Source organism: Polyodon spathula, chromosome 12 (assembly GCF_017654505.1).
Source record: "Polyodon spathula isolate WHYD16114869_AA chromosome 12, ASM1765450v1, whole genome shotgun sequence".
Lineage (NCBI taxonomy): Eukaryota > Metazoa > Chordata > Actinopteri > Acipenseriformes > Polyodontidae > Polyodon > Polyodon spathula.
The window spans coordinates 4,198,754-4,303,550 of record NC_054545.1 but is presented as its reverse complement, the minus strand read 5'-3'; the positions used below and the strand labels follow the sequence as shown (position 1 = coordinate 4,303,550).

The 104,797-nt window shown below is 37.1% G+C and overlaps 4 protein-coding genes across 4 annotated transcripts; 2 read left to right on the top strand and 2 right to left on the bottom strand.

The window, feature by feature from the left end:
- Positions 1-4,084: 4,084 nt before the first annotated feature.
- LOC121324660 (homeobox protein SIX4-like) lies at positions 4,085-12,647 on the bottom strand. The gene is made up of 3 exons (XM_041266766.1): positions 11,772-12,647; positions 8,004-8,701; positions 4,085-6,710 (listed from the first exon to the last, which is right to left on the bottom strand). Exons 1-3 carry the CDS (start codon positions 12,494-12,496, stop codon positions 5,887-5,889), a joined length of 2,247 nt encoding a protein of 748 aa, XP_041122700.1. The 5' UTR covers positions 12,497-12,647; the 3' UTR covers positions 4,085-5,886.
- Positions 12,648-14,132: 1,485 nt separating this feature from the next.
- On the top strand, positions 14,133-59,390 carry mnat1 (MNAT1 component of CDK activating kinase). Its single transcript, XM_041265574.1, has 8 exons — positions 14,133-14,365; positions 18,001-18,153; positions 18,873-18,946; positions 19,493-19,596; positions 20,422-20,562; positions 23,999-24,127; positions 37,565-37,686; positions 58,563-59,390. The coding sequence occupies exons 1-8, from the start codon at positions 14,277-14,279 to the stop codon at positions 58,681-58,683; spliced, it is 933 nt and encodes a 310-aa protein (XP_041121508.1). The 5' UTR covers positions 14,133-14,276; the 3' UTR covers positions 58,684-59,390.
- A 154-nt stretch (positions 59,391-59,544) lies between these two features.
- LOC121324102 (tRNA (guanine(37)-N1)-methyltransferase-like) lies at positions 59,545-63,456 on the bottom strand. Its single transcript, XM_041265572.1, has 5 exons — positions 63,358-63,456; positions 61,738-62,363; positions 61,468-61,592; positions 60,223-60,877; positions 59,545-59,678 (listed from the first exon to the last, which is right to left on the bottom strand). Exons 1-5 carry the CDS (start codon positions 63,369-63,371, stop codon positions 59,620-59,622), a joined length of 1,479 nt encoding a protein of 492 aa, XP_041121506.1. The 5' UTR covers positions 63,372-63,456; the 3' UTR covers positions 59,545-59,619.
- A 106-nt stretch (positions 63,457-63,562) lies between these two features.
- slc38a6 (solute carrier family 38 member 6) lies at positions 63,563-84,870 on the top strand. Its single transcript, XM_041265573.1, has 16 exons — positions 63,563-63,858; positions 66,930-67,060; positions 68,433-68,506; positions 70,629-70,681; positions 71,067-71,106; positions 74,184-74,262; positions 77,117-77,202; positions 78,546-78,604; positions 78,803-78,868; positions 79,664-79,714; positions 79,952-80,031; positions 80,792-80,892; positions 81,187-81,311; positions 82,356-82,500; positions 82,745-82,839; positions 83,368-84,870. The coding sequence occupies exons 1-16, from the start codon at positions 63,769-63,771 to the stop codon at positions 83,449-83,451; spliced, it is 1,359 nt and encodes a 452-aa protein (XP_041121507.1). The 5' UTR covers positions 63,563-63,768; the 3' UTR covers positions 83,452-84,870.
- Positions 84,871-104,797: the final 19,927 nt, after the last annotated feature.

The following is a 104,797-nucleotide window of genomic DNA, read 5'->3' as shown; positions in this document are numbered from 1 at the left end:
TTGCCGGTCACACTTTGTAATCCACACTAAGTGTAATAGCTCATATGTTTCGTTTTGTACTAGGGGTCTAACCGTACACTGAGGCAAGTGCCATGCAGCAATGGGTTTTTTTGTTTTATAAAAGCAATGAACATGTGTTGAGTGGATTGTTTCATTTGAAAACAACAGTGATTCAATTAACATTCAACAGAAGAAACTTTAAAACTTTAAACGAATCGTGTAATGGCCGACAGCCTCTAATCATTAGAGTCTAATGGAACTTCCGTTTAACCGGGTAAATATATTTTGGTTAAAAGTATGAGACAGAGTTTTGTTCAGGTTTTTAAAAAAAAATCATAATACACATTATCAGAAACTAAAAAAAACAAACAAAAAAAAAAAACTTATTTCCCATCATGCCAAAGACTAAATTGTACAGTATAGCCAACTGGAAAATTCAGTTTTCACTGTTTTGAATGTTGTAGCCTACTTGTCGGCTTGAAACTTGTAGCCTGCAGTTAATCATATGTATATGTTTGTTTCACATTGAAGATATTATTTTTAATATCATATTTACATATATACATATTTTTACCTGTCAATGTGAAACACATATGTTGGAAACGGTAAATACATTACAGCAGGCCTATTCAGCAACAAAAGGTCCTGGCTGAGGGAACAGGAACTCCATACTTTCACTTAGACTAATCCCATGGTCTGCATGTGGGATCCACTTCCTCCTACAGCCTGAAAATACATATTTCTGAAGACATGTCATGATTTACTTAAATTAAACCATATTCTAATCATTCACAACAGCGCATGAAAAAATATATAGTATACAGAAATAGTGGTGGGTCTTTGAACCTCTCCAAAGCACATAACCTTTCACCCCTCATTAGTGATGCCAGGAGGGCTGTAGCAATGTATGGCTGAGGTCATATTACATATGGCACACAGTCTGTTGCAACACATTAAATGTCAGCTTTGAAATTTTAAAAAGGCTAAAGGTTAGTCCTTTTAATAAGCTCTGTTCTGGGGGTTCCCTCTTTACTGGCGGGCTGTTCCTGGTTTACTGTGCACTTTTTTAAATTGCATACAAAACGATATGTCTGGAGTTTCCGTGCAAAAGACTGACTTCAAATTGAATGGAATAAAAAGATATTTCATAACAAATGTGAGCCCTCACCTTGAATTAGACTCATTTTCTAAATGTCATCTACCTACTTTAAAAAAAGGTACATTTAAAAAGGCTTTTCCATTTTTCCCCCAAGTGCATACAGTTTTGCCCTAAAGGAAAATAGACACATTGTATATAGTTACACATTAAATAGCTACATTGTATATATTACATATTAAATAGTTACATTGTATATATTACATATTAACATTTAGGTTAGCCAAATTGTAGGAGTGTAGTAAAGATTCCTTAAGCTATTTATGACACTGAAACAATATCATTTCTTTATTTAAAAAATAAATGATGCATCACTTGTGCTTAAATAAAATCTTAATATTATCTATCCCATCATATTTTGACCCAGTATATAATGTTTCTGTGCTGAGAAAGCAATATGAAATCGCTATTTTTTTTGTTGTTGTTATGTGTAATTTAAAAATGCAATAAAAGCGTTTAATACTTTTTTTTTTTGGTGTATTTGGTGTGAGATTCACAGAAGGGCGAGAGCTACACATCAGTTGTTTTGACAAGCTTTACATTGAGGTAAGCTGAATAAATAGACTAAAGATGAAACCCAACTCAGGCACATCTGGGGTAGCGAATCCACTCAGTATGTTTTTGGCTCCCAGGCACCATGCTGGCCATCTGCTGTAAGAATCTACAGAGCGACCATAAAGAACCATAGAGCCAAAGACCTCTAGCAGCACTTAATCTGCACAGCATACTCTTTGTTATATATGGAAGTCTTATCTTGCTCACATACCCTCCGGTTTGGGTCATTATTGACTTACATGAAAGAGGACAAGTTGTTTTTGCAAAGGTGATGGACTCTGCTGACGTGTATGATCACATGATTCGAGATCCCATTTTAATTTAAGGGTATACTGATCCTGTCTTTGTTTGTTTAAAAATAAAATGTGAATATCTGCCTGCTGCCTCTTGGGACATCCTTGAAAAAAGAGGTTTTGACATGTTAAGAACCTATCCTAATGTTGACATTTTAAATAGCAGTAATGAAATATCTAAAGCATTTGTCTCTGTGCCTCTACAATACAGACACCTTAGTCACCTGAAAGCCCAAATTATCCTGCTCCATAAAACACACAGGGGTCTTGTCTAAGTTTGGCAGCTTTTTTTAGTGATGTCATCACCTATTCGATTTATGCAACAAAACATTTTCATAGCGTTTTCTGGAATATTGATGTACTGTAATCTGGTTATTCACTTTCCAATCTCAAAAGAGGAAAATGGATGTAATTTGGAAAAGCACGCAAGTCTCTGGGTTTATTTAATCTACTACACAAGATGCTACATTGCTTAAGTCGGAGTAGTATAATGCAGTTTGACCATGTACTTTGAAAATGTGCCGATAGCAAAACTGAAATGCAATATTTTCTGTTAAAAGAAAGAAGAGATCATATTGAAGGACTGCATTGTACACAGTGGCATGCTTTATGAATACAGAACAAAAGGGGAGGCAAGTGGAAAACGGTGAAACGATTCCTAAGACCTTCCTATAATTAAAAGCAACAAAGAGCCTTAGAAACACACATGATCTCAGTGCAACAGCCCAACTGCATTTCACATGGACTGTTTGTTCTACTTAACTGTGGCACCACTATGAAAACGTAATGTTTGGCTAAAGAGAAACTAGCTGCATTTCCCCTCACTAAGCATCAGCAGATAAGCTGTCAATAACATCAAAGTGAGCTGTTTATTTCTCTAAAGGAGTTCTGTTTGTTTCCTGGTGCCCGAGAAGTATGGTTTACTTCAATTTTTAATATTAAGAAGGTGTCATCTGATATTGCGAAAGTCGTTTAATCTGATGCCTATGGAGATTAGTTCACTTGCACAAAGGTAACAATAGGCCCATTACCTGCAGTTATTCACGCACCGAAGCCTCCGAAAGGTACAGTCACATGGTGAGGTGCAATGACATTCCAACAAAACAATAATCACCACGCTTTCCATGAAAAAAAAAAAAACATCTTAATACATCTTAATACATCTGCAAAGAACGTTTCTGGCAACTGCTTACATACGTCAAACGATTTTAATGCCTATACAGAAAAGTTCTAATATGTCATGCACAACATAATGCTATAGCCAAGACGGAAAGATAAAAGTGCCTACATACATTGTTTATATTTTAAGGAAACATTAAAATAATACAATTTCAAATAAATGAATTGCCCAAGATCCTAAATATGTTTAAGGAACACTAGTAGCATATATTTGACACATTATTGTTTAGAAATGGGCTTGTAACCAGGAGGTCCCCAGTTCAAATCCCAGCTCAGCCACGGATTCATTGTGTGACCCTGAGCAAGTCATTTAACCTCCTTGTGCTCTGTCTTTCGGGTGAGATGTTGTTGTAAGTGACTCTGCAGCTGATGCATAGTTCACACACCCTAGTCTCGTATCTTGTAAAGCGCTTTGTGGTAGTGGTCCACTATGAAATGCGCTACACAAATTATTATTGTAAGGGATGGATTTTTTAATTAGAATAAATTTTAATTTTGCCTGATGTTTTTTAATAACTCCAAATATAAACTGCTCTCTGTGCTGCACAAAAGCAACGCACAACTACAGAGAATCCCAGAAATCACAGTTACATCTATATACCGAAAATGTGCAAAATCACCAATTTATCAGATTTTACTCAAGATGGTGGGAGAATCGGATACAAGTTTGGATAAGATACATGAAAGCCAATCTTCACAATAGGATTCAAAATCTCATTTAATCTTAAGGATCTGCCTGCTGCATGTGGATCCACATTTTCAATGAGGCTTTAAATAAATGTAGGTCAGCTTTCGGGCACATGACTGATGCAGTGCTTTACGAAGGATGAACAGAAAACATGCAAAATGAAGTACAAGAAAAAACATCAAGCTATGTACAAATATAAAGTTTTATTGAGTATAGTGTCTAGAAAAATAAGTTCACATCATTTCAGAATACAAACAAAAAAAAAATGACATAACATTTCGGGCATATAATCCTACTACCGTACATAACAAACCCTTAGAAAGATATCTTTGGTATAACAATAGAGCACACGAATGCTGCCTTGTATGCTCAGTGTACCATCACCAAGTAGTGCAGTATAGACCTCCTGTTCTCTACCCATACCCCACACAGTATACAATGTATCACTTCTGTAAAAAGATATAAGGCACATAAATCAGAGCACTGGTGTACTGGACTCAATTCATATAACCATGCAAAGTAAGAAAGAACCCCCTTTCCAGTTAGAAAGCAGAACAAACATTTATATTCAAAACATTTTAGGGAAAAGAGTCTCACTTAACACAGATTCACATATTTATCTCAATGCCTTGCATTCTCAAAGCTCATGTAGTTACAGGTAAGCCTGCATATAAAATGTATTAAAAAAGAAAACCTATAGAAACCTTACTTTACTGTAATCTGATTTATTTTTTTACAGTTCAGGTCGGTGTATTGCATATAGAAAGGATGGCGCCCACAGGATAGCAAGCTACAAATCACTGCAAGGGGGATGGTAAACAGGCTGCTTTCGGGTCTGTCTTTTAAAAGGGGCTCCTTATGGTCAGCTATGTCAATAAAGCAGTGTTGGAAGATGTAAAAGAAAAGTGTAATCACAGCTGTAAGGTCTGCTTTATTACATTCCCCTGCAGTGATGCAGCAATCCAAGCGCAAGTGAAGAAGCTCATTTGGATGGGTATGATTACGCTTACTGCTAGTAGAAAAGGCACCTTTAATTCTAACAAATCATTCTCCTTGACAAAGTATGAAGAAAAATACAAACAAAGGACAGTAGGTCATCCGTAGGTGAACTGCAGGTCTCCTCCATGCTGAACTGGGAGCCATGACAACCGTACTGTGAATGTATTGCTCAGATGAAGATTGTATCTCTCTAGTTCTTTTTTTTATGTAATAATTACATACATGTTGTGTCTGTTTCTTTGCTTGGTCACCCCACACACTTGCTGTCTACAGGGCACTGACTCCTAACTTTGTGGTTTCAGAACTGTTTACTTCCTGATGGGCTTTAGACCCCACAACTTTCAGATACCTCTTCAGATAAGTAATTAACCTTTGGTTAAAGCATGTGTCGGTCTCCTTTGTGCTTACGGGCTACGAGTGTTGTTTATGTTACTCAGCCTCATTAAAACCAATCTATAAAAGTAGGAGAATTAAATTAACGAGCAGTACAGTAATCCATTGAATTATCAAATGATGCATGAAATGCAAATACACACATTGGACTAAACACAATACCACTGACTTTACAATCAATTTTCTGTGAAGAACAAAACGTATTCATCCAACTTTGGAATCTTTAAACCACTGGAGTCATTAATACCTTCCGAAAGGCTGCAATTTACTTGACAAAAGGTATTACAACAAGTATAGTTGCCGTTATCTTCCTGTATGATAAATTACAGTAAAAAAATAATACAAATAATAGTGGTTCATAAAGAGAGATACAGTCTATAACCTCTGACAAAAACAGCCTATTTTAACACCCCGGTTCTAAAACAGAGAGGTTTCCCTTTAGAAATACAGATTACAGTACATATCACATATATGTTACCTTCTCTGTAGAACCATGAAACTTTGTCCGTATTGCAAATTGATTTGTAGGTCGTCAACATTATAAGAATTCGGAATTGAATACACAGGGTTGTCTAAAAGCTTTGTAAAAATATAAGGCCTCATATTTACTCTCTTAGTAAAAGTTAGATATCACTGATGTCTTCATCCATTTGGACATTTTGCAGTTTTGCAAGCCGTTTCTCTTCTGTCTCCATCTCTGCACAGATGACTCTCACCATTTCACTCACTGCACACTTTGACTTGGAGTCGAGCGTCAGGAAATCCTCACTCGATTTGTTCTCTGAAATGGAAAGGAAGTTGCCCTTCAGTGTGGGGACTAGCTGCTGCACTGTGACGTGCGGGCTCCTCAAGTCTTGAGAAAGATGCTGCCCTGATCTGCAGGAGTCCTCCCCCCGGTCTGCGGCCAGCATCAGGTGGGACTCAGAGACGGTCAGCGTGCTTTGAGCTGACGTGGAGATCAGAGGGCTGCTCTGAAGAGTTGCATAGCTGGCGTTGCCCACTGACACTCCGCTGGGTGGGTTACTGGCTGCCACACAGACAGGCTGGCTGGACACTACTGCTGAGGGCCTCACTGAGCCGTGAGAGTTCAAAGGGTCTGAATTGCCGAGGACAGCTGGCGACACCAGAGAGTAATTCTGGTTCAAAGTTACATTGACCAGAGACGAGGTCACAGTCTGTGCAACGGCCCCGGAAAGGTTTTCTGAAGACACATTCACATTTAGCTGGCTGTTTTGATCGACTTGCATCAACTGAGAAAACACTAAACCCCCCTCTGCAGGCTCCTGCTTGATGGAGGTCACCCCCTGCAACGTGTTTGGGACCGTGTACAGCACAGTGCGAGGCTGGACAGGGGAGAGGACTAGTTTGCCCTGCTGCACTGTTGAGGATGGCCCATTGGAGAAGGATTCCCCTTGTCCAGTGGCAGCACTGCTTAATAAAATGTTACCTAAAAGGAAGATAATGGAATTTAAAATTACATTCTGCATCACATTTGTGCAATATTTTGCATTCTACCTGGCAAAAGCATTTAACTATACTGTGCACCTAGATCAAATCCCCAGAGTGCACATCTAGTTTATTGTTGAACTGTATGCAAGAGGGGCGACATCAATGAATGTATATTGTAAGGGTGGCACATTGCACTTGAACATTCTAGTGCATTGCTAACTGAGACTTGTCTCAGAAATTAGCATGGCTTCTTTTTCTAGTTGACAATATTTCATGAGCTGTCAGAGTAAACAGGGGGGCATTTCGAATAGGTTTTGATATCACATTTACAACATGCTTAAATATCTTTCACCTGGATAATCTAAACACTTCAGTGACTTCTGTGTTCTGCTGGTAGTGGCAGTAAAGGGATTTACGTGTTAGACCTGAACAAGCTCACCTTGAGATATTGCTGCAGTGCAGCAGACTCTGCAGGGCTCACATCAGAACACAACGCATTAAACTTCAAATACACTTAGCAGAGACAGTACTGTGATGCGAAAATTAGAAGCGTGAGCCTGGATTTCAAGCAGAAAATCAATAATTCCTTTTAAGTTGTTTATATGATATGCACTCTCCTTCTTCTCCTGCAGCGAGCCAAGAACATTAAAAAAATATTATAATGTAGTGCATAACTTTAACCTCTAATATTATACCCAGGCACCTACTGTAAACGCATAGCCATACTGTTTGTTTGTGTCACTGGAGTGAATTTTAAACTCGTAAGTCATGCTGTGCACTTTCCACATATCCCATCCAATGCCAGATCAGTGCAGCCACGCTGAGCGACTGCTTTAAGAACACAGAAGGTATCCAAGCAGCAGGTTACCTGCCCTTTTGTGAATGTATCACATTACAAGGACACAGGTCACCTTTCATACTTGTGGATGACTTGACAGGATGACCCTCGGTTTCCAGGGTGTATGTGACAAAGTGAATGGATTACATTTTGGCACACAGATAAGCTAAACGATCACAAAAGTCTTGTCATAATTAATGCGCAGTATAGTAATCCATCAAATATTGGACTACTTACATAAACAGTATTCCAGTTACATTTAGTTTTAAGCAGGATTACATTTATTTTACAGAAAAGTCGCATTTGTTTTTTTTTTTTTTTTTTGTGTCCTCAAACTAGTCCCCATGCAAGTAAATAAACCAACTGAGTGGAATTTCACTTGAACACCCCTCTGTCTGGGTCTCACTCTCTGAACGAAGCTAGTGTAGTTTTAGGTTAATGGAAACAACATACCATGGGAAGGCGCTGTTGAGACAGGAGGCATTTGTAAATGTGGAAGCCCAAGGTTCCCACTGACCATCTGCCCACTGGTTTCAGCAGAGGGGATTTGAACAAGGCTGTACTGGTTGACTTGAAGGGGTCCATTGCATGTTGTCAAAGTGACTACAGGTCCTCCCTCTTGAGAAGCGAGGGTCTGTAAGCTTCCAATTTTGATATCTCTGGCATTAATGGCTGCTGGGAAAGAGGCACTCGGCGTGTTGAGATTGTAAGGCATGGCAGAGTTAGTCACAGGTCCATTGAGGAGCTTAAAATCTTTCTCATCAGACGAGTGCAGCACGATCTCTCCATTGCTTACAATGTTGCTGGTGCTCCTCAGCGGGCTGAAGGCAATGGCCTGGGTTCCTCCCACGTTAAGTCCATTGAAGAGGATGTTACTTGGCGTCTGAATGTAGGAGCTCCCATTAAAGAACACCGAAGGAGTGTTAGCCGTCACAAGGTTCCTGTTGAACACTGCGCCAGGTGAACCTGAAGAGGTTTTTGGATCCCCTATCTGTTGAATGATAGTGCCTTCTGTAGTGCTGGTGAGGGAGATGCTGTTGCTGTGGTGGTGGTTATTGATCCCGTCCGGCGAGTTGGACAAGGGCCGAGGGGAGAGGTCATCATGCCCTTTGCTCGACTCATCTTCGGTGCTGTGATTGCCATCAGACTCGCTGCAGAAACAGAAAGGATCTGGAGTTACTGACTCTGCTGCTTTGTGGAGACTACGGCTATGGAAAAATGTTTAGAATCACCTAGAATTTTAGGAGCGAGACAATAAAAAACAAAAAAAAGAATCTACATGAACATAATTTAGATCTTTTGTTTAACATTATGTAAATCAAAAAAACTACAAAATGACGTAACGAAAGTCTACCAGAAGATATAATAGCAGTACAGTATTTCATGTTACATTTCAAAATGTCACATTTTTCAATTTGTCAGTTTTTCGTTAATTATATGGAAAATTACAAAGCGGTAGATAATTCTATATGTCAACATAACATTATTCAGCAGGTTTCCTTTGACTTAATGAAGCAAAATGAGTTAATTACGTAGATACAGCCATTGCTGTATATATCACTTCTGACAGATCTTATCGGAAACATTTCACCCTCCCAAAGCTGCTTTGTCTCATCAAATCATTATGACACCAGTCTGTAGATAAGGGTCCCCTCCTGCACGCTCCATACCACAACTATGAAGGTATGCATTTTTCCACTTAAAGTACAAGAAATGGAATTTGTCATCAGTTTGTGTGGGTCAACCTTAATTTAAGATTTAATCAAACATCTGTATCAGGCTAACAACTGAAATGAGTTTAATTTATGAAAAGTTTTAGAACCTTTTGGATTTGATTCCTTTGCATTATGTGTGTGTGTGTATACTATATATATATATATATATATATATATATATATATATATATATATATATATATATAGTCGATCCTCCGAGTCCAAAATATACAACTTTAAAACTTGCTTCTAGAAAATGAGACTGTTTTTCCATGTCAGTAAATTGATTTTTCACTACATTTTGCATATTACAGACTCACACTATAAACATGCATGTCCTTCCAAAAATCTGCAGATGTGAATGGGGCATTCCCGGATTGATTTGTGGAATTTACATTACATCCGCATGGGCAATGGCCCTAATCCGAGTGTAAATTAGATTAAAAAAACAAAGCAAACAAAAAAAAATAAACAAAAGAAAATCCTGGATTTTCATGATGCATGTTTTAAGTGCAGATAGACTGAAGGGGGCTTGAAAGGATTATAGACAATCTGGAACCATTTGGTGCAATAAAAGTACACTGTGATAAATGTCACTAGTAGTACTGTGTCAAAGTGACAAATGGTCAGTGACAATACCCTGCATGGGTCATGTTGTTTATTTAAAAAAAAAAAAAACACACACACACGTTCTGCGTAAAAAGTGTTCCACAGACACACCTACTACAACAAATAAAAAAAAAAAAAAAAAAACGAACTTAACTTTGGAAATACTATACTAGAATTTTAAGCTAAGACAATAAAAAACCCTACATGAACGTAATTTAGATATTTTATTTAACATCATGTAATCAAAGAAACTGCAAAATATATTGCAAAAGCATACCGAAAGCCATAACAGTAGCGCAGTATTTCACGTTAGATTTCGAAATGTCACATTGTTTCAAGTTGTCAGTTTTTTTGTTATGGAAAATTACAAAGCGGTACTTTATGAAGCAAATTAGTTCATTCTATAGGGTGATGCAAAACTGTAGGCCATAGCTGTACTTACATGTTAATTAACAGAAAAACACAGTTATTACATTATATTTTCTCTGAGGAGTCTTTATGTAAATGAATTCTGTCAGTCATAAAATTAATGTTTTATAACAAAATCAGTTCTTAACGAGAAAGGTATCAAATCTCAGAAAATTACACACACACATCACACTCTCTATATCTCTCTATATATATATATCTCTATATATATATATATATATATATATATATATATACACACACACACACACACACACATACCGAAACAGTTCATACAAAGGAGTCTATTGAAGCTTTATAAAGAAGACTTCATCTACAGCGTTTTTACAGGATACACTAGAAATACGAAGTCTTGATCTTTGTTCTCACTCAAATATCTAATTTATGTATGTATGTGTTTTTTGCACATTGACGCCAAACATAAAACAAAACAATTATCAAAGTTTTCTAATAAATTAATTTTGACTTCCCAAATTTATGAGACGTTCTAAATTACTACAAAAGGCGTCCTACAAGCCAAAATGCCTTTGAGCAATTTATAACATCAGCTCTGGAAAGAAAAAATGGACGCAGCCTGCAAGGAGAGGTCACCTCCGCCAGGTGCGTATGAGACGAGCTTTACTGAAGAGCGATAAAAGAATGCTTACTGTACGCTAAAAAAAAACAAAAAACAAACAATCTGTGTTATTTATTGGAACATCGCACTTTACAGGATCATGCGTTTTAATGAAGGTCGGCGAGGATCCATAAAAAGAACAAATAAAACATTAAAAATATATAAAAAGTGTGCCATGTTGTTGCCTAAATAAAACATGCTTGACCTATCGCAATGGCGATTACAAAACAAATATAAAAATAAGTGTGTTACTTTCAAATATGACTGAGAACTGTAAATAGCCTGTAGGTTTAGTGCAATAACTTACTGGAAAGTCATGCATGCTATCTAGATCATTAATTAATAAACAATGCATACTTACTGTGCGTTTTAACGAATTAATTATATACTATCACTAAGATTAAAGCAAAACAAAAATAAATAAATTAAAAAAAAATAACAGAATAAAGCAAACATGAAGAATGGGACATTATCAAAACGTTATCAAAACCGGGGAATCCATCCAGACTTGTAATGAAATTCGATCTGAATGCGGACAGAATCAAGTTTCAAAACACAGCAGCGAGTACATGCCATGCTTTTCCTTTTTGAATTAGTTTTGTAAATGATTAACTCTGTCAAAACAAAAAAAAATGGGGAAGCCGCACTACAAACAGTACGGTATAGGCTCATTCGCCGTCCATATTCTTACGAAATGTTTATTTTTATGCGCACCGTATCAGTACAGAATACACTTATCGTATGTGGATGTTGTGCTTTACTATGTATAAACAGAACAATATCGAGGTGGAACAAAGCGCCATATTGCAGCACCACACCAAAAGAGAGGGGAAAAAAAGAGTTTGCGCTCACCTTTTGGATTGCGTTTCAGACGGATTTCTGTCCCGCTGCCTCCTGTTTTTAAACCAGTTGCTGACCTGAGTTAATGAAAGCCCTGTGATTTTCGCCAGGTTTCTTTTCTCGGCCGGTGAAGGGTATCTGTTGTGCTTATAAAGCTCCTTCAGCGCGTTCCTGGACCGCTCTTTGAAGCAGTATACCGTCTCCTCCCCGTCCCAGATGGTCCGGGGAAGCGGGTATTTTCTCCTCAGCCTGTATTTGTCCACAGCTCCTAGTGGTCTCCCCCGAGCCTTCTCGGCTTCTGTATACCGTGCCTTGTACCAGAGGTCCTGCAGGGACGAGTGGTTGGAGGGGGTGAAACTCTGGTTCTCCAAAATGCTGTAAAGTTCCTGGTATCGTCCGTGGTGGAAAGCCACCAAGGCTTGGGCTTTCAGGATGCTTTCGTTGCCACGTAGTAGGTCACTTTGGGGCAATGACCACAAAAACCTGGCTAAGCGGTCCACGTTACCACCTTGCTGCAAAGCCTCACAGACGCAAGCCACTTGTTCTGGGGAAAAAGACAGGGCAGAAGCAGCACTCACCAAAAGTTCGTTCTGGAGCTGGTCTGCAGTTGAAATTGCATGCTCCATAGACAGGGCTACGGAATCCAGTTCTAGCAGTTTCGTGGTCTCCTGCGAGTCTCCCGTCCTCTCTTTCTTAATCTCATTTGCACATATGACTTCGCTTGAGGAAGAAGACATTTTTTGTATGCTTCCTGGTAGTCACTCCTCCTGGGTTCGGCAGGCTTTAGCCGATCAGGTTTCCGTTCGCCATACACAAACTATCAGATGTTGCTGTAAACGGATAGCTATCTCCCCTTCTCCTCTGATTCAACGTGACTTCTAGCTAGCAAACTAGCAGGAAGGGGGTTCTGGCTGTGGAATGCGATCCGATTCGCCGACACGACATTACATGGGAGGAGCTAGTAGAATCCAGCGCAGACAACTTCTACAGGAGCTGTCAATCAGAAGCGCGAACACTAAACTTACCTGTACAAGGTGATTTCAGATATAACGAGGAGATACATAATGTGTTACCAGCATAATGCCATATTAATTGGCGCTTACGTATTCCAACTAGAAATAATAAGCATATACATCTGTTTTTTATGCTGTCTATTAAAATGTTTACACTGAGAATGTTGATAAAGCTAACCGCAGCACCACAAAAATGAGACAACGCAAAGCATCGGGCTACATGTGCTGTACATTTACCAGCCCTTGAATGGAAATATGCAATAATTGAAAATGACAGCATTTATAATGTATAAAGGGGTTGGGCGTGGTCGTTCCATCAAGATAAAACACATAATTCCCCATACACTTTAAACATAGTTTGGGATTAAGACAGATGTAACCTATCAACTTAATATATGCTGTGTTTGAACGTGCATGACCAGTTTTTCAGGGCAGCCAGATTGTTTCAGGATAGTATTATGTAATGTGTTTTTTTTTTTTTTTCCTCATTTTGAAGTGTAGACGAGACACGCATGGACTAACAACTCACTTTTCTGTTATCTGCGGTTTTCATTTAAATCTGAAATACATCTATACTTTTATTAAATACATAAATAAAAAAAATAAAAACCATAGATATTGGAGTTTGGTGTTTACATTGCTACAATGTTGCAAGTCATGTTTTGTAGTTTTGTAACATACATTGCAACAGTTATTCGTATTACAGATACACTTTAGAGTTTTATAACACAAATCAATAAACACTGTTGCAGTTCCAAGAACCTGCCTGCTTTTTAATGTAAATAATAACTTATTGTTATATCAATTGTCAATTTAACACAAATGTAACACACACACACACACACACACACACACACACACACACACACACACACACACACACACACACACATTAAATGACAGATTCATATAGAATACACACAGTACTATGACTAAAAAATGATAAGAAGTACAGTAACAATAATTCATAATGGATTTTGAATCGGAAAATATGCACTGTATTTCATTCAAGAATTCTCAATGTAACACCTTCTGTTACAGCATTTCTTCTTTCGCGTACATTATACGTAGTCGCTTGCATTATTTATAATCACCCGGTAAGGATAGGCAATATAATGCGTAGATAACCAAAAACAACTGATTTTTAATTTCCACTGAGATTTTAAGATAACTGCCAGATCAGTATGCTGTACACATTTCTTGTTTCGTTGAGCTGTAAATGAATCTGCTCTGCAACATTCTATTTAATAAGAAGCATAGTAATTCGATCCATGCACAAAGCCACACACACACACACACACACACACACACACACACACACACACACACACACAAGAGGAAGCCCAGAAATCAAAACAAAAAGCCGGAACTTTACTTCGAACGCACACTGTTTCCACCTCGGAATGTATTTGATGTGAGGCTGCTAGTGTGGGGATGTCACCGAAACAGTAATTTGCAAGCAAAGTTATTCTTTTGAAAAAAAAAATCAGTTAAAGCAATAAAAATGGACGACCAGGGCTGTCCGCGATGCAAAACTACCAAATACAGGAACCCGTCTCTGAAACTAATGGTTAATGTCTGTGGACATACACTGTAAGTCGTTTGGTACTGTTTGTATACACACACTGGATTGATTACGCTTACAAAAAAAAAACAAAAAAAAAACACGCAGACGTACAAAAATACAAAGTGTGAATCTTTAACTTTTAGGGACTTAAACACCTTTTTTTTTTTTTTTTAAAACATCGTTTTTAAATGCAGTATTATGTGTTGTAAATTATGTAGATAATTGTTTATAAAATGCCTCTGTTTAGAGCTGATGGTTTAATTAAATATATTCAGTTTTTGTTATCTCAATTTTCAGTCAGAATTACATAGCATTAGGCAGTCTTGTACTGTAAGGTTTACTAAAAACATTTACGGAGGATTTTTTTTCTTTTTCTCCCAACTAGACATGCCGGTGTTATGGGTATTCATGTATACATCTCCTTATTTGCTTTGTTTAATCGCTTTACATCAGATCAAGCTATTGCTGATGTAGAGCATTTAGGTAGCTTGTCTATCTGTTTACTGTGTGTCTCAGAAAACATGTTCTTGAAGTTAGTTTTGAAGAATTTAAACCCTGTGAAATACATGGTTGTGGTGATCAGATCTTGACTTAATGCATTTTATTATTATTATTATTATTATTATTATTATTATTATTATTATTTTTAAATATCACTGAAATGTCAGTGCTGCTATATGAATAATATGTTAAAGGTAGTCGGTGGTAGTTGTTTTAAATATTCTCATTTTGGCGAGCATGTAAATCATAATGCATAAACCTGCAAATTGTAAAAGAGCATTTAAACCCAGCAAGAGGACTGCAAAAAGCACTGAGACCACTGTTTAGTCATTGATCTACCCTTAGTGGCAGTTTCCTTTGCCCTTTGTGGCATTTTGGCTTAACATGCCAAACAATGAGTATAACAGTTCATTTTGTTATGATTTTTGGTAATAAAAATACATACTTGTGCATTCAGCCCCCAACTCAGTACTGTAGCTATTTTAAGACAAGCTACTTCTTTTCTTAGGTAATTAAGATATGGCTTCAATATGTAGCGACAGTAGAACAGTTTGAAATGTAATCCCGATGCCATCTCTGGAAATCTAGACTGAATTTCCCTTGTCTGAAGCATTATTTATTATTTAGAGGATCAGGAAGTAAAGTCATTTTAAGCACAATGTATCCAGTGCTGTACCTGTCTAAGTGCAGCAACCAGCGGCAGAAATGTTGATCCTGCAGTACGAAAATAAAGAGCTCTTTTTTTTTAGCTGTTTCAGGAACAGAGCCAAAGTCACATGGGCTCATCATTCACCGGTAGTTGTTTATTGTGTTGGTGGTTGAGTGGTATTGCATGCAGGACAGTGCTGACAGTTAATGAGCTGCTTGAACCAATGCCCAGCTGGAAGGGAAAATGGAATGGCCATCCTCTAAAATTAAACCAAGCGCACATTTATTTTCATATTTGTTGCTACATACTTTTTTGTCACCTGTGCTTGCTCACGCAATGTCCTTTGGCATTTAAATGCAGTACAACCCATCATAAACAAGTAGTGTGTTGGATAGCACAAACCAGAGTAGATTTCCACAGTGTCTGTATGTTTTAGATATCTCTGAAATGCTATAGCAACACAGTGCAATTCTCACATGGTAGAAAGGTACCAGAGATGCTTCAGTCATGTGAAGAGAACATTTTTACACAAAGCCACTGCTTTTGTATGCCTGGTGAGCTCCCAGAATGCTATCTGCTAAAGGGTGAAGTGATCTCTTTCCCACACCTTCATTACACAGACGAGGCTTGAAACAATGGGGTTCTTGGCTTGTCAAGATGCAGGCCTAGTTGCTGATCTCAACTGCACACCTCTGAACTGGGCCTCAAGTCTGTTTGACTACAATCAGACTTCAAAGCAGGATGGATCCTGTTGGGAAATAGATTTTCCATTTCTGTAGATGAAAGCTGGGTACTTGCTTAATGACTAAGCAGTTTGCAAGCTTATATTTTCAGCCGTTTGTTTGAATTCCTTAGCTACGTGCATATGTGAGGTATACAGATTTTTCCTGCTTTGCAAGATTTTCACCGTGTCAGTGTTTTCCTGCTTAAACCAGTGATGTTTTGATAAAGCAAAAACGTACGATAGGACTGCAGCCCAGCCTTAAAGATTGGGAGATTAACTCTCTGGGATTTTCACTCCCGTAGCTCAGCACTGAAGAGGGTGTTGGGTACTCCTTGCCTAGGACTGATCTACAGTAGTACATTAGCAGAACAGCTACCAGAACTCTAAGATTAAAAGTGCTGCCCACTGTTTTAAACTTCCAGCAAGTCTACTGACCCACATCTTTTACTATCACCCCTTTGCATCTTCATTCCATTTCACCAGACCTTAACACTTGGTTAGGCGTATATTCTGAATGCAGCCATTGCATGGATTAATCTGGGGGCATGAGTTATCAAGAAAGATGTAACCCTAACTCCACCCACAGCCACAAACAGGCAGCATTAATGTATGGATTACTGGGAATCCAGGACCATTGCAATACAGAGTGAATGTTCTTCCTGAAAAGCTGTTGTGTCTTCCGGCTTGTGTTTCTGTAGTTTTGTTGCTTAGCAACAAGTGGAAGATCTAACTTACTGAACGTATATCTAGTTTTCCACCACCACACTTAAGCCCCTACCTTGGAGAAGAACAAATAGGCTACACGAGTCAGTCATGTTTTATTTGTTAGTAGGATTAATTGGAAATAAGTCTCATGTGAGTTGCAGTATTGGGCATCATGAAAACGTAATATTGGATCAAATGAACAATAGTTTGATTTGATGGCTCGGATTATAACTCAGGATCCTTGTTTTGAGAAGCTATTGGTGATTGATGGAGCATTGTTTCTCTCACAAGTGTGTCTTGTTGCCATGAAAACCAAATTAAGCTCAAAAGTCCCATCCACGCGAAGAGCCCTAAAGGTATAGGAATCCCCTGTTTCTATTGTTAGTTTCAAATGATTTGCAGTTGTGTGTTCCACATGCTGGAAGGCATGTGATTATTGCCCATTGTGTAAAGTACTATCAGCGTCAATCAACCTCTGTCAAAGAAAAAGAGTGCTATAGTACATAGTCAAAACTGGTCAGAAGTTTAAATCTCAGGATTTAGATCCACCGGTCTTTAGTTCCCCTTTAGATTTTCACAATAAATATTGTTATATAAGTCACCTAACTTTTTATCAAAAACAAAATATTCTCATGGATATAAAAAACATATCCGCACAATCTGTTGCATAAATAATGATGTGCTTACTTCTGTGCATACCTGGTGCCAGTTACAACAATCTGTTGTGTTACCAGTAGTTAATACATGGAGATGGTAAGTCAAAGAGTAAAGAAGACCATTTCCCAGCTAGTTTCCAATGATTCTGCATACAGTGGTCTCCTGGACAGCATAAATTATGCAGTTGACAGTAATACAATTTTTTGCTACTAAAATGACATAAAGCACAGCAATACAAAAAAACATTTAAGTTGATGGAAATCTCTCATCTCTGCAGTTGTGAAACTATCCAAGACAGCTGGTAGGGCCACAGGGTTAGTAAGGAGACTGGATTGAGCAGCTGTTTACCATTGTTCACTGTAGCCCATGGGCATGGCTCTGATGTTGCTGGCTGTTGCTCATACCCTTGTGTTTGTGTATTTCAGATGCGAAAGCTGTGTGGAAATGCTGTTTGTCCGTGGCTCTGGAAACTGCCAGGAGTGTGACACCCCGCTCAGGAAAAACAACTTCCGGGTTCAACTTTTCGAAGACCCTGCAGTAGACAAGGAAGTGGAAATCCGTAAGAAAGTCTTAAAGATGTGAGCAGCGTGCTTTGCCTATCGAGAAATCTGTGCAGATGCTTCATACTCCTCTATTAGGGCCATGATAGGCATTCTTAATCTGAACTCTCTTTGTTCTTGGTAATATAAATGTTTGTTTTGTATGCAGAGTCAGTCCACACACCCCTCCCAACCCCCCGCCCCTTTGCAGTTATGCTCAGAAAACATCAACAGCGAAAGTGTTTTATTTGAAAGTCATTTTACTGGCTTCTTAGTAAGTTCACAGCCAATGTTATTTCTTACTGGTGCAAAAAGACCCTTGCAGCAAATCTTTGTAGTCCTGACCAAGGTTTAAATAATATATGCATTTGCAGATGATAAACCAATACAGATGTTTGTCCTTTATTTTTTCTAGTTTTAGAGTTTAGTTCACATTCAGAATTTAAACCAGGGTCGCTCTCATATCAGGGAGGTACAAAACAGATTATCATGTAAAAAAAAAGAAAATAGATTCAAGTACAAAGCGCTACACTTTCACAAGTGAGCATTCTTGTGGGTTTCATTCAACAGCAAGCTGTTTCTGCAAGCACTCCTATTCTATATCAACCCTGAATTTATAAATCATGAAAATGTGCAAGATACAGAGCAGAGTTTCCTGCTTATCATGTCTAGATATATTGATTGAATGAAAGTGATGTGGCAGAACATATACAATTTTACAATGCTAATCTTATTTTAACTTTGTCCTCCAATTCAAGATACAACAAGAATGATTCCAATTTCCCCAGTCTCAGAGAATACAATGACTATCTTGAATTGATTGAAGAAATTGGTAGGTTAATTATGTATTTATTTGTTTATTTATTTACTTATCTGTCATATGTCTAGTATTGCAGTTTATTTATTACATGAATTTATTACATTAATATTCATAGAAAGAAAAGCCTGATCGCCAATCACCTTTTACATTTTACTGTTGCTTACTTGTCAGCTCATCTTGATAATGAATCAGATATGGTATCATTTAAAAATAAGAAAAAAAAGGTTGGTGGACTATCTTGTTGTAGTGTAAAGGTATTATTAACACAGGTTTAATAAACAAGTTCCTTGGTTTCTAGAGGTAAAAGGAAACCCAAGTTAGGTGCATGTGATGTGTTTACAGATGCATCTGCAGCCTCAGTACAAAGCGTTGTTTTCCCTGTGATAGTGAGTAAGATACAGGCCAGATCCCATCAAAGCAGAACTGCAGTTTGCCAGCACTGCTTGTCATGAGTCTGTTGATTTTGTGTTGTAATTTCTCATCAAGCCAGATTCTCTGATTTAATGCCTTGCTAAGATATATCCGTGTCATCATTTGCATTGGTTTGTGTCTCTGCAGTTTACAACCTTACAAATAATGTGGACCTAGAGAACACAAAGCAGATGATGGAGCAGTACCAGAGAGAGAACAAAGAAATCATTCAGAAGAACAAAATCAAATTGGTCAGTAGCTGTTTTTCATAAAAAAATAATAATATATGTTATCTTGTTCAAGCATCTATCACTATGTATGGAAAATCAGTCCTCACTTTTTCCTCATTGATACTAAACTCTAGTAGAAACAGTTGCTGGAAGTTGGGGACTGGGTCTTCTGCACATATCTACAGTCTCTCTATTCATTTCAGTGGAAGGTGGGATTATCATTATAAATCATACATGCTTTTTTTGTGGATGGGACCGTGAGTGCGTTTAAGTAGAAGCAGCACGACAATCTACATTTATGATTCATATATTAAAATAACCAACTTCAATTTAAATAGACTGATAGTATTAGAAGGATGTATTGAACCACAGCCATTTTGTTAAATATATAATATGAAATTCTCAAACCCTAATATTTGTGAGGTACATGATTTTGTTCTTTGCTTGTTCTTTAATTACACATTTTATTCCAGAACCACTCTATAGCGTTTGGAATATTACTTTTACCATGGTAAGTGATATGGAACCAAGAAGAACAAAGTGGAGACATCCTTTCTCTTGAAAAATCTCCATGTACCGAATTAAAAATAATTAAAAAAAAAAAAAAAAAAAAAAAAATGCGAGCAAAGAACGTAAAGATCTTCAGCCCAGCAAAAATCTTTTTAATTTGAAAGCATTATCACCCTGTTTAACATCAAATGGGTGAGACGTAAAACCGAGGCCCTGTTGGAAATGAGACTGCAGCAGCAGCAGTTGTTGATACGTAGTTCACCCTCTAGTCACTAAGTCCCTTTGGGTAAAAGCGTCTGCTAAATGACTCATTCGTTTCGGGGTTCTTTCTGTCAGACTCGGGAGCAGGAGGAGCTGGAGGAGCTGCTGGCTATGGAGAGGCAGGAGAATGAGCAGAGAAGACTGCTGCAGCTCAAGGAGGAGAAGCGGCAGGTCCAGGCCAAGAAGAAGAACAAGCAGGCGCTGCTGGATGAGCTGGTGAGTGTCTTCCAAGATACCAAGAGCAATTCCATTTTTCATTCAGAAAGATTTCCTTCTAAACCTTCTACCTTTAATCCGGAGAGTAATGTTCAGCGACAGACAGTCATAACAGCATTGTTTGTTTTTGTTTTTTTTTTTTTTTTAAATAGTAGGTTTGCATAATTATTTGGTTCTGATTTAACTTGCTGACGTCTCATATCCATCAACATTTCTCATGTTTTGTTTTTTTGCCATGTTAGCTGTCATAGTAAACCCCTGTAGTGTTTGTTTTTCTGCAGGTATGCTCTATAGGGTAAACTCTAAGGGCAGGTAAGACTTAGATGCCCACAATACATATGTCCAAATTTTGAAAAACCGTCTCTGTAAATCCTATTTTGGGGGAGCTCAGTTGATACAGCAGCATATGCTCTTGAGAAGAGTGAAGGAGTGAATCAGTTATTCCATGAAACTTCCTCCTTTAAACCCACTTGACCCTTTACTGCAGTATTGCTTTGAAGTAACAGACTGTTTATACCAATTCCCAATGGGAGACATGGTAGAGACTTGGATATGAGCACTCATGAACGGTGAGGTGTGTTTTTATGAGATAAAGCATCTTATTTAAATGTAGTTAAAACAGACATCTTTTGTTTTAAGTAGTCTTTGGAACAGGGAGTTTTCCTTCATCTTTTTTGTCATCAGAATACAACTAGTTGCAAACTACAACAGATTTCCACAAAAATATCTTACCATACTCTGTTTTTTTTCTCCAAATCTGTGTTTTTGGCTATGTTATGTAAGAAGTTTGGGCTTTTGTATAACTAAAAAGTACAAAGCAATTTTCTTTTTAGTTGCAGGAAACATTCTATGGCTGAACCAGCTTATGCCTTCTCTGGTTTGTGTTTTAGAGTGGTGCCTTTAAGAGTTGCTCAGTTGCTGGTAAAGGGCATGATTGAGAGGTCACAACAGTCGTTTCATTGTTCTGAGCTGAAGGTGAACTAAGTCCAGATTCTCCCAGGTGAAATGTAATGGAGCACAACTGTTTGGCTGTTCCAAGTTTCGCAAAGACTACAGTCTGCCATTGATTTGTATCTGTTTTGCCAAGTGATATTTTTTTTTTTGTTTGTTTTAAAGGTGTTTATTTTTTTATTATGTATTCACATCATTTTTTGCCATGCATATCACAGTGAATGCATGTTTTTGTCTGATTTATTTAGCATTTTTGTAGGCAGTATAGCCTCAAATCTACAGGTGGGGTGTTCTCTGTTAAACATCTATCTCCCTGCATTCCCCAGCTAGGAAGTCCCAGAAAACAACGCTTCCATTAAGCAGAGTGATTGGCAGCTGACATACCTAGGATGCCTCTGTCCAACTGCCCAGTGTCTAACACAGCTGTGTGTGATTGCACCCTACCCTTGAATTTTCCTGTTTTTCATGTGGAAAAGTGCATCTGCCTCAAAGCTTGGGGTTGTTGCTCTGCTTAGACACTGAACTGGAGAAAACCCCCCACTGTTAAATAAATAAATAATGAACAGCAGAGTTATTATCTGTATCTCAAAAACAACACATTTCATTGTAAAGGTTTTAAAAAATAATAGTTGGTTCCAGTATCACTTAATTATGCACACTGGCAATTCAAAATCGAAAGCATTGTTTGTTATTGATAGTTTCATTGAGTGGTTTGCAGTTCTGCTGGAAAGAGGAAGTAGAGTAACTACTGATTTATTTTTTTATATTCTTAACAGCAGTTTTTTGTTATTTCTAAAAACCAATAACATTGTCTAAAGGGTTTATTGAAAGAAAAAAAAAAGGTTTATTTTTCTGTGGTTGTCATAGTAGTCTTCCAAAACATTTTACTTTATCATCTGCAACTTTATAATTTCCTTTTGCAATATTGTCCTGGTTACTTCACACACACACATACACTATAAGAATGCGGACGTCTGTGTTTTTTTTTTTAACTTAATTACATCATTTAATAGAATGCTATTGTGAAACTTGGTAAAAAACACAAACAGTAAAAATAAATAAATATATATGCCAGATATGGGTGTTAGCCATAGTACCAGGGTTGGGGCCAATTCCTTTTTTCAATTCCATTTCCAATTCCTTTTTTAAAATCAATTTCCAGTTCTAATTCCTGCAAAAGAAGGTATTTTGAACTTGCTGAATGTTTTTGGAGTAGAACATTACTACAATATCATATGGAACTTTTAATATATGTGTTAAATAGAGTAATCGATCAAAAGGGAATGTCAAGATAAAAGCCTGGTTTAATAATCTGGTTTTAATAATCAGCCTGCTCAGTGATGGGCTGTAAGACAGAAGTTTCCCGGCTCCGACACTACCCAGGGGTGACCTGGAGGTGCTCCTTCTACCAGTGCCCCAGCCAGCGTGCAGTTACAGGCAACTAGATGTAAAACCCAGGTCCTGTCTGGCGTGAGGGTGTTAAAGATCCCACAGTCCTTGTTCTGGAGCTGTAACAATGATCTCAATTCTTTGGTGAAATTCCACCAGGATCCCTTACTTCCTTATCCCAGACTGGAGACAGGGATCTTATTGTTTTTCATTAGGAGTGTGTTATTGCACTTTACAGACATCTTTAAATGAATGCACGCATTAGGGTAGCTGAGGAAAGGACTTCAGATACTAATGACCTACTTTTTTTTTTATTACATGCTAACGTTTATGAAAAAGTACTGTAACCATTTTAAATTTTTTTCTTTTTTTTTGCTTTTTAACTGTCATTTGAAGTGTTGCAGCATTATAAGCTTCTTTTGTACAGTATATCTGTCCTCTAGAGAGGTAATTATTCGACGCTCACTGAATAAATCTCTATCTGTTATTTAACTACAGTGCTGCACAACTATGTTCAGTTTAGCGTTAAGATAATAATGTTTACTATATTACAGTCACTTCAGATCTCTGTACAACTTGCAGCAGTAGGCGGTTATTACTCTGTTATCTTCTAGAATGAACTAATTTTGCTTCATGAAGTTGAATAAAAACTGAATCCTGTAGTTTCTTTGATTTCTTTGATTGCATGTTAAAAGTTCTAAATGGTGTTCATGTTTTGTTTGTTTGTAAATTTATGGACAAAATATCTTTAAGCAATGGTTTCACATGGAAGATTTCCCTCTTCTCTAATGTTATCTCTGAAACTATTCATGTTGTTCTGCTGACCTGTTTTTTGGTATCTAACAGCTTTTTGGCAATGATCCTCCACTGAAATTTAAATGCTTCCACCTAATACAAGTGGAATAGTAATGACACTTAAAAACACTTACTACCAGTATTAAATAAAATATCTTGCTTATCTCATTTCTCAATATCAGATCCCTGAAAAGGAGTATTAATCTTTTAAGTGCTCAGAGTGAGTTTTTGGACAAGACCTCTTTGAAGAGACGAGTCTCCTTGCCCTCCCTCCTGTTGAACACTGATCTCTGTGTTACAGGAAAGCTCCCAGCTGCCTGCCACCTTGCTGTTGGCTCAGCACAAGGATCGCGCCGCCCAGCTAGAGACAGAGCTGGAAAAACAGCGGCAGATCGTCAAGCCCACCACCTTCTCTACTGGAATCATGATGGTAAGAGGAAGGAGTCAGAGGGGGTTAATAGTTTGGGTCCAACACAAAATATTCTCTTGCATTTTCTTTACCATTTCTGTCTTTTTGATGATGTTTGCTTTGGTTATTTTGAGTGGTTCTGGGTTCTGTTGAGCCAATATTGAGTTGTTATTGTTTTATTTTCTATATCTGTATTTACCACAGAGCTTAGCAGAGTCTAGGAAATTCTAACTTCCTAGCACTGAATTGGACTCATTCCATTTAAATCATCTGGGAAACCTTGGTTGTCCCTCCTCCTACTCACCCTCTCTATCTATTCAGAGTAGATTGAGCCAGCAGAGTTGAAAGGTCACATTTTCCACTTACTATGATCGAAAACAGCTTAAAAGACGAAAGGTGGACAATTGAACACAATTATATTTAAAGCTACTTTTAATGCATCGTGGACTTTCATAGTAGACATCTCTAAAACAAGACCTCCATTCTACCTCAACCACTTTCAGACTTATGGTAGCCCAAATGGTACCCTCCCCCCCTACATTTTTCTTTTAACTTCCAGATCCTGGTGGTTGAATACATATTATACTAGTTCTGGATGACTGAAAAGTCTCATAAGAGTACATTCAATCATCCCCAGTGCCAAACTTCCTTATTTGTTTTGCTGAATGGCATAGACTAATTCTGGCTAATGTTTTGTCTAGATTTGTTATGTATACCATTTAACCAGGTCTAGTAGATACATGTTCCATATAGTGAAGCGAGGGAGCTTGTTCTGTGAGTCAGAGTTTCTCCACTGATTTATACATGACAAGTGTTGATCCCGGCAGCTTAAGCCAGTTTCAAATACCTTAGTTTAGCAATCAGAAAATACCACTGTACCTTATATACAGCAATATCTTCTGTTTCCAAATGATTAGTGGCTTTTAGAAAATATATCTTTTTGACAACTACAGCATGACAAGCCTTTGCTTAACAAACTTTCCCAAATGTCCCTGTAAATTCCTATTTAATCTGTGGGAGTTTTCCATACAATTCTGTGTAGATTTTGATAACCCAATGGGGGCATATGTTAGTCTGTTTCCTTTTCTTCTTGACATTTGCATGGTTCTTGAAATGTTAGTCCTCTGAATCGTACCACGTCATTTTCCAAGTACTCTGATTGTGTGGTAAAGAAAGAAGCTACTGTCTATTAAGCTGTGCTTTAGTTTGGAGACCAAGAAAGACGGGTAGCTATAAAATAATAGGAAACAATACAGATTTGTTGGAATTTATAAATGCAAATATTTAGTCGAGGATGAAGAGAACTTGTTTGGAGTGGGGGAAAAAATCTGTAATATTAGGAAGGTGTTACATTATTCATCTTGAAAGTTATTAGATTGCAAATTACCCAGTGGAGTTGTAAAACAAATGGCTATAACACTCGAATCAAGATACCGTTGTACAACCAAAACACAAGCAAGCTGTATATGCCATCTAGTCTGGTTCACAGCCTTTCTTATGTGATGTTCTGTTAATGGTTCAGGATTCTTTTTTAGCAGCAGTGTTTTAGTTTCTATGTTCTGTTTCATTACTTTTGGACTAGGCTAAAGAAAAAAAAGAAAAAAAGCCAGTGCAATAAAACTTCTTCATACCTAAAAATTCACTACATGAGTTAATTGCAGTAATTCTCAACAGACTATGATAGTCTACTACTGGAATTCACATTTGAGAGATTTGCTGTCAGTTTAGAGACTAGAGCTAGGCCAAATTTGTCCCACAACTTTACCTAGGACACCTCCGCTTCCACGCCAAGAGATGGGCTTGTCTAGACAGCGTGTCTTTTCATTATCTGACCCCCCCCCCCCCCCCCCCCCCCTCAGTCTCAGAAATTCTTTCCTGGTGAATTCATTGAAACAATTAAGATATACATGTGCCATATTTGTATGGTTTTATTGTACCGTCTTATCGTTAATTCTGTTTTTGTGATATTTTTTTGTAATACTGTTTGCTGTGCTGTAAGTCCAGGAACACACAGGCAGTTGGAAGTATGCATTTATGAAAAGTCAAATCAGTACAATATAAATATTTTGGCTTTTGATTATTATATAATTGGTTTACATTTTCAAATAGTTTGATATGTGAACCGTCAACAGCAATTAAAAAAGGGAATCAAGTCTTGTCACTTTTCTTTCTGCTTCTGCCAGTCCCTGTCTTTTTCTATAGAAATTTGATTAGGTGCTCAGGAACTCCACATGCTGCATCACTGACTCGGACTGACAGACGGAATGGTTTGGGTTTAATTTAGTTAAATGTTTTTCGGTTTGTTAGCCTTTATGAAAAAAAAAAAAAATTCAATAAAACAAACAAATGAGAACAGCTGTTCCCTGTTTTGTAGGTGTTTATAAAACAGTGATTTGGCTTTTTCTTCTAAATAGCTGGCAAATGGATAAAAGATCATTTTTCTGTATTGCCAAAGAAGTGGGCTTTTTGATTTAATTCATCACATTTAAGACTTCAAGGGGCTCTGTGACTTGGCAATAAAATATAAGCCCTGTTATCCCCTTAGTTAGGTTTCTGCTTTGACTTTGTTTCCCTGGTAGTGATTTCCATTGTAACATGCATTTTGGTGGGTTCAGTCGTATTTCTAATGGGCAGGTATTAAAGCAGAAATCGGAACCATGCTTTTTCCACTTGTTTTTCAGCGTCTGAAGGTTTGTTTGATCATGGATATTGATGTCACTATTTTGAGACAATGTAGGAAATAATCACAGGTAGGGTTGTACTGCATCTTCTTAAGTCAATGAACAACAGGCTTCCAGACAGCATTCTGTAATGGACTGCATGTATTTCAGCAAGATGCATTTTCAGTCAGGGTAACGCTTGTTATAAACCAAAATATTTATTAACAGTTAAATTAACAGTATGACATTTGACTTTAAAATGGTTCGATGTTCGGCCCTTTATATCTGAGGCACTTGGTGCTGTGAATAAACAAAGTTTTATAGCCTGAAACACAGTAATGGACAGCATAGCAGTTGTACTGCTGCATGTTGTAATTTGAACCCTAATTTTAGTTGTGCCTGTATATTGTGGCCAATGTTGTGCTCTTCGAGTTAAATTGTAGATGTTTTTTTTTTTAAATTGACTCCCAAGCTTAACATTAAACAATAAAGTGTAACTAAAGAGCACTTGTGAACAGACTGTCGGTTCACATTTGAAGACCTTCACTTTCTAAAATACTGTTTGCCAGGTAGAAATAAATATTTAACAATTGATGTCTTAACACTTTTTTGTCGAGCCAAAAATGCTTCAGCCAGCACATCAACATTGTGTTGCTTTTTCCATGAATTTCTGTTTATTTTTATGGTCCCCATGTTTGCAAAGTTCTGTATTCAATCTGCTTTTAACCTTGTGCGCCTGTATGTCAGGTTTCCAGTCCTGTGTCATGCAACAGTAGTTTTTTCTGGAAATATTGATCTAAGGCACCCTGTTAAATCCAAGGTGTTAATAACAGTCTGATGGAGTTTCAGGAGTGAATGGGATTGGTGTTTGCTCAGTTGCTCTAATTAACATCTTGAATGAATCTCCCAACTAGAAGAAGCTGTCTAGAGAATGCTGTCCTCTGCATTGATCTCTTACACCATGCCGCTCTGTCACTGGCACAGGGCCAGTTTGGCTTCCCCTGTCCATCTCCATCGTTGCCAGTTTGAGTGTTTGCCTCCCACACTTTACTGTAGCATTAGCTGCTCCTCATTATTTCCACGTGTGTGTGTCCTGGGCTTGTTCTGCTACCTTTTGGTGGGCAGCATTTTTTCTGTCAATGCTGTGTTAAATAAAAATGATTATGCCAGCTAAAAATCATATCTAATGAAAGAGAACGAGAACCATGTCCTTAAACACTCACTTCACTTGCCATAAGAATTGTTTTAAAGTTATTTTCCGGTTACACTAAAAAGAACAATAGCATACCTATTTCTGTGTCATTTTTAAATCCAAGCAGTCTAATCCTTGAAAATAATTTTTTTGCTTTTACTCAATACAAAGTAAGAGGTAGCACATGCTCCTTTCAGTTGCAAACCTTTTACAGATACCAAAATAACCCCTCCCTTTACCTCAGTGCAACCATTTTAGTACAATATCAATTCATAAAGGGTTAAGTTTGTTTGTATTGAAATAGCCCAGCTATAGTAATGCAACAAGTATTTTAAAACCTCAGCAGAGGACTTCTTGTCTAAATATGTATTTTTTAAAGTAGCGACACTGTGCTTGCTTTCTGGGCTGGTGGAATGTTGCGTCGGAACTTCAGGAGATGACTTGGTGGAAGCAGTGCTGGGAGCTCTTTGCCGTTACACTAAAGGAGTGGGCTTATTGATAAAGTTCTGAGGACCAATAGTCCTCATTTTAAATTACTCACTAGGGACAAGTGCCTAGTTTCAGAGAAACAGAGCAACTAAATAAATGCTAACGATAAGTTTAACAATATTGATGTTTTGAGATTCCTTAATGACAGTCTTCATAAGTAACAACTTATTAACTTCATATCAAATTTAGGAAACTGTTTTGTATGTCTTTGTTTGTACCTGATATACAGGGACCCATGGTTGAAAGCCAGTGCTGGGGACTGAAATGTAATATCTAAGGAATAAATGTTAACTTTTAGATAAAGCAGTCTTGATCTTTGCAGCAATACTGTCAACAAAGGTAATGGAAGCTTTTACTTTGCTGGTTTCATGTCGTGCTCTTAGAGGTGACTTGAGAAACAGGATCAGTAGAATTCCATTATTGTTCTGACTGTTTTGAAAGTTCCTGAATTGTTCATTCTGTTTGACTAAGGGTCTGCTTTGCAGTCATGCTCTGACCATACAGTATTTCACTCCCCTTTTGCTATTGTTACTGGGTAGGCATACTATGGCTGACATTTGCCCTTTGAAGAATCTGACCATTTGTGTCCAGTTTTTCATCACCACCATGAATAAAACATCCATTCGTAAATGCTGGACTTTGTTGTAGGGTTTGCTTAAGTCTATTCAACAAGCAGCTGATTTATCACATATGCTGCACAAGTTCTTAAGAAATTATTATTATTATTATTATTATTATTATTATTATTACAACTAAGGTTAACGTTCTGTAAAATAGAGGTCTGGAGGTAAGTGGTCTGGAAAAAAAGGTTTCTCAAACACAAAAACAATCTGGTGGATTAAATGTAGTACACAGTATTTTTTCCTGCTGTTTAACCCTGGACTACAGTCAGGGATAGCACTTGCCAGCAAGATGGTGCATCTCAAGTTGTGTTAGACAGTGATAAATTTGCATTGAAAGAGCTGTTTTGTGAACAGGCTTATTTTTTCACTTTCTTGTTTCTGTAATAGAAGCTTTTCTTTTTTGTTTTTTTTTTACTGTGGATTTAAGAAAACAGCATGAATACCCCCACTCCAAACAAATTTTTTGTAACGAGTGAAGTAAATTAGAAAAAAAGGGCGTATTCATTCTGCACACATACATGTCAGTTTCCTGGAATGTTTCCTAGATTTTTTATTTTGTTTTTATAACTTTTATAGCTTGTTCTTTTCTCTTTGCTATAAACTGTCTTTGGTTAATGTGAATTTTTTTCTTCTTCTTTTGAGCTGTCTCGAGGTGGAGGTTGTCTTATAAAGGTGAATTTATTACAGCATGAAAGCAGAAATCCTGCTGAAAAATGCCACCCACATGTGCTGTTTATAAAAAAAAAAAATCCATTGTTTACAGATATATATGTTCTGCCAACAGGGTTGCTTTGTAAAGTTATGAGAGAAGATGTGCTTGACTTGTAGGTTTTCAGGAGTCGTCAGAAAGGGCTGCTACTCAGCGATGTTACAGGTCAAAGGTGAGGGCATGAGGGGTATCTCAGTTTATTTTTTCTCCTTAATTCCAGGTGAATGCAATATGTATTTTTGTTTAAAAACAAATTGTACCGGGAAGATGTCTGTGGAATGAGAGCATCATGCTTCCTTGACTGCTCTGTCTAGGTTTACATGATTCTGCAAAGAAGATCTTGCAGTCTGGGTCAGAGCGGCCGTTCCAAGTGATGCATATTAAACAATCTTTCTTTTTCAGCACTTGATTGCTGTTGTACAGAGATTGGAATTTTGAATATTTAAATGTATTTAAATTGATAAAATGTATGCAAATCCAGATGCTAGGATCTCAATATTGAAATACACTTTTCCGTAATCAGAAAGCAGCAGTGTTCAGTTTTTTTTTTTTTTTTTTTTTTTTTTTTTTTTAAAGCAATGTTCCTAAACAGCTTTGAATCCTAATACTGTGCAGATGAATTTATTATTTTTTTTGGCAAGGGGAATGCTATTATAGAATTATTTGTATTTTGACATACATATATTTGAAGAATTCTTTTTAAGGCTGTCATAATAATTTGGGAAAATAAAATGATCCCCCTTTCCCCTTCATTTTACTTGCTGTGTATTGTAGATGCTTTTGTGTGTGTTGGTATCGTACTATGACAGGATATTTAAATGATTGCACATTTGAAATTCAGATTATTCTTCCAGCCCTTTGCTAAAGATATTGTGATCTATTTGGCTTTTTATTGTTATATATACAGTATGCTACTGTTGTTAGCTAATGCTGTGCGTGTTTTGCTATGATTACAGTAACATACTTACTAAACTAAAAGTGTAACTCACAACCTGATCTCCCTTGAAAACTGTTTCTACAGCAAGATTCTGAGTCCTAAACCCATTTCAGTGATTGACATTTCTGTATTAATATTTAATAAATAATTTACTGTGTATTAACTAACCATTAACAGCTTAACGTTAAAGGCCATAGACTGCAGTATTTCCCATTGCACCACTGTGTGGTTTATGTGGGCTGTAGAAGAAGAAGAAAAACCCAAGTCTGAGCAGTAGTGGTCCTTTCCTTTCCTATTGCTGTTATAAATCTGAGAAGTGTGTTCAGAAAAAGGGGGCTGTCTGCCGAACAGAACAGGTTCAACTCGTCTCTAAGGATTTATACTGCAGCAAAATGCACGACTGCCTCTCTGGAGGTCATGCTAGAGGTCAGCAGAACTACAGTATACACAGGGCTTGAAGTAACATGCGCCCATGGCAGCCATAGATTTGGGAACTAGTGATTGGATATGCAAAGATCGCAAATCATTATATTACAGTAAAGGCAGGCTGGATATGAAGTATGGTCAACAATAAGTGTAGTACAAAGATTTTTTTACTCTAGTGTTGCAAACATTTTAGGACAGGAAACGCCCTGCATTCTGCAGTAATACATTAAAAGTGTGTGTTTTAGATTTATTTCTTGCATCCTGTGCTGTTTTTGTAATGTAAATGTATGTACTATGTCTTGGGTAACTTATTTGAATATATTTTTTGTTGCTTAAAACAGTATCCTAGTAAATATGTCAGATGACTGCGTAGAATCTGTAGTTCTGGTTCATTGTCTTTGATTCACTGCTGACACAAGTATTTATATTTTTGCTGAATTTTCTGCTTTGCTGAAATGCAGTGTTCTGTGACCTTTGAGATAACACATATCTATGTTTTCAATCTTGGGAGGATTGAGATACAGGCTTTGTCTAGATTTACTGCAATGTGGAAAAACAATTCAACGGCTTTGTTTCTGACAGTTTTTACACAGTTCATTAAAAATTGCAGTGCTTATCAACTTTAACCCTTATAAGAGCCCAGCTCTTATAAATTAATTTGAATGAATTTTAGCAATGTGAAAAAACAAAAGACTTTTTAGCAGCTTGCAGTCTTTTTTTTTTTTTTTAATTGATGTTGATCGGAGGGGCATGTGAATACCTAACGTTTAATAGTTTTAAATACATTTTTGTTAGATTTAGTTGGCCAGAGAGTCACAATGCATTCATGTGGCTCACCACAGAAATGAGCATCTATTACATTGGCATTCGAACATTATAGTAGAGCTTTTTGGTATATGTTAAACAAAGCATGTTCCATTTCCTGGGTCCCCTGTAGTTTCTTAAAAAAACAAAAAAAAGGTGGTAATGTTAGCCTTCTGAGCATGGCTTAAGCGTTACAGCCCGGGCTATGAAACTGAGAGGAACTGAATTTTGAAATGTTTCGGTTCCAGTGGGACGAGTGACCAAGAAGTCTGCTGCCTCTTTAAATAAAAACTGATGAGTATGATGAAGTGGCAGAAAGCCATCTGTAGCAGTGCAGTTAGCTGAGTGAAGAGATTAATGGGGCTCTGGAAGGTGCAGCGGCAAATGCTCCTGATTGGCATCAGCATGTGTGAGACCACTTGTGCTGAAGCCACCTACACAGGCCTCACTGAGGAATATTTACACTGAACAGTGGAAAGAAAGCTGCTCTGCTTTCTGGGCTTTGCGAGCGGAGCAGCTGAATCTCTTTCCTGCACTTACAGAGGGGGAGGAAAAAGACGTAGTTTTGCAGATGGCTATGCTATAACATGGTGATTTTGTGTTTATTACTGTGAAAGTTTTATCTGAATTAAACATGTGCTATCAGTGAGTTCTCCCTGTTTGTTATTATAAAGCACTGGACACTGGGAAGGTTTCAAATGTAATAGGCTGGTTTCCCAGACCCTGATTTAGCACTAATCTTGGATTACTTTATGTTGCTTTCGGCAATATATGTGGCTAACATGTTTTACAAGTCATTTGAAAGCAAGTCATTTGAAAAAAAGTTTTTTCTTTTCTCAATGGCTTGTAATAATTGTAGTTTTGCCCCCGTTTTGGTTTGAGTTGTTGTACAGCCTGGCTTCTATTGGAGATGTGTGTTTGTAGAGGTTTGTTTGGTTGTCTAGTCCCACTCATTTTATCTGGATAGCCTGCGATTAGTACCCAGCACACATGGGTTACTTGTTCTGCACTTGAAAAGGAAAACAAGATGCAATGACAATGATCTATTTATTTATTTAATAAATTAATTATGTATGTAGATTAAGTGAAACAGTGAATCAAGTCATAACGCAGACTGGCTTTGAGCACTGTGGGTTGCATTTATGTCACGGGGTAGGGCTGTTTCTTGTTTTTGAGTATTCCATTAGCAGACAGTTTGTGGTGATGAGACAGAACAATCTCATGTTCATTGACATAATGTAACTGTTAGCTATTAAGGAAACAGACCCCCTGTTACAGTATGTGGAAATGCCAAGCTATGACTGAAACATGGCAGACATCTATAAATTAATCTGGACTGGTCTTTTTGACTTGCATGTATGCAAATACAATTTGCTATGTAAATACCGATACATGTGCAATGCATCTTGTTGCAAAGCTTATTTTTAGTAAAATGTGAAACTGACATTTTCTTTGTAGGAAATATCTGTTGTCGAATATTGAGATTGTGTATTTTTTTTATGGAAAAGCTTTTGCAGCTTGACTTTAAGTTATTAAAACAGAATTTATATTGAGACAAACATATATACCAAAGTAAAGGCTATTTAATTTTAATGAAAGAATACCGTCAAGCTAATGAGATACAACCTTGTTTTTTTTTTTTTTCCTGTTCAGAAATCATTATCTGCACAGGCTAATGTAAGTTAATACATTTCATATAATTGCAAGGCAAGCGTTTTTTTGAGTGGTCTAATTAATAAAAAAGCTAGAAAAGTAGGTCAACCAAAGACTTTTTGTAGTATAGCAGGTCAGTGGTTTTTATTCTTATTAGTGTGAAGACTGTATGTATGGATGAAATGATTTCTTAGTTATTTGGAATAGATATCATTGGCATTTGCAAAACTGTTCTTTCAAACAAAAAAAAAGCATGGTGATATTGGACCTACAATCATGCTAACCTAGTAAAACTTTGACTGACCTTATGAAAAATAATCTTACAGAATAAAGCACAGTTGGTGCTGATGTTTGTTCTGGAGCTTGCACTGCTGATTTGAACTGTTCTGATGAGCAAGGACTATCCAGTACAGGGCAGAAAAAACATTGCTATCACAGGGTCTAGTAAAAGTGCATTAAATAGGTAAGAGGTGTAAGGGTTGGGTGGCAAAAGCATCCCAATGAAAAATTGACAGTGAACAACAGCAAACCAACGGGTGTGCTGGTTTTCCAAACCCAGTGAAACTGTAGCAAATTGAATGGCACAACTTGTGCTTAAAAATAAGTACATAGAAAATGTAAAAAGAAAAGTGTTTTGTATCCATCACTGTGTGTTATAAGCCGTGAGATTCACTTCCACTTTCAGGAAACTTACAGATTTAGGCATCAGCTATTGTTACTGTAGATTGGAAGCTTTCTCTTTTTCTGCAACTCACCTCTCTTCCCTCAGAAACCATGCATGAGAACACCGAGCTATTCACAGGCTAGGGGCACAGGCCGGAGGCTTGACCAGTGACAGAGGAATATTGTTTTTTGTATCTGTACTAAATAAGGAAAAATATATGTTCAAGAAGAGTGGTGCTTGAGGCACATCACGCCATTGTGCACTCATAAATGATAAAGCCCCATTTTTATTCTTTTTTTGATTGTTTTAGGAGGAACAGTTTGTTACTACAATCTGCAATTGTGCATGATTCATTCCCCAGTCAAGTGCAGTAAAAAACGAAACTAAATTCCAAACATGCACGCAAGAAAATGCATAGAAACAATATGTGCACTGCAATCACTCATGCAAATAATTCAGTGCAATGTCTTGGCTGAATTACTTAAGAAGTTAAATACATCATATATTTAAGTATACAAATTAACCCCATTGCACTTCCTAGATACATTTTAATAAACAGTTTTTGAACTTCGTTCAAAGTAACTCTGGTACACAGGTAGTTTGAAAAAAAAAAAAAAGAAAGGAAAAGAAACACACGGCAGGTGGATTTTCCCACCCCTCGATGTGTTAGCTTATATTATGTGCGCACATAGGAAATTCCCCATTGTATGTGGTTTCATTTGCATAGATTTTATTAGTTTGCAGCTGTCTGTTTTGAGCAGATTTTTTTTATTTGCAAGTTGCTCGGAGCGCTCAAGGGAACCTGCTCTATTCCAGTCCCTGTTTGTTCATTTTGTTTATTTTAAAACCAGTTCTGCTTTCTTTGTTTAGTCTGGTGCTGTCACATGCAGGTTTATTTATTTAGATTTTTCTCACGTTGCTAAAAACTGAAAAGATTCTTGAAGATTGTGCTTCTTCATGATTATTTAAACCTTTTCTCCAAGAAAGATAATGGTGGAGATTTTCTCTATACCAATTTGGTCTTCTACTGTGTGTGTGTGTGTGTGTATATATATATATATATATATATATATATATATATATAAAATCAGGGTAGGGGTTAGGCTAGGCACACCAGCTATCCCTGTAGCTGGCCGGGCACCTGCAAGCTGGCCTGTACGCAATTCAGAACTGCGTGGTCCTCCGACACTGTAAGTTCTGGGTAAGGCTGCACGGCAGTGTTGCAGAGTGAAAAAAAGCGGACGGCTGACGGCAGTCATTTCAGAGGATGCGAGCGTTCGTCGTCTTCTCTCCCGAGTTCGGGGGTTGCAGCGGTGAGCCAGGTTGAATAATAATTGGACAGTCCAAAAATTGGGAGAAAATTAGAAAATTAAGAAAAATAATTGTTAAAAAAGAACAAAACAAAGACAGATATGTGAGAAACATAACTCAATAAAATAAACCTTTTAAAACCGCAGTTTGTGCCACAAAATTCTTCCATTCAAAGGTTTTGAAGGCAGATGATAAGTCTTGCCTGTTTTTTCAGATGTTTTTAATATATATATCTATATATCAGTACAGGATGTATGTTCAGTATATATTGAATGAGCTCATGATATGCTGCCCTTGTTTAAAATGCATGATAACAAAACCTTCCCTTTGCTCTATTCTTTTAAAAGCGAGATTTTAAAGTTGCTGACTCTTCTTTCACAGAACAGTGGTGCTAATTGAATTGCATTAATTAAAAGTGCAAGGCTTGCTGTTACTTGCTATGGCTCATTTAGTTACAAAATGAAGCACGCTTTATCAGTGAAGTAAATGGGTACAGTGCAGTGAAGTATTCCTGGAGCTGATAAAAATGATTGGAGGGAATTTCATGACTGCACGCACAACAGTGTTCCAAGAGCAGTATTATATATATATATATATATATATATATATATATATATATATATATATATATATATATATATATATATATATATATATATTTTTTTTTTTTTTTTTAAAGATGATAGTTGTGAATTTGCATGCTCTTTTGAATCTATTTAAATCGGTAATAAAAGCAAATGTGCAAATAATGTCTTGCGGTTCAGTTACTTCAAAGGTCGTTGTCCCAACTGAACCTATATTTCGAATAAAGCAATGCGGCCATGAAGATATTATTTTATAGTCCTTCACTGCACGCACCTTTCTCCCCTGTAACCTAGGAATGAACCCAGGCTAATCCACTGGCACAGTAGTTGTTTTCCTGAATAAGCTGCCTTTGTTTACCTACCTCTGTTTTGTTCTCTATCCACTTGCAGCACAGCTGGTACATAATTACTGCTGAAGACTGGTAATGGATCACACTAAAAGTATACTCGTATTTCTTTGCTGTAAATTAGGATTCTTGTGTCTTACTGTATGGTGTGCTTTTGCTGGGCAAATTGTGTGCTAAAAGTAGTGCATTTTATAAAACTTCTGATCAGCTTATTGGTGTATTATAACTCTGCAATATAGGGTTAAATGATGTCATGTGATTTTTCAAGTTTAGCAGTCACAATTGTGTGATTAAACTGTACATACAGCGTTCTGAAGTCAGAGCAATGCACATGCATAACAAAAAAATTGATACATGTAGTTAGCTGTTGTCTTAGTTTAGTTTGGAAGTTAATGGAATGGACAGACATTTAGTAGAGCTTTTTAACAGCAATTCCCTGGGGAGGTGTACAGTAAGAGGAGTACCACACAGTCACTAGCAGTAAATTGCATGTTATTATTTGCATATTCCTAGCAACAAGTATGCAGTGGAGGTGTATTTCAGATTTGATTTCACAGATCCTGATGAGCATTAATCTTAGATTATTTTTGCTTGCCATATCCTACCTTACATTTATCTATAGAATACTTATCCAATTGTGACGAGATTTGCTTTGGACATCATTGATTTTTCAGACTTGTTTTAGTAGCCTGCATTCATGCATGCATGCATGCTCTGGTCTTAATATGACTCATTCAAGGTTTGTGGGTGTCACATTCCATATTTGTTCAAGGCAGATTTCAGCTTAAATTGATTGCTGGTGTAACCGACAGTGTTGTGTGATACACTGTCATTACGGATTCTGTCATTACGGATTCTGTCCCATATCATTGAGGTGAGATGAGGTTAAAAGCTCTAAAAAAATATAATATTAATAAAAAAACAAACACAAATGCAGATCAGCCTGGCTCTATTGCATAGTGGTTGAGATGCTCACTGGCGGTGTGCAGGGCTGCCAGTTCATTCCCAGCCTCTGCCCTGTCATATTAGTGAGGACTTTGTTTGTCTTTTGCTCTACAGGGACAGAAGATCTCATTGCAGCCTGTGCCCAAGATTGAAGAGGTCCTATATGCGTATAAGCCTATACACGTGGCGACATACGGACCCCCAGTTCCAGACCTGGAGAATCTTGGAAGATTTGGGTGAGTATATTCCTGAAGATTGTTTGTTTGTTTTGTTTTTGTTTTGCTTTTTGCTGTTAATGCTCTATTTTAAGTAGATAAGGTTTGCAGGGAGTTAATGTGAGCAAATAGTTGCACAGTGCAAATAACGGTGCCCAATATCCTTATATGACTGATAGAAATGGGAAATATGTCTCCGACCAGATTTGCAGTGATTAATAAAAAAAAAAAAAAAAAATGTGCCAAAGAAAACACCTCAAAACAGATCAATATGATCTAATGTAAGGGTTATTATATGGGTTGAGGTAAATGTACTGTTTAAGTAAGTGTGCATATTAAGTATAGTTCTCTATTTCTTTTTGCTGATAGAGACTTGAGAAACTGTGGCAGAATGTGTCTACTACTTGTTTGTTTTCTGAAGATGTCATTTTTACCGTTCGTCTCGCTTGAGCGCTGTTATTGTTTCTGGTGGACATACAGCCAATGTGAGGAAAGCCTGTAAGCACGTCCAAAGGGACTTTGACATTCTTTGAACATCACAAAGAGAGCAAGGTCACCCACACCGCATTAGTTGCTTAGCAGTTCTTTCCAAAACCAATAAGTGTAGCTTCAGGTCTTAAAAGATTGAGTGTTACGGACAACTTCTCCCGCTCTGGCTGTGGAACTCCTGATACATCCTTGCCAAAGCTGGCACCTGTTGGTAACATTATGGAGCAGCTGTGACTTTACCCAGTGTACTGCAGTTTCCACTCCTGATTGGCAGCAAATGCTGGTATAAGTAGTCTTGATACATCCCTGTCAACACTGATTTCTTCTATGTAGAGCTTTTCATAGCATCATAAAGCGCTAGCATGAGTAAAACAGTAAGCAAGCAACAAACAATACGTAGTCCATGAAGTCAAGCTCAAACTACTGTATCAACACTAGAACAGTAAACAAAAAAATCCAGAATTGCGTGCTAAAACGTCGGTATTTTTAACCATGACTCCGGCCACAGTCGCTGCAGTCCTTTGTTGTTTTCATCGTATTGCCATTGATTTGAACAGGTGCTGACAGTAATAAATGAACACCCTCCATTTTCAGAGGGCAGTTTAACCAAAGAGCCTTGCACATCTCCCAAAAGTAGGGGCGCCTCGCTGAAAAATGGTAAAGCTCATTAAAACTGGATAATTAAGCATTTAAGTGCAACTGTTGCATTTCAAAGAATGATGCACATGAGGTCTGAGTTGAAATAGAACAATCTAAACTGGCAAGAGAATGGGTTTGGAGACTTTTTCATCACAGATTCACCTGACTGAAAATCTCTGCAGGATCCCAGTCATTTAACCTGTACAGAGCACAGCCAAGGAAAACAAGAAAACAATATACTCCAATGTAAAAAGATCATTCTCATGCAAAGCTAGTCTAAAAAGCTGATTTCCATAACTGCCTATTTCCATGCATTTAGTTTATGCTTAAATGTACTCGTGTAGTCCTGATGATAATATGTACGTTTATCAGATATTTTAACTGGGATATTTCATTTTGGCAGGATGGCAGGGTACAATGGCAACCTGTACATTTATATTTACTCATTGTGTCTTATTGTTCTCTTAATTGGCTGCACTTCAATGTGAATTATTCTACTGGCTGTATGTAACTGCTGTCAGTATACCATTTAGGTAAGATTTTGCATAGTGGTAAATCACCATGATCCTTTCAGGTTAAATAAATACAAAACACAGCAGTCACATTCAAAGTCTTTCTCTTTAGAAATGGATATACACTCCGCCCATTATAAAAGCTGTCGTCAAGGTCTGCCATTGCAACCTGCATTGTGGAGCCCTTGAAAGTACTAATTGCAGGACCTGAGTGTGTTGAGTTGCTGTTTGGCAACTTTGTCATCACTGTTCATATGATTGAATGCAGGTAGATTAGAATTGACAGTCAAACATGAATGACTAAAACAGGTTTTGGGTAGAAAAAAGCTTCATTTTAATGCCCAATAAAGCCAAGTTCAGCCTGAGTAATAAATTACCTGTCTTTGAGATGGAATTTATATCAAATCAGCAGGGGAATCTTTGTTTTCCCTTTCTATGTACCGGCTTCATCATTTAATTTTCACCATTGATTTGATGTATTTTGCGAAGCTGTTTCCTCTTTGAATGGGCTGCTTCTTTGTTAAAAATGAAATGGGACCATTACATTGAAGCTTAACAATATCCAGAATATGCAAGGCAGTTTTCTTTTAATTGCACCTTTGAGCAGCAAGACTTGTATTAAGTCTGATATTTCACCATGGAAACACATTAATTTTCTTCTCAGTGCTACTCTTACAGTTTAGAAATACTAAAAGAAACTTGAGGACAAACGTTTTGACAAAAGTGCATTGAAGGCGTTGAGAAAGACATCTAGTCAAAACGTTTGTCATTGATTTATTAGTTTCTTTTGTTACCGGAATTTCAAAATGTAGCACTATTGAGTGTCTGATAGTTGTGGATGATAGCATAGAAGTGCAGCTGTGCCATTGCCATTCCAGATCGACTGTATTCCTCTTAAGTGTCAATCAAAACAAGCTATGCAACACAGAATTACCAATAATGCAAAGCAGAGTCTTCTGATCAGTTGGGAAATTTTGATTGTCTGACGACTTGCTTTACAGAGTTTATGATTATTGGTTTGAATTGACTTTTATGTGTTGGTGTTGAAGACAAGATCTCCAATGAACAACTATGAAAGATGACAAAATAAGATAAATAAGTTAAAATATCTACCAGTGTTGTTCTGTAGTAATTGCTTTTCTTCATTGATAACCTCGGAGACGAGCTTAAAGCTGAAACAATATATCAATGAAGAAACCATCACATCGTGTAGAAGTCTCTGCAGAAGCCACTGGAAAGCTATGTGTTGTACAGTGTATTGTACAACTGAGAGTAACTGTAGCTTCCACAAGGGGTTACTTCCAGTGATTCGGTTTCAGGGCTGACAAAAGGTTTAAGCTTGTTTAAACAAAATACAAGAAGTAATTCTGTTAAGTAAAATAAATAACCTTGAACAATGTTAGAGACACTAAACATGAATCCTTTTCTTCACTGATTTGGCAGTAATGTGTGTGTGGGATTCTGCTATGCACCTGAACAGCCCTCTTTATATGACAGGTCTAAAGTAGGTACTTACAATAATGTAATCTTTTATAACTGTCTAACTGTCACTCTTGTTGACAAGGAATTCTTAGCAAAAACATTATATGTTTCTTTGTCCAAACTTGACTGGAAGCCCTGAAAGAGTATGCTTAAGTGACTGTTGATGTTTTACTAATTCTATTCTGTTGTAGCTCAGTTTGGAAACTTTTAAAAATCGGTTACAATTTAATTTAATATACATTGCTCCCCCTCATAACGCTGTAGTCGGGAGCCATAGTTAAGAGACTATGCTATTTGTGTTCTGCCTTATAACAAGAATACTAGTGTTAGTGTAATGGCATTATGGGGCAAATGACCGCACCACCTTATAACCTGTTCTACAGTATAATGGGCTGCCATATATGTATTTATATTTACAGAAGACTGAAGGACAGCAGGTGATTGACAGGGACAATTATAATTAAAGGGGGGTAACCCAGTGAGACTCGCTGAAGCAAGCAGTGGTAATGTCAAAAATTATGGAAAAAAATGTTACCATACCAATGAGTATTCATGTATTCATCACTGTGTTATCCGTCTGTCTGTTGCCACATTAACTTGATTATATTTTTACCAAACAGTAGTCTGTGATTTGGTAGAAAGTCTTACAACCAAGGTCCAGAGTCCTATATAAAAGCAGTCTGATTACAAGCAGTATATTTTAAAGTGTGTGTGTGTGTGTGTGTGTGTGTATATATATATATATATATATATATATATATATATATATATATATATATATATATATATATAATGTATGTATATGTATGTATGTATGTATGTATGTATGTATGTGTTTATTTTTTTAAAGTCAGTTTTGATACAGTTGTTTTTAGACAGGTGTTCACAACATCACAGTCCCAATGGTGCAAATGAACCTCTTTGTCTGCATTCCTTCATTGAGTTCAAGGACCGGTTGGTGGCTAAACTTATCCTGCCAGCCCCGGAGGGTTTCCCGTTTGACCAGGGTTGTGGCATGTTGGCAATTTAGCGTGAGGAAGCTTGCACTGCAGCTGCCCAAGTTGTACCAGCTCTGTGGACAAATAGAGGACTCCATTCTTCAGCACTGTCCGTCTGTCACTTTCAATAAAGAGAGTATGCATCACAGTCTCCAGAAAGAAAAAAATTAAATGCAGTGAGGGGGAAAACAAGGATAAAGAATGCCAGATAGCCACAATATAATCATACATACGGTATAGATGTGGCAGTCTGGCCCAAGGAACATTGCATAAGGTTTGCTGAGTGGGCACATCCTATTGAAGATAATGGAACTTTAGGACTGTGAATTAATTAGAATACTAAGTCATTTTCACCACAGAACTATTTCCTTGGAGTAAAAATAATAATAGAGAAATTGGCAGTGCATAGAATTTTACAGAAACCTCAAGTGCTGACAATGAAAGCAAAAAAAAGCACAGTTGTTTTTGTTGGCTCGGCGCTTAAATTAGTTCATCTAACTGACAGGAATTGCTCAGCACTAAATGCCAATCTGGATAATATTTAGAATTTACAAATTTTTTTCAGTCATGGAAAAAGTGAGTTTTTTGTTCAACCCAGTTGTCAAGCAGTCGTCTTTCATCACCAGTCGGACACAAGGCAGCTGAGCAGGGGTGTTTAGTCTAGTGTACGCACTCGGGAGAATACCAAGGGACAGCATAGGAAATGCATTTATAGGATTTTTTTCCAGAATAGGTGTTTTTACACCAAGGGGCTCTGAAAGTAATGATGAGACGGAATAGGTCACACTTTGAGAGGTGGCAACGTTTGGTTCTGCGACACCAAAGTTGCCTTGCGAATAAATATTAAATGGGGGAAAAAAAGAAAAAAATAATAATTTGAACTGTTTTCAGCCTCATGCCTGTCAAGCTACTGTAGAAATACCACAAGTTTGTTTTATTAGAACGTCACTTTCATGTAACGATTTGCTTTGTATAATCTACAATTCTATTTTTTATTCTGGGGAATGGATAGTTTTCTTTAGTTTACAACAAGATGGCACCAAGTTTATTAACATCCTATTGTTTAAATATTGTATTGAAATAGTGTATCCTGCTGTGTATATGTAAGGAATGGTACGGAGGGGAATATAGTAGAATCATGGTTAGATGACTAACCTTCTGTTCTGGTAAAAGGTAAAGAGAGTACACTCTGTGATGTTTTACTGTTTAATGTAGGTAAGAATTCTGGCTGACCTGTAAGAGCAACATTGCAGTAGATCAGGACAAACTTCCACAATGCAGAAAGTTGAGCAATTTAATATTTTATCTTTGATTATGCGGTGTACAGAAATGAGTAATTTCCTGAAACCCGCTTGATTTGAGGGTCCACAACCTGGCCTGCTGGAGGAGGCAGGAGACCCCCATAACAGAGAGTGCCAAGTGGGTAGCTACAAGGGTAGAGCTGGGCGAGGCGGAGGGACGCTATTGAATCAGACACAGTAGAGTCTATTTATATAGCTCTGATAGGACAGAATTGGATGACATAATGTGTGTGTAGGGGGCAGTATAATGTAAATATAACAATTATGGCTTGCATAGGCCATTGAGCAATTTTAATCTGCAAACGTCGTACATCTGTGACTTGTCAGGATTTGGTTTTAGTAAAGGAAATTTGTTTTCAGTGATGTAATGGGAGACTTTTGGCAGGATGTCAGGAAGTAATGGGACTGTGATTAATGTTTTAACAGGCTTTTTTTCAGCACATTTAAGATGAGGAGGTGAAGTGGTTTCCTGGACATATTGACAAGCATACAGCAGGTGTGGATATGTCATTTTTTTTGTGTCGTCATTTACGTGGTCCCCCCCCCACCCCCCCCAGAAATGCATTATTCATCCGGTAAACTACATCTTTACATCTTTAGACTTCTGTTTTAACGGGTGGGCTGCTTGTCAGAGTAACCATGCCATTCTGAAAAAAAGTATCTCTGACTATTCTTTGCTGTTTGCTTTTATTTTTATTTTATCTATTTCGTCACCTCTTTAGTTGCTGCTGTTTTTGAAGTGGAGAAGAGTTTAACATATATAATTCATTTTGGAAAGGTTGGATCTGTGGGATCTGGCACTTAAGAAGGCTGCATTGTGATAACTGCACAGACAGCCCCTTCTGCCGAGCCTTACTGTAATGTTACGCAAACCTAGATACAAGAACAGGTGCTCTGAATCAATTGATTTAAATAGCAGACCTTTCCTTTACCACAAAGAAGTTCCAGCATGGTTTAAAATAACAGTTGTTTGAAGTTTATACAGGACATTTTTGTTCTATTTTTTAAGCTCATCTGGACTGCTTGGGTTCAATTTTCTTGTCGGTTTTTGTGCTGTTATATATTTTGGCATGATGGTTATTTGCTGGCATGAATCTCCCCATATTCCCATAAAAGCATTCTGCCATGCTTTAACAGTTTTTAAAGTTAAACCATTATGAGTATTTTGGTTTGGTGAGTCTGTCTAACAGCAGGTCTCTGTATCAACTCCTATCAGGAAGGACCTTGGTCTTTGAAGCTGTGCTTTGATTTTGTCTGGAAGTGAACAGTGTGTGTGTGTGTGTGTATATATATATATCTATATATATATATATATATATATATATATATATATATATATATATATATATATATAAGGGTTTCATTCGTAAGGTACAAGATCCAGGAAATTACCAAAAAAGATGGTGAAAAAAATCAAATATAAGGTTTAGGCTTAAACAGCTTATTGAAATGCAGATCTGGAGTACTTTCAGTTAAACCCAGCCCCTTATTAATTACAAAAAAAATCCTGCCTTTTGGAAACAGGCGAGTGGCAAAAATAAATAGATTGCATAGCCTTGTGACACATTTGTGGCTGTGTATTAACCTTTATATTAACTTCTAAATGTGTGTAGCTGTGCTTTGTTCTAAGAGTACCGTGGGATTTTTTTAGAAATTGGTTGTGGAGGAGATTGAGTTATAAACAGTGTATATGTTGCTACATTGATTTACAGGAATGCTCTGAATGAAGGTCGAAATTAGAAAGAGACGACATGAAACTTTTTTAACTTTTAAAACATTCCATGGTATTCCTGTCAAAACATTTGTGGAACAAAGCACAGCTACAAGCATTTAGAAGGGTTATTAAGTTAACTGAAAGTACATATTTTCAAAATAAAATGCTCCATCAAACTTAAACCTGAATTTGCTATTAGGATATTAAATCTTGATTTACACAAGTTTGGTCAATGGGACTGCGTCACATCCTTTTTAAAAGTCTTGTTTCCGGCACACATTTTTCTTGGCATGCATTTAAAAAGATGCATGCTTTAAAAAACAAAACAAACAAACCAAAAAAAAAAACCACTACATTTTTGAAGATACTCTTTTTTTTGGCATGGATTTAAAAAGATACGCTTTTTATACAAGAAGTGCACACTACTTTTAGAAGAACACACACTACTAGAAGTCACTTTTCTTTGATATACTTTCCTTTTATTTTTGTTTTGCACTTCAGGGTCACCGTAATCTATGCCTCCTTATCATAATAATGACACAAAGGTATTTATAAACTCCTGTACAGTATTTTAGTTACGGGTTGTACACTTGTAAAGCAATAATTATTTAAACATCAGCAATCATAATTCATGCTATGTAATTTTAATTCAAAAGCTATTTTATGGAACACACAGCACTAACGAATATTTTAATTTCAAGTTAGCAAAAACCTTGCTTTTAATATTGCTGGGTCATTCACCCCCTCATGTGCTGAAAATACAGCCGTCATCAGCCATTCCAGCTCCTGCAAGCAAAGTTTAATAAGCATTCCAGATCGACTGTTTTAAAGATTTTTTAAGTGTATGTCTGGGAACTCTTAACGTATTTTCCAGTCCATTTTTACTGTTTAGAAGGTAGGGGGTAATGATATTCCCATAACTGCATGGGTCAAGCAATCATTTCTCTTTCCTGTTAGAAAGCTTTTGCAATAGACGTGGTTGTCTTCCAAAATACAGATTTTTTTTCCCCCCACATTTCTTGTTTTTTTTTTTTGTTTTGTTTTTGTGCAAGGCCTTTTCTGGTCCTTTTTTTTTTCTAACAATACAATTGCGAATTTAAAATATCATGTTTTATGAAAGGAGGCAGAACAGGACTGGTAACTGACATGTGGTACACTCTTCCTGCCACAAAGCTGGGTGTCCCCACTGGTACTCTGGGAAGACTGCCTTCTAAAGTATAACTAATTGTTTGTATCGTTGTTTTGTGATGTGGGCACCGGTTCACTTTGACGTATTGCAAATAAAAGGAATCCAAAAGCTTCCAGTGTGCATTCAACCCTTTATTAAAGACAGATAATAAAAGCAGATTTCGTTGAGATTTGACTTGATGTACAGTGCTCACCCTTTATAATGCAATAGTGGGGAGCAGTAGTTACAAGACCGTGCTATATGTGTTCCGTCTTGTAATGAGTGTAACAGGGCTACTGTAATGCATTATGGAGCAAATGGGAGCCACGACCCTACCGTGTTATAACCAATTCCACACTATAACGAGGCGCATTATAACGGGTGAGCACTGTGTGTGTGTGTGTGTATATATATATATATATATATATATATATATATATATATATATATATATATATATATATATATATATATGAATGAATTTTTTTTTTTTTTTTTAAATATGTTGTAAAAGTATATCTTGGCACACTGGCTCACTTAAGACCCTTTTTCACAGAGCCAGCAATGCATTTTCTATAAACTCTGTAACACTGTGGGTTTTTTTAAGTCTGGAGCACTTGCCTTGAATCCAGCCCAGACTGAGTACGTTTAACAGTATTGTGATTCGAGGCTCAAAAAAGGTCACAAATGAAGGTTTGCTTATGCAGCCTGAGGTAAGTTTCTTTAGCGCTGGGGAATCTACCACAAAAATGAAGACATAGCTCTGTTATTCATGGCTGTTTAGTTCTTGAAAGCCCTAGAGAGCTTAAGAAAAAGAAATATATGGTAATAGGCGAATAAGAGCTGCTTGTTAATAATTGTACCTCGCTATGTAAAGAAACTCTGCGGAGAAAAGAGGAAAGTTATTTTGCCAGCTTAAAGGTGTATGCTGGTTCCCTTCTGGTTTGTGTATCAGATTTTCCATTATCGTTGATATAACAATTCTGCTTGATAGTTTTTAAACTTTTTGTTGCCTCAAGTTGCATTTCTTTTTCATGCAGACTGACCTAGAATATGTATAAACTGTATGCAGAAATCAAAAGGAAGACTTGCTCTGCCTAATTTCCAGTGGAAATCCAATTGAAAAGCTTTTGAAAAAAAACTTCAGATTTTAAAATGTGCATTGACAAAAGAGAAGAGACAGGAACTAAGATCTTATAATTCCAAAGGGATATTTGCATTGCAAACCACACATTAGCAGTGACCCAGATATGTTAATCAGTTCAGCTTTTATTTCTGTAGAGATGTTGTGCAGGATTGAAAACTACACCATAGTAAATCTTTTTTTTGTAATCTTTTTATTATTTTTATATGTGGCTTTGTTTTTGAGTGCTTTACATCTTAAAAGACTTTATAATTTATAAATTGGAGATGTAATACAAGCATGTTTGAACTTTGTGTTCGGTATATGACTTCCTTTCAGCATTTCTTTGAATGGATCCTTTTCTGTTTGTTGAATATATATACTTCATATATATATATATATATATATATATATATATATATATATATATATATATATATATATATATATATATACATACACACACACACACACACTCTTGGTGGGTGGTGTGGGGGGTTGAAGCACACACAAAATGCACAAAACCTACTAGTGTTTTTTTTTTCCCCAACAATATGTTTTGTTGCTTTAAAAGAAAAATGATGCTTGTAAAGGCTTTACATGTGGCCTCTGGTGACTGGGAGTGGCAGCATGGATACCCCTGGATATGGTAACCGCCTCCCCCTTAGAACTTTGCGTGCTACCAGCTGTATGCTGGGAAAACTGCCTCTGAATCTTAATCTTTTGTTGAAGGTAATTATCAGGTATTGTGTTGAGAGAACCTCCCGTTCTGGCCAGCTCTTGCTTGTTTAAACACAAGATTGTGATTGTTATCTCTGTCAGTTACAGAAAACAGATTGGACCTGTTATCCTTCTGTTACCCACAGCTCTGCATGAAAGGATTAGAAATATCCTAATGGGCCATTTTATACTTAAGAACAACTAAATAAGCTTCAATTGTTTGTTTTACCACTTAAATAAGTGCACAACTTGTTAAGCAGTAGTTATGCGAGTCATAATCAGCTGCTGGGTACTGTTTATACTGTCATTATGTTCTTGGTTTGAGATCATTCTAAAGGGAGGCACTGCTGAAATGCCTAGCCTTTTGTTTATCACTGCAAAATTCAAGGGGGCTGAACTGTATTGATTTTTAAAGCAAATGTTTTTTAAAAAAAAACTTTTTTTAAACATTTTAAAATTCTCACCAGAATAAGAGTCAATGTGCAAAACCATTGTGGAACAACTCACAGCATTAATACTAGTGTGATTAGTGGTGATGGACAAATGGACATCTTTCATAAATAGAGGCCTATGTGCTCCCTCTGTATATCCTGAATGAAGAGTCTGGAGTTGTATGTTAACAGTAAACAGAATCTCGCCCTCTAGCGTTGGCCAAACAGTGATTTTTATAAAGGTGTGGTGTGTCTTGTATATGGCTATGTGTTGTTTTTTTTTTATTCAGATAAAAAAAAATGTACAGAGTGTGATCAGAATCATTTTTCATTTGAGGTGGGGTTAATTTTTTTTTTTTTTTTTTTAAAGACAATTGTAAGCCATTTGAGCAGACACACTTATTTCCAAAGAGGCACTACTCCCATGCTGCGGGGTGAGGAGGAGATGTTTATTGGGGGGAATCCATCACAGCTCTGGGGGGGGTCAGTATTACCCCTGCTGCTTTTTAACAAGTGCTCTAGGATCTTTTATGTCCACAAAGCAGACTGGAATAAAAGCCTCTCTTTGAATTAGTGCTACCACATGTTGATGCGCTGGGGCGCTGGTGAATAGAGCTTGTTTTGGTTATCCCTAGATAAGATATGGGCCTGTAACCTAGTTATTATGTCATCACATTAACTAAAGAAACCTCCCACACTTACTGTGGTCCAGGTGCAGATTTTTTTAAAAAATGTATTAAAGCTGCTATTAATATTAAGAAATATATTATTATTGCTGACCTGAAAAAAAAATCATGACTAGTATAAGTGCTGAAATGTCATGCTTGCAATAAGATGTTATTGTTTATTATTATTTAAAAATAAACAAACTAAATAAATACAGTCATGGGGGACGCTGACACAGCTTCAGATTCAAGCAATATCTAGGTTGAAAAAGTGCCTCAAATGTGAAATATTTTTACTCAAAGCTTCTCTTTGCATTTTGGAGTTCTGACCTGTAAGACCATTGCAGTGGCCTAGTGATTTCATCACTTTGAATAGATTAACATTTCTAAACACTGATGTCCTTAGTGTGTTGAACTTGTATATTAAAACAAGCCAATAAATAAAATACAATGAGACGTCAACTCGGTATTGCAGATAGGGAATTATGTGCTATTGTAACGTGGCTGAAATTATATTGGCTTAAGCACTTCTTCTTTACCTTTGATTGTATGTGATTTTTACCTCCTGCTTTGCACCACTTAGCAAAATATTGTATGATAATTGTGTTATAAGATAATTTCATTTGTTATTCTAAGTACATATGTATCTACACATTCCAAATAGTAGGTAAATGATGAACTCGTCAAGTTGTTTCTTATTAATGGGTATGTTGTACAGTAATTCAGTAATTCTTAGCGGTCAGAATTCTGTACTGATTTTATTCAGCTGCATTAGAAAATGGGGGAGGTGGACAGACTGAGTTGAGTGCATATCGTTTTCCAGAGTTAAATGGAGCCAAAGGCAGTTAGTCAGTGACTTCTAATGTAGCTGTAGTCTCCTACAGTGTAATCCACACCATTCAGAGGGAATGCTTAGCTGGTTTCTGTGGGGAGACTGCAGTATCCTTGCCACGATATGAAGCTGTACAAATATACTGATATGCTTACCAGCACATGCTTCAGTTCTAAGTGATTGATTTGCTGCAAGTAGCAGTTCAGGCTTGGAAATTTAAGAACGAGCAGGAATGCACTCAGTGTTTTTGTGGAGGGGGGTTGATGAGAGGATGACAGCTGAGCACTGACCCCCGGCAGAATGACAAATGACGAGCCAGGTGCCCAGCTCATCCAAAAATTCCTCCTAATGATTGGTTCCCGTCAGGGTGACACATGCTGAAGTATTTGTGTGCTAAAGGAAGACTTCCTGAGCAGCAGATTACAGAGGAGCCCTTTCGCTGCTGCTGTCGTCTCAGGTTTAAACGATCAGACCAAATACACTGTAAAAAACATTGACGTAATCTACCCTTGTATACTGTAGCTCCTTTTTCAGTGGGTTTGTTTGAACCCATTTCCCCTTGACTGACAGCTTTCTAAACATGGTTATCTTGACTTCTGACAGTCAATAAATCAGCCTTTTTTAATTTTTTTTTAGTAGAAGATCACGATTTAAAATGTGTAGCTTTTCATTTAATTAAAACGTGTGGAATGTTTTCAGTAGAAAATAAGATTTAATCTGTTATCATATTTATTACCCTTTTAAAATGTATCGGTTGGATTGTTAGTCTTGTTGCCAGAAGGTTTTCCCACATTGGTTCACTTGATGTAAGAATGCAGGCTGATTTACCCGGGAATTAACCACATTATTTACTTTACTATTGAAGAAATTACCTCCTGGTGTTAAAGACTTAATTCACTAAATAATTAACTTATTTTTAAATTCCTTACAATATTTAACTTTTCAGATTTGCCCAATTATCAGTGCAATTCTAATATTGTCTTATAATATCTAAAATTGTATCCTTTTTCTGTGATATGAGGCATCAATCACTAAACATTGTCAAAATAGAGAGCATTTAATTGCATTATGTATTCAGTTATGTATTTAAAAACAGGCTGTTCTGGAATAGTGTTTCTAGCCACAGATTAATACTAGCTGACCATTTTGCCTGGATTTCTGTTGTTAAATCAAGTATCAAATACCTCCCTTGGTAGCCAGTGTGGCCATTCATGGTTAAAATGCTCTTATTATGCAACTAATAATCCTAGATCCTAATCTACCTATCATATTTTCCAATGCAACGTTAAAGGTTCTTTTATTAGAATCTAAAAACTGAAAACCTACAACCTTGAACTTCTAAATTGGTTGGGCAGTGCTTCCTGCTGTTTCAGTAATAGTGACTGATTACAAGAAAATGGTTTTCTGCAGCATGCAGCCTCTTGATTTGTTTCTGCAACCTTAACCATCAGACATTGTATGCTTTGGCTCATGGTTTGTAGAACCACAGGCCAAATTGCTACACCTGGTTTTCATCCAGAGCTACTGCCTTGACGAGGGCTCTTAACCTGACACCATGACCTTTGACTTTTTAGAAAAATAAAATATTTTACTGCATGCGATTATTATTATAGTATTATTATTCTTCTTGTTTTTTTTTTTTTTTTATAAACATGAACTTATGCAGAGGGCCAGGGTTTTAAGTCCTCTTATTTTTTTAAATAAAATCATTAATATGCACAAAGAAGGCAGGATATACTGTCTTCAGAGTATTCTAGCTACAACACAACAGCATCCTCTCTCACACAGGGCTGGGATGCTTATGGAATAGCACATGTTGAGATTTTGACCCAGGCAGGATACAAAGCCTGCGACGTTGCAGGGGGAAAAGGTGTCGGTATGAGACACTGAGCCTCTGTGCTATTACACACTCATTTGACTCAAATGTCAGATACCAAGATTTTTTTATCGGCTTAAAGTGTTACTGAACACCCTGTGAGTCTATCAACATTCTTATAACTTACTGTCGCTGCCTCATGCTTGGTACGTATTGCTTAAATACATCTATCCTTGATTCATATTTGTAATAAACACATATTGTTGTGTCAGCTGGGACAGTGGCTACCAAATACAAAAAGCTGTGGGGTGTTTCTAAAAGCTTTGACGACTAGGAACAGAGCACACAAGCAGATCCTACCAATAAATAGTGAAAATGTCACAGTGCTTAGTTTGACTTCCTAATATAGCATATAAGCTTCTCCCCTTGGTGCAATAACTCATCCACAAAAAGCCATTTAGGCTGTGAACCGTTTTAGAAGTCCTTGTTTGTTTTTTTTGTTTGTTTAATGTTTACATGTTTTAATTAGACAAGTAAATACTGTCCTGGATCTTAAGTAAAAAGACAATCTGAGTTTTTAGAGGTGATGGTAAACATCATCCCTTTCAAATTCAACACAACCAGCTTGTAAGTAGAGCGGCTGTGACAATAGAAATTCAGTTTGCAGTGCCAGCAGCTACATTGCATTGTGTGTTAAAAGCCCTGATGTGCCACATTGCTGTAAGTGTAAAGATACACTGGCTGTGTTGTTTTAAACTATTTCTTCAGTAAATCCAGCCCTCAAAATGTGTTCACTGTCTGCTAAAGAGCCCAGAGGACCCACAGAGGATGATTTGGGGAGGTGGGGGTTAAGGCGCAGATACATTTCAAATGGTGCAAGTGGCAGTGTCGCGCATGGTGGGAATCTTCTGAAGCCTACTTTAAGTAAATAGTAAAGTGAAACCCAAGTTGGAGTTCATCAGAATGGCACTGTGAAATCCTACCCTTGTTGAATTTAAGATGGACAAGAATGAACTCTTACAACTCGTTGAAAACTTTTGATGCTGCTAAGTATGTACCCATAATAAGTGATGTTGACAGCTTGTAGGCTGTATCTAATTCTGGTTCTGTGAGACCTACAGCTCAGTCCAAAGTGACACAACCTTTTCCAGTTTTCATTTCTAAAAAAAAAAAAAAGAGAAAGAAGATGATAAAACCACTTGCTTACATATAGCTGCTAGGTATCGAAAGTCATGCTGTTGAATGTTCATGTCTCACCTGTTGTGTATTTTCTGTTTGTCAATGGATAGTTCTCATTCCCATTTCTGCACTCGGTGCATGCAGTGAGAGTGATAAACTAAATCTGTCTGGAATGCTGAAGACGCTACTCAAATAAAACAAAAAAAAAAGCTTTTTGTTTAGTTTTAAATAATGTAGAATATGTACAATAACTTATTGGTCAGGATATATTCTCACACAATAGATTGTCTCATTTTGTCTTAAACATTACATTTAATAAGTAACAGCAACCAACTTTTAGCATAAAATATTATACTTTTATATGAAATGAAGTGAAATTAATCTTGTGTTGTAGCTGCTTCCAACAGCTTGTTGGTACAGTTAAAATGCAGCACCTGAACTTCAGATGCAATAATATGGCTGTTTTGAATCTACATACTGTTGATGGCTAGATAAATAATAAGGCTCTCTAAATAAGAGGTGAAGAATTCACACCTGGAATGGGTCTTCATCCAACTAAAGCAGATATGCATCTTAGTGGAAATCCTAAATAAAATAAGGATAAGGACATGAACACGAATGGTGCTTTGTGTGCATCTAGCTTTAGTACACACAGCCTGGGTGTTAGCCTGCTGCTGTTTCATAAAGCAGAGCCTCTCACTTTAAAGGGAGCGCCTTGGAGACCTGCAAGTTTAAGGTTACATAGAAATCTCGCTCTTCTTGGAAGGAATGACCACATGAGCTGTAGAGGGATTAAATTAGCGGAAGGGCACTCTTTGCGGGGCTTAAAATAACCTTTTTATTTTTAAAACGTAATAATCAATATGAAGCTGCCTTCAGATCGGTGCTGAAGTGTAGTCAAGTCTGTGTAGATACAGTAAGTCAATAGGTGTATTTATATATATTTTTTATGTCTGGAGGAAGAATTCAGTGTTTTCAACCATTAATTTTTAATGTTACGCATTTCCCCCCCTTTTAGAACTTATGTCAGCTGTTTAAAAGCAGTATTTTTATAACCACAAGAAGTCTTAGTTGTTGGTTGATTTATCGGTTGTTATATAAGGCGGCCCTTGATTATGTACCCATTTAAACTTCAGTATGTGCACCACTGTTAGCATAAGCATTTTGTGTTATATATCGACAAAAGGTCTGCTTGCTTTACAGTATTGGCACTGCACATAACGGAAGGTTCGTCCAATTGTTATGAAACAAATGAATGGGCCTTTTACAACAACACTCACACTAATAATGTGGGCTTACTTTGTATCCCTGCCACAGATATAGTATGCTTGCTACTGACATGCCTCATTGCACTTTGTACAAGGGCGTTTCAGCCAATAATCGCATATTTATTACACAGCAACAGCACAAATCAAGTCCAAGCCATGTAAATTTACCCTCAACCGTGCAGTTCCAGCACATGGCTGAGCATGTACTGATGGCCGCATGTAAGTATTCCCTCAGTAACCAGGTGCTGCTACTTCATTATTCCATACATCATGCCAGGATTTAGAAGTAAAACAAAAATCAGTTGATTCATTCCATGTTGATAGTGGCCGCCTGTTTAATTAATTTTCTTTAAATGATTGAAATATTTTGTTGTGGTTTAATGTTCCTGTCATTTTCTAGAAGGGTATGCTGCAGTATGCATTGTTTTTGTAGGCTATGTTGTTTTGATGGAAGGCAGCATTGACGTAGACAGTGCCATGTTTCTGGCCAGCGTGTTAAGGTTCCAGCTACTTGATACTCTACTTGCTTCTTGCTTCATGCATATTCAATAGCTGGTCTGGCTCGGCTATATTATTGCTGTAGGTGTTGTGTTTCCTAAGAAAACAATTGGCATTTAATAAAATTAGTGATCCGAAACATGTACCTCCTATTGCCATAAAGTTTTCCTTCAAACCCTGGCACAATAAAACTTGGGAACTTGTGTTTCCATTGTAAACCAGCCTGGTAAATAATGTAGTAGGTTTATATGTGGAATAAGTAATGTATGGTTCTAATGGTCTGTTGTGCTTACTTTAAGTTGCTATAATTTTTCCCAAGCTTTAACAGGAGAGAAAGAGCCAAGGAATTGAGTTAATTAGGATTTCATGATGAGAGAATGTTTGTAGCTGTAATGGATACTCAAATAATAAATAGGTATTCTAGCAATTTTCGTTAGACCAGCTGGGCTTGAGTGCACAAGCTTTCAAGGCCATATAGGGACCATAATTTAATAAATAGAATGACATACTGAAAACTAATGTAAAATGAATTTCTAGTTGAAATTTTATGACTAGTAGTAACCATTTGCATTAACAGCCCTTAAATTGAGGGTGTTAAAGCAAAAACAACACTGACTGATAATAACACTCATTTAATGTAAATAATACAGTACCTGGTATTGATGTTCTGAATACAAAATGCTGAACTTAGAAATATTTCTGCAGCAACATGCTGCATTCACATACTAAAACATTAGCTTAAGGAACAAAAGAAAAGATGTATAAATATTTTATTTAGCAAGTATTAATTACGTTATTCCTGTGGGTACAGACCACAGATGTAACCGATACTGTATGCAATGGGCAGGATAAGATGCCTCATCTGAAGTTCACCAATCATTGCTGACAGAAGAGCAATAGTTGGGCCTTTGACCCAAAGTCAAAGGTTGATGTTGTAAATATCGACAAAGTTTTAAATTACTAACACTTGCATCAGAGGGTTTGCTGCTCTAATTTACTAGCAATTACTCATCAAGGTGAGAAATACCAGACTAGCTCCATTTACTTTCCTGTCTTCTGCCTACAACAATTTGTTCATAATGCTACGGCATCATCAACATTTGGGAGTGAAAAAGCAACTGCCGTTGTATTCAAGAAGTTCATTGTGTGGATACCACACAATTAGGATGGTTCAGATCAGGTCGCCCGGATTCCAAACGCGACCTTCAGTTTTAGTATGGGTAGTAGATTGTATGATAAAGTCGCCACATTGGCGACTAAGCATTTACAGTGTATACAATAAAAAAAAACTTTAAAAGCAAGTAGATTCCCTTCACCCCAACAACAGCAAGGGATGAAAGGAGTGCTGAGGTGTCTGTGCTGCTTACGGCACAGACAGGGGTTTAAAATAACCACACCACTTTTAATACACTCTCCGTTTGCAGCGCTACAGGCAGCTGAAATTTCCCTGGTTTGCTCGGTTGATCAGCTTAGACAGCATGGGAAATAAAGCAAAAAATGTTCTCAAAATATCTATTACTTACCCTAAATAAAATGTCAAAGAAACTGAAGCAACAGTCTAAATCTATTTGCATTTTGAATTTGGAAAATCCACATTTGGCCAACTCCATGAAAATGAGAATGTAACAGACATTGATGAGGAGGAGATAAGTGTTAGTATTTTAGCCAGCTTATCTATGACCGTGACTGAGGAAATGTGTTTTCTTCCCTGGAATTGTTATATAGTTTGTTCCCTGGCATTTGATTAATATAATTATATTTCCTAGTGTTTTTATATATATAGTCCCCTGGCATGTTATGTGTATACTTCACTCCCTGGCATTTAATGTATATAGTTATCTGACATTTTATGCACAGAATATGTCAGATTTGTGGTCTGATGAAGTTATCTGAACTGAACCATCAACTGAGTCAGAGCAATTGTAAGGTAGCATTGCAGTAAAGTGCTACAATATGCTTTTCAATGTGTTGGTTCTCATTACTGTAATTCACGAGTGATCTAATTTGCAGTGCTCAAGGCAGGGAGGGTGGCTGCCCCTTGGGGGAGAGAAGATATTGAGATATGTTGTGCTGATTTAGGCAGCATGCTTCTAAACTGAGAGCAGACTTTAGTAGGCAGCCTCTAAGGGGGAGGAAACTCACAATTACTTCAGACCTCCTTCCCAGCAGGTGTTGCTAATTACCAATCAGAGTGAGAAGCTGTAGTATTTAGAAGTCCAATGATGGAGAGAACAGGAGGGGATGGGAGGGGAGGTGGGGGTGGTATTTGATCCAAAGTGGGTTAAAAAAAAAAAAAAAAAAAAACTGTAGACACTTTAAAATGGTTTTGAAAAGAGTAAGGAAAAATACAGGACCAATGGTAACACCATTTTTTTTTTTTTTTTTTTTATTGTTATTCCAAATACTTGAATCGAATAACTGAGTTTAACCTGACAGTTTAATGTTTTGCAATTGTACTAAAAGGTTGTGATCTTGGAAACATCCCTTGTGAAGAATGTTGCGGTCTCTGTTCGGAACATCTGCTATTGCTTAAAATAAATGTACCTAATACAATAATAGGCACAGCATGTTGAAATCACAGGCCTAGCAGAAGATCTGGGTTCAGCAACTCCCAGAGCATGCATTGCAGAGAGCTCCTTGGCAAACAGTGTTGTGCTCTGAGGGGGCACATCAGAGTGGGCTGACCACTGCCAGAAAACCCCGGAATTCATTTGCTTGCTCTAAATGAAACATCCACGAGGGACCCAAAAACAACACATGTTGGCAATTCTTTTCGAATCCAAATTGTTATAACTTTGAAGATAATAATATATGGATAATCTAGACACCAAAAATATACAGAGAAAGTGTTCTGAGCGTAAGGAATTTGAGAGGCAACAGATGTCTGCATTTCATGTAGCTTTTGCATTTGTATGCATCTGATTCTGAAATCATGTTGTACAGTTGGATGAAGACTCACAACACTGCCTATAAAACATTTAGTAAATACTTACAGCAGGTAGAGAGGCATTTGAGTTCTGAGAAGCACAATTACATCTCCTTCAGTTGACTTTTCTATGATATTTGATTGGTGTTCTAACTCGAGATTAAATGCTAACTAAAATCTTTTTAATCTTCAGTACCGTTTTGCTGTTTTTCTGTTTTAAATTTCACTGAACTTTTTTTTTTTGATCATTGTAGTACCATAAAACTATAAAGACAACACAGTTAAATACTATGATCAGGTACATTCCAGAGTATCTAGTGTTTCAGCCAGCATCCTAAATCTGTTTCTGTATTGCTTGCAATGGGTTACTTCTACTGCCAGCACTGCAGCTGTTTGAGAATTTTCAGTGCTGTTCTAAAGTGCAAGTTCAGGCCTGAATTGCCAAATCTGAAGTAAACTCTGACAGCAGTGTTAGCAGAAGTTAATGGATTGGAAAATTCTGATTCTGAATAACGTAAATACAGTGTGCCATGAATAAAAGGGAAAGCATTGTATGGCAACTTTGCTGGGTTAATTGTGTAAAGTTAAAATAACGCTGGGATGAATGTAATCATTTTTGTTGTCACTCTAGCAAATTAAAACTTAATACACATAAACCCCTACTCGAAACCATTTTAAAGTCTTTGGCAGACATTTTGGATATGAAGTTTGTAAATGTACAGTAATTACTAGTTGTACATCAAATAAACCACATAAAGTATTTCAAAAAGCAACTGGTGCCAAGAACATGTTTTTTTTTTTTTTTTAAGCTGATGGTAAAGCCTATTTGGCTTTAAACAGAGATAGCAAAGGCCTAGATATGATGCAAATGAGTGACACCATAGCAGAAACAATGGATATTTGTTCAGAATAAAATTGTGGCTCCTGCAGTATTTCAGATTTAATTCATACTAAGACCTACCTCTAAAAGAACCATGGCACTACTAACATTTAAAAGAACCTAAACGGTGTAGAAAAAACATGTTAGGTGTTGTTTCGTAATCAAATGGAAAATATGGAAATGAGAATACTTAAAATATATTTAGTTCTATAAAAATGATTTGTTTGTCGTGTCCCCCCCCCCTTTTCCTTTTCAGATACCTGAACCATGTGCGTGCAGCTTCCCCACAAGACCTGGCAGGGGGCTACACCTCCAATCTTGCCTGTCACCGCGCCTTGCAGGATGCGTTCAGTGGACTCTTCTTACAGTCTGTGTAGTTTACTTTACAAGATCAATACAGACTACAGGAAAGCATCTGGAGTGAATTACGACAGTGCATTACTATTTTCAACTACTGCTTGAACATCCATAAATATGCAAAAAAATCAAATAATAAAAGTAACGGTGGATTAGTATGTGTTTTTACTTTTTAAATTGTGGAGCATATTCTTGGTATCTAAGACTAGATTGTGTTTCTTATTTTTTTATTTTAAACTATTGTACAAATATAGCAGTGTGTTTTTGTAGTCTTATAACTGCCCTTTCCTGATGTATGGCCTTTAGATACAAAGCCTGGATTAAACTCACCTATGCAAGGAAACCTATCCATTGCACTTAAATATCTTTAATTATCACAATATTGTGTACTGTGTACTGTTTCAGTGCTATCAGAACTCGCGTGATTCATGCTCTGTTTCCATTGCTTAGGATTACCATACATAAAAACGAAACAGGTCAAGCATGTTCCAGTAGGGTTGGCTTTCCACAGGCAGAAATACTATTGATGCATTGGACCATTCTACAACCATTCTTATTGAGAGATGAATAAAGCAGCCTGGAAATGGAGGGGATCATTGCAGCTTTCAAACCAGAACTTGAATTGATCTGGTAATATTTGTACTGAAGTATAAATGTTATCAAATTAATCTGCCCTAGTAAATGTGTTATGTTTTGTTTTTTTTTCCAAATAAAGGCACAAAAACAAGGTTAATTAAAATTTTTTTTTTATTAACTTATGAATAAGTATATCTTTAAGTCCTTCATTCTTTACTGTATATGAAGTCTTTTGGGAAGCCAAAATAAAATCACCTGAGATGGATCCATAACTAAAACAAATACTGGAATGGTCCTCTTTTTATAAAAGTTATTTCATTGTTGCAGCTTATTTTGGATAAGACTCTCGATGTTATACCCCATTCTGTTTTATCACGATTCTAGGGTGAATCCGAACCATCACACTTCTGACGTTTAGGGGCTGGTTCCTCTGGATTATCTGCAAGAAAGTTTGAATTAATTGAGAACACAAAACTCAGAAACCTCTCCCCCTATCAGCACAATCACTGCAGAATGTTCCTCTTATAGAATTAAATGGCTTTTCAAATTATATTACCATTATGTGTTTTCCTTTTGCATTTTATAAAGCTAAAATTGAACCATCACAAAATAAATTCAAGAGTGTTATACATTAGGAACATAATGAATATACTGCACTATAGCCAACAATAGACATTTGGTAATTATTAGAGGATTAGATCAATTATGCTTTTACATTTTACTGTTTGCTCATATCCTCTATAAAATCGGTCACAGGTTTATGTAAGGACCTACTTAAAAGAACATTTCAAATGGAAACTATTGTGCATCATTAAAACACTACAACATATAGGCCTAACCCCTTCTATCAAGTTAAAACATATACATGGTTATTATTTCCCTCAGTAACCTATTGCTTTAATTTCATTAGCATAATGTCCCAAAGGAAACTCATCCCTGCTGAGAAGAGGGTCCTTCAGAGCTCATTCCACTCAAAGACTGACCTTGCTCTTCTGAACGGTTCCTGAAGAGCACCTCTGGTGGGACCTGGAAGCTTATGCACATCATTTCCTTGTTTGGAGCCACATTCCGCACCAGATGAACTGTGCAGTGACCCTCCAGAGACGTTCCCAAAAAACCTTCAGCCCGTTCCTGAATGTCCCGGGCAGGGTTATCGTGCTTAGAAAAACTGTAGCAATGCACGAACGGCAGGCTGGAACCACCAAGTGGCTGGTTTTCAAGAAGATTTTTAAAAGCATCAAGGAATTCGATGGCTAAAGCTGGCAGGTTCATGACTATGTGAACAGTGGGTTTTTTCTGTGTCGATGCTTTATGCAGCCGTTCAGTTAATTGTTCTTTCACTGCTCCTAGAATAAAGTCCCTACCATCCAGGTTAAATACATGTATCTTTTTGTCTACTTTGTTCAGTTTGCAGTTGTGCTGCAGCCATTTGTAAGACTCAGGGTTGAGGTCGTTGGCAAACACTAAACAGCTTTTCCTGGCCGCTGGAATGGCGAAAGGTCCAACCCCGGCAAAGACATCAAACACTGTGTCCCCTGGCTCCAGGAGGCTGACTATCCTCTCGTGCTCTGTGCTCAGCCGAGAATTCCAGTAGACTTTAGAGAAATCAAACTCATAGGTAACATTATTCTCTCTGACCTAAAGTATAAAAGATGATCAAGTTATACACTTAGCTTCTTTTCACCAATCAATTTGCTTTTAAGATTAACAGATTTATTAAAGTTTAAATTACTTTATGAAACCAGCCTATGCTTTTTTGACATATGTAATCTTTTCAACTTTCATGGTATAAAACCATAAAAAAAGAATAATAATAAACTTGGAATACATACGTTTTAGGGCCAGGATAACAAACAAAAGCTCTAGGCTATATGATAATGTAATGACTCAATACTGCAATCACTGAAATATTACATTTAAAAGCGTTTTAAGATTTGAATTAACTTTTCAGTTTGGACATAGTATGTGAAGTTTTGTTGTAATCAATGACATCCTAGTTGTCAAAGCAGAGGGATAATTTGGCATAAAAATTCTCTATGGACCTTAGGGTCATGGGTTTACACACTTAATTACAATGGTACTTAGAACTTTTAAAAATATATACTTTGATTACAGCCCTACTACACATTTGAGAACTTCCAGTGAGGATCTTGTTGAGAGAGGTGTAGAATCAGACAGGTAAAGGAAGGGCATGCATCTCACAACACTTTTTTTGTTGGAAGGATTACCTTTGTAGTCATGTTGTCTTCTCCAGCAAGAACTTCCATCTGAAAGTTCCGGTAAGTGGTGTCAATTATATTGGTTTTATTGACTACAGATGCTATGCTAGAATTCTTGTCAATTATAACTTGTCCTGTAGAACAGAAAAATAAGCGTACTGTTATAATAAATGAAGATCTTGACTGAAAAACATCCGTACTGTTGAAATTGTACCATGTCTGACCTGTAACTTGTAATTAGCACACAGTAGTTGATTAAAGAACGGTATATTATCTTACCAATCAGACTCTTGAATGGCAGCTGGTGCTCTCGAAGGTTCATGTGAGCGATGTGTCCTACTCTGCTGAATCCATACGTTACATCCTGGCCCTCGGGTAAAACAGCACGCAAGACCTCCTCGCTCTTGAAGTTTTCATAAGCCAGCTCCAAGTCATATGTGTGAATCTCAGTGCTGACCTCAAGCTGTTTCATGGCAGCATTTTCCAACTCACCAAAGCAGCTACCTGTTGAAATGGTAAAGGGATCCAGAAGCACAAGCCTGTGGTTTTCATCGTAAGGGTCCTCCACCACACGCTTTATGCCTGGCCGCTGCAGTGCTACATTCTTAAGAGATTTCATTAGTTTGTGTATAACTTCCTTCTTCACTTTGATAGCTGGGACTGAGATGGTTTTCCTGAAAGCATCCCGGTCGAGCTGGGTCATGCCACGCACACCTGCAGGAGGTGTGGACAGATCCATGTCTCTCTCTTTCTGTTCAGGCATTGCCAGCAGTGTGACAGAGCTCCTTCTACACAGTGCTGGAAGGGATGCAGGCTTTATGAACCGTCTGTGGTCTAGCTTTGTTAATGATGCTGTTTTCAACCTGGTCTCTGGTTTCGTAAAATTAAAGATATGGCAGATATTCCTATGGCAAAAAAGAAAGTTGTTCCCTTAAAATGTAGGGCAAAAACAAACAAAAAACTTAAGAGGTCATTTAATTTCTATGGTCTCATTAAAGTTACCAGCATGCCTTCTTGGTCCCCATTATAGTAAGCAGGTTTCATGAGGGGTGAAATGTAAACATATTATCTTTGTTCTAATGCACATGTGGTTAAATTATTAAATAATAGAGTAGATAGACATCAATGAATTGGCAACACACTGGCAAGCACTTAAATGTATGAAATTTGCATGGACTTATTAATTGGGGGCACATCCCTTGAAGCCCCTTGGCTTTGTTGGTGCCCCACAAATTCAGTAAACCTGCAATGGGCCACTATCCAAAGAAAATGAAAGGCAATTAACATGATGGACAGAGCCACAAATAGACTCAATAAAATACAATTGCACGTGCATACTGTGTACATAAACACACGTCCAGGGGATCTGATTTCGATACTGCACCGTATGGGGTTATGTGAAACATTACGTGAAACATCACAGCTTACCTAGTAGCATGTCATACCTAGTCATACCTGCAGCATGCGAAAACTGAAGTGGATTGGTTGTGAGGCCAGATGAAGTAATTCCACCCATACCTACCACTATTATTATACGACAAATATACATAGAGGTGTTAATGATCTACCATCAATAACAACACACACAAAAAAAAATAAACACGTGTAACACAGGATTACGACGGTTGTAAATATTATTGATATTCGATCATTAACCTCTCTATGTATATTATCGTTACAAAAATAATAATACATACCGTACTTCACAACAGCTAACATATGCTGAAATTACTATACATAAATTTACTAGGAGCATATATGCATATTACACTGGACCTATCAGTTACGTATGGAATCATTTTTATCAGCATGCACTTGAACAAAGGGAAACAACAAACATTACCAGATGTAAATACGTTGAAAAAAAAACAAAACATACATCTTGCTTCTGTAACTCACCTCAACATCACCATTCCTCTCCGGAACTCATGCGAGCAGCATGCTACGACTTTACCAATGGCGGGACACAGTAAACGTCACTGACAACAACAGTGATTATTGGAAGAAAGAAGTCTATCTCCAACAAAACTAGGAGGGGTTTGGAAACATCATCTACATGCGACTGGCCAAGCCTATGTACGTCAACTTTGGACATGGTCACATGCAGCGGCAGCATTTGAGCTGACTGAGCGAAACAAATAAATAAGAAAGTGCTGGCTGGGCTAGGGTTATGCAGGAGTACTGTAGATAGTAGTAGTTTAGCCGTATAAGGCTTCCCATATTACTTAGACTCAACGTACTAGGGAGCTGGTATTTGAAATGTGTATTTTCTGTGTAATTTTGTAATTTGTATTTGTAAACTACAGGACAATGAATGACTCCGAGGGTAACAGTGCGCTGCTAGACAGTAGTAATATTCAGGGGCATGACGTTACCGAATCGGCGCCTCTGCTCGAGAATGTAAGTTTATAATTATTAATTGACAGTTGAATTATTTAACGCCTTTAGCATCAACTCATCTGATCTTGGGACCATGGATGTTAATTGTTTAAAAGCTGTTATTTATGTAGTAATTTGTAGTCCCAATTCCTTTAGCATTACGACAATAACACTTTTTTTTTTTTTTTAGCCTGACCAGTTTTGCCCAGGAGTTTTATGCTTTCATTTTGTATGACACTGCAATTAACCTTATCCAGATTAGCTATAATCTCAGACTAATGTAGACGATACCAGACGGTAAGGAAGACCAGTGAAGTGGTAATTGGGATCTGTGAAACCAAGCAGTTTTCGAAAGTATTTTTTAGCATGCATTACATTGTAATTTAACCTTAACTGTGGGGTTGGTCCCCTTTGTCATGTGACTTGTTTGTGACTCGTCGGTAAAGTGGGAAGGTGCTTCAAAACTGGGTACTTTGCAGTTTTCTTCCTTTCTGAAAGACTCTCTTACAGAAAAATAAAAATAAACAGATGTTTAATGTGACATTTATTAAATCCAAGCTTAAACGAAAGCTCAGTAAATTAGTCACATTGTTTTGTTTGTTAGGTTTTGGACACTGGGTAGTTGGGGTTTGCCTCTCCTTTGAAATTTTTACCTATGACCTTTACCCCCTAGTGATAGAATGGTTGGCAAACACAAAGTGCATTTGAGATTATGTCTTCATACTGGTATTTGTTACACAGCTGTAATCCTGGATTCCCAGTGAAACTGTGTAATGGTCCAGAAAAACAAAAAACAAAAAAACAAATAAAAATCCTGTCACTGCTACATTGTTATTACTACCGGCTCTTTTCTTGATAGAGGCTGTGTATACAGCCATAGTCTTTTGACCAAGTTTCGCAATGGTCTAAAAAAAAAAAAAACAACATATTGTCACAAATTGTGTATTGAACCTCAGTCCAAATCTTTAGGAACCATTTAAGATCCAGACTTCATATTTGTACATTAAAATTAGCAGGAACATTATTTTGATCTTGCGGTATCAATGACAGAGATTACTCTCTTTGAGGTGTTGTCTTTAAAATTGGTACACAGCTACAGTATGTCTGTCACTAAAAATATTTATGGCTGCATTTGTTTTAATGTGCACCCATGGTCTAGTTTTCATTTGGTCCAAACCAAGGCAGTGGCAAAGTCTGCAAAAAAGTATGTTCTCACTCTACTGACACCTCTGACATGCCCTTCCTGAAGGAAATTAAATTAATGCCATGAACATGACGCAGACAGTTTCTGAAGTTAAACTTCACCAAATGCATTTTAGTGTAATGAGTTGTACAGTTGTGTGACATTATTTTCCTCAACTTGAGCAGTACAATTATACTTATTAGGGCAATTTCGTGTGTTTTTCATGTACATAAAATGAAAAACAAAATCATAAAAGATGCTCAAAGAAGAGTATAAAATCCATTGTTAAGAATGATCTGTTGAAATAAATAACTAAACAGTACCTAGCTAAAGAAAATAATAATTCCAAAGGTAAGCTGTTCATCAAAAGGGCTGCAGGATGTGCTAAGTATATTATCAATTTTGTGTAGCAAATCACAAATGGTGCATGCAAATGCAGTTAAAAATCCTATTTTTATGGTTGCTGAACAGTTCAGCAAATTGGAGTTGTGCCAGCCTCTGAAGAGCTGTAAAATCTTTGCAGAAGGAAATTCTATAGCTTTTAGCAAGAACATTACTCCTCTGTTCCAGGTAATCTTATTTCCTGGAAGATGCAGTTATATTCAGGTTTAGTAACACCTTAGCCCTTTATTCTGAAATTGATTCTTCGAGAGGATTTCGGTTTGGAATACAATAAAAGGATGCGCATTAAAACATGATATGAAAAACAAGTGTTAAATTCCTCCTGAACATCTTTGGAGCACAGAACTCCAAAAGATACAATGATAGGAGCCTGAGAAATCCTTAAATATTATTGGAAATGAAACAACATGTTGTCATAAACCAAACCAAGGAAAGGATATTACAAGTAACCACAAATCACACACTGCTTATAAGGTATCATATTGCCATCTGTTATTTTTTCAAAATCGATGTTTAAATCTGCAATATGAGTGCTGTTATGAATGTACAGCTTCTGACCTTTACCTTCTTAACTCATCAAACTGTTGTGCCACTTTCTGGTGTTGCATTCCAGTGCTGTATTTTTAGATTAAGCTTAATAATGTACATCCTTTTTCCCTTATTGACCTTTTGAACAGATTAGCAGTTTCAAGAGGGGTTCATTATGAAATAAAGTATCGGATGACTTTTTTTAATCAAACATAAACGTACAGTTAAACCTGTGTACAACGTGAATGTGTCCTCTTTAGACAGATGGTCTTTATATTTAACAAAAACATAATCGTACTTCCGCGCCCAGGCAAGATGGCACCTTCTGATAGACGGTGTTGATATTTAGTGAGGTATTAAGAAAAGCTTCACTGCATAATCCATATGAAAATTGATATTGTCCTCTCATTAAAATTGGCTCTTGGGGGGTTTAAACAGAGAGGCATTAGAGTTTGCTTGCCACTTTTTAATTAAGAAAATGAGAAAATATGCTTTACTTACAATAGACCTGTAAAATGCTTCAATTGATTTTTGCAAACTCCATAAAAGCACAACTCGGGGTCAAGCTCAAGTATTTTAGTTTTTTTTCTTGGCATAGGATCACCTGGGATAAATGAGGCCATTTTCACATACTTATCATTTATCACATACTTATCATTCTGCTGCTTTTTTCATCCACATTAAATGGATGTGAACCAAAAAGTCTTATATAGATTTGCAAATTAAGAAGCTATATCTATCTATATCTATCTATCTATCTATCTATCTATATATATATATATATATATATATATATATATATATATATATATTATATATATATATATATATATATATATATATCAAAACGTATACGCCTCATATTTTACCCTGAACAATTCAAGCAAATAACCCCAGCTTTTCAAGTTAGTTGATGCCTTTTATTTTGTGGTCCTGGTTTTTAAATAGCTGTGTAATACCAAGTCCTTCTTTTTTGCAGAGAAACCCGACACAGGGATCCTCAGGGGCCTCCTTTGGCTCCTCTGTGTTTAATTTGATGAATGCCATCATGGGTAGTGGAATCCTGGGGTTAGCGTATGCCATGGCCAGCACTGGGATCATAGGATTTTGGTGAGGGAGAAAGAGAGATTTTTTTTAATGCATTTGACACATAGTTGTTTAAACTGTAAAATTGTTTAGTAATGACAGGAAATTAAACTTTTGACTGAAGGCTTTGTTCAGTTTGTTTTTCAAGTACAGTACACATTTCTTTTGTCGACTTTTCTATCCTGTATATTCGAGTGAAGTCCTTCTAAGGCCAGTAATCGCTTGTTGGGCATGGTGATTCTGACTGCTATAATTGTTAAATCTGACTACTTTAGCCTTAACCAAGTTTACACTGACTGACAGCAGATCTGGTGTAGTCATTTAAGAAGATTTCCATGTATAGTATTTAGACTTATTTTCCACCACTCAGAATCTTCCCAAATTAAATCATCATAAGCTGTCTTAAAGTAACTCATGAAGTATTTGTTTTATGATCAAACTGAGACTCCTATAGTCACTACAAACAGTAAAGTACAAATGTAACATTTTTTAAAAAAATCCCATTCTTTGTGAAACGTTATCCCTCTGGAAATTAGATGCAGCAATTTAGCAATCAGCATTTTATTATTTCACTTTCTTTTATGCTTAGTGTCCCTAAATCTGTGACAACTCCAGCTACTGCATTTCAGTCATGCTACAGAGTAGCTCTGGGGTCTCAAGTGAAATGGGTCTGCTGATCTAGACTCCATTCCTCGTTGGCTGTAATTCTTCACAAACCCCCTGTGCTGTTATGCACAATTGGCAGCTCCTGTTCAGATTGAAAAAAAAAAAAATGCTGCAGTCGATAACATTTCCAGACATGAACCAACCAACTCATGTGTCATTTAGCAGATCACTGTGACTGTTGTGGCAGGCCAGTTTAACTTGTTATCATGTCAAATTTATAAAACTATTGCAATGAAAGCCTGTCTGTAGCCATGTTATGGTCCACCAAAAAGAAATAAAAAACACACTCAAGAATTCCGAGCATTGTAATGGAATCACACTGTTGCTTTTGAGCTGAACAAAAAGGGTACATGATATGCCAAAAGAATATCGAGAGAATTGTGCCTGTTGTTCATGAAAAGCTTTCAGTATGGACTCAGTTAATTTTCTTGATACATTAAGTGTTCATTCTTAGTCTTGCAGAATTTGAATAGAAAGTAAATAAAGTTGAAGGGTCATATGACATCAGCTAGATTTAAAACAAAAAAAAAGACCCAAGGCAGAGCATATCTGCAGTCTTTTCCAAACCGGGTCTGCAAATTGCTTTATGTTTTTTGTATTGTGATCCCTATTACAGGGCAGAAAGAAAAGTTAACAGGCTAAATTCTTACTCTAAGTAAACCCCATTATGTCATCTGACTTTGGACTTGAAAAAAGGATGGATAATTTTAATGTTATCTTTTTTTTGCAGTGTCTTGCTTACAATAGTTGCCAGTCTTGCATCATATTCCATACATCTACTTCTGAAAATGTGTGACCAAACTGGTAAGTGCTACAAATAAATTGCATATACTATAAAATGAAACTACTGTATAGATTACAAGAGCACAAAATAAAATAAATAGGAAAAGGAAAAAAAAACAACAACCTGCAGTTAAAGATGTGAAAAACCTTTACACAGTTATAAGTGCATGGAAATGCCTTCCAGGTGAAATTGTAGCATTTAAAACAACAATTAGATTTCTGATCGAATGAACAAACTCCTCTTGTTCTCAGACTGTTCTTATGTTTGTTTGTTTGTTTTTTTTTTTTTTTTTAAATAACAACAAGTGCTAGTATGATTAAATGACCCTGTATAGGACAAGGATTAGGATCTTGTAAATTAAATGAAAGAGGTTTGGGTAAACCGCAGTGGGTATCAGATCTGTGTATCTACGGTATAAAGCTTCTTCGTTCTTGTTTTCTTACTCAAAATAGAAACAGCAAAGCATCCAGTGTGACAGGTTATTGGAAAGGCTGGAACCTGAGCTAATGCCATGTAACTGTATATTACAGCACTTAAACAAAGTATTCATTTTGAATGAAAAGTAAACATATTTTTAGAATCACTTTCACAAAGTGCTTTAAGAAAAAAAAAGATAATAACGATGAAATATTGGTTATTTAAAACGGGCATGTGGGTTGTGTTTAAAAAGAACCATTTCCTCTATAAAATGTTGGAATAAAAATACAATTTCAGTCCTTTTAAGTTGGCATTTTAACTAAAGGTTGTTTTCTATTATCTGGTGTTTGCTTAGGCAGCAGAAAATTTAGCAGTTTTCCCCTAGTGACAGTGATCTAAATGTTTGTACTTTGTTCATGATGCTAAATGAAAGCTCACTGTTGCTATGAGTTTCTGTTAGTCCTATTATACTGTAGTAGGCACTTAGATTTAGGTGAACGAATAACTATTCTGAACGTTGGCTTTGACAAGAGGTTTATTTGAATAAAAAAAATACAAAACATCTGTACTTGTCTCTAAATATAGTATTCGTTTTTTATTATACTAATAATACTGCAGTGGAATGGAGTCCTTCCAATATTTTCTTTAACATGATTTCTTATTGTTTGGCACAAAATAAGATACATTTTTGCAGCCTTATCTGTGTGTGTGTGTGTGTGTGTGTCTATATATATATATATATATATATATATATATATATATATATATATATATATATATATATATATATATATATATTATATATATATATATATATAAAAAATGCATTATTAGTTTAGCATTAGTCATATGTTCTGTGTTTGACAAAATAACATTTCAGTTTAAGGTGCTTAATCGTTAATAATAATATGAAAATGAAAAGCAAAACATTTAGTTGGCAGAAAATAAAATGTGTTGCTCTAAAACAGAAGTAAATAATGCTTCTTTCAATTACTAATTAGTAATGGTTTTGACTACATTTTTCAGAGACCCTCATTATTTCTTAAATAAGACTTGAACCGTTTGCACATGGTCTTTGTTTGCTTTTCAAAACCTAGCATTGCATATGTTTTTTTAACAGTTTTTTTTGATGTAATTATTCGAAAAAAGTCAGTGTGTCTGGATAGAAAAGCTGTAGTTTTAATAAAAGCAACCTGTGCAGATTGTTTAAAATAAATATGGGTATGCTTTCTTTTTTTTTTTATAATGTTGATGTTGGACTGTACGTTTTTGGTTCAAATACAAACTGCATATTGGTTTTGGATTGGGTGCTTGTGGGGAATGAACGGATGCCAATGTCTCTGCATGGGAAAGGTAGTATATAGACAGGAAGACGGGCTCATTGCCAGCCCCCAGCCCACGGGGATCTGCCAATGTCACCTTAAACTGTCCTGAAGTGAACCCCAGTCTCCATACATCAGGCTAGGTGTGCGTGTTAAATCAAATAGTGTAACATCTTTTAAGTCTGCCAATTGAACTTGTTCTGACCTCTAAATGGTGATCACTTGGCTTTAGATTGTGACATTTGTGATGCACAGGCATAAGGAGTACTAATCTCTGGTTTAAAGGTACCTTAAGTCTTAGATGGACAGTTTTTTGTCTGGATAAACCTTGTATATAGACTAGTAGCACAGTTAAAAACAGCAATCTTTAATTACGCATAATCTTTTTTTTTAATTTCTGCAGCCATTACATCTTATGAAGATCTCGGTCTCTATGCCTTCCAGAAACCAGGCAAGGTAAATGTCATCCACCGTTAATTAATTAGCTATTTTGCATTTGTCCTTCCAGTTTAATTATGGCCTTGAAGAGAAATGTAGCCACAGATAGTTAACCCAGAAAACATAGCAGAAAAAGTGAAAAGGGTAAAACGGCAGATGCTTCTCTCATAGCAGGTGATTGCTGTTCACAGAACACTAATGAACTGTATTGCTTCACTAAGTACAGCATCATCCTTCATATATCAGGAATATGAAATGTCGAATGTCAAAAATGAAATAAAAACCATTGAAAAAACCCATCGATGCATGTATTACGAGGACAAGGTGGTATTTTACTTATTGAATCAAGGTCCGTTCCCATATTGCAGGAAAACTGATAGTGGTTATTATTCATTTTTTGTAGGTTTTGGTTGCAAGCACAATACTAATTCAGAATATTGGAGGTGAGTTACTCTGTACATTTCTAAATTAAAGAGTAGATTGTTCTAGGTATTCTATTTTACCATTTTAAATTATTGTACCATTTTTTATTATAATCTGTAGCGTCCTATGCATTGAACATGAACTCAAACTGATGGCCGGCTGCATAAAACACCTTGCATAGTAAGCTGAAGCATGACACTTAAGGATACATTTATCTAAGGTGATAACTTAAATGGGTTAAGTTGCTTTCTGCAGCACCCTTAAACATAACTTAACATGTTTTATGCACTGCCCACGGAAAATGTTACTGCTGCATTTGTAACAACACATGTTTGTCTGATTACTGTTTCTGATATATTTCAGAATGACCTGAGTTGCAATGGCTCAATATAACCTCTAAAAATTACAAATTTGCAAATTTTCACAACCTCACAATTAATTCTAAAATCACAGACTCTTAAGGAGCCCCACGAGAGGGTAGTGCCCTCACATTGCCAAAACATCAAAGCCACATACAGTTCATGTAACTGCCGATAAAGTAAAACTGCTGGTTACATTGCTTCCTAACAGAGATCAGATCACCATCTATCTGTTGGAAGAAAACATTTTAATCATACAAAAGATTTCTGCTAAACCCCACTGTTTAAAAATGCAGTGTGTTTATCGCGTTTGTATTACTGAACAGAATGTGACTGGTGCTGCTAGTACTGTTCACAGGCAATGCTGTCACGCACAACATCACCCCAGTAAGCCTCTGTAACCAGATATCAGAAAGGCATCCTGAAAAAGGTCACAGAGGTTGAACGTTTCAATAAATACATTTGCTGTGCACCCGTCGCTTCGCTCAGCTCTGCTGTTTTTTGAGAGTTGGATGAAAGACAAGCTGCCTGGAGAAGTTCTTTGTCCTTTATCAGGGTTTTGATCACTTAGTTCTCTGCACTGAAACACATGAAAAGGAGAAGATGAGGTCCCCTACGGTGATAAAAGTTTTGCAGAGATAACAACCCTTTTATTGCTTAAAATGTGTCTTTTCAGCTGGGATTTAATTAGGAAGTGTTGTGTAAATACTTATTTGCTTCGATGAAAATTGGTAAGCCCATCAACTTTAATTACAGTGTTGCCTATAGAATAAATCAGCCATGTTGACAGTAGGCTTGTGTGATGCCCTGCAAACAGGGTTTTTTTTTTTTTTTTTGAAAGAGTGGAAACACTTGGCTTGAAGAACAAACACAGTACTTCCTCCTGTGGTGCATTTGCTTGTCTAGGGATGGACAATTAATCCTATAAGAGCTTGTATAGACCCTAAAGGTGTTGAGAAGCAAGTTTCCGTTCTTCAGTGAGATACACATTATTAGGTTAACATGAAGATATATAGACAGATAGATAGAGAGAGAATGATTACGGGGCTCAGACATAGATCACATTTATCACCTTAAGATTTTGCATATATGTATGTATTTGTAACTCATGTATTTCTTTATTTCTCCTTTCATGCAATTATTGGCATGCCATAAAACAGTAAGTAGAAGTTGCTGTGTTTGTGTTTGCATTATCGTTAGTAAAGAAATGCATGGCAGTGTCTTCGGAGCATCAACCTGTATTTATAGCCAGATAATACAAACTGAGGATTTTAAATGTGGTTATAACTACATTTTAATATAACCAGCTTTCAGATTCAATGTCTGTATTAACATAGACTTGTCCATTTATTTAAGAATAATGAACTTAAAATAGTTTAAGAACCATATATTTACTGATAGTTATATTTGGCAAACATTAATGTATAAAATTAGATACTTTTCATGTATTGTTTTTTTTAATAACTTGACGAACAAATTATTTTGATGTTTGTGCAATTCCTGTAACAGTAACAGTTTTATAACGGGAAGTATTGTGTGTACCGTAGTCAATTATAAATGTATAATAAAATTGCTGTGGTATAATTGTTGTGGGTTGCAGTTAATAGTTTCTGCCTTGGATAAAATCACAGATCGGATTACGAGCACACCCATCCCCATATAATATATTTCTTTTTTAAAACCCCAATTTTACCCAAGGAATTGCATGCTGATAGATGCGTTGTTATTGCCACTGTTACATCCTAAACCATTGATTTGGGAAGCTTAGAAAAAAAGCATGCAGCCTATGGTTTGAGTGGAGTAGAGAAGACATCAGCGCTAAATAATACTAATAACAAATATAGCTATTATGTCTAGCAAAAATGTTGGCATGCTCTCCAAACTGAATGCCTTACTAACACAAGGTCAGCATAGATACATTTTGATTAATGTGAAGACAGAAAAAAATTATTTTTTTAAAATAAAAGGGCACATTGTTGCAAATTTCTGTTTTACTTTTCTAATTTTCAGAATATAAACAGAATACTACACATATTATATACTACTTCTTTATGACGAAGTTCAGGAGTGAATTAGAAGAATTTTCTAATGAAAACAATTACAGACGCAGGGATTTCAGTGACCAGTAAATGAAGTCTGCAGGCCTCAACTGCAATGATCCAGGGCACAACGCAGCTGTGCAGTTCCACTTCGGGAAACCCTGGGACTTTAAATACAAAGCAGTGAATATTTCCTCATTTACTGACCTGGCAAATGGTTTTAATTTAGCCATGCTGTAGGTAAAAGTCATTTACATTAGTCTATTTTTCTTGTCAGTATTGGCAACAGTCCTCATTTTTTACTTTCGAAGGCTTAGTCATGTATTGTGAATGCCTTATATCTAGTCTTTCTTTCTTTCTTTCAATCTTTTTCTTTTTTTGTTTGTTCTTTCTTTCATGCATAATTCAGAGGATTTTAATGACAAGCTAGAGGAGATCAGATTACGGAGGTGGGGGGAAAATTTTTTCTGGTTGCCATAGCAAGAAATACCTGGATTAGGACTGTGTTTTGCAGCTCAAATTGGAAGCATTACTAACGGGTTTGAAGTAATCAACAAATGTATGCAATTCAATAAATCAAGCACACAGTCGTTTTTAAATTTGCTGATCGACTTGAGTAAAGGTCAACAATAGTTTGAAATTACGTTAAACTAAAGAAATAGAACAATTATTTAATTTTGGTCTACTTCTTATCCACAGCCATGTCTTCGTACCTGTTTATCATCAAGTCCGAACTGCCTACAGCTATTGCTGGGTTCCTTAGTGGTGACCAAAGCGGGTATGTAATTAATTCAATTGTCTGTCCACTGGCCATTTAACCCCTATAATGCCAGACTTAAATTGTACAGCAGATGCCCAATGTAGATATCACCCTACAAAAATTGATCTTGTTGTAATACTGTCTTCACACTACTGCCCAGTAGTAACAATTGAGGAATTTATGTTTTAATTTTCAAGAGTTTGACTTGGTTGCTAACGAAGCGACTGTGGAACATGTGAAAAAAACAATAATGCCCCAGCCGTAACTAACTGAGTTCTGAGAAAGTTAAAATAGTTAAGTTTTTTTTTTTTTTTTTTTAAAGTCAATTTGTAACATATGTACCTATAGGAATGTATGTTTTTGAAATGACTGAAATAAAATGTAATGTTCAAAAAATTTTCTGTTCAGTGTTCTGAACTAGTACTTGATTTCAGCTGTGATTTCAGCCGTGTGTGGCTCTACTGCTGGGCATTAAACTCCTGGAGGACGGTACATTTTCAAGATATTTTAAATACATTTTTTCTATTATTTTAGTTTTCTATTATATTTAGTCTTCTATGCACCGCCTTACTGGTCATGTACATTATTTTAAACTTATAAACACTAATAAGTATGAACCCCGGTGCTATCTGCAGGACATAATCTTGCAGCACTTGGGAACATTTTTGTGGGTTGCTGATGAAGGTAGGGGCAGGGAGGTCAACACCCCCAAGGCACTGTAACCTACTGCTGACAGCATAGGACTAAGCCAGTAGCCCCTAGAGGATTGAATCCAAGCATAGCCACATCATCACTGTTTGACCTTGAGTAGAGTGCATTGTACAACCATCGTCTATGGGCAGAAACACGGCAGGCTAACCTTAGCATTACATTTGGACAGCGAACAGCAATTAATGTGTCAGTGACTGAGAACTACAAAATGACATGAGAAAGCTTACATCAGCAGATCTTAATATCTGCTCTTAAACAGACATTCCACTGTATTTTTGTGTCTTTAGTGATGTTTTTTTTTTTTAGTTTAATGTTTTAAGACAGCCCTTAATAAGACATACCTCAGTAATGTTTGGGGCACATTAAACCTTAAAAAAACAAACTATTGACTCTTTTCTGAAGCAGATGACAGGAAAACTTATTGTATTTGTCATATTTGGCAGTCTTCTGTATAATTATGTGTACGCAACACAGTGTAATTGCTTTTTTGTTTCACATAAAAAACAGAACTGAACTTTAACTTCTTTGCAGTGCTAGTGTGTTTTACTGCCATGGAGTCTAAGCTTGCCAGATGCTAATATGTTGACCCCGTGTGTCAGAAAGTTTAAAAGTGATGTCCCATTTCTTTAAGGCAGTCGGGATAAAGCTGTTTACCTTGTGTCGGTTGTGTGATGTGGTAGACGTTTTCACATTGCAATAGCACCTTTGTGAGATGGGCCCAAGCTTATAGTCAGATATCCTGAAGCCTTTAACTTCATCTTCTAGTTCACCTTGAGTGATATGAACTGGAGTTAGACATATGGCTTGCCTTTGGCTACGTGACCACTACCTGTAGAAACAAGGGTTGCTATTTATCTTCTGCATGGGATCAGGGATTTAAAACAAAACAAAACAAAAATTAGAAGAAAAAGAAAATCAGTTGGGACACAGATGGTGGAAAAGTGTGCTGAAAGCCTTGCTGTTTGACAAGGCTTTTGGTTGCTATACCCAGATCTGTTTCTCATTGCAGTGGTAATGCTTACTGATTGAGTTGAGAAGCCGAGCGTCTTATAAATAGACTATAAATAAATAATCTAATAAGTAGAATTTATTTCATAGACATACTCAACACTTTGCGCAGCAAGAAGTTGCTGCTCTAGAGTAAAAAAAAAAAAACAACAATATAACTATAGGAAGAATATCAATATTTTGGTAACTGATTTTTATGTGTTTGCAGTTTGCCCAGACTTTCTTAAGCTAGACCATGCCATGGGAAGCACTGGCTTTTAGTTAATAGAGTAACACAGAAGCTGCGAGGCTGCCAAGCTGGAGTCACTTTGTTTCATGATGTTGTTACAGCAGGTTTAGCATCTGAGTGGGTGACGCACAGATACACATAAACAACAAGCGAGATTTAATTTTACCACCAGCCATGCCGGCGGAGCGGAACCAAGCGTGCCTTCTGCGTGTGCCGTAACGTCAGTCTTCCCTCTAGGAATACATTGTCGGACCGTTCCTCAATAAGGAAAATATTATCTGGCATTCTAGACATTTGACAGGAGGCTGTAAGGTTGGCAAAATTAAGCTGTGCACATGTGAATTACATAATTGTTATGGTTTGTGAGTAAGCTATAATGTATAACACATGATGGGCTGTCTCACTGCATTTAGGAAAGAAATGAAGACACATTTTGAAACAGTCTGCTTTCACTTAAGAGCTTGGAGCATGAACATCTGAATTCCATAGCATTTGTCACACAGCTAAAGATTTTTATACCTATTATACGGTACCAGCCACAGCATGTACTGTACAGGGGTGATATTAAAAGAGCAGACGTGGTTCAGTTTAGAACAATATATTATTTAAGGATTAGGTTACAGCTATTCAGAAGAAAGCTGTTTGCTATGCAGATGTGCCAGGCATTGTTTTACCACTTTGCAGAAGGAATGAATAAAAGGCAACTGGGGTGAAAAAAAAGCTACATAGATGAGGTTTAAGATACTGCTTCCAAAAACTGATAAGCACTGTTAAGTACTATCTTACAGTTCCTCGAGTAGATTGTACCAGCTAACTGACGAAGCGTACCTTTTAAACACATACAAAAAGATAAAAAAAATGTATGTACAGATTTAAAGAAAAGAGAATAACTATTCCTTGTTGTACATTACTTTCTTATTGCAGAGACCCTTGGTATCTTGATGGAAGGACTATTCTCATTATCACAGCTGTCTGCATTGTTCTTCCTCTTGCACTTCTTCCTAAAATAGGTAAGCCAAAGTCATTAAAAATAATATTTGCATTTGGAATGAGGCTGTGGGTATAGTGTAGAGCCTGACATTAGAAGTCTGCTCTAGGGGTTCATTTTGACGCCTATTCTTCCGAAGTGCAGGAGATATATGTTTATAGAGCACAGATCTCTTTCCTGATTCACATTATTTGATCCTTCCTATCATTACAACATTCAGTGACACAAAGTGCTGTCTAAAAATCCCATTAATTTATCTCTTCTGTGACCTATGAAAACCCGCCATGGTAACATAAGAATCTTCATCTTGTATAGCATTAGTATATAACAATATGTCTCTGTTTAACAATTAGCTATGTTCCTACTTGTCAATGTAATTATAGTATATGATTAATCAATGTAGATTAATCAAACTGAAGATTTTTGTGGATCTGTATTTTGCCTGTGGGGCTGTACTTTTCATAGAATTCTCTACCTATCAGTCTAAAATAATTAACTTGTAAGATGTAATGGAGTCTAAACTTGCCTAATATTTAGCATGTCAGTGCAGGTGTTGATTAATTTGAATCTCTGCATCTTAATACTGTTTTTACTATTGGGTTTTGGGTGTTTCTGTTGGCAGTAAACTCGAGCTAGATAATGAGCAATTAACTGCTCTCTGTTTGTCTTTATAAATGGGTTGCAGATTTTTTAAGGGCTTTTATTTCCTTCGAGAAGCAGTTCCTATTGGCAATCTAATCATGTGAACTTGCATCATTAATGCGAGTTAGTTTGTTTCTGTTCTCTTTTGCACAAGTGCCTATCAAGCAAGACTTTGCCTTGTGAAATAGCCCCAGCGGTTAGTAGCCTATCCTTTTTCAGAGGCTCACTAGAATGTACTGGGTGTTTGCTTGAATGAAAACCTTAACTAACATTAGTTAATGAGGTGTACATTGGCTATGTTTACAACTTTTGGCACCAAGAGTATAACGTTCTTTTTCTAGAATTGATGTCATCGTACTGTCGTCATACTTTTCTAGATTTTGGAAATGTGTTCCAAGTGTGGAACTTCTAGAGGGGATGGCCAGTTCCAATTTGGTAATATTGATATTGGTCCATGGGACGAACTGCTTTCAAATCAAGGAATGGAAATAATACACTTCCTTTCTCATGCAAGTCTTGTGTTTAGAAATGTTTATCACTCTGATATCCAAAATATTAGCATAGCCCCTCCTTAATTATCGTAAAATGGCACCCAGTGGCACTGAGAAGTTTGCTGTAAACCCATGTCCTAATAAACAAGTAGCGCTACAATCAGAACGCTCTACTTCTATTTTTGTTATAAACATAGCTATTGTTTGATTTGTATTTCTTTTTTATCTGCAGGTTTTCTTGGTTACACAAGTGGCATGTCTTTCCTGTTTATGGTGTACTTTGTTATTGTAGTAAGTAAACTATCCCGTTACAACAGTTTTCTATTGTGAGCTAAAAATGTAAACAATTCCTTGTCTTGATTTGGGTCTGCTTTGCAAACACTAAAGTAACTAACCATTGGTGCTAATTTACTGAAAGACGTTTATATGTTTAAGTTTGTGTTCTGTTTTTTTTTTTTTTTACACACCAGTTGTTTTCTTAATTTGCAGATCATTATTAAGAAGTGGTCTGTTCCTTGCCCTCTTCCACAAAATGTTACAGTAAGCTACTCGCAGGTAAACAAAACAACTATTTTCTAGTGTAAAATGTGTCCTGCCTCAATGCCTGCTCCCTGGACTTCAAAGAACTTGCTGTTCTTTTCAGACTGTAGTTGCTTCGTGAGCATGGAAGGCTAAAGATGTCCTAGCCCTGAATTGTCTTGAAGAAAGCGTGCCACCAAACCCATTCAGGATCTATTAAAGTGAGCGTGCACAGAGAGGGAAGGATTCTGAATTAGTTAGACCTCAGTCGCTTACCATTTTTATCAGCGATTTCCCTTTCTGGCTCAGTTAAAGGGCTTTGTTTACCTATGTACAGAATGTGCTTGTATTTAGACTGGACGTCTCTTTGAGAATGTATACATCCAAAGGGGACCAGAGCCTGTAGGGGTGGGGGTTGTAGCCAGGGGACTGGGGTTAGAAGCCCTGTACTGAGGGTCATTAATGTCTGGGAGTAGAGTTTGGATTAAGTGTTCTGCTTCAAAGACACTCTTAACTGCACAGTGCCACCACTCACCATTACACGATATCTGTAGAGGGAGTATGTCCGTGTAATCCTCAGACAGGAATTGACCTATGACTTTCTGTGTCGGGGGGGGGGGATATGTATGCTGCCCACTTAGCCCCCAAGAAATGTATTTTGTGATTGCTTCAAGATTGCTTGATCCTGTCTGTAACCCTCTCCTGGGTATATTACTCAAATCAATCAGACATGAACTAACAGTATGAAAGCTGAATGAGTGTGTGTCTATATATATATTGCTACTTTGAAGATTGAGTTTTAAAAAAAATATATGTTTTTCTTTTTTTCAGTTTTCAAATTCCAGCGAATGTGTTCCAAAACTCTTTGCCATTTCCAGTAAGGTAAGGGACAACAATGTTTGCAACTATTTCAGTTCTAACCTACAGTGGGTACTGTAGCAGTACATCAGATTGAAATATTTGCACTCTACTGCTATTTAAACAGTACAAAACCACGATTAGATTGCATCCAGTTCTCAAAACACGGCCAACTTTTCAATGCAACAGTATCCTATTAGGAATCTGGAAGACCTACTGTGCAGTAGTTTATTTGTTAATTTTTCTTGTCCACTGTTTCAGAGTGCATACGCCATACCTACAATGGCTTTTTCTTTTTTGTGCCACACCTCAGTTCTGCCCATCTACTGTGAGCTTCGAAGGTAAGTCTTTTGAATGGCATATAACATAACAGATGCAATGATTAGCTAGTTTAATAGATTTCTGTCATTAATCCCTGTCAGAACAAGACTGTGACCTCTGCTGTAGGTGTAAAGCGATCTGTACAAGCACAGGGGCAGTGATGTGAGAGAGGCCCCTGCACTCTATCCTTGCCTCAATAATGCATGTGCCTGTCTTGTTTTGCACTGCAGTAAATGTTCGATGTATCAGTTGCGTCATGCCCAAGGGGCCAGGCCTCCTTGCATTTTTTGCCCAAGCATTGTGTTACAAGCATGCTTTCATATTCATGGGGCTTTTTTTTCTGTAAGACCAAGTGTTTGCATTTCACACAAAAACACTGTAAACAATATGTATGGCTGTGCTTAACATAATCCTGGAATAACAGTTAACACCATTAAAATGTGTATTTCAACGCACTAGCTCTGTACTACTCAAGATTGCAATGAGGTGGCAAATGCTGTGTATATATTTTCCACCAATTTTTTTCTGAATTTTTCATGTCGCTCAGAAAAGATGCATTAATTTTTTTGTCTAAATATATATCATTTTTTTTATTTTTTATTTGTACAGTACGGAAGGCACTTGATTATTTTAGAAGACGAGAACCAAACAATTAAGTATTATGATCCAAGATCCCAATTCAAGCTGTTTATTCTTAGTTTTTGTAACAATTTCTCCTTTCGAAATATAAGAATCCATTAAATGCTGCCCCTTTGAGTGACCTTACCATTTGTGTTGTAGGCCTTCAAAGAGCAGAATGCAGAAAGTAGCTAACACAGGAATCGCCTTCAGCTTTCTAATATACCTGGTGTCAGCTATCTTTGGATATCTCACCTTTTTTGGTAAGAATGGATTATGAAAATTAAGCCTGTTTTTCCTTATGTTTTGTGCACAGTATTTGTGAAAAAAAATGTAATACTGGCATCAAATGCATTTACAACCCCAACAATAAGAAAGTGTATTCATTTTAAGAAGATCTCATGTCAAAAACTTAGAAATATGAGCAATTAAAGAGTCCTTATTAAGGTTTTGTCACAGTAGAAAACACAAAACAATACTGAAAGAAACCACAATGACTTGCATAGTTTCTTCCTGTTAAATCTGAAATGTGATTGTTTGTTTGTTTGTTGCATCAGACGAGGTCGATTCTGAACTTCTCCAAGGTTACAGCCAGTACCTGCTACACGATGTTGTTATTATGACTGTCAGAATCAGCATTCTATTGGCAGTGCTATTGACTGTTCCTCTCATACACTTCCCAGTAAGTGCCGCCAAAATTCTTTCTATTCTAGTATTGCGGTTGTCTTAACATGATGGAAAGCATGTACAGCTCACAGCATTTTGCAGACTTTAATTTTCCCTCCTCGTTGTTTGACAGATTTATAGAGGGCTTGTTTCTGAAAAACCACAATTTTAATTGTGTTCCTGGAATCCCTAGAAAGCCAGAGGGGTCACACTGCTCTGAAGAAGGAATGGTTGATTAGTGGTGGTTCTGGTTAAAACATTTCAGAGAAAGAGGATGCTATTGGAAGTGGCATCTTTGTGCAGATGGAAACATTTGCATGCAAAACAGGCTTTAGCTGCGTATTTTCTAGGTGACCCACCTTCCCAGCCTTTGTTTTACACACACTCCCAAAACAAGGCTGTAATTACAATAATCATACACATGGGTGTTCAGTTTTCTGCTTAGCACTGGGGCCTTCCCAGATATTGAGGTATTTAACAAGTTAAGAAAATTGACTTTGCAGTGGCATCCAGGTTAAAAAACAAACCTCTCTGGGACATTGGGTGAATTTTAAAGGGCTCTTTCTCTCTCTCTAGCCCTCTCTGATACTGAGCATCTTGTTACTTTGAATCGTGCAGAAGCAAAGCAGTGGGTTTCTATGATGTTTACAAAGTAAAATAGGTGCATTCTTTAGTGTCTGGTTGGATGTTTTATTAAACAATTCAGAACAAGGTTGAAACCATAATCTGGAGTGGAATCCCCTTCTTTGCCCACCCCTGCCCGAGAGCCACACTGAAACATTTTAGAAAATGTGTGACTGAAACATTCCTTATCTTCACACTGGAGCGCTGTTTAATCATTTGTTCTGTAATCTATCACCTTTTTCTGATCCAAGCTCTTAACCTAAGCTGTCTTTCTGAGGATTTCAGAGTCACAATGCTTGTTGTGGTCCTGCAAAGAACAACACAAAACACACAAGGTTATATACTGATGAGTAGTTAAATAAGCACTGTGGAGAAGGCTTGTGTTAAAATGTGGGTCTGTTTAAGCGTTTTATTCTGTTCCGTTACTACCTTGCAGGCAAGGAAGGCTTTCATCATGCTGTGTTTCCCTGGCCGTCCATTTTCCTGGCTCATCCACGTTGCGGTCACCGCTGGCCTTGTTACGACCATTGTTTTGCTTGCCATATATGTGCCAGACATTAGGAATGTATTTGGAATAGTTGGTGAGTATCATTTATTAAACAAATCAAATTAACATCTAGGATTTTCTCTCAATATTTTCCTACTTTATTCACGATACGCACACTGTCCTGCATTTATTCTATGATGTACTGTAAGTCTGTAGTGAAGGATTTTGTTATTATTCATACACACAATGTTTTTGTTTGTACTATTGTTACTTATTTGAACATGGAAACCGTCCTACCATATTTCTGAATGCTGTACTTTCCATCCGTGTCTTTCTAGGTGCTACTACCTCAACTTGCTTGCTGTTTGTGTTCCCTGGGCTATTCTACCTCAAAATTAGCAGCGAGAGATTCAGATCATTGCAGAAGCTATCGGTAAGTAGAGTATTGAACACTTGAACACTCTGAATTGGAAGATTACAGGTATTTACTGGTTCATCTGTTTCCCATAGAACCATGATCACAATGCAGTACTTCATAAGTGCTCAGCTGTGTAACCTCTTAGAGTGTTGGTTAATTGCACAGATAAGGGCCACACAGACCTCACTTCAGACCTGCATTCTGTTACTTTTTCTCTACAGCAGAACACGAGTGAATATAGACAGCACAAGTGCTGCAGTTTGCTAATCTGGTGCTGATACACAGAGGCATTTAACATCCTGTTTGCAGTTAGATGGAGAAGTAGCAGTACACTTTCCGCAGCACAAGATTACAGGCCTCAGTCAGTAACAGTACTCATTTTGATGCATGTCTGCTGTCATTTTGAAGTCTGCTTTAACAAGGAATGGATCGACTTGAGCAGTTTAAAGCAGCTAAGGACATGTGTTTCTGATTTGCCGATTCCCTCTCTTCTGTATGGCTAATTGTTTTTGGTTTTTTTTTTTACTTTTACTGTCTCCACAGGCTCTGGCTCTCCTGGTATTCGGTGTGTGTGTCGGTGTGCTCAGTTTGTCTCTAATCATTTCAGACTGGGCTGAGAGTCGGTAGCATTGCTGATGCATTATATACACAGACAACAGACGAACAACTTTAAACATCTTAAACACACCATTGAAACAATATGCAAAAGACTCTTCAAAATCGGCTGCATACGTTTATCCGAAAGTGTAATGATTATATTTGAGTGCTGGGATGAAAATAGGCTTTTCATTCATTTTTAAAATTTGTACTTATTTTAAACCATAGAAAAAAGGAAGGTGGTAATATACAGTCACTGTCTTCTTTGTATGATACAGTATCTAATGGCATTCTAATTTAATATTCACTTAAAAAAAAATTATTTGAATAACAATATGGTTATTTTTGTTACATTTCAGAGAATGTTTATTCCAGGATTGTTATATTTGTTTAAATCATGGACACTAGAAATCCGTGATGATCTCAGATTCTATAAATTGTGTGATCAGTATATACACTCTATATCCATTCATTCCTACTGTCTCGACAGTTTAACACAAATTCATATAGGTGTATATTTTGCCTTGTTCTTTCGGACGAGGGCTGGCACAGTTGTCATTACAACTCCAACCAGTACTTTAAATTTATAACAGACAATATAAAGTGCAATTGCTTTTAAGTAGCACGCACATTGACCACATATACTGTAAACCCCCTTTTATAAGTGTGCCAGTCATTTACAGCTATTTTCACTAAATCCATTTAATAATCTCTTAACTTTTACATGCTTTGCTGGCAATGTACGGTCTAACTACACCTGTACTACACAACAGTTTGGTTATGCGGTTTAAATAATAGAATGCATATTCTCAGGGATTATTATAAAAGGAGACAACACAAGTATGTAATGCTGTTACATGTTCTAAGAATATGTTCTTCCTGTGCAGTTCCGAAAACATCCTGTATGTAAATCTAAACTCTAGGTGCTTTTAGAAGACATCTGTAGTTCTGCCTCATTGCAATGAGGGCTGGCTCAATTAGAAGGGTAACATTGAGACTATTCACAAGGCATACAAACAGGCAATGTGTTTGGGTGCTGGACTAGAACATAGTTTGAGCAGTCTCGAGGACTGTGGTAAACATCAAGAGATTTGGATTCATAAGTAATCTAATATATTAATAGAGGGAGATTTGTTTTATTGAATTAAAGGGATTATATTATAAATAGGATTTAATATTATTTTTAACACCATCCCTCCTTTTATTTTTAAGCGTGAGACATACAACCGGTCATCTATAAATACTTTCATTCATAGGTGCTTAAATTCATACATGCAGGATAAAGGCATTGTTAGAATAAAAAGTTTATATGTGCAGTTTCTTGCTTTCCATTTGGAAGTATTGTACTGCTTTTCTGCAGCCTAGGCCATTTACTTGTTTGGTTAGGAAAAATCTGCAGATGTTCATCATGGGGTCTATTCAATTAATCTAATAGCGTTTACATATTTTAAAAGACACAAATCCCTAACTGTACACCACTCGCACAGTTTGACCATTTGATTTCTTAACCTTGTTGCACAAACAGCCTTATTACTGAACAACAGCAGTATCTAGACCAGTGGTACTCAACTCTGGCCCTTGAAAGACAATCCAGCCCAGGTTTTTACTCCAAGCAGGTTCTAATGTAGTTAATTGAAGCTGTTAAGATGCAATTAACTAATTTAAGAGCAGGACAGGAATTAATCTTGAGCTAGAGTTGAGTACAACGGATCTAGACCACTTGAAAAGACACTGCTGAGTGAATTAGGCATTCCAAAGCCTTGGTAATAGATCCTCTTTTTAAATTGAATATACTTCAGTTTAAAAAAACAAAACAAAAAAAACCCTTTATCAAATATGTTTATTTTTTCAAGTCGATCACATTTGATATCAGTGTTCCAGTTTTGTAGTTTTTCTAAGGATAAACTGCAGTAAAGAGGTAGTTTTGTTGCTGGAACTGTATTCTGCACATTTTGTGTTGTGGTGGCATTGTTTGTTTGCCAAACCGGTTACATAAAGGAACAAACACAAGAGCAGGAGTGGCTTTTATCTGTTTAGGAGAGCGATGCCAAAGCATTATTGTTGACATATATATTTTTTAAATTTGTTCTTATGTTTCTTATAATTGTAACACTTGTACCTTGTTACGGTATATTGATTATGGTGCTGTAAAAAAAAAAAAAAAAAAAAATTAAAAGTTTATTTAAATAAATGTTTAAACAATTGTATAAATGTTTTAAATCAGCTATTGTGTTTTATTTTGGCAGAAATGAACATGAAATGTGCATATTGTGATTGTAAATGTTTCCCATGTATAGTAATGTATTATTACTTCCCTTTGATTCTGATATGATTTTGTATAGAGTGTAGATGCCCTATTTGTCTCTTGAAGGAAAAGATCAGTGCAAACTTTGAATAATTTGCTTATGACACTATTATTATTATTGGTTATAGTTCAATCACCTAGAAGGGGTGGGTTGGTCATTAAGTCATTAGAAGAAGCTAGCGCTGAAGAGGTTAACAGTTGTTTTATAATATTTCATTTGTATTTGCTATACATCTTCTGTTGCATGAATGCTTCCTCTGGCTGTGCTTTACCAGCAGCAGCTGCTGCATACTTGGCTTTCAGAGAGACAGGGCCCTGACTGTGCCTGGCATCCCTCTGCCGTCACACTCTGGACTCAATCGCGTCTTTTTGAGCATTCAGGGACAGGACCGCAGCCAGGAGACGCCAAGCCGCCCTCTGCACCTGGTTTAAATTTAAAGCTTATTTTTACATGATGTCACAGTGTTATTGTCAGCACTCTAAAGGTCAAGTCTGCTTTTATTATGGGAAGGCCAGTTTAATGCTTTTGGAATGTTTCCAAACGTCAGAGGGAATCCTTTTGTGTTGACTAAATGAGTGCTGTGGCAATTTGAAGCTATGTAAAATTTAAAAGAAGGGTTACAGGTACATGTATATTGTTGTATTAAGTGTGTGTAAGAGGTTGTTGGGCCTCTGGAGAATTACTGTTTGAAAGTAAATGAGTAGCCTGTTCAAAGTAATACAGTAGTTAACAGGTTCAGATTCCTTTTAGGGCAAAGCTGATGTACAGTTTGTATACCAACAGCACAGCATTGTTACAGAGTCCTGCCAGGGCATTGGTTTAATCTCAGTTTATTGTCCTCCGTGGTTTCTGCAACATGTTTCTGCATTATTTCTTTTTAGAATAGTGGGACAATAAAGCGACATCTAGTGACCAGAAGATGCAATAAATACAGAATTGTCTCTACCAAGACCTGCTGTATTCTGACACATGTCATTGGCTGATTCAGATTACAGCTGCTGATTAGCAACACACACAAAAAAAAAAATAGAAAATGGTGTATTAAAAAACAAAGAAAAAAAAAACTTGTTAAGATCTGTCTGTGTTGGTATTAATCCAGTCCTTGCATGATTTCTATATGTTTGTTCTTATAAGACACAGTAATTGGATCATTATTGAGGTTGTTATCCCATTGAACAACTGATCTTTCAACTCTTGATACTGTCTGTAAAGACGGATTTACATTTGTTTTCAAAATACCTACATACATGACCTGGGGTCATATTTAATATATTATAGACTTTATTGATCCTATCCTTGCTTTTTTCAGATAGTTTTCTACTTTTTTTTTTAACCAACCGCATCCATTTAGCATTGCTAAGCTTTTAAAATGTATGCAAGGGACATACACTGAAAAGTGTTCAATCATTCAAATAATCTTGCATGTCAAGTGGTGTTAGACAATGGTCTATGGACTATTTCTGCTGATTTCCAAGCTTTTTGAAGCAGATGGGAAAAGTTTCCCCTGAAACCTGAAAGAAAATCCTATACAACTAAGGTCTAGAATCGAAAAAACTGTTTCAAAGTGGGTATCGGGTACCAGAGGTTTTTACTGCACTAACTTGAATGGATATTAACAAAAAAATCTGAAACTTGTAAAGAACGCAGTTTAAAAGCAGTTGGAGCACAAGTTTCTGGTCGTGCGTAAGCGGGATCTAACAATTTTTCAACAAAAGTGGGGCACTACCTTGTTTACTCTAACAAAAAGAGGTGTATAAACATGAATGGCTTCTTTGTAATTGACTGACTCTTAGCTGGAAACATGAGGTGATGTTGGGCTTCAAGCATTTGTTTTCGCTGGTTTAGGTTATAAATCCAGTTCTAAATTGAATTGTATAAATAGTGTTGATGCTGTAACAGTCGATGGACAGTGTAGTCGTATGGACAGGGAACATACTGTTGCACTTGAAAGTCATGTATGTTTTGAAGACCAAAAAAAAACACTTGCATAAGACCTGACTGGAGGGTTTAGCTCCCCTTGTGCTCTTAAGAGGCCAGGTAACATTCCCACATGACAGAACTGAGCGTGAGAGACTGAGGTGCCCGAGGCTCACAACGCTGACAATGAAGCAACACTAAACATCCGTGACTAAGGCAGACCTGTGAAAACCATGCGATTATCTGATAATGACAGAAAGGCTGATTCTCCTCATTGACAAGCACTTGCTAGGCACAATGGGCAGGGCACTAGGCCATGCAAGTCCCACACTCAGTCATGATAACTACTGTTTACTAATTGAAGGTAACTGGGAGAAAAGTAACTCTGTCATTAGCACGGCTTTAACAGTTTATAAGATAGGAGGCCCTTGGCTCTGTTGAGAAGAAAATTACACTACTGTACTTAAAAACAACAGAACACAAATTGTAATAGCTATAAACCAGTGAGATATTTATACCCCGTATTGTTCCTATTGAATTGCACTTAATATTTAAATAATAACCATTGATGTTTAGGTGAGTTTTAAGCTTATGGAAACAGTTAACAGGCATTATTGCGCATTTGTTTTTTGCTGGTGACAAATACAGATACTTTCTCATTACTAACAGAGATATTTAAAAACAAAAACATTTCCATGACTTGTGTTGATGAGGTTTCACAATTTCCAAAACGTTCATGTATTTGCAATGTTTGCTAAAATAGCGTGCGGTGATGTAAAACATGAACACTGCGTCTTTAACCTAATAATTCTGTGTGAAATCAACTGGAAGAACCTCTCACCTGAGGTATTGAAAGCCCTTTTAAACCAAACGAACCACAAACAGCTAGTCCATGGAGTTTTTTGAAGAAATACGAGTAAATGACTGTAATTCTTGAAAAAGCAAAGACCTAGTAATTAAAGATTATATTGAGCTTTCAAACAATTTGTCAGTGACAATACCTCAGAATGCCATGTTAAGCATGCCTGGGTGACTGGTAAAACAAAAAACAAACAAAAAACTTGTCAGCTTAGTGTGCATCGTGTTGAGGATTTATAACCCTTTCATTTCAGGGTTACCTGGATTTGGTGGGTATGCAAGGATTAGTGTCACCACCAGTACCGGCACCTTTTAATTGAGCATTTAAAGTCACATCCTCCCGGTCCTGTTTTAAACCATTCCCCTTCCTAAAATTAGACAGGTATTACAATCTATAGGGGTTATCCTTGTGCTTGTTTAAATAAATAAACAATTTGGACCAAATCGAGTTCCCTGTTAAGATATTTACCTTAAATTTTGGAACAAAACTGTAGAATTTTGCCCACTATTGTAGTTGCAGTGTATTTTCTCTATTCACGCTACCTCGAATTTAAAAGCAGTCTTTTAGTCCACTCAGCTAAAAAATAATCACTTTCCCCTTTTGCTATTAAGTAGAACAATAGTCTATTTAATTTAAAAGGGGCCATGTTTGCATAGCAGCAGTCAAAACCATTTTTCTTTCTTTTTTTTTTTTTTTAAGCACAGTTTTCCTCTTGGAATCCAGACCCTTGCTAGCGAGTGAAAGAGAGCATTTGTAGTGCTTAGTTGTCCTGCTTATCCAGATGTGTAGTTAAATGGACCTAATTGAAGGCCCGGGTGGGGCATTATCTGACGCAGTGCTCCATGTGTCTGCACAACCAGCCTGTCATTCCACAGGAAATTTGAGTGGAATGGAGGAAATTGTTACAGCTATTAGTTCCCCTCAGGACATGAAATCCCTCTCCATGTTTGGAAAATCTTCCCTTTCATTGAGCTACCAAATAATCTGAACATGCTCTAGGATCCTGGCTAATAGCAGATAAGCAGCTTCCACATGTTTTCCCTCAGCATGAGAAAGACCAGGCTTTTAGCCAGGGATTGACTGTTGGACATACAGACCTACCTTTCTTCACTAATAGGTGAAGAGAAAGGATTTCATCTGGAATGGTGTCATGCATCAGGCACAGTACAGTAGGTCATGTTCACTGGATATGTCAAGGCACGTCTGACTTTAAGAACTATGCTATGCAAAGATTCCATTAGTAATGAAAGCAAAATAAAGGTAGCCAAACAATTTGGCTAGTGTCCAGTTTACCACTGTAAGTTACTTTGTATTTTTGTTGCGATTGTGTTGAAGTTATGGATGATTCACTTACAGGAAACTAGTATTTTGGCACAAAGGGCTGCTGTCTGGCAGGGGTGTGATTTGATAAGAAACTGCAGTAGTACTACATCTCAAGTCCCAAGGGCTGCCTCCTACTCTTCAAGCTGCACGAGGACAATGAAGATAGATGAATGCTTGTAAATCCCTAGTAGATCACAAGAGCCGAGTTGCCTCCTGTTTTATACAAGACTGAGAGAGACAAGCTTTGGAATGATATAATCAAATGGAGCAGATAAGCAGAGGGGGAATCTGATGAACAAAATGCTAGCGCTTTCCTAAAAATAGCATTGTATGGAAATTCAGCTGATAGTAATCCTGTATACAGTACCTCCATTACAATTGTGAACATAGGGCCATCATTGTTACAATTCTGCATATTATTGAATTGAGAAATACAATTATTAGGGAAGAGATGATCTTCTTTTTTTTTTTTTTTTTTTTTTTTTTTTTCCTTTACAGTATTTGGAAATCAGTCAAGTAAACAGCAGTTACTACTTTCTGCCACTGGTGGCACTGTGTGAAATATAAATTGCATTAAAAACAAAACAAAAAAAACATTTACATGTAAAGAAGAATACACAAGTATTTTGTTTTTAAATTATTTGCAAGTCCTTAAAACGTATTAAGATGACAACTCACTACAGTATTTGATATTATCAGTATTTTTTACAGCACAGCTGCATTCACACTGCTTCAGTTCTGGAACTAGAATTTAAACCCCCTTGGACAGTCAGAAAGAACCAGAAACTATATTCTGCTGGAAGAACACAATGCAGTTGTTGTATTCAGACTTTCTCAGAAAAGCAGGGCACACCCGCTGTGGAGTAAAATATATACTAAAACAACACAGATTCTGGCAACTAGCAGAGTCACTCGGTTTACATGGAGTTTCAAAGAAAAGATAAGAAGAGAATGAAAAATGAGAACCCACTTGTTTCACAAAATTCCTTTAATAGGTTAAGTGCAATAGACATCAAGTTTCTATTTAATCTACACTAAAGGGCTTCAATTAAGAAAAGCAAAGCTCTTCCATTTGAAAGACTGAAGGTACAACACTATAAACCAGCCTTCTGCTTCTGCATTTCATCTTGGTCCATCAGCAATATTACACACTCTAGGCCTCATTGTAGCGTTCCTAGCCACTAGAGTAGCTGTTTTAGTTACAGCAGAAAACCATTGAGGGGAATATAGGGTCTGTAATTATCCCATTGGGTAGTTTATCTGCAAGACCCTTACTGTTATCTTTATCCTTTTAAAAGTTTAGCTGTGACAGTAAAATTTTAATTCATTCAATTCAGAAGTCCATTCACGTTACACATATGTATTTGCTTTTTGTGCTGTGGCTGGACTTGTAGATGTAATCTGAGGTGAAGTTCTTTTTTCACCTTTAAACAGATCCGCGGACAGATTGTTTTTATATCTGAGGCTGCATTACTGTACTGTCACTATATGAAGTTAATCTTCTGCTTGTGACTGGATGCTTCTTTCAGAACCTCACGCAGTGCAATGGTTATTAACAGTGAATGGTGCAAGAGTTGTGTTGCCTCAGACCAGATAAATAAATAAACAGTAAATAACTAAATGTTTGACAAATAAATAATACAAAATAAAGCAAACAAAAAAAAAAAACCTCAGCTGGCAGCTGATTTAATTCAACAGGATGTAAGAACTGAAAGGGTTACACCTGTGACCTAAACCCCGAATGGCAAATCAGTTGTTTTAATAACTGGGATCTGCAGCCTTTCAGTGGGACAGCTGAGTAATTGAGTTTGCTCCAGCTGAATGCTCTCCCGATCACGTGCAGGCCGGAGCCTGAGGCCACGACCACCTGTGTGGCACCTGCACAGCAAACCCAGGCTTAATAACAATAAGTGGCTCCGCCCCCACTCTCCTCTCAAAACTCCCTTTCATGCTGCCCCAACAATGGCCTGTTTTCAGGGAAAGAGACAATCGCTGCTAATGTTTGTTATCCTGGCCTCACCATGCTTTACCTGTGCAGGTACACTGCGGGACAAAAGCAATGATCCTTGGGGGTTTTAGTATGGATTGCATTATATCAACTCTGACTTAAAGTGGTTCACAGGGATTTTGTAGCTACACTACCTACTGCCGTGCAAGGCGAAAGTACATTAAATGCATCAAGTGGCTTAACAGAATATGATGTTGTCTGCTATACTGGTGCAACTCTGACTCTTTTAATAAACCATTATTTATCTACCATCATACATTCAGCCAGAGTATCTCAGCTTTCTGTTTTATAAATGAATAACATCAATCATTTCCATTGCCTCTTGGTTATATATATATATATATTCATATGAGCTTAACATGCAGCCTACAGCACTCAGTATTCCCAGGTGGTCTCCCATCCAAGTACTAACCAAGCCCAACATTGCTTTGCTTAAGCATTGCATGGTAAGTTCGATTTGAAGAGCTTTTTGCCGTCAGAGACGTTGCCCAGGGGTCACTACAAGGAAGTAGCTCTTCTTGACCCCCGCCTCGTTGCTTACTGTGCATTATATCCAAATGTACTTTAACTAATATCTAAACCACTAACCAGTAACCGTACTACCTTTGCACCACAGCTATTTAATATTAATCTGGGGACTGTCAAAAGATGAACATTTGCTGATCTTAGACTGTGGCCATGACATACAGTAGGGAGTGACATACTCACTCAAATAAGCAGGTCCAAAGCCAAGAACTGCCTTGTAAGCGAGACGCAAAACTAAATCTATAAATCGATGCAAAACTTAAAGGGTACATAAGGAGACTTTTTTATTTTATTGTGTTACATGTTCTCAAGTGTTGCTACAACTGTTTACGTAAGGTGTGTGTGTGTGTTTTAATTTTTTGTTTTATTTTTTACATTTTGACCACTTTTTAAAACGTTTAAATTGCATTCCCTGCCTCAAGATGGCTTCACGTGTACCCGCATGGATCTCTCAGAACTACATTTCCCATCAACCTCCTGCTCACTGGTAAATCCATCTGAGTTACATATGTGAGCAGGAGGATGACTAATTGTAGTCGGTATTGTAGTCTTTTGTATCAGTTGCAATCTACTTGGTGAGGCCTCGGAATACCAGTGAACCAGCATGTGAGCCAGCATGGGTCTGTGTTTCAACATCAACTTCAATAGCAGCGTGTGCCAGCAAGAAACACCGCGACTCTCTTCTAAAATAATAATGGAAAATACAATATTCAGCCACTGAAAAAGCTGAATCAATGGTGAACAATGCAATAACCCCTTGATATTATTGTTTTTCCCCCACTATAATAAACTACTGTATTGTTATCACCTGAGAACTGTCTCAATATGGCTGTGCCTTCTGGAGTATACCATATCTAATTATTTTTAAATGATTTATACTTTAAAAGAGACATTTCTCATGGGACTACATTGTTTCATAACAAAAAAAAGAGTCCTACTATAACAATACCCGAATGGACACAGTATATCTACTCATAAAAGCACACATTAGCTCTGGGGTTCATAAATCTGAGAAGCGAAACCTGAGAGGGAGTCGGACAGTGTCTGGAGGAGCTGAGCAGACAGTAAACCCTGGCTCTGTAACCCATGCTGTTCAATTAAACCGTGTCGGGAATAATGACAGATTCTGTGTCACGCCAGATTGATTTCACGGCCTATCGGGAAGCAGCCTTCACTGTCAACATGAAACGTATTACCCCAGTGAAGTCTCAGTTAAGGTAGACTCCTTGAATACTGAAACACCTTCTAATATAGCGGTACATACAGTATTACGAGTATAGGTTTTTTAAATCCTTGCTCTTATATTTTTAAACAGGGGTTACAGCGGGGAACTGTTTCAGAGGGACAGTCCATCACTATGGAGTGGGGTGGGGAGATATCTCTTGTGTTTAGTGCAGAGATTCCTAACCTGCAATCCCACTGCTTGTGGAGAAGATTCCAGTTAGTCCCTGACCGATTCCCTGAGTTTCTGCATCTTCCCGTTTCCACACACCCAAACCCCTGATGTACAACTCTACACTTAACACAGCAGCATCTCAACTGACATTCTAGTTGCTATCTATTCATTCTGGTGGAATTTACAATTTAACGCTCCACCTAATTCATCACTGCTAAAATGTTACCATAAGCTTCCCTTTGCAATTACAATGCACTTTTAAAGCTTTTATTTTTATGAGCGTAATATTCCTAAAAAAAAGGTAGAGGTCTGTGAGAAAAATCCCCAAAAGGTGAGCCCCACTGGGTTAGCATCATAATTCAGAAGGAGCAAACTGCATGAAAGTGCGGCTAGAATGAAAGAGCAGGGCACAGTACTCCTCAGCGGTGGCTGTGAGTGCCGCTAGTACAAACAGGTGAACTAACTGTTACCATCTTTCATTGCTCTAAAGCACCTCAGGTGTAAAACTGATTCAAAGAGTTATTATCACGGAGTCATCAACCTCCTCACTGCTGATCAATATGCTCCATTTACACAAATTCTAGTTCTGTGTTTTTTTTGTTTTTTTTTGTAGTCAGCTAGCGACACACAGATGAAAATGGAAATAGGAAAATATTCTTAAAATGTCACTTAACTTGTTTCACAATAAAAGCAACTTAAGTTCATGTTGAACAAAACTAAAAACCTTTGGCAGAAGATGCAGTAGTGTTCCTTTAATCAAAGATGACACACGCGAAATCAAAGGAACGTTCTGACCCTGTTATAAATAAATGTTCTTGCTGGTGACTAAACCACTAAGTTATGCATTTTGATTGCCCATTTTAATCAACATATGCACATAAACACTGATAGAATGAAAGAAAGGGTCAACTGTACACATTCATTCATATTACAAGCTGTCTACACCCAAATGCAGCTTGGGAGAATGGCCTTTTAAATTAATAATATGACAAAATGTGCATGCCATTCATTCTCCTTTAAGAAAAGGCCTTTCTATGGGGGAAAAAAATGACAATGTTTGTTCTTTATTTATAAAACTAAAGCAAAGTTATAGACAATGTACAAAAGGGAGGACATTATCACTTGACTACTTCAGTAAGTGTGTGATCAAGTTAAATGTCTTGTGTGTAAAAAAACTAACTTTTTTGACAAATTTAAATTGTTCTCTTATTGTTTGTAAGAAATATTGTTGGTGATGATTTCTAGTTTCACACAGTATTCTCTTAACTTTGGGCAACCCCAATATATGTGGTCTGCTGGACAAAAGCTTATTTAATAACCTAATGTTTTGCGATTAAATCATCCAAAGTAATCAAAGGTAATGTTCAGAACAAAAGGGATTAGCATTTGGTTCAGAAGCCACCAGTTCAGAGACAGCCATGTGGGGGCTCAAGTAAATTAATCCTTTTACTGAACGTTCAAAAGGTTCCTTAACACTGCAGCGACGCGCCTCTGGTGGTGGGAGTTCTTACATCTGGTTCATATTAGTTCTGATGGAAAGCCTGCTTGCAAAAACGAGACGTACCCAGTCTCTGTGAACGAAAATGTCACATTATTATTGCTCAGGCTCAAAGTCCTTCTCGCTTGCTCTCTCTTTTTTTTTTTCTCTGAGTTGAGCTAACCACTGTAAATTTTCTCAAGAATTTTTATGGGCTGCCATTGGAAAATGCAGAGCTATATAGATTAAACAAGCACCGTTTCACGGTTTCACGGTTTTAAAATATGAAACCGTCAGAGAAGCGGGCCTCAAAAGCACGGTTCTGAATATTTAATACCCCCTTCAAGTGTTATGATGTTTGAACTTTCTCTGCTTAGTTCATTAAATGGTTATTATTGTGGTATTTTTATTCAGACTGGCTAGGCTTGACTGGGACAATGCAAACTCTCTCAAGCCTCACAAGGGTGCTTAAATTAAAGTTTTGGATTTCATTCCCAATATGAGCTACGGTATGAAATGTAGACCTGTGAAAATGGATACTTAGCACCAAATCAACTTTTATGATAGTAAATTATATGCCTTGGTTTTATTCACATTTTAATATGCTGCTTGTAAAATCCTAGGGGACAAAAAAGAAGACTCATAACCACTGCAGACTGCGCTTCACTTAAAACGCTTACAGATTAGATTCTGCGTCTTCAAGACATAGAAATGAACAGATCAGCAGGAAAGTCAGGCTGGTACAAAGTCACTGCTTTTTACTACAGAAAGCACCTACATCCTTGTGTAGTGTCATGTACACTTTTAATGCAGGAGATGCTTGAGCACCATTCTGTTGTTGGCGGATCTGCATTCCCCACCATGTCTGGAGTAGCACAAGACTTTAAAAGTCCATAAGAGAAAGTCATCTAAAAGTTTTAGACCGTAGTGACCGATGTAGCAATTCAGTGGGGTGTCTAAACTATGTTGCTTTGGGAAGGCAGCTCAGACACCCCTGTATGCTTAGTATTGAATGTGTACCTTTCTGAAAACAAAATTGGATTTTTCAATATGTCAATAAGTTTGCTGATATAAACATTGGTATGTATTTAGAAGAACTGGGTACCGTTGATTACAATCTGCACAGATCATTTATGATCAAGAAAAAGTTTTCTCGACAGCACAAATCTATCTCTAAAACTTTCTTGGCATACAGTTCATTAGCAGATTGCTGTAGACAACAAAAGCCATTTTACTCTACTCTGCCCTCTTAATTATTGCACAAAAATAACATTCTTGAATGGGTAAATTCATAGGGCCTTTAAAATGGTCATATTCCAGACTGCTTCCTTTTTCCTGAGCCGACACATTCTTAACCAAGAGAAATTAGGGTTTAGTCATCCCGACCCTCCTAATTTGGTTCGAGGTTCAACAAGTGAAAGGTTAGTCTATAAATCCAGAGAACAGTGTTGTCCCCACCCACACGTTTCTGGAACAGCTATTGAGCAAGCCGAGAGGAATTGCCTGGAGCCTGATAGGGGACCCCACATCTGTTTTCCCAATACTCTCCCTCATGACGTGCCCAGAGAGTTCATAATACTTTATATATAGTGTTGTCAGAGTTTTATATCCCTGAAGTCACACGTTACTGAGGTTCCTGTCCCTGGCGTGAGTTTTAAGCCAGGCGAGTTCCACTTAACAGCGGGGGCATGGTTGGCAAGTAATTTGGTTATTAACTGCAGTGGGAGTTTATGACCAGGGTCAGGACTTAGCGGAACGAAGTAACTAAATCAAGCTCTGCCCGCGGTCCTGGCAAGGTCAAGAGCAGCGTTCCAGCCACAGACAAAGCCTTCATTAAGGTAGAGGGGGTTCCCCAGCCTCGTAAAAACCACACAACCGAAATGTGTTAATTTAACAACAAAACGGTCTGGAGACAAACCCATCTGCAGGCTGGATCAACGAAGCACTTTCAGAAGCTTTACAAACAAGAACCAGCTAAAAAGGGCCGAGAAAAAAACAGATTTTTGTTCTCCAAGAGAGTCCAAACAAGCTCCTAAACCCTAACAAATTGAAGCACAGCTCACTTGAGGTAACGGATAGCTTCAGGGTTAGCCACAAACTAGGATGACAAGTTCAGTGCCATTCTTTAGATCACAATGTTCTGCTGATCCTTAAAGGTAGGTCTGCTGATTTTATTAAACACTTCAACTACAAAATCAGACCTGATGCTGACCAAAAAAAGCTTGGTGGTATCTTATTAATGTTCTGTTGACTCAGGCTGCTGTATCTTCTTAGCCGACACATCTGCTTTCACTGATCCTGTACATATCTTCACTGGACTAGTTTCCTCTAGTACAGTGTGTTGCATGGGCAAAGAGTCCTGCTGATGATATTTTTGATGGTGAGCATATAACAGGACACTACCATAAGTACTGTATTTTTTTTTATTGAATGTCCACATCAGTCTCAAAAAAGGTTAGTGACAATTTAAAAAGAAAAATATCATATTATCCCTACAATATTGCTAGCCTGTGTGTATGTGCTTGCATAATGTCTATTTAAAACTAGCCATGATGTTTTGTGTTTTCCCAAACATCTGGAACACATTCATTCCTATTTAATCTACAAGCTTCTTTTGAAAGCAAAAAGGAGGTGTCAGCCAGAAATCTGGCAGGATTAAGCAACAGAAAATGAATTCTCCTTTTCAGCTGCGATTCCTGGAACTGCGACACTGCAGGTTTTGCAGTAATGCCCCCCTCCCACCTGCCAGAGCGTGGTGGTAACGATTCAGCAGGGAGCAGCGTGTGACTGTCAAACATAAAACACTGGAGCTTTTCATTCTCGTGCGCAGTTAAACAAACTCCTGACCAGGGATGCTTTCTACACGCAAGGAGCATTCAACTGTTTTACTGTTAAAAGATAAAAGTTAAGCTGCACCTCTTTTCAGAGACTGGCTTACAGTCAACCTGTAACTATATGTGGTCCAAGTGAACTGTTCTATTGAAACAATATGAGTAAACTTAATTGCTTGTCATGGGTATTGTTCTGTGCGATGTGAAAAATCATGTTGGGCTCATTTAATTGCTATTCATGAAGGAGACTGTGAATGTCATGTTGAAGATTTTTAAGTTTTACTGGAAGAAAAAAAAAACCCATTAAGCTCTGTCACCGGTCTTAACATGTTCTTTGGATGATGTTAAACAGCCATATTTAGTGATCCACGGTCAGCCCACTCTGAGAAATCCAGTGTGTTTGGGTACCGCTATATCCATGGCCACCCACTTGACTCCCCCGCCCAAGCTTCCTGGAATGAAGCCTTGTACAGGAACAATTTCTGACTCGCTTTTTTTGTGATCTTAGTCAGTTCAGTATGCCGTCAAATAAAGCCTGATAATCAATATCATAACAATGATCAAGTCCTGTCTCACAATCAGTTTCTAAACAATTTTAGGATGATACTTTCAACATGGGATTAATAAAACAACTGCCTTCAAAATATCTAAAAACTATATAGTGCACTATACCTTTAAGGGAAATGTGTGTGCTGACACTGCGAAGGGCAAGATGAGGTCATCAGAACAAAAAATATATAGGCCGACTCTATATTGTACCTTTTCACAATCAAAAGTATAGTACTGGTACAGTATTGTGCATTTTATCTTCCTATCTTTATTTTGACGGCTGGCATTTTATTTCCGGGATGTAAAACTGAAAATGCACAAAGTATTCACTCAGGTAACCCGGCTGGAGACAGGTCTCTCTGCAATAGGAAAACGAGAGAACGGCAAAGCAGAGCACGACAACTTTTTCAGGTATGGTCAAATTGTTTAGAATTGAAGCAGAATGCATGAACAACACTACGAATGTTAAACTATGATGCTGGCTCTTTAAAAAGGTTCATCACTGCTTGACTGGAATCATTTTGTTTGCATTGTGACTTTCGCCACACAGTAAATTGGCTCTTTAACTGGCACCTGTCAAAACCAGCTGTAAAACACATGAACAAACAACTTCCATCCCAGCATTGTAAAAATGCCAGCCTACTGTCAGTCATCTGTTGCTTAATGGAAATACCCTGCATAATTACAAAGAAAATAAAGCAACTAATACAACAGCAACCAATGGCATGAGTGCATTTAAAATACTGTGTCAACAATAATAAATGCATGCTAATACGATGTCATCAAAAATAATACGTACATACTTGCATACATAGAGTTCATACAAAAGCTTTACTATGAAAAAGGATGATTTCCAACAGCTATGCCATGTTTATTTAATCTGAAAATCGAAACTTTAACATGCTGCTACCTGTTTGATACTTGCACTAAAGGGGCATCATTCTGCAGCAATCTTCCCTGAAATCTGTAAACTGCTCAAGGGACTCGAACCCTACTGTACAAACAAGATTGCCATTGAAATATTTCTGCGTTTCCTAGGTGCCTCATGTCTTTGGAAGTTCAGTTTCTCTAATCAATATGAAAATCGAAAGCTGACACATGGAGTAAGAGTCATATGAATCAAAATCAATTTGGATTTCAATTGTGTTTCTAAAGTAATAAAAGTCAGGGGATTTCAATCAGTCAACAGAAACTTTTAACATGAAACTCCTCTTTGCATCTCTTACAAAGGAAAGCAGGCCTGCCCCAGCAATCTCACACAGTGTGCAGGGTGCTGTGAAGCAGCGAGTTTGAAGGGTGCCTCTTGGGCAGGAGTCAAAGCTATTACTGCCCAGTACTCTTGGAGCCCCCTCACCATTAACTGTTAGTTCAGCTGGTTTGGGAAGGATGTCTAATTCCAGCCGCTGTGACCCCTTGTGCGGCAGCTGCCAAATCCCAATAGCTGCCAGTCTCTAGCTGGAGAGAAAGCAGATCCCAGAGGCGAACAACAAGTGCAATCAGGCACATTCACTTACTGCGGCATTGACACTGGCGCTAATTCCAATCCCAAAAATACAGCCCAAGAGCTCAACTGCAGGTATATTCTGCCCTCTGCAGGACTAACAATGAATAGCAGGTTTTGGGTTGAATTGAATCTGCAGCTCCTCGTTTCCATTATTTTGGAACTGCCTATTTGTCCTAATGCACACGACTGTAAGAGTATTAGGGAGGGATTCAGGGATTCCAGACAGGTTTAATGGAATACAACTGGTTCAAACTAAACTAAGTGGATTCAGGCTCATTCTTCTAGGGTAATGTAATGTTTCCACAACAACATTGTGCACACTTTTCCTTTTGTTAAATACAACTTTAATGTGAAAACATGATTAAGGTACGTATTGATGTAAGGGTTAATCCAGTTAATGCTGTGGCAATTCGATATACTTTGCATGTATCTGAAACTATTTATTTTCACATTACCAGTTAAGAATGCAGCTATGAAATGGGACACAGACAGGTAACAAACTGAGCATATTTCTAACAGTAGGGTTATCACTTTAAAAAATACCAGCCCCTTAAAGCAACACTTTAGCTACATGTTCATGATATTTAATTTCTTACCACTTGACTAGCCTGTTAAGTGTGTACTCTAATATGCTCTACTGTTGTCTCTGCTTGGGTCACTATTAACCACGCTTGCAAACTATTCCAGCAAACATGGCATTTCAGTCACTTCAAAACTGAATTTCTGAAGTGAGGTGGTTTTAGAAATTACCACTAGGGGTGAGCAACTGCAACTGCTGCCACCTCTGCACTATTAGTAAATGTAAAATATTTAAAGAAAATCAGTTTCAAAGGGGAAAGCCATTTTAATCCATCGCATTTTAGAACTTTTAAAAGTGGTCGATTAGTATTTATTTAGCAAGCATAGCAAATATTTATCTAAGCCGAAACACCAACAGAAACAGTTCAAATGCTTAGCTGTACTCGAATAAACAACATTAATCAAATTGAATCACCTAGAGCCAGACTAAGTATTTATATATATATATATATATATATATATATATATATATATATATATATATATATATATATATAAACTCACATCTGTTTCATTTTCTTCCCGATAACCTCAGGGTTCAGATTAAGACATTTTTATGGGGAGGTTGAAATGCATCCCGTTTTCAGAAGGTACAAGCACAATCCAATGATGTGCAATGTGGATGTTAAAAGCTTTGGGGCCAAGCCTTCAAAATGAAACACACTTATTTAAACCAGCTGGCAAAGAGAGCCTGAGTGCTCAAGTGGAGTAGGTCAGGGGTCAGGGTTAACACCAATCGCGAAGCGGCTTTGAAGCTGACATTTTACAGATTATGTGTGCCTCTGCACACAGTGGGCATAGTGTATACACAGGACTCAGAGGCACCCATTTGTACTGAGGGTTTTCATGAGTCCACAGAGCAGCGAGAGCCCCTCTTTGAACCAGGGTACATGAAGAAGGAAAACTCGTTTCTATGTTGTGGAACCACTTAACAGAAACGACGTTAACATCTAGGACTGTTATTTCTTGCTAGAAGTCTGCCCTCCCAGACATTCATTTCAGCTTTCACTATTGAGCATTTACAGGAGGTAAAATACTGATAAAGGTATTGGAAGAACTGCTTGACTTAGTTTTGCATTGTTTTGTTTTATCTTGAAATTTATGAGTGTGTTTGAAGGTTAAACATGTGTTAGACAGTTTATTTGTCTTACACAATTATTAGAGGTTTAATGAAAGAATTAATTGCTTTAATTTTACTATATTAAATACTTTTAGCGTTACCTGCAGTGGTAAGGCAACTGTATTAAAAGGCACTTGTCACTAATAAATAACACTGCTACATTATACATTTTGTGTTGGCTATGTACTTTTAGAAAAAATAATTATATATAACTGTATACACGTTATAATAAGGTTTACTTAGGCTGTCTATAAAAATAGATAAATAAAAGACTTTTAAAAAGATAATTGAGAAATCTATTCCAGACAAAACAATTATACTACATTCATACATTCACATGCTCATGACTACTGTATAATACTGGACAATGTAATTAAATTATGGATAAATTGGGGTCTTGTGAAACAGCCCCCTCTGGTGGTGTGAGACTTTTACTGCAGCATTTTAAATGAACTTATAAATATTCAGAGCTTAACAGTTGGGGAGTGCAGAGATTATTGATAAGGTAATTAATATTAACTTTTTTTTTTTTAAATAGTTAAAATGAAAGCGAACAATGACCTACTGGGGTATTGTGGTAATCGATGTTGTAAAGCAACGTCTACTCCAGCGACCTCACCGTGGTGACAGCAATTTTACTTGTAACTTAAAATCTAAATAAATTGGCATTTGCACCCTTCCTTGCCTGTCACGTTGTAATGCATCGTTCACAGCTTCTAATGTAGCCCGGCCTCTTTGTTTTTATTCCCAAACAGTATTCGCCCCTGCTCGGCTGTTGCTGCCATCAGGAGTTGTTTAACCTTCACAGTAATTCATTCAATGTGCCCTCGGTTCACCCTACAGCTGCTTACTGCATTAAAACAGGCCATCAAACAAAACAAGAGGGGGTGCATTAACTACTTTCATCTTGTCCAAAGGGCAGAGAAATCGCTCCTGGTAGCCTGGCAGCGGCCGGGGTTCTCTCGAGGCACCATGGGTGGTTAAGATGAATGTGAAACAGATGTATGGCAAGCGGGCCTGGCCTCTACTTTACTGCCAAATTAACTGTAGCAGTGAAAGGCAATTAAAAACCAATCATTATACACTGCGCCACAAATAGTTTCAAAGCGTGGAAACATGAGGTCGCTTACCTCACTCAAAGAATGCAGACTGCCTCTCGATTCATGAACTAGCAGCCTACTGTACTGTACTATGCTGTGAGGTAATACCAAGGCCACGGGCACAATATTTTACAGCCTTTTATTGTTTTTCTCTTATGTAATCTATCTTGTCTGCTCCTGTTTGTTGGTCCTGGGCTCACAACAGTAACACCCCTGCCGAGAGAGACCAGGGCTAAAAACACATCACATACAGGTCAACTCTGTTAGCTGACAGTTTTACTAGCCGTCACATTTAAAGACGACACAACCCATTGGCCCTTTTCTCCTTTCAGTAAGGTTGAAAATGGATTATTTGGTTACTGTGCTGTTTAAAGTTTCAAGATGATCTAAACAATATTATTGTCAGTATGAGATCTTGTTGAGAACATCATATAAAGGGGCAATAGTAATATCAAAGTTTGTGTCCTGCCATTGCAGTACTTGGGGATTCGATATAAAACACAGAACATGTTATTCCCATGTTCTATGGTGATATTCAATCCAGAGGCAAAGTATAAATGCTCTTTTCAACTGATCTCAATCACTAAAGGAAGGGGGCTTTGAATGAACCAAAATCTCTAAGGGTGTGTGTGTGCCTCGTAAGTGTATTTTTGGTCTTTAAAAGTAAGGACAATGACAGGTTTGATCCGAATTTAGTATTTAAACGCTGGCAGTATTTAGCTCTGCTACGGGTTAGATCAATTTAATAGATAATCCATATAGCACCACAAAACATGTTAAGATAATTATCTGTGATCATTTTGGTTAAATCATTTTTGTTTTGTTTTTGATATCTGATATACATACATGCCGAGATCCTGTGGAAATTCATCTTTATGTTTGAGCTCTGGTTAACTGCAGCAAGCCTTTCTGCCAGTGCCTCGTTTCAGGGCTGTGTTGTGTGAATCGTTAGATCCTGGCTGCCTTACGCAGAAACATGAAGGGTCTTGGACCAGGCTTGCTTGCAGACAGGTGGTCTTTATAAAGAGTTGGACCCAGTAAAACACTGAGCCCAGTAAAACCAGGAATGTTCCTGCTTCACTCCTGGTATTAAAACCTAATGAAAGCAGAGGAAATGAAGTTGAAAAAAAAATAACCAAACATAACAGCGAACAAATGCTCTTTATGGGAGAAACTCAAATCTTGACTTTTTTTTTTCTCCTCCACAGCATTTTGGAGTATGTGTTTTTTTAAGAGCGAGAGGTCTGGTTTTTGTTGGATGAGTGTTAAAGAACATCATGCCTTTTTTATTATATTTATTTATATAAAAGTTTTTTTTTTTTTTTTTTTTTTTAAAAGAACCTCTTGAGATTATTTTCTGTGCCAAATTCATCCCAGCAGACCCCTGTGATTTCCATTACATGAGCGTTTTTTTCTAGCAATCTTTCACTCTCAAGTCACTTTCAAGTCAGAAACTCCATAACCCTTTCTCCTACTCCATAAATCAAATTCTTGCAGCGCCACTGTGGTTTTTGGACTATTAATGGCAGAGCAATATAGAAGCATGCTTTTCATGAAACTTCAACTTTAACATGCACTCCTGGATTCTAGTGACCAAATCTAATCACTGTTTGATACGTAGAAGCAATAAAGCACAACCACCACAGCTTATAGTTGACATGCCCCCTTGGCACAAGCAGGAAAGTTGGTGTGTGTGTGTGGGTGTGTGCACGTGTGCGTGCGTAGGTGGCGGGGGTGACTGAGCTGCAGTAAAACCGGTCACCCAATCAGATTGCAGATTGATGCAGATTACCTGAGTTGTTGTCCTATTTGGGTTACTGCTGTAATAGTTTATCCTCATAACATAATATTTTAACAATTCTTGGAGATGCCATTTTTAAAA

Bases quoted from the DNA above. Each gene is read 5' to 3' on its own strand.
- LOC121324660 (XM_041266766.1), bottom strand. From the start codon at position 12,496: ATGTCTTCTTCCTCAAGCGAAGTCATATGTGCAAATGAGATTAAGAAA. The intron at 8,702-11,771 runs GTGAGCGCAAAC...CTGTTTCTGCAG, and splicing joins TCTGAAACGCAATCCAAAAG to CGAGTCTGATGGCAATCACA. The intron at 6,711-8,003 runs GTATGTTGTTTC...TCTTCCTTTTAG, and splicing joins CTCAACAGCGCCTTCCCATG to GTAACATTTTATTAAGCAGT.
- mnat1 (XM_041265574.1), top strand. From the start codon at position 14,277: ATGGACGACCAGGGCTGTCCGCGATGCAAAACTACCAAATACAGGAAC. The intron at 14,366-18,000 runs GTAAGTCGTTTG...TGTGTATTTCAG, and splicing joins AATGTCTGTGGACATACACT to ATGCGAAAGCTGTGTGGAAA. The intron at 18,154-18,872 runs GTGAGCAGCGTG...CTCCAATTCAAG, and splicing joins CGTAAGAAAGTCTTAAAGAT to ATACAACAAGAATGATTCCA.
- LOC121324102 (XM_041265572.1), bottom strand. The intron at 61,593-61,737 runs GTAAGATAATAT...TCTGTTCTACAG, and splicing joins GCCATTCAAGAGTCTGATTG to GACAAGTTATAATTGACAAG. The intron at 59,679-60,222 runs GTCAGTCTTTGA...ACTTTCTTGCAG, and splicing joins GAACCGTTCAGAAGAGCAAG to ATAATCCAGAGGAACCAGCC.
- slc38a6 (XM_041265573.1), top strand. From the start codon at position 63,769: ATGAATGACTCCGAGGGTAACAGTGCGCTGCTAGACAGTAGTAATATT. The intron at 77,203-78,545 runs GTAAGCCAAAGT...TTTTATCTGCAG, and splicing joins TGCACTTCTTCCTAAAATAG to GTTTTCTTGGTTACACAAGT. The intron at 78,605-78,802 runs GTAAGTAAACTA...CTTAATTTGCAG, and splicing joins TGGTGTACTTTGTTATTGTA to ATCATTATTAAGAAGTGGTC.